The 109,517-nt window shown below is 40.1% G+C and overlaps 29 protein-coding genes across 29 annotated transcripts; 16 read left to right on the top strand and 13 right to left on the bottom strand.

Moving 5' to 3' along the window:
- The first annotated feature begins 5,719 nt into the window (after positions 1-5,719).
- Positions 5,720-8,047, top strand: EAF02_001656 (uncharacterized protein). The gene is made up of 3 exons (XM_038897704.1): positions 5,720-6,079; positions 6,192-6,832; positions 6,927-8,047. The coding sequence occupies exons 1-3, from the start codon at positions 5,910-5,912 to the stop codon at positions 7,613-7,615; spliced, it is 1,500 nt and encodes a 499-aa protein (XP_038762679.1). The 5' UTR covers positions 5,720-5,909; the 3' UTR covers positions 7,616-8,047.
- Positions 8,048-8,210: 163 nt separating this feature from the next.
- EAF02_001657 (uncharacterized protein) lies at positions 8,211-9,713 on the bottom strand (the record flags this gene model as incomplete). Its single annotated transcript, XM_038897705.1, has 1 exon — positions 8,211-9,713. The coding sequence occupies one exon, from the start codon at positions 9,711-9,713 to the stop codon at positions 8,211-8,213; it is 1,503 nt and encodes a 500-aa protein (XP_038762680.1).
- A 442-nt stretch (positions 9,714-10,155) lies between these two features.
- On the top strand, positions 10,156-11,124 carry EAF02_001658 (uncharacterized protein; the record flags this gene model as incomplete). The annotated part of the gene is made up of 3 exons (XM_038897706.1): positions 10,156-10,234; positions 10,288-10,866; positions 10,925-11,124. 3 exons carry the CDS (start codon positions 10,156-10,158, stop codon positions 11,122-11,124), a joined length of 858 nt encoding a protein of 285 aa, XP_038762681.1.
- Positions 11,125-14,823: 3,699 nt separating this feature from the next.
- On the top strand, positions 14,824-16,487 carry EAF02_001659 (uncharacterized protein; the record flags this gene model as incomplete). Its single annotated transcript, XM_038897707.1, has 3 exons — positions 14,824-15,363; positions 15,418-15,489; positions 15,549-16,487. 3 exons carry the CDS (start codon positions 14,824-14,826, stop codon positions 16,485-16,487), a joined length of 1,551 nt encoding a protein of 516 aa, XP_038762682.1.
- A 2,523-nt stretch (positions 16,488-19,010) lies between these two features.
- Positions 19,011-19,703, top strand: EAF02_001660 (uncharacterized protein; the record flags this gene model as incomplete). Its single annotated transcript, XM_038897708.1, has 1 exon — positions 19,011-19,703. The coding sequence occupies one exon, from the start codon at positions 19,011-19,013 to the stop codon at positions 19,701-19,703; it is 693 nt and encodes a 230-aa protein (XP_038762683.1).
- A 1,095-nt stretch (positions 19,704-20,798) lies between these two features.
- Positions 20,799-22,414, bottom strand: EAF02_001661 (uncharacterized protein; the record flags this gene model as incomplete). Its single annotated transcript, XM_038897709.1, has 6 exons — positions 20,799-20,908; positions 20,967-21,171; positions 21,229-21,391; positions 21,444-21,483; positions 21,552-22,002; positions 22,124-22,414. 6 exons carry the CDS (start codon positions 22,412-22,414, stop codon positions 20,799-20,801), a joined length of 1,260 nt encoding a protein of 419 aa, XP_038762684.1.
- Positions 22,415-24,280: 1,866 nt separating this feature from the next.
- On the top strand, positions 24,281-26,961 carry EAF02_001662 (uncharacterized protein; the record flags this gene model as incomplete). Its single annotated transcript, XM_038897710.1, has 5 exons — positions 24,281-24,397; positions 24,459-25,419; positions 25,473-26,273; positions 26,329-26,357; positions 26,449-26,961. 5 exons carry the CDS (start codon positions 24,281-24,283, stop codon positions 26,959-26,961), a joined length of 2,421 nt encoding a protein of 806 aa, XP_038762685.1.
- Positions 26,962-27,340: 379 nt separating this feature from the next.
- Positions 27,341-30,387, top strand: EAF02_001663 (uncharacterized protein; the record flags this gene model as incomplete). The annotated part of the gene is made up of 7 exons (XM_038897711.1): positions 27,341-27,437; positions 27,601-28,349; positions 28,396-28,489; positions 28,662-29,145; positions 29,529-29,582; positions 29,631-29,837; positions 29,901-30,387. The coding sequence occupies 7 exons, from the start codon at positions 27,341-27,343 to the stop codon at positions 30,385-30,387; spliced, it is 2,172 nt and encodes a 723-aa protein (XP_038762686.1).
- Positions 30,388-30,429: 42 nt separating this feature from the next.
- Positions 30,430-31,029, top strand: EAF02_001664 (uncharacterized protein; the record flags this gene model as incomplete). The annotated part of the gene is made up of 1 exon (XM_038897712.1): positions 30,430-31,029. The coding sequence occupies one exon, from the start codon at positions 30,430-30,432 to the stop codon at positions 31,027-31,029; it is 600 nt and encodes a 199-aa protein (XP_038762687.1).
- A 742-nt stretch (positions 31,030-31,771) lies between these two features.
- Positions 31,772-32,209, bottom strand: EAF02_001665 (uncharacterized protein; the record flags this gene model as incomplete). Its single annotated transcript, XM_038897713.1, has 1 exon — positions 31,772-32,209. One exon carries the CDS (start codon positions 32,207-32,209, stop codon positions 31,772-31,774), a length of 438 nt encoding a protein of 145 aa, XP_038762688.1.
- An 831-nt stretch (positions 32,210-33,040) lies between these two features.
- Positions 33,041-33,913, top strand: EAF02_001666 (uncharacterized protein; the record flags this gene model as incomplete). The annotated part of the gene is made up of 2 exons (XM_038897714.1): positions 33,041-33,123; positions 33,235-33,913. 2 exons carry the CDS (start codon positions 33,041-33,043, stop codon positions 33,911-33,913), a joined length of 762 nt encoding a protein of 253 aa, XP_038762689.1.
- A 1,330-nt stretch (positions 33,914-35,243) lies between these two features.
- On the top strand, positions 35,244-37,115 carry EAF02_001667 (uncharacterized protein; the record flags this gene model as incomplete). Its single annotated transcript, XM_038897715.1, has 1 exon — positions 35,244-37,115. One exon carries the CDS (start codon positions 35,244-35,246, stop codon positions 37,113-37,115), a length of 1,872 nt encoding a protein of 623 aa, XP_038762690.1.
- Positions 37,116-38,654: 1,539 nt separating this feature from the next.
- On the bottom strand, positions 38,655-39,137 carry EAF02_001668 (uncharacterized protein; the record flags this gene model as incomplete). The annotated part of the gene is made up of 1 exon (XM_038897716.1): positions 38,655-39,137. The coding sequence occupies one exon, from the start codon at positions 39,135-39,137 to the stop codon at positions 38,655-38,657; it is 483 nt and encodes a 160-aa protein (XP_038762691.1).
- Positions 39,138-40,208: 1,071 nt separating this feature from the next.
- On the top strand, positions 40,209-41,253 carry EAF02_001669 (uncharacterized protein; the record flags this gene model as incomplete). The annotated part of the gene is made up of 2 exons (XM_038897717.1): positions 40,209-40,286; positions 40,336-41,253. 2 exons carry the CDS (start codon positions 40,209-40,211, stop codon positions 41,251-41,253), a joined length of 996 nt encoding a protein of 331 aa, XP_038762692.1.
- A 948-nt stretch (positions 41,254-42,201) lies between these two features.
- On the bottom strand, positions 42,202-43,434 carry EAF02_001670 (uncharacterized protein; the record flags this gene model as incomplete). Its single annotated transcript, XM_038897718.1, has 1 exon — positions 42,202-43,434. The coding sequence occupies one exon, from the start codon at positions 43,432-43,434 to the stop codon at positions 42,202-42,204; it is 1,233 nt and encodes a 410-aa protein (XP_038762693.1).
- A 476-nt stretch (positions 43,435-43,910) lies between these two features.
- Positions 43,911-45,713, bottom strand: EAF02_001671 (uncharacterized protein; the record flags this gene model as incomplete). The annotated part of the gene is made up of 3 exons (XM_038897719.1): positions 43,911-44,967; positions 45,033-45,135; positions 45,512-45,713. 3 exons carry the CDS (start codon positions 45,711-45,713, stop codon positions 44,277-44,279), a joined length of 996 nt encoding a protein of 331 aa, XP_038762694.1. The 3' UTR covers positions 43,911-44,276.
- Positions 45,714-50,305: 4,592 nt separating this feature from the next.
- Positions 50,306-51,138, bottom strand: EAF02_001672 (uncharacterized protein; the record flags this gene model as incomplete). The annotated part of the gene is made up of 3 exons (XM_038897720.1): positions 50,306-50,770; positions 50,829-50,958; positions 51,011-51,138. The coding sequence occupies 3 exons, from the start codon at positions 51,136-51,138 to the stop codon at positions 50,306-50,308; spliced, it is 723 nt and encodes a 240-aa protein (XP_038762695.1).
- A 1,091-nt stretch (positions 51,139-52,229) lies between these two features.
- EAF02_001673 (uncharacterized protein) lies at positions 52,230-54,888 on the bottom strand. The gene is made up of 3 exons (XM_038897721.1): positions 54,089-54,888; positions 52,837-54,036; positions 52,230-52,716 (listed from the first exon to the last, which is right to left on the bottom strand). The coding sequence occupies exons 1-3, from the start codon at positions 54,392-54,394 to the stop codon at positions 52,603-52,605; spliced, it is 1,620 nt and encodes a 539-aa protein (XP_038762696.1). The 5' UTR covers positions 54,395-54,888; the 3' UTR covers positions 52,230-52,602.
- Positions 54,889-59,229: 4,341 nt separating this feature from the next.
- On the bottom strand, positions 59,230-62,004 carry EAF02_001674 (uncharacterized protein). Its single transcript, XM_038897722.1, has 4 exons — positions 61,698-62,004; positions 61,047-61,628; positions 60,859-60,993; positions 59,230-60,790 (listed from the first exon to the last, which is right to left on the bottom strand). The coding sequence occupies exons 1-4, from the start codon at positions 61,752-61,754 to the stop codon at positions 60,170-60,172; spliced, it is 1,395 nt and encodes a 464-aa protein (XP_038762697.1). The 5' UTR covers positions 61,755-62,004; the 3' UTR covers positions 59,230-60,169.
- A 404-nt stretch (positions 62,005-62,408) lies between these two features.
- On the top strand, positions 62,409-63,641 carry EAF02_001675 (uncharacterized protein; the record flags this gene model as incomplete). The annotated part of the gene is made up of 1 exon (XM_038897723.1): positions 62,409-63,641. One exon carries the CDS (start codon positions 62,409-62,411, stop codon positions 63,639-63,641), a length of 1,233 nt encoding a protein of 410 aa, XP_038762698.1.
- Positions 63,642-64,442: 801 nt separating this feature from the next.
- EAF02_001676 (uncharacterized protein) lies at positions 64,443-66,521 on the top strand. The gene is made up of 2 exons (XM_038897724.1): positions 64,443-65,089; positions 65,142-66,521. Exons 1-2 carry the CDS (start codon positions 64,612-64,614, stop codon positions 66,461-66,463), a joined length of 1,800 nt encoding a protein of 599 aa, XP_038762699.1. The 5' UTR covers positions 64,443-64,611; the 3' UTR covers positions 66,464-66,521.
- Positions 66,522-66,709: 188 nt separating this feature from the next.
- EAF02_001677 (uncharacterized protein) lies at positions 66,710-67,906 on the top strand (the record flags this gene model as incomplete). The annotated part of the gene is made up of 2 exons (XM_038897725.1): positions 66,710-67,465; positions 67,520-67,906. The coding sequence occupies 2 exons, from the start codon at positions 66,710-66,712 to the stop codon at positions 67,904-67,906; spliced, it is 1,143 nt and encodes a 380-aa protein (XP_038762700.1).
- A 1,069-nt stretch (positions 67,907-68,975) lies between these two features.
- EAF02_001678 (uncharacterized protein) lies at positions 68,976-70,203 on the top strand (the record flags this gene model as incomplete). Its single annotated transcript, XM_038897726.1, has 2 exons — positions 68,976-69,865; positions 69,929-70,203. The coding sequence occupies 2 exons, from the start codon at positions 68,976-68,978 to the stop codon at positions 70,167-70,169; spliced, it is 1,131 nt and encodes a 376-aa protein (XP_038762701.1). The 3' UTR covers positions 70,170-70,203.
- Positions 70,204-70,399: 196 nt separating this feature from the next.
- On the bottom strand, positions 70,400-71,787 carry EAF02_001679 (uncharacterized protein; the record flags this gene model as incomplete). The annotated part of the gene is made up of 5 exons (XM_038897727.1): positions 70,400-70,651; positions 70,708-71,054; positions 71,118-71,237; positions 71,292-71,540; positions 71,598-71,787. The coding sequence occupies 5 exons, from the start codon at positions 71,785-71,787 to the stop codon at positions 70,400-70,402; spliced, it is 1,158 nt and encodes a 385-aa protein (XP_038762702.1).
- A 942-nt stretch (positions 71,788-72,729) lies between these two features.
- On the bottom strand, positions 72,730-75,821 carry EAF02_001680 (uncharacterized protein; the record flags this gene model as incomplete). Its single annotated transcript, XM_038897728.1, has 3 exons — positions 72,730-73,362; positions 73,408-74,037; positions 74,088-75,821. The coding sequence occupies 3 exons, from the start codon at positions 75,819-75,821 to the stop codon at positions 72,730-72,732; spliced, it is 2,997 nt and encodes a 998-aa protein (XP_038762703.1).
- Positions 75,822-76,446: 625 nt separating this feature from the next.
- EAF02_001681 (uncharacterized protein) lies at positions 76,447-77,857 on the top strand (the record flags this gene model as incomplete). Its single annotated transcript, XM_038897729.1, has 7 exons — positions 76,447-76,694; positions 76,761-76,901; positions 76,960-76,978; positions 77,026-77,092; positions 77,146-77,295; positions 77,356-77,445; positions 77,529-77,857. The coding sequence occupies 7 exons, from the start codon at positions 76,447-76,449 to the stop codon at positions 77,855-77,857; spliced, it is 1,044 nt and encodes a 347-aa protein (XP_038762704.1).
- Positions 77,858-78,065: 208 nt separating this feature from the next.
- On the bottom strand, positions 78,066-82,525 carry EAF02_001682 (uncharacterized protein; the record flags this gene model as incomplete). Its single annotated transcript, XM_038897730.1, has 8 exons — positions 78,066-78,995; positions 79,059-79,770; positions 79,830-79,894; positions 79,953-80,396; positions 80,456-81,409; positions 81,457-81,509; positions 81,556-82,374; positions 82,450-82,525. The coding sequence occupies 8 exons, from the start codon at positions 82,523-82,525 to the stop codon at positions 78,066-78,068; spliced, it is 4,053 nt and encodes a 1,350-aa protein (XP_038762705.1).
- Positions 82,526-85,608: 3,083 nt separating this feature from the next.
- EAF02_001683 (uncharacterized protein) lies at positions 85,609-87,306 on the bottom strand (the record flags this gene model as incomplete). Its single annotated transcript, XM_038897731.1, has 2 exons — positions 85,609-87,052; positions 87,110-87,306. 2 exons carry the CDS (start codon positions 87,304-87,306, stop codon positions 85,609-85,611), a joined length of 1,641 nt encoding a protein of 546 aa, XP_038762706.1.
- A 3,518-nt stretch (positions 87,307-90,824) lies between these two features.
- On the top strand, positions 90,825-92,033 carry EAF02_001684 (uncharacterized protein; the record flags this gene model as incomplete). The annotated part of the gene is made up of 1 exon (XM_038897732.1): positions 90,825-92,033. The coding sequence occupies one exon, from the start codon at positions 90,825-90,827 to the stop codon at positions 92,031-92,033; it is 1,209 nt and encodes a 402-aa protein (XP_038762707.1).
- Between the last annotated feature and the right edge of the window lie 17,484 nt (positions 92,034-109,517).

Consider the following 109,517-nt stretch of genomic DNA (forward strand, 5'->3'; position numbering starts at 1 on the left):
AATGCCTATACTATTGTTTTAATTATTTATTAGCATATAGACTTTTACAAATACTATAGCAAGCTAGCTACAATAATATTTCAAAAGTCGAGATTGATAAGCTCAACAAGTTCTGTTAATATTATTAAAAGTACAGAAAATTATTAAATCGATTTAAATTCAATCTACAAGATGATATTGATTTTAATTATTCAATAATAGTTGATATTATATATATTGATATTTACCTTATTCTACACATTATTAATGAAGGTATACAATTTCAAGCTGTGTAATAGCTAAACAATATTATTGCAAAATATACTTTTGATATATTTTGAAAATACTGAATAAACACTTATATTAATTTATTAGATTTTATTATATATAATGCTGGGAAGAACTTTGTAAGCAAGGAATTTGTTTAATATGCTGCAATTATATCGATAAGAACAAAGAGTGTATCAGTTGAGGTATATTAATCAATTAGTATAATTGAATATTATTATGTAATTATCAAGAGAGTGTATACTATTATTTCTAATGAGCTTGATAGCTTTATTACAAAAGAGATGATACTATAAATGGTTGTAAAAATAGTAAATGATATTACAGAATCAAATGGATTAATTCCAACACTTCTAGTCTTTGAAGTATATCCGCGGATGTCTGAATCTAATCCACCTGTATTTATAGTTTTATAGTAGCAATCAGTAATCAAGAAAGCAATGAATGAGATTTATAAACTATGAGTGACATAACAAGTATCTGATGTTTTGAGTCAGCGAAATAAATCGTTTATAATGGTTTTATATGATTTACCTATCAATTCGAAGGTTTAGGTATAGAGAGAATATAAAGAATGGACGGGACTATATTATTTATTAGGTATAAAAAATGAAATATACATAATACGATTATCAAGCAAACCAATGGAATTCCGCACTACTCAGGTTAAACCTTATGTAGAGGATATACAGAATCAGCCTCAGGATCAACTCCAACCATCTGCCGAATCAGTACAAATACTACCTATACAAGCTAAATTGATACAGCAAAGGCAACTTGCTATATCTAGTGCAAGCAAAACAACTTTGCCAAAATCTGGCAAAGTTATATTTACCCCCTCACTAGCTACTATCAGAAATAGGAATCCAGAGGAAACCCTTTTGGATATATCCAGGAATCCCTAACCTCAATAATAATGGATCCCTTAAATAGTAATTCCAATACAATCAATACTTTTCGCGAAAGGAGAAAATATTGAATCCATAGAATATCTATTGGATTTATCGATTTTTCTATTAGAGAAAGATAAATCTAATAATATATAGTACATTAAGTACTATACAGTATCTATTAATACCTCACCATTAACAATTTTCGTAAAATCAAAACAAAAAAAGATTAATGGACTTATAGAAAACGGTATTTTCCAATTTATAAAGATTACAAATATTCCTGCAAGTATAAGGATTTTTAATTTTTGTTTTATCAATAAGATTAAAAATAAAAGAATTAACAAAGCATTTCCCAAATCCCGATTGGTTATATAAACATAAAAAAATCAAGAAAAAAATACTGTTTTAATATAATTGCTAATAATATAATACGTTAATCAATGTATTATATTAGTAGTGATAGCAATATTATTTAAGAATAAAGTAATCATGAGTATTTGTAACATCATACAAGTATATATATAATCGATATCAAACTTAGTTTAGAAGTTTTATGCTCGATCATTATCAAAAATGGATATTTCAAAGGGCTTTATCCTGTAAGTTATATAATCATTATATAGTATTCTGAAAACAGGCAATTACTGATTTAGCATTTACCACAAGTATTATATCAATGCTCTTAAGATGATATAATTGATCTATGATCTATGTTTGTTGTATACAATTAAAGACGATATAGTATTTGGTATTATCGGATTATAAATGGATGATATATTTATTGTAGCTAATAAAGTATTTATAGATTGTGAGTAAGCTGAATTCAGAAATGCTAAATTCATGGCAAAAGAGTGTGAGATATTTATATTAGATATATTATTCAAGTTTAATAGTGGTCTGATTATTTAATAGGATGATGGTATGATTTATTTCAATTAAAAAAAATAATGCGAAAACCTTCATCTAATCAAATCAGAACCATCTGATATGTAAGGCATGTATGGTAAGCTCAGAAAATCGGTGACAGCAAAAGACCAGTATATTGTATAATATATTCGAGGAGTATACGTGACAATTATATATTAACCAAAGGCAACCTTTAACTTATTATATGCAGTATAAATAATCAATCTAAAAGAAAAAATATTAATACTTTTAATAAATATATCTAATAACAGATTGACAATTCAGAAAAAGGATTATAATTTGTTTTACTTGATATAGACTTTCTCAAATTGATTGTATTTATAGATACATCCTTTGTTAACAATAAAGATTTATTCTCTCAGATTGAATATATTGTTATTCTAATGGATAAATTCGATAGGGCTAATATCATTTATTGATTATTAATCAAATGTAAGAGAATTACTAAAAGTGTATTAGTATTAGAGCTCTATAATATAGTTTTGAGCTTTGATATTAGCATAGCAATTAAAGGTATATTTGATAAGATTTTCTCAAATTATAAGATATTATTAATTATATATATCGATTCGAGATTATTATATGATTGTTTTACAAAGCTTGGTACAATTATCAAAAAGAGATTAATAATCGATGTAATAGCAATTCGAAAGGTATACGAAAAACAGGAGATTATAAAGATCAAATGAATTAATAGAGAATCTAATCTAGCAAATGCGATGACTAAATCTAAATCGTATTAAGTCCTAAAGGATTTGATTGATAATAATATTATAAAGATTAAAATCACGGAATAGGTTGAAAGAGATTAGTGATACAGATGGTTATATTGAGAAAGGAATATTAACTAGAAAAGACACGATACGACGACTTTAGAAAGTCGTCAGTATTGGGATAGGGATTATATGATTGACTGCGCTAGCGTATACGCTAGCACCCCCGCACTATAGCATATACGTTTGTAGTCTTTAGCTTTTAGAACCTCGAGCAATATTACAATAGTGTGAATCATTAGTACTATATTACTTCACCATCCCCATGGTGATACCAATAAGAGTATTATGTAGTTGCAGAGCTATTAGTCCCGAACAAGACTAGTACGCGAGGTCTACGATAACCTCACTTTTTCTCTACACCACCGATACTCTAATGAGAACCACAAAGGATTTAGGGAACTTTTGTCTGAAGATGAAGCCCTAAAAAACTCCATGCAATCAAATAGACGTTGCAGAGCATGGGCCTTTAATCAATCTGGGCCAAATTTGTACTCCACAACAGTGAACCCCCTCTCGAGACCCCCTCAACAAGCACTGGCTAATTTGGCTCGAATATCTTGGTGTACAAAGCTCCTACATAATCCTTGGCATTTTTACAACATCCCCTTTCACTGAGCCACAGTATTGAATTTCTGTACCTTTATCATGGATAGGATGCTAATCGATACCTGAGCCGTTAGAGAGGTCATAAATATGGATAGACCAGCATTTGTTCTACAAGGAAATTTACCGGTTCTTTCTCATCTCCTCTGTAATAAAAGTATATCCTTCCTCTAGCCTGTAGGGTACTGCAGTCGAGCTATTGTAGTTCAACCAGTAACTATGAGAATTCCGTAATCACTAGTGGCGTAGGCAAGCCCAAGCCACCTCGAATAGTTTCTTCCTTTGGCTGCTTACTCTATCATGTATGTCAAGGGAAGAATGTCGCAAGGGACAAGTCCTCGGTAGAATTAATTAATGAAGCTATGAAATACGGCTAAAAAAAGTTAAGTCTCAGCGTCGTGAGCTGTATTTAAATTGTATACTTAATTTGTATACTATTCGCTGGAATAGTCGTTCTTGCATCATCAACCCCGGCAGTAGCATTGAAGCCATTCATCAGTTCGATGCTCGAGCAGTCTGTGAGGATGAAAAAGCAATTAGTATCATTCAATACTAGTATTGGTGATACCCTACTTTCAATACTGGCAATGAGATCCGTCTCTATACCTCTGGGTGCTTATCGCCTACCTTCAATACCTACATCTGCCTCTGAATCGCCCGAATCATCACATCCTGTGAATATCACGGTAGCAATACCTAAGAGTTAGGCGTTTAACATATCATCATCCTGGGCTGAAACCTCCGACCTGTCATTCTGACCCTCAAGTGGTGGCAGGTGGCGCATAGCTCTCATAAAATGGGAATCCACCTCTAGACTAGAGATTGTATCCCGAGAATGTATAGTAAATGCATCTGTGTAGAGCTAAGTTGTGGATGCAATCCTCTTATCAAGTTTGTCTAGATAAAGTTAAGCATCATTTTCTGTCGGGCTTCTCTGTTTTTCTATTTGAAAAGGCGATATTTGTAAAGTTGATTTCTTCCTTGCGGTATGCGATTAACCTTTGGAAGGTTGGATTAGCACGTGATCAGCTATCAACACATGTCAAAAATCTAGCCACTGCTGCTATCAAGCCACATAAAATACGAGCTGGAGTGGAGACCTTGGAAAGCTTTGTGCGTGGATTGGCCTTATCTCCACCAAAAATTCTGCCCTGTCCCTCCCTCAACATCATAGTTCGGAAGGACATCTCAACAAATGCAAAAGAAGCAACTATCGGGAATCTATGTAGGAGGTACCGAGTAATAAGCACGTGATAAGATTCTCATACCATTATCAATACGTAGTAGTATCGTCGTATCAAAATCAAAGGACCATCAGGACCTACCTACCCATGTACATCAGGCTGGTTAGCTATTTTGATACATCTCACACACCAACCTCGGCTTTCCTTTTATCGTTTACCTCATCAATCGTGATATAAGTCGGTTACCCTACTTTCGGGCCACCCCTGTTTTGGGCCACTTTTCGACCACTTTTCACACCAAAAATGGAATTTCTAACTTTTTTATTTATGAATAGAATACATTAAAAATTTATATATCTATAATTTAGATCGATTTAAGTTTATTCTGAGATTTTTAGATTTTTAGGATTTTTCTGTATTGAAATCTAGAGCTTTAAAATATCGATTTTTTAATTTGTATAGGAATCATATACAAATTCGAAAATTTTATAAAATCTTTAATAACTTTCTAATAAAAATTGCTAAAATAAATTATAAAATTTTATTATAAATTTATAGTATATTTTATTTAGAAGATTCAGAAAAATAGAAAATTTCTTATAAATAAATATTTAAAAAGATATCTTCAAAATAATAGAGATTATTTATACTATTCTAAATTCATTATATACTATATCTCTATATCTATTAATTTTTTGAATTTTTTTTTGAATTTCTATATAGATTTGAACTCAAAACTTTCAAAAAGATATATAGTTTTCTTTTAATAATTGTTGTTAAAAAGTTATTAAAGATTTTATAAAATTTTCAAATTTATATATGATTCCTATACAAATTAAAAAATCGATATTTTGAAGCTCTAAATCTCAATACAAAAGAATCCTAAAAATCTAAAAATCTCAGAATAAACTTAAATCGATCTAAATTATATATATATATATTTATATCAAATTATATTATATATTGATAAAGATATTAATAGATCTAAAAAGTGATTTTTGGTATGAAAGGGTGGCCCAAAACCCGGGTGGCCCGAAAGTAGGGTAACCGACTTACCTGGTGTATACTACTCTACTTCCCTGCTTTACATCTGTTTTATCTGACGAGTATAAGCTGTTGAATGTCCTCACACAGTCACACTCTTTAGACACTTCTATGTTTTGTTCTAACATTACTCACTCGCTCAATAACATTCATCAATTTTGTTATAGGAATCTCTTGTAAAATTTAAAATCATCCCACATCCACACTTCTCAACGATGTCAAACAACACAATAGGGCAAGATACCCAACAACAATCTGCTAATCAACATGGATTTGGAAACCTCAATCTTTCAATCGTTGGATTGGGAGTCGAATATCCTCCATTCTTACTGGAGCCTTCAGATTTAGATACTTTAACCAAACGTCACTATCCTGACTCTCCAGCGTAAGTTATCCCTTTCCCCCTCTTCTCTTCATCTCCTTCAGATTCTCAAATTCCAGTGCCCAATTATGTACGGAAATACACCTCATATCTCACACTAACCCTCAACTACCAGAATGAAAAAAGTCTGCACAATCAATAATTTTACCGGCATCGAAACCCGCTCCGCAATCGGTACCGTCGACCACCCCATGGCGAACATGGACCGCGCCCCCACAATCACCGAACTGTGTTCCATCTTCCTCAAAGACGGCGTTGCCCTCGCCGTAACCGCCTGTCGCAAAGCTCTCCACGAAGCCCATCTCCTCCCTTCCGACATCACCCACGTAGTCAGCACAACATGTACCAATAGCGCTAATCCCGGGTACGATCATTTCGTGTGCAAAGCTCTAGGAATAACACAACCGGTTGAAAAGGTTCTGCTCCATGGAATCGGATGTAGCGGTGGTTTGGCAAGTTTACGAACCGCGGCAAACTTAGCATTGGGACATAGTTTTCGAGGGAAAAAAGCAAGAGTTTTGGTCATGGCGTTGGAAATTAGTTCTTTATTGGTAAGAAGTGAATTGGATAGTGTACATGAATTGCAGGAGACGAGAATTGGTGTTACGCTCTTTAGCGATTGTGCGAGCGCGTGTGTAATCAGTAATGGGATTGGTGGGACGGGAGAGGAGGAAAGTGTTTATGATTTGTTGGGCTGGGAACACAAGATGATTCCAGATACTGAACATGATCTAGGGTTTGATGTTGATCCGCTTGGTATGTTGATATTCCTTTTTCCGAGTCCTATACTTACACCGATTTCTTGTGTCACACTTTCAAACAAGAAACTAATTTCAATCCCCATGAAAAGGCTGGAAAGTAATCCTCTCCCCACGCGTCCCTAAACTAGCTGCCGAAGCCGTATCACCCAGCTACCATTCCCTGATTTCCAATCTCCCCTCCCTCCCCTCTGAATACCGCAGTCCCTCTGACTTCGACTGGGCACTCCACCCCGGCGGCGCCACCATTCTCACCGGCGTCGAAAAAGCCATGTCCATCTCCCCCGAGCACATGCGGGCTTCCTACGATACCTACATGAAACACGGTAATTCCTCCAGTGCCACAATTTTTAGCGTTTTAGATCGTTTACGCTGTAAAGACATGGATGGTCTTACCCCCAATAGCAGAGGACCCAAAGAAATGATCGTGGGATGTGCATTTGGTCCCGGTATCGCGGTGGAAATGTGCATGTTGAAGAGGAATTTACATCATGTGAAACGAGAGTGGGATGGCGGGGTACAGAGCGGGGTAGGTGGGGAAGTTACACCGCCTTTGACGGAGAGTGAGGGGACGAGGAGTGTGGGTGAGAGTGAGGGGGAGGTGGAAGTAGAGGATTTGCGGAAGGTGAAAGAGGAGGGGGAGAAGTTGGATCAGAAATTAAAGATGGTGGAGCCGGAGGTTTTGGAGCAGAATGCAAAGTTGGGGGAAGAGGGGAAGGGAAATGAGAATGAGACATTGGACAGTTTGGAAGAGGCGATGGATGGAGTTGAGCTGGATTGAGAGATGAGGAATGATCAATGTGGAAAATAATGATGATGGGGAGTTCGGATGATATATAAGATGCATGGGTAACGAAAAAGCCGATTGTGTTCTGGGGGTGGGGGCGTATAGCATGTCAGTCAGAGTCGAATTCAGAGTCAATGAATATTAGACTACAGACAGCGTGCAGATAGATAGATATCTTGAAATAAACTTCTTTACAGCGAGCGAGTATTTAGAATATTGCGAAGCGAAGTAGGTCTTTGGGACTAGATTCATAGACATTAGATTCGTTGGTTTAGTGGAGAGTATAGGCCATGTTTATGATGAGTTGAGAGTGTATTGATTAGTATCAGGCACTTATCTAGAGCATTATAGATGAAATTGGAGGGAATGAGATGAGATGAGAGGAGACGAGAGGAATTAGTGAAAAATACATTGATTTTTATTCTCTCGAATTCATCTCTCTCTCTCTCTGTTTTACACGGATAGGTGCTAACAATATATCGTAATCCAACGTGAGGGTATTTCTATAGTTGCTATCATTTCAATATCAATACACGCCACACAACTCATTCCACTGTAATAACTTCTTTCCCTCCTTCCCTCTCTCTCCCTAATCGAAAACAACTTTCTTTCCACTAAAAGTCGCCTTGGCCTTCTCGTCCTTCGCCTTCTTGGCGGCCTCCCAACTAGGATGTAAAACTCCCACATCATCTCTCGTCTTGACCTTTTCTCTCGGTTTCACCTGCATCATATTCGCATTATTTTTATCATTTCTGAAATCGCCTCGTTTGCCTTTACTCAAGTCTCTAGCCTTTCGACCGCTCTTTTCCGCACGCTTCATTTCGCGTTCTTGTTCGACGGAGAGCCCGCCCGCCGCAATGTGTTTTGCGCCTTTGCCGAATTTCTTCTCCCAGAGTGCTTGTCGGGCTTTTTGACCCATGCGGTTTTTGCGCACGACGGGCTTCATGTCGGTGTCGGAGAGGGAGGAGGCGGATTCGGAACCGGACCAGTAGCCGCCCATGAGGGTGGGGAGGAAGGTGCTATTTTTAGTGGATTCTGTGGGGGTGGTGGTTGATTTTTTGGGCTTTTTGAGTTTGGGTTGGGGTTCTGGGGAGGGGGAGAGGGAGGGGGAAGTTTTGCGACGGGAGATTGATGGTTGGTCGTCTTCTGAGTCGGAAAGGGAGATTGAGGGGACGGGGGAAGGTGATCGTGATGGCGTTGGTGAGAGGGATAGGGAGAGGCGCGTATTTGATTTTGAGGTTGAGGGATTTTTCTCCAGGTATTCTATTTCGTCGAATGATTCTTCATCTGAGGATGCGCCTAATAGAGCGTCATATCTTGAAAGTGTTTCTTCGTCCATTGATTCATTTCCTTCATTTTCCTCATCATCTTCGGAATCGTCTTCGTCTTCGTCATCGCCAGGTGAATCAAACCCTTCCCAAGAATCCTCTTCATTCTTTTTCTTCGATGGTTTTTGTATCGTGTTTTCCATATCGACATCACTATCATCGCCCTCATCTTGCGCCGTCTTTTTCAAGTTCTTCTTCGAATCGTCCTTCACTTTCTCCTTAACCTTATCTTTACCCTTCTTCCCCTTATCCATAACCGGCGCTGGTATTCCCATACTCATATAACTCCCCCTAATTACTCCCTCCCAAACGCTCTTCACATTCTTAAAATTCCACATCCCACTGACAACATTATTCCAAATCTTCACATCCTCCTCTCCCCTTTCTCCCTCCCATCCCTTTACCCCTTCACCATTTTGTCCCCATTCAGGAGGCAAAAATCCACTCTCACTCATAACTTTTATCTTTCCCAGTCCTCTTGCCAATCGCTGTTCCGTTACTTTATCCAAATCCATTGTTTTCAACGCTTCAATCTCTTTTCGTATCCGCGCCATTTGCGCCGCATCGCTTGCTTTGGTCGCATTTGTTAATCGCTTTCCGAGTCGTTGTCTTTCAAATCCTTTTGCGGTTTTGAGTGCGCTGCGAAGTTGTTTGCGGGCGGAGATGAGATGGATATTGAAGTCATTTTGACGGGAATTGCGTACGCGGTCGGTGGAGGGAACAGAATCGTCCTGATCGGCAGAGGAGCGCTTACGTTTAGGCATTGTTTATTGTGATAAGGGTAAACTGCGAAGGATTTGAGGCTTTTGATATGGGAAATATACACTGAAATTGAATTGGGTGAAATAAATAATTTTGGAGCGCAGAAAATTAGTGCAAGATGGAGAGCTCAAAATTATGGCAGGGGTCAGTTCACCGCTCTCGCTTCTGGTAAGATTCTGGGCAGAATGAAAATGATTTCATTCGCCAGTTCGGGAAGTGGGGGTTGCGACGGGAAGTGGAGTCTAACGGTTGATGATTAGTGAGCGAACAGCCTTCAATTGAACGATGTTATTGAGGGGCAATTAAGTATAAATAATAGCATGAACGGTTATCATATGTACTTTCTTTTATCTAAGTACCGAATATATCATTATTTAACCAGCAGGCTTTGAATTGCTCATATCATATCATATCATATCATACCACATCATACCAAATAACAACATGGCGACCTCATCAATCCAAGCAGCAAATTTATTCAATGTCAAAGGACTCGTGGCAGTCGTCACTGGCGGCGGGACTGGTATAGTTTCTCCAAATCGACTAGGTGCCTAGCTCTCTAACGTCAAATTCTAGGTATTGGTCTAATGATGACCCGTGCTCTCGCTCTTAACGGTGCCGAGAAAGTCTACATTATCGGTCGCCGAAAAGAAGTTCTTGAATCCGCTGCATCTTCCGTAGATACCGGCAATGTCATTCCAATCGTCGGTGATGTAACCGACAAAGCTGCAATAGCTTCCATCGTCTCGAAGATTGAGTCCGAAGTAGGATACATTAATGTTTTAATCGCCAATTCCGGTATTCCTGGTCCTCAGGCTACAAAACCCATTACTCTATCTTCTTCAGTATCTGAAGTTGCTTCCTCGTTGGGAAGTGCTAGTATGGAAGAAATGTTGAAGACTTTTGAGTTGAATACTGTAGCTGTTTTCTCTTGTATTATGGCTTTCTTGGATCTACTGGATAAAGGAAATAAGAAAGGCAATGTCGAGCAGAAGAGTCAAGTTGTTGCTACCAGTTCTATTGGTGGTTTCAATCGAAAATCCCCTGGTGGAATTATTTATGGCCAAAGCAAAGCTGCGACTACACATATGATGAAGCAACTAAGCACACAACTTGCACCGTATGAAATTAGGTGTAATACTATTGCCCCCGGATGTAAGTTTCTAGAATCTTTCCAATGCAAATTCCTAAGGATAATGCTAATCGAGTTTAGTATTCCCATCTGAAATGGCCGCCGGGCTCATTGGTGACGGAGTTTTTGGTAAGGATCAAATTCCATTACAGAGGGTAGGCACGGAAGAGGATATGGCAGGATGTATTCTCTTTTTGACATCAAGAGCTGGTGCTTATTGTACTCACGTAGTTATTGTGGTTGATGGAGGACGATTGAGCATCATGCCTAGTACTTGGTAGACTGGGTACAGACAAGATACAGATGATTGTGTTGGAAAAATCAAAAGGCCATTTTGATGAAAGCTAACTTTTTGGGTCTTCTTGTTGGGCGATTGTAGTAGTGCCTGCGGGTTATTGCCGGAATTGGTTATCTCTCCAAACTCTTGATACAATATCATTCATAGAAATCCAAAAGAAAGTAATGAATACTCTTGTATTTCATTAAAGAATATCAAATATAAATACCTTTATTTCTCACAAGCCTAATCAGCAGCTGTCTCTCAATACTACTTCTGCAATATAATTATTCATGCTTCAGATAGTCGTGAGTGGCAAAATTATTATTTCAAGACAAAAAGAACTTCATGTGGAGTTATAATTCAAGTAAGAGTAATAAGAATACACATACAATTAAATTACTCATTCTCTCATCTGCTTCTTCAGGACTTATCCTCACAGTTACTCTCACGATATATAAGTCTAACAGCAGCAACTTGCTTCCAATATATCTCTCTCTTTCGAACGACTTACTGCATCACCATCATCCCGTGAGGAGAAACCAGTAGGAGTATTTACATTAATAGCTTATTTTTGTAATCTTACTATTGAATAACATTTAAACATTGTTTAACATTTTCAAGAAAGTTTCATTTGAAAATCACCATCTGACATCAACAAACATATTAATAAGTGTGTGAGAAAGATTAATATATTTGACTAATATTTAGCTTGAATAAGTCAGGCAGATCGATCCGAACGCGCCCTTATACTGTCTTTATGTGACTTCATCTAATATCGTCTCACTTCAATCCACCAAATGATAGTTGTATAACATTTAACGGAATTCCCTATGAGTTAAAGAGAAAGAGATGGTAGTGATACATAGATGAAGGCCTCTCTCAATTGCGCTGGATATACGACATTAGAAGTTCACCGTCAACATTTGGCCGATGGCCTCATCTTGAGCAGCGAGAGGTAAAAGAAAATGACGCGAGGGAACAATGGCTGAGTAAATAGGTGATGAGAAAAAAAAATGAATGTGTGTTCAAAAATTCCAGTTGATAATAACAAGAACAAAACGATTAGAGAAATATAAGAAACAGTTGGCACATGCCTAGACGTGCAATAAATCCTTCGAGACCGCTCGAACTCACACGCGTTTAGTACCGTAAAGCTATTTCCGACGACACCTACATCGCAAATGGCAATGATGAAAAGATCGCGACGATCAAGGCAAAAACGACAGAAAATGAGACTTGCAACAAAAAAAGGGCGTGTTCTTCCTGAAGTGTGTGTATTCATGATGTCGGGTACGTACGATTGTGCAGTGATTCACTACATACACCGTGATAACTTCCAGCAAATGCCTTTGTTGAATTTGGAATAACAGATGATATATGGAGTCTAAGAAACATTTGGTGGAATTCATCCCATTCCATGAGTCGGTTTAATGAGAGTAAACTCTTTCTTCAAATCCCGATAAAGGACGAAGTAGGAAGTTTGCAAGGAAAACAAATGAATGATCAACAAACATGAGCAGTGAGGAGGAAGAAGAAAACATAAGGGAAAGGAATGTAGTGAAAAGGTACCACTTAATTGTCCATTCGGGTGCACATGCCGACACAAGCTGCCAAAAACATTATCCAGCTTATGCCAAATACACGAGTGTCAACCCCAGATTCCCATTCGGTGCCTGACATGATATTCACATCTAGCTCAATGCGCAGCTTCGTGAGATCTGCAGCTCAAAACCATCGACTCAACGTATCGGTTGCTGCTGCCGAAAAAGTGCAAGTGGCGTTGATTACCAGAAGATAGACGTGGCTATCCAGACTGTTGATTAATTCTTGGCTCTTATCGAGAAGGATTTCATAGACGTCAATATGGACCCTTCGATATGAAAGATAGGAATGCGGGTATCCCGAGCCGGATATGATCGCTGGCAAGAGTCGACAGCTATGTGTAGTAGAGCAGGTGATATGCTTGGCAGGGTCCTATTCCTTGTTCATGTCTAATTCCGTAGCGCTGGAGGATGAAGAAAGTTTGAAGAGGATCCAGCCTCTATTGTGATAGGAAAGCTCTTGGCACGCATTCAATAGTTCTGCCAGATGAGATTCATTTCTTTTATTTTTCTGGCATTGTCTCTGGTCTGAGAATCGGAGTTATTGGCTTGTCACGAGAGCAAAGAGGACCCGATAAGATTCTTCAGCATTCTACCTCGGTAGATATATCTACGCTGAGCTAGAGTAAATTGACGGTGTGGCTTTGAATTGTAACATGATTGGGTGTGAGCAGATGTTGCTGACGCTGAGTGTAAGGTGGGTACTCAGTCTGACCTTAATTTAGTCCACTTTAACTCACTCTCCGTAAAAAATGTGATATAATCCACTTTTTAAAGTACCTTTGTATTAGATTGATAGAAAAAAATGAACTGTGACTTCTTGCCAAGCATTTCGTCTCCGAACTTTAGTCGATTGATGTGTATATTAAGGTACATACGAGCGGCTCGCCGGTCCGCTGGTAGGCGCTTACATGAAAAGCTAAATGGAATCCACAATTAGCCTCTCAGCTTTCGACAACTCGGGGCAGTGCAAAATCACCATGAAAGTAATTCCTAATACCACTGTTTAGCATTGATCGATGCATTATGCACCTCAAAGACTGTATCGAAATTAAGATAACAAGGACAATCATCAATTGGTGATCTTTAGAATGAAATTTCCACATGGTAAAAATCTGTATCGGACAGATGGCGGCACATGGGTGCGTGTTGTGGCATTTCGGATGTTATATTTAGCCTATTTGGCGACTTTCTAGATCCGCAATTCGTTTGGAACATAAGCGGTAGATGGAATTAGTTTCTCCCCGCACAATCCGAAGTGATGCCCAATAATCTACAGATAATTATATGGGGACCCCACAATATGTCAGGGAGAGTGTGGGGAGGCTCGATGCAGAATCTGAGGTGTCGTTTTCGGCGGTCGTGGTCTTGTATATCCCGGATAACTAATTAAGCTTATTGGCGTCCCCGGATTATCTGGATCATATGCAAGCAAATCTCCACAACGACGAGCGTTATTGGACCATCTTACAAAAATAGTCTATCGTATTGTAAGCTTATCACCAGACGACAATTTTGCTAAGTCGAGTGAAACGGATAAACTCAAATAATCCTAGCATCATCGCCGTGATAACAGCCATAATCGAGTCTGGGGATAAAGTCTAGTGGTAGAATAGAATTTTACCAAAGCCGAGGTGTCCCAGTTGTGAAAGCGGCGACGTTCGAATGTTAATCAATCTACATGCCATGCATATTTGCTCCGTACTGAGTAACTTCGCCATTACTTTTTTCCTTGCGGATACATTTCCTCCGCTCCGAATATGATTGCTGATCCTGCAGCAAATATCCGTGATTAGCACGGGCTTGGGCAGCTGTTAGAGCCCGCCCTCAATATAGGAGTTGAGTAACTAGAGCAAATTATACGTCAAATCATTTTTCTGCCATACTCGGCTGCCTTGATTGACCGGCTGTCTGCCCGTGCTTCCATATTCATCGATTGCCTCTGAAGATCTCGGTTAGTAAGTCATGAGAATGGACTTAGATGAAGTACATCCGGGGTGATGCGAAGATCTTGGCGAAGACAAAGACTATATAATGGATCTATCCTCGCTGTCAATAGTTCTACATCCTTCAAACACAATCATCAACATCAATTCAAAATGATTTCGAAAGTACTTGCCTTCACTTCTCTTTTAGCGGCCGCCCGCGCACAACAAGCCGGTACGCTTACCACAGAGACGCACCCTCCTCTCAGTGTCAGTCAATGTACTGCTAGCGGTTGTACTACCTCCAGTCAGTCGATTGTCGTCGACGCCAACTGGAGATGGCTTCACTCGACCACTGGTTCCACCAATTGCTACACAGGCAACACTTGGGATAAAACTCTCTGCCCCGATGGAGCAACTTGCGCTGCAAACTGTGCTTTGGATGGTGCGGATTATTCTGGAGTTTATGGAATCACCACAAGTGGCAATTCGCTCAAACTCAACTTCGTCACCAAGGGTGCAAACACCAACGTTGGCTCTCGTACCTATTTGATGGCTGCTGGATCGACAACCCAATACCAGTTGCTTAAGCTTTTGAACCAAGAATTCACATTCGATGTTGACGTTTCGAACCTTCCATGTGGTCTTAACGGTGCCTTGTACTTTGCTGCAATGGATGCCGATGGAGGATTGTCCCGTTTCCCAACCAATAAGGTATTTCAAGAATTGAAGACCCATTCAAGGATTAATGCTAATTATTATCAATAGGCTGGTGCCAAATACGGTACAGGTTACTGTGATGCTCAATGTCCACAGGACATCAAATTCATCAACGGCGTGGTAAGTATTTGATTCTCTTGGTATCCTTCGAACTTCAACATATACTAACGGTATCGCAGGCAAACTCTGTAGGCTGGACTCCATCTAGCAATGATGTCAATGCTGGTGCAGGACAATATGGTTCATGCTGTACCGAGATGGATATCTGGGAAGCCAACAAGATCTCTGCCGCTTACACTCCTCATCCATGTTCTGTCGACACCCAGACTCGCTGCACTGGAAAAGATTGCGGTATTGGAGCAAGATACGATTCTCTTTGCGATGCTGATGGTTGTGACTTCAACTCTTACCGCCAGGGTAACACCTCATTCTATGGTCCAGGTCTTAAGGTGGACACCAACAAAGTTTTCACCGTTGTAACCCAATTCATCACCAACGATGGAACAGCTTCAGGTACCTTGAAAGAAATCCGACGATTCTACGTTCAAAATGGCGTCGTGGTTCCAAACTCGCAATCCACAATTGCTGGAGCTCCAGGAAACTCCATCACCGACTCTTTCTGTGCCGCACAAAAGACTGCTTTTGGTGACACCAACGAATTCGCTACTAAGGGAGGTCTTGCCACAATGAGCAAGGCTTTGGCAAAGGGTATGGTACTTGTCATGTCCATCTGGGATGACCATACCGCCAACATGTTGTGGCTCGATGCTCCTTACCCAGCAAGCAAGTCCCCAAGCGCTCCAGGTGTCTCCCGAGGATCATGCAGTGCTACTTCAGGTAACCCAGTTGATGTTGAAGCCAACTCTCCAGGTTCTTCCGTCACCTTCTCCAACATCAAATGGGGTCCCATCAACTCTACCTACACTGGTGGAAGTGGATCCGTCCCAACTGTTCCAGGCACTACAACCTTAAGCTCGGCACCAGCATCAACTCCAACTTCTGGAGCTGGTGTCGCCAAGTTTGCCCAATGTGGAGGTACTGGATGGACCGGAGCTACCACTTGCGCTACTGGCCTCACCTGTTCTGTAGTGAACCCTTACTACTATCAATGCCAATAGATTGTTCCCCTCAGGAACAATTAGGTTTTCGACCTAAGCCGATAGATCTCCACAAGTCTGTACATAGGATCGGCTAAATGTTGATCATTCATCTTCTTTCATGTATTTAGTTGTTGACAATTCGAAGTGGGAAGTCAGACGGGAAAACAGAAGCAGGAAACATATGGGGGTATAAGAAAGTCAATCGTTTACACAAAACATTCTTTAAACATTCCAATCTTGCAATTTGACCTCGATAAGTGATTCTTCGTGAATGATACAATTGATTTGATGGATGAAGTCCTGATGGTAATCTTTGCATCCGCCATCGCCAATAGTGCACGGGCCATGGTGTGTTTGCTTATATAATCGAGTGAATTATCAAACTCCCCAATCCCAAGCAGCATTTCGCAACTTACACTTTCAGCAGATTCTTGACAAGTCCAGCCATCAATGTAACCTTCGATAAAGAGATGATATCCCATTCGTACTTCTTACTCGAATTGTACATCAATGACCACTCGATCATCTACACTAACCAAAAGATCGATATGCTAAAGCCCACAATCTCTCCAAAATGTGAGATGATACTTCTCAATTTTCCGCAAGCACGGCACGACCAGCTGACCAGTTTCTTGCGCAAATAAACTATCGAATTACAAAATCTGAAGATCAAAGCTACGAGAAAGTTTCAAGGATTTGAATGGTTCGAGCGCAAGAGGAGTATGTGGTGGTATCTTGCTCCACGCGAATGCTTTTCCTACGGCAGATGATATTCGAATAACAGGAGATGTGGCCTCGGAATCTGTCAATGTGAGGTTTCGCACAAATAACCTCCCCCTGAAAAAGCAATCGTCTATCGAAAAAGAATCAACCTTTTCTGCGAGAATTGAATCGGTCACATCCTAGTTTCATGAGTTGATTGAAGGGCATACAAAAAATGATGGTAATGGACAAACATTGATCTCTACGCATGCAAAAGCTATGACAACTACCAACTCACTGTCATCATCACATCATGCAGAGCTGAACGTATCTTTTAGTACTGCTAGACCGAGTCTCCAGATCGTTGTCACATATGCAGATTGAATGGTTTATTCGTTATGGATTGCGAGTTAATTTGCAATACTTTTGCCAGCAGTCCAGCCCAGAGTTGATTCATCAAGTATGCCCTTGTCGATATCTCGCCAGCCAATTTTCAATGCTTGAATTCGGGTTTAACCCAAATCAAACTCCAGACTGCAGACTTCCAGGCTAAAGTCTCCTATCATCCACGAACCGCCGTTGATTTTCCTCGGGCTACTATTTCAGACTAATAACGACAGAATTTGTTGTTTACGCTCATTGACGCGATTCCATCCGTCCGATTTTTAGGTCGGATGATCCCCCACCATATTACCAGTTTAGCTAACTGTCACTGAAACAACGAAGACACTCTCCAAATTACTGGCGCAATACTATCGCGTGGCTATAAGCCCTTTAAATTTAGTCCATTAGATTATTGAATGAAGGAAGTCTAATTTGAAATTTTCTTGTGAAGCGTTGATTCGTTCTCACCGAGGTCCTTCTTATCATCTAGATCTTCTTCCCCTGAATTCAGGGTCCAACTTAAGTTGGTAGATGTCCCCATAAATAACATCCTAGTATGTACTTTTCGTACTTTTCGTACTTCTCGTACCACGTACTTCAACTTCGCTTTCAGGGGATTTTAGCTTACACCGCTCTAGGTCCCTCCTTTCCACTCTCGCCACTGTAACTGTTTCATCCTAATCCAGATCCACAAATAGCCTAGACACAGCCTGCTGATCCAATACCGGCAATTAATCTCTGATATGGATTGTTTTCCGGTTGGGACCTCCATTCTCGAACTTTGGAAGAATCCAAAGAACCCTTAAAAATGCTCATCTCCACTAATAATCCACATCTAAAGCTTTCCCCGTCCGTGTCGCCGTATCCGCGTAATACGCAGATGTAACTGACCACATCCACAAATCACAATCTCTTGAATTCACATAAGATGTTGATCCTCTCCACCAAATCCGCCTCCGCGTCGTAAAACAATGAAGCAAAGAGACTCAAGATAGAAGGATGACAATGTTATTAATAACACTGAGACGTTGCGTAAACGTGGTAAATTAAAGCACCGACTCCCGATGTCATTACGCGGTGCAGGGCTCACTGAGCGGATGATTTTAAGCTGAATCAGGGGAAATGACATTCTCTCCATATGGTACCTTGACAATATTGATGGAACGAGCTCTTACATGGTAAGGTCAATGTGAAGTATATCTTTAAGCTACTCCTCTCAATGTATGCCATTGTCTTTTTACCTTGTTCTAAACTTTAGCTCTCTTTATACTTTGATCAATTGACACTTGCATTGATCGATCCGTTTCAGATAACGAGGCACCACACACGTGAGATCTACGACTCGAAGATATACAAAATTGGATATTTTCTCTAAATTCTCGAAAAAAATCCATCTGAATATTTTATTCAAACTGCTCCCTTGTATCAGCACTTCAAATCGACATAAAAATCAAAATGTTTTTCTCACCCTTCATCACTGGCCTCCTCCCAATTCTAGCAGCTACTTCCACACAAATCGAAGCTCCCCAGCATCCCAGCATATTCATCCTGAGCGATCATGCATCCAGTACCTCAGCACTGGGAAATGCCCTCCAAACTTTAGGGTACACGCACATCTCCGCCGAAACATTAAACAGCTCGTTACCACAACTCAGCACACATACATTTACCGAAATTTCTATGGACGGCGCGTCAAATGAGCTCATGATCCAATACCCAAATACAAAATTTATCGTTCCTGTCTCATCGCCGCGGAAACACGGAGATGGAGAAAGTAATGTGGAGAGAAGACCCTGCGCTAACAGCTGGCTCAATCATTTGGCTACGTGGAGTAAATTATCGCAATATACCTCAAACGTCCATGCAGCCGAGGACGTCACCATTGCTCAACCCGAGAACTCAGATTCCGCCGTCACGAGCTCGCTCAAAAGGGAGGGAAGATTATTAGAAATTGCTCTCGATGAGCAAGAGAACTATAGAGGCGAGAAATGGTTGAGATTGTGCAAGTTTTTAGATTTGGGATATAGTGTGGTGGAAAGATTAAATTTGAAGGAATTCCCTTCTTCGATGGGACAGGAGAAGAAAGCGGCGGGCTGGGGCGGAAGTTTTGGAATGTGGAGATTGGTCGTGCAGGGGAGTGGTGTTTGAAAGATCGATGGATGATTGAAAAAAAAAATCGATAGAAAAAAAGTCTTGAGCTGGATACAAAAATACTCCTGGCTAGGATATAGAAACGGCTGGTCGACTTGCAAATCTCCTGATGGATGCCGATGTTCACAATAGATGCGGCGAGGATAAAAGAACGTCACGTGGTATCAGGTAGACACGTGAGAAATACCCATTCTCGAAGCTGCATTTCTTCCACGGATACAACATGATTGAAGAGTCTATGTCGCGTTGTCTTTTTTTCAAGGGACAAACGGGAGTGCTGTCCATGGGAAACTTTGAAGATATATCGCTCTTAAATGCCCTCAAGGAACCTTAGTACAACATTAGATTAGATAGCTAAATCGAGATACTTTACTGATCAGATTGATTCATGACTTTCACTTTTACTTGATAAGTGGTGATACTATTCATTGTAAACTATAAATCCCCCGCCCTCTTATAACCACCTACCAATACAAGTGTACTGGGTGAGTAAACGAAGTCTATCACCACATCTTTCGCCAAGGAGGCAAGAAAACGAGTAATAAAGCATGAGGCCAAGCAAAATGCAATTAACTCGATATCATAATGCATTTCTTCTCTCATATTCTTCAAAATTCCAAACAGCTATGCCGATTCATTCAAGAATATGTGTTCCGGTGCCAGGTTATCGGATAAATTACTAATTTCGATTTCATCATATCTATGTCGGAATTTTATCGAAAACGCGGGGAATGACACAGGCTGCTGGCATAACGTATCGAGATATCTGAGCCATAAGGGATGGTTCTGGTGTGCTCACACAACTCTTAATGGTACGATAATTGTATTTATAGAATGTGAAAGATTAGCGGAGGTAGACCTGTCACCCACTGGACATTGTTCTTTTTTTTTTGCAGTGAGTGCACGAAAGATCATTGCAGGTGATTGATTCCATTTGAAATTATCGACTGCTCAAGAGATAAAAAAGAATACGACATTGCAATGTCCATTCATAAGGAAATTCCATGACAACATTCTGGATCTCGTCAATTTCAATCTCCATCTCCATCTCTTCATCACACATCCTGAGCACAGCGAATGCTCGCGTTCCATTTAGCATCTTGACGCGACAAAGACTCTCGTCTCCAGCTGATGAATATACTGCTGCACACTCACATTTTCCGGAGACTCGCTAAGGTAGGAGTTCTGAATATAATTACTCGCTGCAGAATTCACGTCAGCATTGGGGATACGGTTCAGTATTAGAGTCGTCAGGCATACCAAAATCTCTCAATTCATTCCACTCATCAATAATCTTCTGCATTTGGGGTCTCGCGAGTATCATTGGAGGTAAATTCTCAGTATCATTATCGATCAACTGTTTGATAGTCTCAAGATCCGTGCTCATGGATTTCCATGCTCCTTGGAGTAATTCGAGTGTGCGCATTGCGGGTCTGATTTCGCCAGTGAGATTGTTTACTTGGCTCTACAGGGTGATCGGGTTAGTATTGTGTGTAATCATACCGATGGTTTGATCACTTACGTTGACAAATCTGATGTTGAGTTCCAAGCGAGAAGCAGTTTTCTGCTTAGCTTCATACTCATCCATCACAGCTTGGATCTGTTCCATGGCTTTTCTCATGCCATTAATTTCGTTTCTGGCTGCTTGAACGAGACCGACTCCAATGAAAGTTCCAATTGGCCAACTAGATATGGTTAGTTGAGTTGGAGGAGGAAGATTTGGTCTGATTGACTTACACCCACATGTATTTGGGAGCATCAGTTAGCACTTTATTTTCTATGACGTAACGTAATAGAGTCAGTAAATCATCAACGACAGAAAATGAGAAGATCAAAGTTTCTTACTTCCATCAATCCTGGACTGGTATTCTTCCAATTCTGCCTGAGACGCATCAATTTTCTTTTGCATACTCGCAATATCATTACCCTCTTTGACTAATTGTGCCTCGAGAGAAGTAGCATTGACTCTCATTCTAGCTTCATGTTGTTCGCATTGTCCGTGGAAACCTTCCAATCCGGCTAGTGCTTGGTCTGCGCCAGCCTGTAATTGTTTGATCACCCTAAGCTCTTCGGTAACTATCCATTGTATACCTTCTTTGAGTTCCTTCAATTTTGCTTCATCAGGCTTGGGTTTGTTATTTTCGTTGTGGAAGTCGCCGATCCATTTTAGCATAAGAACTGTGTAAGAAGTTTCCTCGGTTCCACCTGACATTGTGGCGTAAATTCTGATTTGCGCTGCCATGTTGACAATGTTGCGCCATGTGTGATCTCTAAAGTACACACTGTCTGTTTTGATCTATATTGAAGGCAAGGTGATGTAATTATTAGTCAAATTTCTACTGCAAGACTTTCTCTTCGAGTGCACAATTTGAAACAAAGTGTCTTGGGAGAAACGATGGCTCAATCGAGATACGCACTTGAGTATAAGTCGTCACAAGACTGTCAACTTCTTTCGCCAGGTCTGTACTGAGGGGATCGGTTGTCAAAATGCCCAATGATCGTAGATAATCATTGCGGGTAGTTGGAAGCAATCTGCCTGTCCCGAGAAAACGGTTCAGTGCCTTCATGTCAGAAGAGTTGAAGATGAAAGCTCTCTCATCGTCGCTGGCATCAAAGCCAAACCTGGAATTAGCACGATTATCGACGAACATCCCCTTGGGGAACCAGACCTTTTCGTCATCAATTGGTCTTGAAGGATCGAACGACATCTTCACTGATGAGCTTCGAGAATGTTGGAAAAAGGTAAAATTTTCGATTGTTTCTGGAAAAATATATTGATATCAATGAGTAGGATGACGACGATTAAAGCAATGAATTCTTCCCTCTTTTAAATGTCTTTTGACAAGATTTCCGTACCAATGTACACTGGTCGTCGCACAACCATTGATCGAGTTTCAATTCTCAAAAATTGTGGCTGGCTATTAATCTCCATGGTTTTGAAAATCCCCACGTTATGAAAACATGTTTTTGTCCTCTTGCATCACAAGCGGTGAAACAACGGCTTTTCATATTTCCTGGTATGGGGTGAGAGTTGCATGATAAATTAAAGAATATTTGGGAAATTGTAACGCCGCTTAACATGTGATATAAATTTAACAATCAACATCTCAAGAACCTCAGTGATTGAAGTCTTGGCCATACATCCATTATCGCTTGATGCACATAGCTATAAGTGGAAATTTGGGGTATGTTCAGTGAAGAAAATGAGTGACATAGCTCACATATAAAGAGAAAACGCAGGGGGATTGATTAGAGCTTTCTCTTCTAACATTCCAGCTGAAGCATATCACTTGGCGATAGCCAGCAAAAAAAGCTGCGTATCCTGATAACATTATAGTCTTCTTGGCGACGTTCAAATTTGGAAGTACACACATGTGAAAGTCGAGCTGAGAAAGTTTGGGTTGCGGGGTAACATCGAGGTGAAGGTTGATCGGGGGAGATGCAGTAAAGTTTCTGACTATGAGTATAATGGCTTGCGAGTGTTACTTCCCCCACTATGTATCAGTAGCAGAATATGCGTGAAAAATATAACGTATGCCGATTATTTGCATTGTTGGGCAATTTGTTGCGCTTTCGTGGCGCTTCCTGCGTTGCGAAGCCTTAAAAATCAGCCCACAATCAATTGCGGATATGTTGTCAAAGCAGATTTCTTGATTCAATCCGATGGTATACTGAAGATCACCGCTCACACAAAGCAGAGGTGAACGTTGCAAATAAACATTCCCCGCATCTCTGCCGCAAGCCACTCGGTAATTAAGCGCAGCCGCCGCAAAATTTCTCACTGGCTATCATGTGTGCGGGGAAATTATTCTTCTTTTGGATCCAATCGGTACTCTCAAGTATGTCATCCAAGTTCTCGAGTTCACAAATAGAACAAAGTTGTGCGTACACAGCAGATTAACTCGTTGGGACTTGATGGCTTCTCGAATTTGCTTTCGACAGTTGCACTGCAAGGCGGGAAAATCAACCCCTCACTTTGGTTTACTGATAATTATCACATGCCGGAAGCGGCGGAGGTTTTGTTGCCACACAATAATGTCTTGACGTCCATTCAAACGAATGAGGTATTATTTCTTTCAGTAGTTGAAGGGTTAAACTGATGAATCAAGCTGTTTGCATTAAGAAGGCTTGAAAATAAAGTCGTAGATGAGGGGGTTAGCCATTTATCGCGGCCTTGTTTGTCATGGAAACGACGTCGGTTATTGCCCACTTGCACATCACTACTCCTATCAACTCAATCAAATTTCCTCCAGGTAGCCACCATGCCGACCACCCGTAAATTTAATTGCAATTCTTGGGGGCTGAGATTGTGGTGCTACTCATAATGTAGAAATCGATTGATTCAGGCTTTCTTCGCTTCACAATCTGTTCTGTGATGTCCCATTAACTCCTTCAGCTTGCTACCTTGCATAGAACGTGATATTATGATCCAGCAGTGCTTTGGATTAATTTTCTTTACATACTTCAAGTAAAGCTGGCTAACTATCATTGACGAAGAGAAAGAAATCGTACCAAATCAAAGTTGGGCGAATAACTCACTACTCTAACAATCTCGATCATTGAAACGAAGCATCATGAGAAATATCATCATCCCACAACCCAACTCACCATCTGGGTGGCAGGCTTATGCGAATGAGAAAGCCGTGGTCAGTATTCCACTACAGGCAGCTCAAGATGTTAACCAGACTTCGGTAAGTTATCTCGTCTATAGAATTCGACGTACAGTTGTTAATTTTGATCCCTACCATTCAGAGAATCGCAACATTTCGTGGAGTTTTCCTTAATGCTTCCACGGTTCTTCCACACTCTATGAGCCGAGTAAACACCTATGCCGATGTTCTTGCCCTGGACCAAACTACCATTATTGCACCCAATGATAACGGAACAATCCTTATTGTTGCCCGGGTTCTCACCTCAAACGGTCCAGTGACCCTCACAGTTCCAAGAGGTCTTACAACAACATGTGTCGTCTCAATCTACACGTCAGTAATCAACCAGCCAATCACAGTAGCCACAGGTGATAATACCAGGCGCATTGTCCTCGATCAGATAGGAACTGGAAAGGTCAATGCTGGAGTGATTGTAGTCTTTAGTCCGAATGGTCTACAAGTCGAATACCAGAGATACTATCCTTCTACTACTAGTAAAGAACTTCAAGCAAGTTTGAACACGCAGCTTCAGATTGGCCTTATTCAATTCTGGCGAAATAGTTCCATAGCAATTTCACTATGCTCTCATGTTGCAAGAATCAGTACTAGGCAACAAGCCTATGCCCTCATCAATACGCAAGCAAGAGCCCTCGGTCAGCAGCTAGCTGGCCAAGCAATGGCTGGAAAAAATATGAGCTATGCTCCAGTGTTGGTTCTCAGCCGATATAAAGAGACGACCCAAGCCGCATTAAATGCTGCGACAGCATTTGAACAACAATTTGAACGCTTTCAGGATAAGGCACAGTCCTTGGATGTTCACATGCAAGCATGGAATGTCATGTTGTCGCAAGCCATCAATGAGTATAACATGCGAGTCAGCATGCGCAGCTTAGCGCTCGAGAAATACGAGTCTTCTGTAAGAACAGCTACTAGCTGTTTTCAACAATTTGATAACGACGTTTTTGCTTTGGAATCTTTACGAATTGCTTTCCAATTGGGGTTGAGTAACTGGGCTTTTGAGCAAAAGTTGAGAGCTGTGTTCCAGATTCTGCAAGCAACCGTCAGTAAGTTAATTTACAACAACATGATGCTTTGATGATAGCTAAGAAACTCCTAGCTTTTGCAATTGCAGTTGGTCAGCTCTGTCTTGGTAGTCCCGGCGGAGTTGCTCAAGGCGCGATAGCTGGAAGACAGGCGATCGGAGCTGTTGTCGCAGCAGAGAAGATCGCTGGCCAGGTGAACAAAATTTTGTCCTCTGGTACATTACAAACTCTTCTAGACTGCATCGAGGCCCTTGGTACTCTGTATCCTTCTGTCGATACTATAGTGAGGACACTGATACAATTTGGAAATAATCCAAACATCAATATTCCTACCACCGGGGATATCTCTGGTACAAGTCGAGGGGACGCTGATGCTGCCGCTATCGTAACCATGGCTGCATGGGATAGATGGCTTCTAGAAGCCGATGATCAAATGTTGTTCGCAGTTTCAGAGGGTGTTGCAGGTGCGAGTGCGTACCAACTAGGCCTACGAAAGCACGCTATCAATGGGAAACAATTGGCACAAGCACAAGCAGAAGCAGTTAAATCTGGGTATGAATATGTTCAGACGCAGATGGAAGTAATTCGGTGTTCTCAAAACATCGCAGATCTTCAAACATTAAAGGCTGGGTTTGTGGGTCAAGAAGCTGTTTATCTTGAAGCCAAATCAATGTTCTATGACCGGGCTATGGCTTTGCGAACCAATGTCGTCCTCTCACTCCGAAATATGGCTTGGGCGTATCGCTATTGGGCGCTTGCTGATAGTTCAATTATTCTCGATGGACAAAAGCCTTTGGTTGAGTATCAACAAGATCTCTCTACCGTTATCATGGAGTTGGAACGCGCCGACTCAAGATGGGCTAGTGATCATCAACGTGAGTACTTGATTGTATTTCTGTCTTTCGCGAAGGTTTAATAATTTTATGTTAGCTTTTAATTATGACATTGCTTCGAATACGGTAGGATAATCCTGTTTGCCAAATCAATATCCTGCTCGTTTTGGCAGTTTATTACCACAAGAAAAATTAACTAACTGACCTGATATCACAGCTCCCTTCCAACCAAGGGCAATCAATGATCAATGGCATCAAAAGTAATGACAACACTGCTAGTTTTACTCTTCTTACCGATAAACATCTTGCAAGTCAATTTGTTGAGGGGTCTCATTACCGGTTGAACGGTATGGATCCTACTCTAAATGGGATTCTTCCTAGACCCGAAGCAATGCAAGGTGGCGTTGTTGTTGTGAAATTGCAAATCACAACATCAGGTATCTATTCAGATATCTACAATAACCAAGTATTCCATTTCTCCAGTATCCCCCAGGTAAGAAGGTGCTCATATGATCTTTATTCAAATGGCACGAGAGGTGCGACACGTGACGAGCCTATATTCGAGACTAAAGATCATGCCGAGCCCACTCCCTTTACACAATGGAAGATCAAGTTGCTGAATCCTGGGGAAGTCAATTTGAATGGATTGAATGGAATCAATTTGAAATGGAAGGGGCGCGTTCGCTTTGATGAAAGACATCGATTGATTCGTGGTGTTGAGGAATTGTAGGAATGTCCTATGAGGTTAGCATAAAGCCTCGATAATGATTATCAGATTGCAATTGCTTATTTAACTGGAACATGAAATTTCAAACATACCTACACAGTAATCATGACGGGCTGTTTGATATTCGTACTTGATATCGTTCAACAGATTATAGTTTGTAGTCCTTATTGACTACCGACCGGTATGTAGGTAGATATGCCACACCATACCGATCATTTTGCGCACGGATGTATTTCATCTCCACTAAGGTTAGCCCGAGACTAATTTCCTGGAGAGCCTAGTAACGTGATATGGATTGGTCCGCTTCCAACGTCGATCAAGTCATCATACATTTACTCTAACTCGAGACCTGTGTCTTTCCGTACCCTACGCTGATTCAAATATGGACCTGGAGCTCGAGTTCCCAATACTTTCCACATATTTGAGCCGTCGATGGACCGATCTTGTTATGATTTCCATGTCACTCAGATACAATCCTTGTGAGTATTATGGGTGGTGTATGTAAGATCTGTTGTTTGGTTTCTCATCTGTGAGTTGGGTTACATGTCAACCACACCAATTTCTTGAGAATCATCCTGCCAATTGATGATTGAAGCTTTCACCTCTTGGCTAGCTGGAATTGGAACTGCGACGATTGAATAGACACGCCACACTTGAGCTTCTGCCCCGAATTTAGCTCAAAGCACGAAACGAGACATGATGGGGATGTGGGGAGCCTCAATTCTTGTCGCTATGGTGGTGATGTCGAAGACAAAAACTCAGAAAGAATCGATGAAGATTTTGTGCGTGGACCAGATGACATCAGAGCGCATATTGGAAGCAAGTTGGATTATCTTGAGGATATTTCAGAGGCTTTCTGCCATGATGATGTACCTGACGCACCGAATCCAGGGATATTGATCGGTAACAGTGAAGCAATTCGATTTCCATTTTCCCGTCATGATATTGACAAAATCGTTGTGGCAAGTAGGCAAATGTGCAAGAATGCCACAGCACATAACCGGAAATATTGGTCTATCTCAGCAGATAATTTTAAACTGACAAATCCATCATGGAACAAGACACTAGAGTCAATCCTCCAGGAAGTGGGAGAAAAATTGCGGTTAGGATCAAGAAAGTTCGATGCTACTTTGACCAATCTAATCCTATCTGATGACGGTACCAGTTGCGAAACTAATGTGCAAGTTCATCTCAACCGGGAGCTCTCTTCTTTAGTAACAAGTTCCGTCTACAGCCCAGAGTTTTCCGCTCGTAATTACGCAACGTTGGATATCATCTTACCGTCGACGAGGGCGGAAGAGAAAATTGTTATCAAATCTAAGAATGTCTGCATCCATGAACTCACAGGCCCAGAACTATCAAACTGGGGCTGCTCTTCTTCTTTTGGATTGGTAAAGGCATTCTTTTTGGTCCTGTTGTCAACTAACAACTTCGCAGTTTTCAGATCTTTCAATTACAAGCACTACACCTATCTCCGGTCATCGCCTAGCTCTACGCTATTCTCTTCGTTATACTTCGATCAAAGACATCAGTAAGCGTTTTAAATATTTGGCCTTCAGCTGTTCCTTTAAATATGATGAGCAAGTGTATAAAACGTTTGATTGGCTGTTGTTGCGTCACAGATTTGAGTGACCAATTTTGGAGTGGTCTCACAGTCTGCGCAAGTCATCGATTTTGAGACCCCGAACTAAATGTCTTTGTAGCCTCCTTACCCGCCCATGCTAAGCCTTCGATCAATTTACGATCCACTCTACGTCAATGGACTGACAACACTAGTGTCGCTAATAACATCTTGACACATGTACTGAAAAAGGATTATGGGAACAGATGCTCAGACAAAGATCTGAGATTGGATGATTCGTTTGTGATCACTCAGCTCAAAGATGTTTCAAAACACGCTGGTCTTTTCTTATGCCTGGGTAGACTAATCATGACTCTTGAAGGTGTTACCAGACCTCCTGAATTGGATGGTATTCGACGTGGTGAGCGTAACAGGTACGAAATTGAAACCACAAAATACGAACTGGGTCGTGTGAATTACCTGGATAGTGAAGTATTGTTCAATGAACGCAATTTTGAAGTGGAAAGCTGCATTCAAAACCTCAAGGATATTTTTGATGGCGGTCTATCCGATGATCGACAATTGGACTTCAACAATAAGCCTTTCTATCAGCCTTTCCATCAAAGGTACTATCGGACGGTAGAAAATTCTTTCAAACATTACATTGCTTGGTCTAGCTTGCTAAAACAGTCACAGGTCGTGCTCATTATGCCTCGCAGCCATAAAATGAATTTTATATTAAGCGATAGGAAAGACGAACTTGTCTTGAATAACAGTATTCAAAAATTTATCGATGGCATCCCCAAGAGCCCTGCAGACATACCATCTTGAATTAAGCTCGAACTTGGAATTATATGCGATCTCATGGACAACTGGGAGACCCTAGAACCTGAAATGCCAGATTTCCCACACAACGCACGCTTGGCGGTCCTTAAAAAATAGTGAGTATCGACGACGAGAGATTATTGGCACGTTTGTTGCCAACATTTTTCTCCGGGAAGGTTTCCAGGTCTATGATGGATGTCATGCGCCGGAGACGTGGATCCGAGTGGCTCACCAGCATGTGAGTCAAGATCAAGAGGTGATGCATCCAATGCTAACACCAATTTAGTGTCGAGACTTACATCAAACAATGCAAAGCATTCAACGATCAATTTAAGGCCATTCGTTGGTTTGGGACCTTTTATAAGCAACCTGGATGGTCATATGATCAATATAAAAGAATAATGTCTTCATCCTTGCAACTTCGATCAACAGAGTGCTGCGTAAGTCTTTTCAAGTTGGCTGGTCTCTGGGAGGCAAAAGATAATATCGAAGTGTAGGTTGCTTCAAGTACCTAGCCAATGCCTATTTGTTGTTACTGACCAATGGTTTATTAAAGTCTTTTACCAGCCATACAGCGAGAAAATAACGCCACCACGATTGTCACATTTTTGGGACTCTTGGTCACCAGTGAGCACTACTGGGAAGAGAAGTTATTTGATGCCGTTTTCAGAAATGTTCTTCCAGGAATCATTGACGATATTGATCTTGGCTGGACCTCGACTGGACGTATGGATTACTCTGCATTGGCATCTATCATATATGTTGCATACAGTATGGATATGCTTTCAGAAGTGAAGGCTATTCTAGAGAATATCTCTACGAAGATACAGGACGCTTGCAAATGCTTTTACATCGAACATCTTCTGCCTTTCACTCGCGGCTTGATGGTTGAATTTCAAAAATGTTCGCCTGAGGCATTGCACTCATCTCAAGTTCAACAATTCGCTCACAAGGTTATCAATTCGTGGATACTGAAGTTCAGGCCTGCGAAGCCCACATCATTATCATGGACTCAGGGTTTCGAAGGGTGTAGCATCAAGTAATGCTCATGGTGTAAATCCTTGCAAGAATTCTTGGTTGATCCGATGAAACAAAAGACTACTATTTGGATGTCCAACACGGGAAACGACAAAGGTCATTTGCAGCACCTGACCGACCATCTCCGTTCCAACGAAATACCACACTCGACCGAATACTCAGAAGACAATTCAGTAGAATTAAGCCTTCGGAAGTTAAGTGCACACCCGAAGGCCGTCTATCAGAAATACAATAAGGCGTTTCAAGGCGTGCGATATGAGGTCGTGACTTTGGGTCTAGAATCCTTGCAGTCATTCCTCGGTGAGCAATTTGAATCCGTTCTCCAATTGAACCCGATAGAATCTGAAACCCCGAGCGCATCTCAAAGCGAAGCCAGCTCAGCCAGCTCGGCGAGTACTAGACGTTCTCTCCGACTCAGAGGTCAAAGAAACAACTCAGCTGGCTCTTCTGGGTCGATTGGTAAAGCCGCTTCCTCAAGCACTGGAAAGGATGATGTCTTCGCCGTACCTGCGGGGCTTGACAAGACTCTTTTGGAGGAAAAGCATACAAACAATAAGAGAGCAAGTGAAATTGAAATCTCTAACTTTAGAGATGATCCTGTACTCACAGAATCACGTCGGAAACGAGCTCGAAAGAGTCAGAACTAGCGGAGGTCTCAGGTAGAGATTTTTCAATCCTTTTGACAGTCAGGATTGAGTCATGCTCTTTATTTACTGCATTTTGGATTTTTTTGAAAGAATGTTAATGTTTCAAACGTGAACATCGTACTGGAATGAATTTTTTTCGATGGAGATGCTTTTCTTATATGACAGAAAGTGACGCTTTTATGAAAATTCGGAGGTTTATATAATTCTCTATTTGGTAGAGTCTTTGAATCATATGACTGATTTAACTCTTCCTTCTAGCAATTTACTCTCGTTGCAAATAGTTGAGTAAATCGAGTTGAAAAATGAATAGGATTAGCGTTAGAAAGTTCTTTAGCATGTATGATATTCTATTTGGTAATTTTGGTTACAAAGTTGGAAAGTTTTTGTATTGAGATTAGGAAATTTATGTTTTGGATAGTTTATATTTTACATAATATAATAAAGTATTTTATTTATAATTATATTTATATCGATTCATAGGATTGTAAGAGAATAAGTACTTGAAGATTAAGGGATTAAGTCAGCGGTTGAAGTATTATGAAACTATAATCAAAATCACTGTTCTGAGTATTCTAAACCGCCGTACTAAGATATATTATATTATCTACGTACAAAAGGTTTGTTCCCTGAATATAGGTGGCTTCCTGATGAGCCTAAGGTCCTTAGTCATTACGTGACTGTAGTCATAACGATAAACCTCCTCTCAATGCATAGACCCCAATCTCAGTCTCGGACGGTCCCTTCATTCCGTTTCCTCCCAGCGCAGCGGCTTATTCTCAGCAACCCACGCCTTCTCCGCCTGGCTACCAAATGGCGGTGCATACATCCCGTTGACCTTCCAAAGGCGACGCTCCGTCTCGTCAATGTGATATTCCCAGTTGTATCCTTTATCCTCAATGTGAGGTTTAAGCGCCTCATCAACTCTCGAAGTCCACGAATAGTGTTGTGCATCTTCCATATGAACTGCGATATGGTCGACTGCAATCCGAATGAAGGGTGTGGTTGGCTGGTCTCCGCCAACGTACATGTTTACATCTGAGACCTCTGTGAAGACAACAACGACATAGAAAGCGGGTAGACCGACATCAGTGTAGAGTTTGGTAATGTCCTGTGACAATGACTTTTTGGACTTCTCATCGTCGAATGCATGTTTGGTGTGATAAATATTCCAAAAAGGCATTTTTTGTTTAGATAAATATTTGAGTGGTTGCGGACGTGACTTATTTGAGAACAAGAGTATTGAAATGCGTGTTGAGAATGATTTTGCTACAAGCTCTCATCCATCTCGTTTGATTTATACGCGCCAACAACCTCGGTCGGATGACGTCAAAATGATTACTTTTACCAGTCTTGTTATTAGGGTCGTCTTAACTGAACAGGGTTATTCAACTGCCGCCCGCCCGGACAAGAATACCGAGTTAAATGTTCTGGGATTACTATTCATCGTTCTATGATTACTGATCATTGTTCAGGTGAGACATTGCCGTGATAGGCTGATTTTCTTCTGCCAAGATAATGTATCGATAAATTTATATCGAAGGATACTGTGCCCACACCGAGTTTCATAAATCAGCAATTATGATTGCTTATAGGATTTACCAGACTAAAAGTCTATTCTTCGTAGATAGCTCGTGTATCCATATATGGTTCGATTTCTCATCAGTAATCACACCTGGTAAAATAGTCCACCCGAGGCTTCAAAGAACTCTATATTCGGTGATGTCTCTCGGGGAATGATTCCAACTCTTGTATAGTACTATAAGGTTCCATGGGAGATTTTTGAAGTAACTACAGGCGGCTTATGCGTTGTCAACTTTCTAATTTGCCACTCCCATCTTTATTAAGCCATCATCACCAAGTCAAAAGTTCTCGGTAGTTTGATTATCAGAAAATTCAAAGAGACAGATAAATTTAGACTGCGTGCAGTTCTGTTCGCTGTACAAAACCAAATTTCACCTGTTGCAACCCCAGAAAACACGGCTCGTCCATCTCTCCACCGTTCAAAACAGCCATGCCTCTCCGTGCCAATGTCTGCATCGTCCCACCAACTCCGTGGGAGTTGCCAAACACGGGCGGAAAGCAAGGAGGGATCTGGTCGCCAACATCTCTCACTTTGATCCATGGCGAAAAGGAGGCGCTTCTCGTGGACACTCCGATCACTATTCCTCAGACAGAAAAAACTCATTGAGTGGCTCGAAAAGACAGTCCCAGGAAAGCGCCTAACAACCGTCTATATAACCCATGGCCATCCAGACCACTGGCTTGGCCTCTCAACTCTGAAAAGAAATACCCGGACTTACGCATACTATCGACGGCAGCCACCTTGGAGCATATGAAGTCCGATGTCCGCCCAGGCTTCTTTGAAAATGCCTGGGGAGCTATGTTCCCCAACGGTCAGATCGATACCGATTTTGTGTTTTCAGAGGCGCTTCCTGCTAGCGGGAGATTTGATATCGAAGGCCATGAGTGTCACGCCATTGAATTGGGCCATTCTGATACAAGGGATTCAACCATTCTCTGGATCCCGAGCCTCAAACTCGCCGCTTGTGGAGATGTTGTGTATGGAGATGTTCACCAGATGTTAGGTGAAGCAAACACGACAGAGCTTCGTAATGAATGGATCTCGGCCATCGAGAAGGTTGAAGCTTTAGGCCCTGAAATTGTGATAGGGGGACATCGGATGAGTGGGGAGGTAGACGGGGTGTTCCACTTGGCTGCAACAAAGCTATACATTCAGCAATTCGAAAAGCTTCTGCCAACTTGTAAGAGTTCTGACGAGCTCCAAGCAAAGATGGAAGAGCTATACCCGAATAGATTTAACCCCAACGTCCTAAAATGGGGTTGCAATGCTGCCTTCGGTTTACCAATGTTTGAGAGGCTGTAAGCAGTGTTCCCGCAATCTCCCTCCACCTCCCTATTGTCGACTGCTGGGAAGGAGTGGGTGACACTTCCTAGACTGAGAGCCTCATTATGAGCAAAACTGGTAGTCAGCTTTGAGACTTTTGTATAACTGTAGCGCTTTCCTCCCCTCTCTTTTGGCTACGTTGTTAAAAATGCATATAAACGAGAAGATAATTGATTATGCAGTAGCTATTCCTGCAAGTATATTGACTGCATTAAGACCGACGTTGAACTTTTGATATCTTTCAGAAAGTCTTTTCTCTCCATCCGGTAACCACTTACCACTAGTATAGTGGAAGAAGTGATCATACTTCTGCGAATTAGTATGTGTTGACAAGCATTTTTGTTTGGACTGAATCAGACGTAATGTTCTGGAAGACGCGGGTAGAATTCCCAAAGTGTGTATAGCAATGGGCATATATAATGGTCGACATATATGTCCACAACCAATATGGTGCCACAGCATGATGAGGGTTTTATGAAATCACACTGGCGCCCGTGATGACAGAAGTCTCCTGTTGTGCATGGTAACTTACATGGAAGAATTGATTCTGGCGTTCTTATTTGAAACTTAGAGTGAGCGAGAAGAGAATTATGTGTAGTCATATTCACTTGAATTGCAGTACAGTACCTAGGTACCCAGATAGCTCATGAAGCTGGTGTAATAAATAAGAAGGTCAGCAGTCCTACTTCGCCATTGGACGTTTGTCTTTGGTCGTGCATTAGATATGATGACACCACGTGACTAAGTTGACATTGATTACTTCATCCACAACATGATTGGCATTATCCAATGAAGTTTCAGCATTTACTCAGGCTGTCGGTAGGGACACATGCTCCGAAGGTTTAAGATTTAGTGGCCTGGTGGCTCACAATTCACTAAAGTGACGTCTCTTACAGGGAGGGGCTACAGGGGCTACAGGGGTTTCAAGTAGCCCACACATCATTTCGAGGTTTGAATGAATAATAAATGAATAATGATCCATCAACACGATATGATACGGTCATAGTGATATGATACATCGACTGCATTTTCTATCAACATACATCCCATTACACAACTTAACGACTGACTGAATCATTCGACTTTTTATCAACCGGAAAGATTATATTCTGCATACGATACACATTTTACTCCCTACACTTACTTCTACTCCAGTTTTCCCTCACCGATTAGACTTCAACAGCCCAAATTAATCGATTCAACGTCAGTCAACCCATCACCATCCACATCCACATCAACACCCACCGCTTCTTGTCTTTTCTTTTTACAGCTGTGCATTGAAACGCCAGCGAGGTGTTTGTGACTCAAAATGGCAGACCATGCATTTGCACTCAGGAGGGAATTTATTACAGGACTCCCCAAGATCTCTTCATCTTCATCAATCGCAGATATGAGAATAACCGAATCTCAAAAGTTGAAAGTCCTGGTGGCCGCAAATGGAAGTAAAGATGTCGCACAAGCTCTCGCCCTCATCGTGAGGTTATCCAAGAATCCTAAGATCGAAACTCGAGCGATCATTGACGAAGAAACGTGGCCATCATATCGATTATCCCAAGAGACACTGGCATACCAAAATAAAAGGTTCTTGACGAGGGAGACGGATGAGGCAAGAAAGGGCATAGAACGAGATCAAATCGAATATTTTCGACAAGAGGCCTTTGAATTGTGTGACTGGGCAGATATACTAGTACTAGCACCTATCGACGCCGACACGTTTGCGAAAATGTTGCACGGCATAACCGATTGTCTATTGCTCGAAATTCTCCGTGGGTGGGACGTTTCCAAAAAGATATTACTTGTACCAGGAATGACAACATCTATGTGGGAAAACCCGATCACGAAGAAACAATTGAATAAAGTACGGAGAAAGTGGCAATGGGTCCGAGTTATGCAACCAATACTGTGGCACTATGATGCGAAGGGGCCAGGTAAATGTTTCGTCGGGTGGGATGGATTCAGCGAACTTGTTGACGTTATCAAAAATCAAGCGGAACTTTTGACAATCGGACATGATGTGGATATCGCAGCATCTGGTGCCGCAAGTCTCGCAAGATATAATATGAAAACGGATGCGCTTCTTCCACCAGAGATTTGGTCCCTCATTTTCGAATACGTAGGAGATTGGGAGGTTTCGAGGGCGCTCAATGTGTACGCCAAAATACCGAGGCCAATTGAATGGCAGCGAAAGCCCGACGATACAAAAGATGAATTACAAACTTACATGCGATCACTCGAATGGATTATTCTTACATCTCCTGTTTACAAAATCATCGACAAACTGAATACTGCCCCCGAGAACATGCGAGAGCTTTCTCCACTATGCGTCAAACTCATCATCAAGTTCTGCCTTACGGAAGTTCTCTCATATCTGGAAACAAAACTAAAGGACGTGTTTTGGGCAACTTTTGGTCAGAAACTTTTACCCACAAAAGCGTCTGCAGTTTATGGACGTACCGAAATTCTAGAATGGTGGCGCACATCTCCTTCCTTCTTGTCCAAGGACTATACTGCAGAAGCAATTGATGGAGCATCGAAATCTGGATATGTGCATGTTCTCGATTGGTGGAGAAAATCCGGACTTCCTTTAAAATACACAGAATTGGCACTGGAACAAGCATCTTCTAAGGGTCATATGCTAGTTCTTGAATGGTGGAAACAAGCAAGTCTTCCCCATAATGAAGCCGAAAGACGAACTCGACATGCAGAAGCTACAACCAACACCTCTGATGTTCTTCCAGCTTTACAACTCAAACCTGGTAAAGCACTGTTAGCCGCAGCGCAGAACAATAAAGCTCTCGTTCTTCGGTGGTGGGATAATTCTGGTATCCCTATCGCACATTCGGAATCCGTGGCTAAAGTCGCATCGGCACATGGCCATGTCGCATGTTTAGATACCTGGCGTGAACTCAAGGGCGAGAAACTAGCATTCGATAATCAGGTTCTAGTCGGTCCTACGAAGAATGGTCACGTAGAAGTTTTGGAATGGTGGGCAAATCTGAGTCATGGATCGAATGGGAGACCAGGAGGAAGAGTCGAATATAAAACTTGTGATATAGAGGAAGCGCTTGAAGATAGTGTAGGAAACGAGGGAGAGGAGTTGGAGGTTAGAAGGTGGTGGGCGAAAATGGGATTGAATTTGGGGGGATCGGTTAGTGAGTGGACGAGGGTGAAGGTTCTGTAGATAAGATGATGGGAATTGGGATGTCATGATATGATGTTGGTAACGCACAGGGTATATGGGTACGGATGGATGGTCTGGGGTGCATGGATTTGGAATAAGCATTTACGTGGAGTTATATAGCGTGTTTGATATCTGAACCACTCTGAGTATAGTACGATTGTTTGATTTCGAATAGCCTGTGTCCGTTTCCAGATGTGCCTTTTATCGAATGATTTTCTCGTCAGTAAAAAGCGCTGGCGATATAGTCGGTCTCTTACCACCCAATAGAACCATGCATCTGTATAATTCATAGTTAATCATCTCTAGTCGGTGCTCTCACAGTCCGTCTCTTTATACTCTGTAGGGAAACGTCAAATTCTCGAATCATAACTCATAATCAGAGGAATAATCTCTCATGGTTGACTTTTCATACAACGTGGTATGAAAGATTAGGGGAGTTGAGTAAGGTACGAGGGGGTGGAGATGGAGATGGGATGGGATAGAGATAGGATGGGATGGAGATACATGGGATGGGATAGAGATAGGATGGGATGGAGATACATGGGATGGAGATGGGATGGGATAGAGATGGGATGGGATAGAGATATATGGGAATTTGTTGTGTGATGGATTGAGGGTGGGTGGTTTTCTGGATGTTTGGGGGAATGGTGTTTGTATGAATGTTGGTAGGCATATTTGTTAGCTTTCAATAAGACAGCTAAATAAGTATAAACCACTCACTAGAGTTTGCACTGCACACGTATCATATAACCAGTATCTATCTATTCATCTATCTATCTATATGTATATACCCCGTGCGACAATCCGAGCAAAGTGTATTCTTTTATCTCTAATTCTTGGTTTAGTTCTAGGTTAGTGGACACGATGGCAATGTAAGAAGAAAATAGCAGGCGAGAGAATGAAAATAGAGAGACCTTGGAAAGTGATTGAATCGTTGCATTTTTCTCGGTTTGCTACTATTTGTTCTTGTTTGTTGTGTGAATGGGGTGTAAGTGCTGATTTATGTACGGATTGGCGAGAAATAGGTCAGTGTATGTAGAGCTGAATATTCTTTGTTTTGGGAGGTGGGGGTGAATATGGCTAGTGTCTTGCTGTTTACTGACAACGTCGGAAGTGGTCGTAGAGTCATGGGGTGTGTTTTTACTGGACTTACAGTCTGTAGATGGTGCGTTGCTCTAGGGCTATTGTCGGATAGATCACTTGTTAGCGCTCTTACTCATTGAAACAGCAAGTTCCCCAACAGATGACGTACACACATGCAATGCACACTATCTAATGGCATGTAGGGGAACATTTTGCGCCGATTATCAAATGCAGATGTAACTTTAGATGTGAACAAAGATGTGGAATGTCAGTACTCACAATTCATCTTCCCCAACGTTCATTTGCAATATTTAATCCGACATAAGACAGACGACTTCTCCTTAACTGACTTAACACGAGCTCCACCATGACGCCCTACAATCGAAAGCAAATGTTCAGCTTCCAGGAAACACAAGCTTGAGCCCAGCATAACGTACGTTTTCGTGGCCTCATTCACTATAGAAACAAGTCAGTCTTATTAAGCGAGATCGAATCCGAAACCCAACCTTCTAACTCCCTCACTTTCTCCTTCATCACTAACAATGCCGCTTTGAAAAACTCCACATCCCTCTCACCAAGACTCGTCCAAGTATTCTTCACTATTCTCTCCACATCCTTCAATGGCGATTCTCTAGTTCCCCCCATACCCTCCATTTGTGGATCAGCGCCAAATTCCAATAACAACTCTACAATAGGGAGATTCTCATATCGAGGCATAAAATCGAAGTGGAGAGTATCAGTAGCATAATGAAGTGGTCGCCCCCTACTCTGTTCAGCACGTCGGACATTGTCTAGGGCGTTTGGATCAGCACCAGATTCAAGCGCTTCGCGCATGTTGCTAAGTTTTTCGGCAATAGGATGACCTGATACGATTTCCGAGTGGAGGAGAAGTTCTTCGACGTACTTGAAGGGTTTTCTTGGAGGACCTGGTGCGGACATTTTTGAGCTCATGGGAAAGATATTGGATGGTTGAGAAAAGCAGTATGTACGTGTGAGAATCATGAGTAGTGGATGAAAAGAGTTTTGACTTCGGATAGATAGAACTGAGTTTATTAAGTTGTCTAATCGATATACCAACAGATGGGACTAGCAGTGGGTCTTTGGCTTGTGGTGTGGGCACTCAAGGTGTTTCCCCTATCAACATCGTTACCATCTTTCTCTATGGTCTCTTCCTTTATATCTCCGATTTCTCATTACAAGATGTAATCAGAAGATTTTTTTCTAAGTATGAGAGAATCAGAGCTCAATAATTAAATTGTACGTCTTTGAAATCATCGCTACCACGGTTTTTCAATACAAATAGTATAATTCGGAGGAAGCTAGCTAGGGGATATTTCACTTCTCGGGTAATTGAACTAATGCTCTGGGCACTACCATCTCATTTTGAGCCTTTTTTCACCTCTTCTTACATGCATTCACAATTTGGTCGGAATTTTGGTTGAATTCAACCAGCTTTGGTAAGGATTTATTTGTGTATTCTACACGTTATAGTGAATCTGTCGTGGTAATGGTTCTTCTCAATTTGAATGATCATATTTTACTAGGTCTCGAGGTGCTGTACCTTAGTGCACTCGTTCCATTGCCACATAAAGAATCTATTGGCTATTACTGTCCCTAGACTGCCATATATGTTTCTTCAAATCATACATGACTGTATTTCAGCATGGAAGATGAAATAATCAAAAAAGTTGTATTACTATGTCTTTTTCTGTTCTATATGTCAATAATTATCCTTTTCTTCTCGACTATAGTTCATCACAAACCACCTTTCAAATAAAATAAAATTACATAACAATGTCTCCAATCCAACCACACCAAGAGTTTGTGATTCCTCGAAACCAATATGTACCAAACAGCAACAACACTTTCAAACCACAGCCAAATGATTCTTTGACGAGCAGAGATCTTTGTGTAGGAAGCATTGTATTCCTACCAGGAAGCGCCAGGGGCATTGAAAGGGTCAAGTGTATCCTACCTCACAGTCCATGCAAGAGGCCCGAATTAGATCATATGGGATACGAACACTTTGTCGTGATCCTTGATGTTTTTCGAAAACACGGCGGAGAAATAAAATGTTATATCTGTCAAGTAAGATTCCAAACAAACAAGCAAAATTATTACACTAACAATACAACAGATAACTTCCAAGGCAGGAGACGAGAAATACAAACATTTAGATAAACGAATCCTAATCAAAGGAGCCTCCGCACGACCAAACTTGTCACTAGAGAAAGTATATCTCGAGAAAGGATACATGGGTAAAAGATCTTATATTCGTGTAAGCCATGTTTTCGAGATTCCCTCTTCGCTATTGAAACCAACGAGAAGGAGCAATCAGGATCAGGTGTACTATAAGAGGCTCTTGAAAGAGAGCTATTATCGGTTAATGCAGGAATTCGATCTGAAGCCGGGTGTATTCGAAGATACGTGGTTTGTGATTCAGTTTGGAGCAACGATTCGCACTGAAGATTCCGAACTACCACGGAACGGTGTCAGCAGTGGGGAGCTGGGAACACGACTTCTGGATCGTGAATCGTCTGTATTTGCATCATCCAACGCGCCTAGTCAGGCCTTGATAGCGCTTTCCTCGTCAACTTCTCAGCCAATCTTCAACTTCTCGGATCTTCAATATTTTACAATTCTTTCGGCTCTTGATACACCATCTACGCACGCATCGATCTCCACATTGCCGGTCAGGGGATCAATAACCGAGCAGAACAGTGACGGAAACGAGAATTCTACATCGCCTTGCCAACTTGAAGCATCTGAGATGGCTCTGCTAGAATCACAGCCTGTACCAAACAACTCCTCAAACCCCACCAAATCACCACCGAGCCCCCTCACACACCCTCCCAACTACACCAGTTCCGCCATCCTCCCCCTCTCGATCTCAAAAAAGCCCTCACCCTCCTCTCAACCCCCCTCTCCCGCTTCCCCCACTACCTTCTCAAAGCCATCCTCTTCATCGGCACCCAACCCTGGGGAAAATTTTGTCTCTATTCTCTCGTTCTGCTTGCATGCTACTACACCGGAACACTTAAATTTGGATTCCTAGCTATCAAGGGGCTGGATGGATGGTTAGAGACTTTGGGGAATTGGTCTGTGCGGGGTAATTTTAATATTGCGAGGGTTTTGGGTGGGTTGCTGAAGGTTTGGGGAAGATTGGCAAGTCCTGTATTGTTGAGGGTGGTGAAGGTTGTGGGTGGTTTGTTGAAGGACGTGGGGTTGTGGGCTGTGAGGAAGATTGTGAGGCGGGGTTGAAGGTAGTCTCGGTTGTGAGGATTGATGGATCTTTAGGATAAAAATCTTGGTAGGGCTTCATGCTTATCCGGCTGGGCTGGGCAGTTCGACTGTAGAAATTTGCCTGATATGTGGTCCTTTATCTGGAGAGAGATTGAGACTCAATGTACTTACGTTTTATCTCCCAAATCATGACTACGAGTGTGCCTTTTCTTTCTATGTGAATGCATCATCGCATGTGACATAGAATTGCTAAAACTTGACTTTTAGTATCGCAAAATATCGCTTAGAAATTGCCAATAGGAGCTTGGCATATGATATAGCCTCAAGTTAAAAGAAAGTTCTTCTCTGCAGAATCCGAAAACGGAACATCACCCACAGAATTCAGCGCGGTGGATAAAATCATTTGGTAAAATCATTTGGAATAAAGATGACTCTCAACTACGAGTGAATGTCTAAAATATGGTAAATTGCACTAAAAAACTTGGGAATGGACAGCCAGAAGTCCTTGAAAGATTAAAATATGTTACCAATTATTTTCTATTTTTTGTATCGGCACCATCATGCTTGAAAGAGTGGAGATTTTCCTTTTCATAAAATGGTAGGGCTCCCTTTCGGGTAACTTTTGCGCAGATATCCCTCATCACATCTGACTTGGAAGAGACCACTACGATCTACCACGTGCATCTACGTGCTGTAAAAAAGTATGTGTTACAAGTTTTGTCTGAGTAGTAAGATCTTCATAAAAGTACATTTGTTATATTCAAAGCTTGAATACCTTCCAGTCTTTGATGCTCATATAGCCAAGGACGCCTCCAACTTCGCCTTGCTCTTGTTTACCATTCCGCCATCTTTTTGGTCCAGCAAAGTGGTTTATGAAACCCTCGGGTCCTGATACAAAGAGCAATTTTGAATTACTCTTTTCCGTGACTGATCCAGAACCTACCACCGAACTGGGCTGTATGGCTTGTGATATCATCTTCTGATTGATGAATGTTCCCTCTTCATCCACAACATAATTTACTTGAAGGTTTTCTGGGTATTTTTGCTGCATCCTTTGCAATCGCTGAACCATAGACCCTTTTGCTGTAGGTATGTCTGACTTCGAGCCAGATTTGTACGTTTCACCTCCAACGCAATCTTCTCTTCTCTTATTTGCCCAAACTATACAAATCCGTGGTAGCTTGCCATCTGAATTTCGCGCTTCCAGTAACGTATGAGCAACCTGCATAGCAGGAGCAATTCCCGTCCCACCAGCCAAGAAAACAACCTCATCCACATTCTCTGGCAAGTCAAATTCAACGTGAGGGCCTCTGAGCTCAATCTCGGAATTGGCTTGTAGCCTAAATAAATAGTTCGACATTTCCCCATTTGGTTCCTTTCGAATCACGAAACGAAGTTCACTATTTGTGTCGTTTTCATCGGGTGGTAATGGCGTATATGATCGCGCGATTTGCAATAATGGTTGCTTAAATTCTACGGACCAGAGACCTTTCTCCCAGTATGCGGCATAAGGATCTGATTTTGTGGATTTTTTCGGTTTGATGGTCAAAAGTTTACTTGTCGATGATACAGTTTCCTCTGAAACAATAGAAAACTTGGTAAACCTAGGAGAGTCAAATGGATTTGAATCCGTGGTTTTAAACTCATTTACAGCTCCAAGTATTAATGATCCCACGAAAACTATTTCAGTAATGAGTATTAAAGCTCTCAATACCTTTTGTTCCTTTACGCTTTTTACCCAATACAACACTTCTGTTCGTGGAATGGGAATTATGAGAGAATAAAAGACGCCAAAATATTGAGGTCCCTTGGGTTGCGGTGCTCTTCCAAACGTCATGAGAGGATTTTTTGGAGGTTCATGCCAAGGATAAAAATAGTGGCGTCGAAAAGTGTGAGAAGGGGAACATCGTGTAGTGTTTATTGGTGTTCTGTAGCCATACAAATGTTTTGGCCATAACCTTGCCGCAGTAGGAAGAAGAGTTTGCCGTCGCATTGAAAAGAATTGAGGAAATGGAGATGATTTGCATGACATCTACGAAGGTAGGTAAGGAAATATCGATGAGCAAAGACTTCGGATTATAGTACTTCCGGTGACAAGATTAACCAAAGGCGGTGAAGAAGAAATTATCACACCGTTCATGACTCAAAGCCAAAATCTCAACACTCATAAACAATACGATTTGGAGAGCAGTACGAAGAAGTCTAATCAATCACTTAATCTTAAAATACAAATGCCTATTATGGCAATGTATGCTACAATCGAATGTATGAGTTTTTTTGTTTTCCAACTTGACCGAATTCTATCATATGATTCATATCAACATTTGCGAAATACCCAAAACTCAGCGTCTTCCCTTTTCATTCTGTTTAGTCTGTTCCCTAAATATTTCCTCGTCTAGTTTCAGGGGCTTATGTTTCAGGTTATGTACTGTTCATTTCCTCTACGATGGAGATTTTGTCAAGTCTCTACTCGCATGATGTCAATGTACGTTTCATTCCACCTCATAACCTTAAGCAATTGTCGCTATATTCTGTTATTTCTCATTAAAACAAATGACTTAGCATATATATACATTAGAACATAATTGAAGCATCCAAATTTCAATGATCGCTTGTCTCAACGAAAATCAGGTATGCTTTTTCCTATACAATCACACATTGGCCTACCCCTTGGGGTGATTTTGCCTCCTATTCATCATCCTATATTTTTGACGACTTGGGTATCTTATTTTCTCGTCAAATCTCGGACTTGTGAACGTGTTGCATCCACCAACGGTGCATTAAAAAGTACGGTCCATATTCCAACTTTTAAATCTCTCGTCTCCGCTCTTCTTTCTATCTCCCCGCGGCCGTACTTCCGGATAACTCGTAAGATATATCGTTGCCATGCAATTCTCCTCCTCGTTGATATACTGTTGTATCTGGAGCTTCCGTGACATAAGGAGGAGTATTATAAGGTTCGTCGCTATTAGGCTTCTCATAATATTGCGTTGGTCCATCAAGCTCACCTACAAGAACAAGTTGCAATCCACGAGGGTGTCTTCTGAGTCTTCTGAATAATAGAAAACTTCCCGCTGCAATGAGTAGAACACCAAGAGCTACTCCGATAGCCACACCAGCTTTGGCACCAGTGGACATTCCTGTACTCGATGATGCTGATGACGAAGATGCTGAATCTGTTGCTGATGATACATTACTTGGAGACGAAGTTGCGGATACGACAGCGGCTGAGCCACTTCCAATTGGTGATGCCGTTGAGGAAGATGTAGAAGATGAAGCTGTACTTGATACCCAAGAAGGATCGTCCGAAGCTCTCTCTATGATTACACCATAGGCTGCCACCTTGTCAACCCCCGATATGACAGTTATCGTCGTGCTGGCGTATATGACGGGGTACGAGGTTGTGCTTGCCGCAGTAACAGTATCGAATAATACGCTATTGATCGATAACGTTTCATCTTCCGAAAAATAGGACGTACATCCATAAATTTGGTCTGATGCTCTATTTGCGAAACACGTATAGCCACTGTGTTTTTTGTTAGTCACTAACTATTATTCAAACCTGAGCTTCTCTCTTAGGGCAATACATACGTGGGACAACAAGTAGCTATGGTTTTTGTAGCACTCGAGTCTGTGGAATATGACGAGCAGGCGGCACTATAGCCTGTTGGACAGACAACCGGAGAATAATAATCTAGTGGGTGTTAGCAAGAGCTAATCACCAGCATGAATTCGTCTAGATGATCCAATAAAGATATAAAGAGATATTTCAATAGACCCAGAACGTTGAACACGAGATTTCAAAAAAGATGTTCAATGACGGCCAAGATGGCAGAGAATAAGAAGGTAAAATCGACGTTTAGTCTTTCCTTATTATATGCAATGCGTATAATAAGCGGGCACTGGTCCCCAACATTTGTTTTCACTTCCCTAAATCGAATATATCCATCTTTGTAGAATAAAAAGTTACCTGCTAGAGCCTCTAGAGGCCTAGCCGTCCTATATAGTCTTAGACTGAACGTGGACGTAAATGAAATCAATCAATCAATCAATCAGACGTTTAGTCTTACATGCTGTTTCACGATTGAATCCACTGGGCATACAAGTCGTACTCCCACTACCGATAGCACCATGCGCAAGCCAAGAATTTTTCAGATTTTGAGCCCAGAAAATTTGATTACAATCAGAGCGTGTGGGTGTATAAGTTGTAGTCAATGGGCCTACCAAATGACTTAATGCTGATGCAGTTGCGGCGCTCGTGATTGTCGACATCCTGCTCGAAGCTGTGATGGTTAATCGTACAGACGTACTTAGATTTGGAAGTTCGAAAAGTTGAAAAGCAATTGTTGGAAACCGTCCACGAAAATCACGGCGGTAGTATCGTTCGTTTTGTTAGTAATATATTCAGCTCTAATCCCTCCACTCTTGACCCTGCCTGAACGGATGTTACATATCCACTGCCTCCACTTTACGGGGCTTAGCGTGGGCGGGTCAACAGGGAGAACAATTGTATTGGCACTTTGGCACATGGAAGACCAGGGTTTCTCGTTACACTTTACCATTTTCTACACCTCTAACGACGTAGCGAAAAGAAAATGGTGCGTGCGGCTCTTTCCTGGTCAGTTCTGCAGGAGATGTATGTAAAATCCCAGGCACACCTGATGATCATTCAAGGAGATGCTGTCAATAATAATTAAATTGGTAAGGGAGTATATAAAATGAAATGTAGATGCAGGCCGGTATCCAAATTCTAGAGATCCAGATGAAAAGACCTACGTAGATGGAAGTCAGCACTAGCTGATTGTGAAAACCACATCGATCCTTCCCAGGGCCACAAAGCATGAGCGGTACTAAAATGAGACATAATTGTGTATCAGATATAGAAATTACAGGGATGATAAACTTGGAATCAGTGATGTAACGTATATCCGTCAAGTTTTCGATACCGTTGGTTTCGATAAACAGAGCCTTTGAGTGTTTCATAGATCTATTCATACTTTTATGGGGAAATTATTGGTTCATCGCATCTCCTTCACAAATCATGAATTGGGGCCTATGCAGTGTAGATGCTTTTGCGAGCATCAAATACACATTCCACCATCATGAAGAGGTTGCGCTGCGGCAAGGTTAGCAAAGCGATGTCCATCTCACCAGATTACACGAAGTATGCGGGTCCGAAAGAGGTAGAATCATGAATTTATTTGTAGTAGAAGTCTGAATGTAAGTGTGATAGCGAAGTGCATTAAAAAAGGTCTCGCATCATAATCATCAACCAAGCCATTCAATCAATGCCATTCGAGGAGGGTTGCTATTTTCTGATTTTGATATCAATTTTATCAACATTCGAAGAATTCTTAGAGTGTTGTTGTATATGTGAGGAGTAGTCTTGAGCCGCCAGTAACTACTCTGTGTCTGTGCTAGCTCGAGACTAATACTTTTAGTGAGATCTAACTATTATAGGCTAGCTTATCCGAGGGACAACGTATCATTCGACGACCAAATCGCCGGGCCCTCTCTGTATCATCTATTGCGGAATACAAGCTCAAAGCTGTCCTGTAGGCTCGACTCTTCCGCATGGCCATTGTGGTCTAGGATGATTACATCAAAACCCTTCTATGGAGAACATTCGTGTCAATTCGGCACTCAAAGGGTAGCGCTTGAAGGCAGGTGATGTTCTAGAATATTGATATCATCATGATGAGTAAGAAACGCCCGATTTTTTTCATTGCCACGCACCTTTCTGCTTTTGATCAAGAAGAATGACTTTGAAAATACTGTGATTCTTTCTTCCTTTGAGTAGAGATTGCTTCTGGAGTTTCTCACAATTTCTTTCGTACAATTCATTCCTTTTTTGGCTCTTTTCATCGCATACTATCCCAGCTTTTTTCATGTCAGATAATCGAATTCTACCAGAAAAAGTTCCTGCAAACGCTCAATCGCTTTTATGCTATGATCTAAATAAGTATAACGTCCCCGAGGTTCCACAAATCACCCTTGAAAACTATTTTTGGCAAGTGAGCCGCATATGAGCTGGAACTTACCCTGTATCAGCGAGCCAAGCAAAGTCCTTCCCTCATGTCTTAATTTCTCGCTATAGCCTTTTCCTCAGCTTCTGTGGAAAGCTCGCTTGGGCATCTTAGCGGATTAAAAAGATGTCATGGTAAACATCATCGCTAGATATCTTCATGATGGATTTGTGTGATTTTTCTCTTTCATTGCTAGGTGTAACTCCCAGGAAGTGTCCGCGTCAAACGCGATCTAAGTTTAGATACTTTCTTGCATATCTGCGTATAACGGAAAAAAAATCCCGCTCCTTGATATAAATCATTACCAGGGTATCTTATAGACTTAGAAAGCCGATCGATATAGACGAGTAGAGACCCATGTTTACCGACCCTTTTCAAACAAGGATCTGACCATCCACTCAACCGACGTCGAACTCTCTTGTGCAAAGAATTTATATTCCAAACCTGCACCACAATCTACACGTTGGATGAGTTGTAGGAGACTCACCAGTATGAGCTTCAATATATTAGTGAACATACTCATAAAGTCCATACGAACGAGCCGAACAACCCCATAGTCCATAACGCAGATTACCAGCATATGATAATATTCCAGTAATTCTCTTTGAGTCCCTTAAACATTATCCACCACATCTTCTTTATTCGCATCGATGCTCTGAATCATTTCGCTCTGTTCCAAAATACATTCTCTCTACTAGGCGAGGGGCAATTTCTAACGTTAGGTTCGTAGCCTAGAAAGTAATCTTCCGCTATCTTTATATGATAATGGCTCACGTAAAGCCGTGTCCTAATCTGGCTTTTCAACTTTTCTGTTGCATCCATATCTGAAAGATCCAAATTAAAGGCCCCATCCTGACAACCCTAACAGACATCTGATTAAGATCATATTATTAGCTCAGATTTCAGACCGGGCTATCATATTAGTACTAGCGACTAAGACCAATCTGAACTCACTTACTATATAAACCTTCAGGATATTATGTTGCGCGTCTGTAAGTAGCATACTGTAAGCCTCATCTTGAAAATTCTATAAATTGTATCCTGAGTCTCTTGATTCTCATAACTCTCACTTTTTCTTTTCCAACCAGCGGCCGCTGTTCTAGCTATCTTCGAAGACTCATTCATTAGCTATCCGCAATATCACCAATTTGGTAACGTAACGCTTTAAAAAGCTTCAAGATATTTCCTCTCTAGAAATTCCAACTTTCTTCTGTTGCATATTTATACCAGATGCTACTTGCAAATTCACCTAGCAGGAAAAAAATTCTTCCTCGTTATATAAAGTCATGATGTAAAATTAAACGAAGCTACCTAGTACTTCCAAGGTTTTCAATATAATTCTAAAGAGCGGAAGAGTCAACCCTAATTGATACCATCAAAGCCCCATATAATCAGAGCCCTTTGCTTCGTACACTACCTAGTATTCCAAACCAACCAATCGTACTTCCCCCTTCCCCATCCCCCATCCCTCAAAACAAAAACTCAACAACATCACACAGTGAATCCCCTCAAATGCCCCACAATATACAATATAGAATCTCCAACACAGCACCCCTCACAACAAAATCCACGGTGGGTGGCGAAGTGGCTAATACCTCTGCATCGAGGCGTCCTCGTTCGTATCGGAGATAATAGCTGTCGCAGAGAGTTCCAAGTGTATTTCTTTTGTATTTTTATTTTTTTGACTTTTTTTCGTGTTATTTTTTAATTGTGATTTGGGGTGGGGATGGGGAGGGTGGTGATGAGTGGAGGATGAGATAAATTCACTTTGGTCTTATGGAGAGCGTTTTGTGTGGTGTATACTTGGGGGTAGGTACTGTAGTATTGAAAAATTTATGAAAGAGGAAGAATGATAATCAAGAGTGACGGGATCGCTACTATATAATCAATAACCAAGCCCCAAAGCACAAGAACAAGCCCATCAAACTTATCCCCAGCACAGAAACATCCATTCTATCTTTCAGCCATAACCTTAAGCATCTCATCTTCAAGCATCCTCACGGTAGGTAGCTCGACGTTTCCGATCAGACATAATAATAAGCATATGAGTACTCCCTCATCTGATAGGCGATATCTTTATTTTACCAATAAAGAATAAAAAAGAGATAGAGATACAACATCTCAATTTCAAGAAAGAAAATCAATAGAAATCCTATTATTCTAAACTATATATCAAAGAACATGAACTCATACGAACTATTTCATCCCATTCATCCCATCCATCCACCCTCACAAAACCATCCAATCTACATATTAGGTAGGTAAACAACACAAACTCAATATCCCCTCCGCTCAAGATCTTCAATCTTCAATATTCATACATCATATCTAAAATTCTTTAAATTATATCATTCAAAGAAAAACTTTGAGTTAATTCTCTATTCAATTTCAAAGCAATATCTAAATATCCTTATGAAAACCTTTCAGAATAATTAAATGTGAATGTATAATATATACATATTAATTTGATCTAGCAAGTAACAAGATCAGGATGAAGCTGGCAGTATCTCCATCGCATATAATCTCACAAAATCAAGAAAAATCTTCACAATCATCTCAAGCGTCAATATTATAAATCATTAAGAATTTACTTCGCATTAACTTCATCTCCACTACTTATTATCTTCCAATGCAATCTAATGCAATATATGTCCCATCAACGCCCGAAAACTTCCATTACCATGTATCATTCAACTATGCATCCACCATGCAATTCATCATCATATTACATCTCATCTCTATCGATGAATGAACGAACTTTTGAACCATTCTAAACTCCCCCAAGAGATTGTTGAATCTTCGATGAACATATCAAGGATCTCTAATGTTGATCACTGTTTAAATCATCAAAGCTAAACCACCAGCGATACCTGCAAAACCAAGCGCAACAGCTTGTTTGCTAGCAGCACCGGTTGCAGAAGCGGAAGCGCTTCCTCCAGATTTGGTCGCAGTGACTGTGGAAGCTTTGCTAGTGAATGTGGTCGACAAAGCGGTGGTGGTTGCAGTGAAATTGCCAGAGACAGCAGTGACAGTACCGGTAGATGAAGCAGAAGCAGCAGAACTTCCATCGGTATTGGTAGTTGGGCCAGATTGCGGACCGACGGTTCCACCTTCAATAGTATCTGGTGCGATGGCTTTGGCGACCTTGGCGGCGGCGGCTTGGTAGTCATCGAGGGTTTGGGAGGCGTCGGGGTTGTTGCCTACGACGATTTGCATAGACATGCCCTTTTGGCAGTGCTCGGAAACGGAGCAGTAGAGCCACAAGGTACCGTTGACATGGGTGTCCATGATGAAGGTAGGAGCCTGGGAGGAGAAAAGTATGATGAGCATTGATTTGTGAGATAGGAAGAAGAATACGTACAGGATCAGAGGAAGATGGATCTGGGCCAGAGATAACACCAGAGAATATGGGAGCATGATCGGAAGGAACACATGGGCTATCGTAAGAGCTCTGTGCGACGCTGTGGGTGCCAAGGAATTGGAACTTGACACTATTACAAGATTAGTAAATTTGATAGAGAATGTGTGGACAGGACAACCTACGTATCACCCACTTGAATAGTCAAGGCATTGGGAACAAAAGTAAGTCCACTGCCACCAACGACGACGGATCTCTCAATTGCCATAGCAGAGGAGACAAGAGCGAAAAGGGCGATTAAAGATTTCTGCATTTTTGCGATTTGAGTTGATTGAATTATTGACGAGAAACTGAAGAAAGATATCGTTCTGATATTTCAAAGTTTGAAAAGAAACTAGTGATTGAAGTGGTAGTAGGAAAGAGAAGATAGATATCAAAGAAGTGGATGTTGTGAGAGAAAACCAGAATCTCCAATTGAGGAATCCCACAAACTTTATATAAAAGTTTTTCTTTCCCTCCACCACATGCAGCTTCTCAGAAGTCCCGGAATAATGGATTTCCGTACTCAGCCTTACCTACAAACAGTTGTTTCCCAAACAACCTTGGAAATTACATCTCCATTCACTCGCACCCAACCCGGTGGTGCGTGACTTCGCCCGCAAGTAAGGTTAATCCCTGTCTAATCTGAATGCTTAATTCCCCATACATTCAGGTACCGTGCCGCCGAGCCACTCAAATCACAAGCATTTTTAGATCGATTGGCTCGAGATTGTTTCCAAAGTTATTAATCCACCTAGGTAAGTAAGTTTTCGATAATGTTTTGATACTGCGCCTGGATTTTTCCGCAGTAAATATTGATTCTTCTGGATACCTACTCATATGCATGAACGACATACCTAAAGCCTGGATAACCTTACATCAGCCAGCAAAGAATTTCTATTTTTGAATCCAAAAGAAAAACTACCTAGTACCTACAAGTCACATGCACAGCCACGAAAAAGACGCCCTCCCACCTTCTACTTAGACGCACCTGGGCACCTGCAGGCACCTACCTACCTAGGTAGCTATGAATAAAACTACCAGGTAAATATTCCCATCTCCATCTCCATCTCCATCTCCATCTCCAACAACAGCACATCACATAACCAATCCATCATAACCACGCCCTCTCGCAATCCCCAGTACACCACCACACCGTGTCTATCACACCAACAAAAATACGACGTTGCACACACGAAATGTAAGACGAGGTTGGGCTTACGCCAATATCATCTTGACAAATGGGCTGGGAAGGATGGGCGGGGTACCTGCAGCTGTGCCGCAATCACGTGTTTGCTATCTACTTGATCGGATTCATGGGCATGTCACGCAAATGTCTCGGGTCGATGAATACTGGTGAGAAATCACTCTTCAAGGTTTTCGTTTTGATGTGGATGATTGGCTAGTGGCAATCGGGTGGTCATTGTGGTATGCTGGTAGGTAGGTCGGTGAACCTGGAAATGATCAAAAAGTCAAATGAAGCCTTTTTCCTCAATAATTTCCTACTTTCTTCCGCCTTCATCTTGTGATGTACTGATTTTCATTTCCGGTAGTTCCGACTTCTTATTTCATTTAACCTTTAAATTAAGAATTCCAAATAGTTCATGTATGCAGGTACCGTACCTGACACTTCTTGATTGATACAAAACGCCCAAAAGTATATTGTATCGCTCAAACGTCTATGTTCAGATGCTAAAAGTGTGGATGTACGAATTACCTATAATCTATTATCAAAAGGCTACGCGCAAGGTTGCACGAGCTCTCGATTGCGGAACGTTGTTCGGAAATCTAGTTGACGTACGAACCAGGCATTGTGTAAGGTCCATTCTTGCTCAGGATGTTCAAGTGCGATCTGAAGGATGAGATATGATGTCAGTAGGTGTCCTATCCATGTCCTTTTTCGCGCCTCTTTTCGCGCCTGGTTTCTCCATATATCCACGATCTACGAGAAGAAAAGTGGGTAAGAACTCACCTCAAACCTCCTCAAGAAACTCGGCACCAATTTGTAAATCTCCAAAAGACTGATATTCCTTCCAATACAAGACCTGGCGCCCATTCCAAACATTAACATCGCTCCATTCATCTCCTTAATTCTTTTCTCCTCTGATTCCCTATTCAATCCTTCTCCTATCAACCATCTTTCTGGCTTGAAAATCTCTACATCATCTCCGAAAATCTCTCTTCTCTGGTGAATGACCCAAGCACTACATCCTACCACGGTGCCACCCTTCACCCACTCCCCGGCAATCTCTATTCCTTGTTCTGGTACAACCCTCTCGAGTGGTAGGCCCGCTGCTGGATGTAAGCGGAAAGCTTCTTTGATACAAGCATCCAGATAGGGCAGTCCTTGACTTTCCGTCCAACTAACTAGACCCGTTTCTCCGTCCGCAAAATATCCTTCCCTGGATTTCTGATCAATTTCGCGCATTAGCTTTTGCATACAATGTTCATTCTTCAATAAATAATAGAACACGGCACTAAGAGAAATCGCCGTAGTTTCCGATCCTGCAAATGCCATGGAAACTGCCATCGTCATAACGAGTTGATCTGTCATGAATTCAGGTCTGTCGTGTTTTGCCTGTATGAATTTCGACAATAAATCTGGTTGTGATTTATTTGTTTTGATTTCTGCGTCAACGGTAGGTAATATTCCATTTCCGTCTGTTTTTGGATATCGTTCTCGCACACGCTGTGCTGCGAATTTGGCGACAGGAAAGGTGGCATCCACAAGACCATATTTGGCAGCGAGGAGGTAAAGAGGATTCTTGAGGAAGAGTTTATCGAGAATCGGCATTTGACCGATGGGTGCAACGTAGTCGAAGAGATTTCCTAGGTAAGAAATTATACCATCGACATCTCGGTTTTCTTCAAGAAAGCCATGACGCTTTGAGTACGTCATTTCGCCAATGACATCGAACGCGTAGAACTGCAACCATTTTGCAAAATCGCAGGAAGAATGGCTGGTGGGTGAAGTAAAGAGATCGGCAGTACGAGAGAGGAAGATTTCGGTCGTACGAGTGACAAGTGGCTCATATTGTACAAGAGATGACATGCTAAATGCAGCATTTACTGAACGTCGGAGTTGGGCATGGAAGGGCTCAGAGGTAGTGCTAAAGAGTGATGGGAGTGCATGGCCATTGGATACAGATTGCTGAACCGGGTAGAATGCGGACTGTGATGTGTTAGTGTACGATCTGAACTAGTGAATCAACACCCCTCAATACCTTTACAAAACCTTTGTTCAATCCATAGATAGTTTTCAAAGCTTTTGGGTCTGCGAAAGAAAGGGTATTGGGTCCAAGGCGGACAATATCTCCATGCTTTGCATGTAGTTTTTGATGGGTGACTTCCGGGCGACGCTTATACACATCGTAGAACCTCCACCAATCTGTGAAGGAAGCAAGAGTGGGCCCTGGATATTTGTTCATACCACGATTGAAACGATTTGTGGCGAGATAGATGGCAATTGCAACAATCAATATCGAAGGCCAATGCCGAATGGCCAGATCCAAAAGCGTATCCGTGATCATTTTGTTCGTAGTGTGGTATGGAGGCAGAGTACAGTAAGGTAAGCTCTGGCGATAAATTTCGACTTACAATCGAGCGTTCAATATAACAAAAGAGACCCTTGGTAGTGATATATCAAGTACGAAGTAGGAAGTCAATATTGTGGAGCACTTCAATGCTATTAAAGGTTTGGGTCCAACGTCGAAGGTATAAGACGAAGATTATGGAAGGAGGTAGCACTACTGTATGGAAGTCCACTATATTCGGTGCAGAGTATGATAATATGACAATATGAAAGGGAAAAAATGAAGCAAACCGTGGATCTTTAAGCATCCATTGTTCGAGGGAGGGAGCAACGTATGAGATGTTATTATAAGCGACGGTGAACAAGCATATGCCACGATATCATGCCGTGTTTCAATCGGCTTACCATTTTCATACTCCTAGGCAATTAAAGAAACGCAAAATTTTTGACTTTGTCAATGTATGTATCGCCAAAGTCGGACTAGTGAACTTTAAAGGCGTCGAGCCATGAGAGACGTCAACCTCAGATGCAATTGCCGAATATTCTTTCCGTTTCATGTGAGAACAAACAACAAGAGATAAATGAAATTCGTGGCTAGTGGTTCGAAATTGCTTGAAGTCATGATGTTGAGTGACTTCATTCACTAGCAATTGTGCCAATGCTCGGATAATTCTTTAACGGCCGCTGTCAGCTTAGTCATTTGAGTAGGACTCAACGCTATCGGCAAATAGCAACGGGAATGTTCTTCACTAGGGAATTTAGAAAGGAGATGAATACATCATTCATCGATGCACCGATTACCATGATTGCGAGACCGAAATAATCGTATGTGAAGCAATGAAAGAACCCCTCATTCGTACACGTGGATGTGCGGCATAAGCAGAGCGCCTCCCTCGTAAGTCAATATATTTGATCGTAAAGCACCCGCGAATCCTTTCAAAGATTGAGCTCGATGCTCGATGCGAACATGAGCTGCCGAAAATGCAATCGCATGTAAACGGGTAATCGATTCCGAACATGGGTCAAATTTATGCATGTATGGGGTGAGTGAGGGATTCTGGGTGAAGTGGAGGACGAAGTGGAGGAGAAAGTTGTGTGGGGAAGATTGGAAAAGTGCTGTGTCACGGGACTTTTTTCTACACAAAAGCAAGGTATCGGTAGTTGGAAGAAACACACTTGCCGAAATGTCCACCACAATTACGAGGCAGTGTGATTGTGGGCTTTTAGCTTTGGCCATTAAAATCACTTTCCCTTGTTTCGTACTTGTTTTCAGTACTGTTGGGAATCCTTCAAAGCATAATGATTGTAAATCGAGTGACAGATGATACACGGCAGTTATGAATTGTCGAGCTTGTGGACATAATCAATGCATTTCGCGATATCTCTGGTCGACATCATACCGAAGGAACTAGAGAGCACGGAAACCGCAATTTAATAACAGCGAGCTTGTTGGAATAGGTAGAATTTGACAGAAAAAATACAATCTTTCGTGTGGGAGTTAAGGACGATTTCAGAGGATGACTTCACGACTGGGAAACTGCAAAGGCGCCCAGGTATTGGCATATCATGGCAGAATCATTGGGACCATGTACAGACTAACTTCTGTATGTCGTTTTATGTTTCGAGCAATCGTCCAAATTCTGATTCGGAACTAAAACTTCTTGTTTATTTTGCCATGGAAGCAATGCAAGGAATGACAGCGTACTTGAGATGCTTGCCGGCGAATGGCATGTGTGTCTTTCAGAATCGCTGACAGCCCTCTTTGGCTACTTGAAACAGGCACTTGCCTGAGATATTAAACTTCGAACAATCAGTTGAAGTGCCAAAGTCATTGGCCAAAACGTCATTCGACGATTAGGGTTCAATGACCACCGGGGTATATGAACATCGTCAATCCCGGAACTGAGTTATTTGATAGAACATGCTGAAATGATACTCGGAGCGACATATCTCGGACTCCATGCATGTTCCGATGTCCCTCCTTATCTGTATGTATCCCAGATGTCAAATTGTTGTATAGGATTAAACTTTGTTCATCGAGTCTTCTGTAGTCTGCGAAGGCCTGGGAAACTGGGAATCTTCGGTATTCGAATTAAAGACTGTGCGGAATATGGTTTGAACTTTCATTTCTTAATTTAAAAGTGGCTAGAGAAAGGCCGAGCATCGGAGTACTTCACTGTTGATAGCAATAAGGAGTAGTTAAGGTTAAAGCTTGTCGTCGTGGATATGTGGAAGTTGTAATGACGGTCAGAATTTCAAATATGTAAAATTTAAGGTTTGCTTACTCTGTACTGAAGGGAACAGATTCGAGTCTGCAAAGTAGTATTGTAAACGCCAGAGAACCGACACATTCTGCTTGTCTTGTTACTTGAGAGAGGAGATGCTGAGTAGGTACTATGAGTGCTTTTTGCTTAGTCACCGACTTGACACTGGGTCCACATTTCAACAGAATTCAACATTTGATACGACCTCGGGAACATCAACTCACAACTGAAAACATGATATAGCACTCGAAGATGAGAGTCTGCACTTGCTTTTCTTTCTCACGAGAATCGGTCTTGCTGTTTTTTGTTAAATTTTACCACTGATGGTTTTCAACTTCACTTCGAGAGCTACCCCCATTTCTAAAAGATCACCAGCTGTGTAACAATTTGGAGCTCGATCAACATGGCAAAGTGAACCTGACCATGTTCTGGGCAATTCATGAATAAAACTCAGCGACACGAATGCAGCTGAAGACTTTTTACAAGACAAATTATGGACATCGGACCTCGAGGAACAAGCACACAACTTACGTCTTATGTTAAGTTCTTCCAAACCAAGAGGCAAAATTTGCTCTTTGCAGTATCACCTCTTCAAGCAATTTAAAACATTCTTTTCCGAACATCCACGACGATACCTCGTTTGATGGTACAATTTCGCGGTCCACTAAACCATTGCCAATTTATTTTCCATAGTACAAATGTTGGCAGATGTCCTTCAGTGATGCTCTGGGACATCTCAGGAAAGCGTCGTTTGGTTTTTCGCGAACATATTGGTCGTTTGTTCGACAAAAGTCGGACTTTCTCATAGTCCAAGACGTCTGGTATTGTTTGATTCCAGATGACAACAATTGGAACTACGTCTGTCAATTGATGTCTTTCTTTGATAGCATAGAAGATTCAATAGGTCTCGCCATGCTATCACTATGGCGAAATGAAATTTTCGTGTCGGTACGAATAGACTAGAGGCCATTCTAGTGATGGATTCTATACGCTTTGTGGCCCGATCTTGTTCATTTTTGCATTTCTTTCCATCAGCTTGAAAACCATGCAAGTCGCAATGGCTTCAGATCATCAGATGATATAAGTTCAAACGAGAAACCTGTGGTTATGGTTTTGGGGGTTCTCTCTCATCCACCTTGATATTGTCATTGCTTACGACTCTCGTTTTTATGTTTCTATGGTGATGGATATTTGCTGAGGAGTGGAGTTGTCGGTTCCGTGAAAGAGTACAATTGACACCCCAGATGGCGTAGTGAATCTTCTTGAGTGTGAATGGAACTGTGTCATAGTCTGGTCCACCGTTTTTAATGAAAAATTGACAGTTGGCCCCCAGAATCAAAGCTGACTGAGTCAAATAATGCTATGTTTTTCTTTCGAATCACTTTAGCGCAATTTAAAGACACATACAGACGACCGATTGGGATAGCAGGTTTGTAAAAAACTCTTCTGCTTTGGAATCCAACTTGTTTGACTCGTCTAAATTTAGTGTGAGCTGTTAATACTGTTACTGATGTCAAACATTTTTATTATCGGCTAATTGTTCCTTACACCTGCTTCAGTCGCCGCATATCGCGTCACCTCACCCCTTGAGCTGTTCTTAGGATTGCTGTTTTTGCGGCAGGCTTTGGTCTATTCAACGGTTTTGTTTTAAAAACCCTTGTAATGTTTCACATTGTATCTGTGGAATGACACTCTATTCGGGCTTATGAGGTTATTGAGAGATATTGCGAATTCGCCGGGTTTTTCTTTGATGGTATTTTTTCTGGGAGGGCCAAATTCAGGTCCGACTTCTGATCCACAGCTGGGGGCATATTTTAATTTGGTGTGCCGAAAATTCTACAAGAATAGTGATTCACATCTTTTTCTGGGGAGACATACAGTACTAGACAAAAAATAAGGGCTGTAGTAGAAAAACACCCCAAAAACAGCCATTACTCAAGCATTTTATTTTTATATATTTAGGAAGTCTTTTGACTTATTATAATGAAATTTTGTTGTAATGTAAAAAATTACATTAATTTTCATAAAAAAAAGATAAAGTTTTTTTCATGAATTATTTCGCCTTGATATAATCAATTAAAGTTGATCAAATTAAAGTTTTCGATTTGGTGACAATTTTACTAGTAAATCTATTGTATTTTTTAATTTTTCAATTTTTCCAATTTTAAATCAAAATATCAAGATCAAATAAATTTCTAAAAAAATTTATTCATTTTTAATTGAAATTCTATTAAATATTTATTATATTTGAAAGTTTAAAATATCAATATCTAATTTATAAAGAATTATAGTTCTTTGTCACGGGACCCCTTCTGGGAGTATTCAGAAGCTTTAGCGCTGAGCTAAACAGCCCAAAAGACTAGGAGGTAGAACCGGAAGTTCTACCTTACTCTCACATATATAGCGGGACAGGACAGGACAGAAATCAGGTGATCAGAATAAGCTAGTGTCAACCCCGTGACATTCTTTAAAAACACTGAAAAACAGCTATTTTTGGTGTATTTTTGAGCTACGGCCCTTATTTTTTGTGGGTCACTGTATTGTGGGGATGCAAGGAAGGAAGTTGGGTCGCTAATTGCTTTGCTAACATGGTTTTCGGAGTGGCAATGGGACAGTCAGCTTTACCATTCTAGACTTTACTGTCTGGGGCCAATGGTTTAATTCGTTCTTTTCTTCGCGACTGAATCGCATTCCGTTTTCTATCTAATCTGACAGCTTTCTTTTTCGTTACAGTATTTCAAGCCCATTTATGCTATCAAATAGACAATCGCACGAGAGTGAAACAGAAGATCCTTTTCAGCCCCTATAAAAATACAACAAGTGCCAATAATCTTCCCTTCCCTTGTAACCACGATTGTTGTTCAATAAAAAGCTTTATCCGGAGCTTCATGTTGTTTGTTGCCTATCACTTCTTCGATCAATACCCAAGCATCGAACTAAAAGCTGTTAATGATATCGAGGTAAGCTTTAGGGAGTCAAGTCCATTTTGTTTCGAATTTCACCACGTGACGCTTAAATTTGTATCGACCCATGCACGAGCTAGCATCAACGCCTCATTAGGCAAGTCGAGCAGTCTGATGATTTAGAAGTATACTCTTAGTATCTCATCGCCAGACTTCGGCGAAGCTCAAAGTTCGATTCAGAAAGCGTGTTGAGAGAGAGGTCATGTCGAGCATTTGACATGCATCTTATACGTGTATAGTAGACTTTGCATCGGTAACCACCCGCTCCCTCAAACCGTAAATATATGTTCCTATGAGTTGTGGTATGGTTTAGAAAATGGTATACTCTTTCCTTCGAAGAAATGCACCAAACAGAGACGACAAATGTCTGCCGTTAATGCTTTTCAGGCAACGTGGTCCTAATGGCTAAGCTCATCAATCATTTAAAGACAAGTCTCGCCATCAAAGCGTCGTGGATTGCAATGTGTTGTGGGGTTGAAGAATTTCAACAGGCAAGATGTAATGAAGCACGATGTGTCTAAGAGAGCCCATAATAGTGCCCGAATTTCATAATTTTATCTCGGCGAGTGGCTTCGGGCTAGATGATTGAAACTGTCGCAACCCAATTCCTAAAGGTTTGGCGGCAAAAGTTGACTCGCCTTGTACGAAATCGTACGCCTTTATTGCGCGGCGATACCACCCCTCTACAACTTCCGGGTCTTCGAATGTGTCAACTGCGTGTGTTGCCATGCTTCCGTGGTATAATGAACAGATGACTTTGTCGAGTGTCAGAAGTGTTGTATTGGCTACGCAGTCTACAACACCTGCAATCGGGTCCGAATACTGAACTGTAGCTTCAGCCTTATCCCATGGATTAGGAAAAATGTGAGGCTCTACTCCGCAACTCAGCCATGCCTTCATCTTAGAGCAAATTTCGAGAATGTTATCCATGAAAATAGGATAAGAGCCTGCCAACAGTCCACCGGAATTCTGAAGAAACGACGAAGCTTCCATAAGAATGCTGGGTATTTCGAATAGCTGATGGCAAAGCTCGATCCGCAATTCCAGAGATTTGAGCTCATTCGTGGTGATTGTGTTGCTAGGCCATGCAGATGTAGTTGCAAGGAGGGCCCGCCATTCTGGTTGGCGAAGATAGCAGTCTTCCTTGAATCTGGCAGATTGAATGACCTGTGAGTGAAATCTGTTGTCAACGACGCTCTCCACTTTTCTATCGATCAAGTATAATCATGGCGTACAATGTAACTCAGCTGAGATTCAAGCATTCCAAGATCAAATGGATCTTTGTATCGACCCACCCCCCGTGCTTGAATGAGCTGTGAAGTCCCACGAGCGAGATCAATCCATTTGGCTTTATCGACATTCACAACAAGCTGTTTGCGCATTAGTCACTCATATCAAATATATATGGGCAAAATATACTCACTTCGCACATCTGCAATAAAAGAGAAGCACACAATGTTTCCGATTGGAAACGGAGACGTTCTTCGACTAAACACTTTTGCAATGAAGATAAGGCTCGAACATAATTTCTGTAGATGGCTTTCGATTTGGTATATTCATTCGAAGACCTATCGCAATACAAACTGCAAACACAAGTTATGGCGTCATCGAGAGCGATGTTGTAGCCCAAATGACCAGGTATGTATTGAAAAAATGATCCAATCAGCCAAAGAGGTACTAGATGCTCTTTCACTTTGCATCCCAGACAGTACATCAATTTAGTAGCCAGAGGATTATTGTCATGAAATCGGGGAATTTCTGGAGAGACTACTTCAAAGTTCTCCAAAAGAAACAAGTCCGAACCAGATTCTATGGACCCAAAGATGATCTTCTCTGGTCTCATAACATCTGGGCTTGTAGTATTGGATTCGAAGATGTATCTCCGCCGAGAGTACAGTTTCCTTAGTCTAGGCGTTTCGTTCACGAATTTCCAACGGGGTGGGTATTCCGGACAGTCCCAACCACTACGAATGCATTCTGCGCAAGATGGGCGCTGCTCTCCACACTTTGTATCTCACGTGTTAGTTCAATTACAACTTAGATTAACACAACTCAAGTAGGAATACGTATCAACCTTCTTCTTCCTTATCCGACAGTTATCACACCTGTTACTTGTTGGTACACCGACCATGATAGTTTGCTGCGTATTTGTCGAAGTGATTTTGACACCAGTTTGTTTTCGGAATTAGGCAAAGAATGATTCAAGACTTCATCATTTCTCAAGTTCTGCGAACATCGACTTCATGGAGCCCTGAAGTCAACATAAATCCGCGGAGAGTCCGATATAAGTGGCTTCATACTGTGGCGCAACACACCTTAGATTGATTAGGTAGCCTTGCCTAATCAGGTTAGCGTAGTTTCAGCCTCAGTTTCTCACAGCAGTCATATCTTGCGCGTCAGCAAATCAGGGGTCTTATCTGTGGGTCGGAGATTTTTATCGCAAGGTACACGCCTACCCGTCGCCAAGAAATCCAATCCGCAAGATGACTATCTTCTCTCAGTATCGCAAGATGAAGCCTCTTCAGGAGAAATATTATCCTGACCTTCGAGACACGGAGTTAATAATGTAATTTGCGTGTTCGCTGCTCCTCCCATTTCGGGTTGAAATCTTGAAGAAGAACCACATGGCTGTCGGTGGAGGAAGTATTATATATAAGGAGTTGAATTTACCTCTCACGGATATCTTACAAATATTTATCATCATCAGATCTCAACTTGCATCTTTCAAAACTCTTAAAGAATCTCACAAAGCTTTCTCAACCATCCAAGAAAGTAAGAAATCATCATGCTAGCTCCCAGAATTGCCATAGCCGGTGCCGGACCTGGTGGTCTAACTTTAGCTCGTCTGCTCCAACACAACGGAATCAAGTGCACAATCTTCGAGCTAGACGCCAACCGAGATGCTCGCTCACAAGGTGGCATTATCGACCTCCACGCTGATATGGGTCAACGCGCTCTTCGCGAAGCCGGTCTCATGGAAGAATTTCAAAAACACTCTTTGCCAGATGCAGACTCCACGAAGCTGGTAAAGGCTGATGGTACTATTGCTTGGGACGAAAATAATAACGATGACGAGAGTGATTCTATCCGTCAAGCTAGAGATCGCCCAGAGATTGATCGTGCCAGACTTCGTGACATTCTTTTGGACTCCGTTGAGCCAGACTCCATTCGCTGGAACAGTAAGATTGTTAGTGTCAAGCCAAGCGAGAGTACTCCAGCCCAGTTTGATCTTCACTTTGCAGACCACGCTGAAGAAGGATTTGATCTTGTTATTGGGGCTGATGGCGCCTGGTCAAAGGTTCGACCTCTTGTCTCGGCGCAGTTGCCCGAATACTCTGGGATTAGCATGGTGGAATTGACCGCTCGCAACGTTTCAGAAAACAAGCAATGGCTATCTGATTATGTCGGTAAAGGTAGCTTCTTCATGTTTGATGAAGGCCGCGGTATCATCTGCCAACGGAATGGCTATGATGGCATTCGAGTCTACGCCGGGGTACGCAAGCCCGAGAATTGGATCAAGGATTGTGGTATCGACTGGGAAAATCCCACCGAAGCCCGCAAACGACTGACGGAACAGTACTTTGGAGATGTACATGGTGACTTGAAGAGACTTTTGTCCGAAGCAACTGATAGTCTTATCGTTCGATCATTGTATATGCTTCCGGTTGGTTTCAAATGGCAAAGTCGTTCTGGTGTCACACTTCTCGGAGATGCAGCTCATTTGATGACACCATTTGCGGGGGTTGGCGTCAATGTTGCTTTGAATGATGCCATGCTGCTTACGCATGCTCTTCTAAAGCAGAAAGATAATTTTGAGGTTGATTTAAAGGGTAGTTTGAAGCAGGCTATTGAGGAATATGAGGAGCAAATGTTCGAAATTGCTAAGAAGAACATGGAGAAGACGTATCAAGGTTTGGTACACCATTTCAGTGCGGGCGGCATTGACCATAGGGTGGAATATCTACAGAAGATGGCAAAAAATTTTGAAGAAGCAAAGAAAAATGGAGGCATAGTTTGATATCGCTGCTTGTAGTAGTAATTTAATGATCGGAATTGAGCTAGGAGTCGAAAGTTTATGGATTGAAGGAATGGTGTCATGGTAGACTTGTTATTTGGATTTAATTTGAACCTTTTTATAGAATGGATTTTTCAACACAAAACTTTTATCAATGAATTCAAGCCGAACACTGTCGTGGTGCAATGCAACTGGCCGAAGTCAATGTTGAGCCTCGTGTAGACTATCAGATAAATGCTAACCTTACATTGGATGATTGACCATGGTGATACTACTGAATTCGATCTGGATACTAATAAGAGATTGTAAGCTGAATATTGAAAATGATAGACAGACTCAACGTTAATAACGTAGTAAAGGTCCAGGGTCTTTACAAAGTACATCAGATACACATGGTTTCAACCCTCAAGATATGTTGGAAATTGAGCAGTCTCAGCTTAAGTAACAAAGTGATAGGAGATAAATTTACAATTGAATTGGCAACCAAGCAACTGTACCTGAACAGCTCTCGAATGTGTCTACGATCAAAGCCATCACATCCTGGACTGTTACATTCAAACATCTGGTTAGAAAACATCTGGGTAGGTCAAATTGCATGTACTCATCCAGCAGTGGCCTTCGGAGACCTTATCGGAGATAGCCAATTCAAAATACTGACGTCGCGATCCTGCGGAGTAGTGGTCCCAAATCCCGCATTACTAATCACTTTACAACCTCACGTGCTCACATACAGTAACCCCGCGAGCCCCGCTTGATAGGATCCATAGCTTTGTTCTCGACTCCTCTTACAAAACAAGCAACATGACAAGAATTACGGCTTATGGAATGTCATCAAGAATGACGACTTACGCTTACTGCTCCTCATATGTTGAGCTTACTTTTCGTCCTATTCCACCTTGATTAACTTTGACAACTTCATTAGAACGAAAGCTATATAGGCACAACAGTTACAAGACATTTCGAATAAATCGCAATGGCGTTCCAGATAGCCACAGAATGGCATGCTGGAGAGGAGGAAATGCACAAACGTCTACGAGTACCTCAGAACGAAAATCCAACCTCACCATACCTTTCACCATTCGCTGCGAACCTATTGTCCCAATCACCATTGCTCGCCCTCGGCACACTCGATTCTTCCAGCAGACCATGGACTACATTATGGGGCGGAGAGGCTGGTTTTGCCTGGCCGGTCGCGCAGTCTGTCATTGCTGTGAAAGCTACAATCGACCTCCAATTTGATCCAGTTTCTGAAATCTTGCTGGGGAAGAATGCAGATGGACAAGTCAAACGAGAAGAATTACCGGGGAGAATGGTCGGTGGTCTTGCGATCGATCTCGAATCCAGGAGACGAGTCAAACTATATGGTCGGATGGCTGCAGGCGCATTGAAAGAGACTACTGGAAATTCACTGGCGGAAGTCTCGTTAGTCGTCAAAATAGAGCAAAGTCTAGGTGAGCTTCTCATTGACCTAGCAGCTATTGTTGTATACTAACGCAGTTGCAGGTAATTGTCCCAAGTACCTGAACAAAAAGCACATCACTCCTCGATTGCCGAAGCCTACACTGGTTTCCACGACATTACCTCTTCCTATAGAAGCAGTGAATTTGATAACACGATCTGACCTGTTCTTCATTTCTTCCTCGAATCATGATTCTGATATGGATACGAATCACAGAGGTGGACCACCGGGCTTTGTCCGAATCCTGGCTAACGATACTAACGGACTAATAATTGTTTATCCAGAGTATTCTGGTAATCGCCTTTATCAAACACTCGGAAATCTCACGACTACACCTCAGGCAGGACTGGTGTTCCCAGATTTCAACACTGGCGATGTCGTGTATCTGACTGGGAGAACCGAAATACTTGCTGGGGAGAAGGCTACTAACTTAATTGCACATACCAATCTTGCAGTTAAAATATACGTGGAAGATATTCGATATGTTACTGATGGATTGAGTTTTCGAGGCGAAGAGGGTGAACGTTCACCCTATAACCCATCCGTCCGGTTTCTAGCTTCCGAAGCCGCTGTCGGGATCAAAGATGCGGGCAGTAAGATGCATGCTAAACTCATTGAGCGAAAAATCTTGTCACCAACTGTAGCAAGGTTTCGATTCAAAATTTCGAGTGAAGATAAAATCAACCAATGGAAACCTGGCCAATATGTCGCCTTGGATTTCAAAGATGAACTTGATATTGGCTATAGCCACATGCGTGATGATGATCCAAAAAGTTTGAACGACGATTACATACGAACTTTTACAGTTTCTTCGTCAAAAGATCCCACAAATACATACGATACATTCGAGATTACAATTCGCAAGGTTGGGATTGTCACTGATTTCCTCTTTCGCCATAACATTAAATCAGAGCTGGAAGTACCCCTCAATGGGTTTGGGGGAGAATTCTTCATCGACCAAGGCTCTGAAGGAAAAGTTTCTTTTGTTGCTGGCGGTGTTGGGATTACGCCACTCATTGCTCAAGTTCCCGAATTGGATTTATCACGATTGCAACTTTATTGGACTGTTCGTTTAGTTGACCTGGGACTGGTTTTGGATACCTTCGAAAGGTATCCCAATCTTAGTTCTCATGCAACATTGTTTATTACGGGTGAAATGGGAGGCTGTGATGGTATGAATGAATCAACAGCCGTCAGAAAATTACGGGAATCTGGCGCTATGTTGAAAGAAAGAAGAATCGAAAAGTGTGATGTTTCCGAAGATTCTGCTAATCGATGGTACCTATGTACAGGGACTACCCTGCGTAACACCTTGGTTGAGTGGCTTCAGGGCAAAAACCTCAACTACGAAGACTTTAATTACTAATAAGAGTGTGATATTAGTCTATTCGATTAAACAATTGTTTGCAAATGAATATGCCTTTCTTTGTGTTCCTCTTGGTTCTTTGTCTGTGTGATGACCTGTTACTAAAACGTACCAGTTAAATTCATAAGTCTGCATAGCTCGCTACATTCCTTTGTATTTTGGAGTAGCTTTATTTAACCGGTCAAGAAGCTCAAACATTCAACTTCAAATAAACTTCATTACTGTTTCATGACCCGAACCAACACAATGGCAGCCAACAACGTCCATTCTACTCCCATTCAACCCAAATACGTCCTCCGCAACCCTTTGGAAGTTGGCCACAATGCCAAGAGTATTCAACTAATCAGGATTAAAGACAATGAGTCCTTTCTCGGGTTTCCTATCCCCGACAAGAAGGTCTCATCCGACAAAAATCCAGAATGGAAAATAAGTCTTGCCTCCGCCATCCTCCCTACAGCCGGTGTCCCGCTGTCCCGTATTCTGAACCACCCGAACATTGTTGGCCTCGTTGATATAATTCATACAGACTCCCTCGCAGGCTCTACAAAACGTGCTGGTATAGCTGCCAACATAGCGGTCTACGAAGACATGAATCAAGGCTCACTTGACCTCATTCTTCCAGACCCAGAAAACTACCCCAAGTTTACTGATATGGCAGCTTGGCGCGCCCATGCTACTCCAAATCCCAATCGCTTTTCCTTGCCTGAAAGTTTGTGCTGGCATGTTTTATCCAATATTAATAAGGCGCTCTTGTGGTTGCATACGGGCGTGAAGCAGACGGATACAAAAGACAATTGGCAAAAACATGATGATGATTGGCAACCTATTCTTATAAGAGATGTTAGTCCAAAACAGATTTGGTTTAAGAGAACAGGTGGTGGAGCAACGTATGGGCAGTGTAAATTGGGCGGGTTTGGGAAGGCGGTTGTGACGGGGTTTCCTGGTGGGAACGTGGCAAAGAGTGAGAAGAAAGAGGGATTGAGTTGGTTTTTTCAACCTCCTGTAGGTCTTGACTTTGAAGATTTGATAAAACTATCTTTGCTAATAACGATACAGGAACAATTAGCCGGTACCGAAACCTGGGGGCCAGCCTCGGAGATTTGGTCGCTAGGCGCAACGGTCTTCACGATGATGACGGGGATTCCCCCACCCCAACAATTCGAATATCAATGGGCAATGTCAAGGATGAGCGATAAACCATTTACGAGTGGACTGAAAAACTTGGTGGCGAGCATGCTGAAGACGAGAAGTAACGATAGACCTACGACGGCTCAGTTGGTGGGGAGAATTGAACAGGGTTGGGAGGAATGGAGGGCGACGGATGATGCGATTGGGTATGTGGATTGGAAGGATAGGAGTAGAGGGCGGGAAGTCAGTTTGAAGGGGGAAGTGGAGGAGAAGGCGAGGTTGGGATGGGGGATTATTGATGCTGGAGGGATTTAGGTGATGCTTTCTTTATGGGGTTAATAATTAGGGGGTGGAGTTTTGGGTTTGGGATTTTGTGTCTTGTCTGTTGAATAATTCTTGCTGTTTAATTTTCTGATAGTGCTTCCTAATCTATGCATATCTCTCTTGAAATATAGAATGCAATATAATTTTTGTTCATGCATATACCTTCTTCCTCTCTTAAAAATATATACTGAATTCCTTAATAATATCAGGAACTATATAAGTCCCTTTCTTAACATCATATCCGCGCCCAAAATGCACTGTCTATTGAGATGATGGAGTTCCAAGTCCCTGGTCAATACTATAGTCTTGCATCAAACTTGCAAGATAATCGGGGTATCACCTTTTAAATTCTCGCAATTAAGTCCTCCACTTTTAAGATAGCCAATTGGAGAAGTTTTGCGCTCCTACAGTGGCCAGTCACAGATGAAAACCTTCAGATAACATTATCTCATCATTTGTACGGCTTGCAATATGGTAAATGAGGATCGGGGGAATAAACGTCCTTAAACCATACAAAACCTGATCAAGGGAAGGAGAGGAGAATTAGAGCAAAGAAACTGGATGGTAGGTTCAATATGTGAAGATGAAGAGGAATATGATTTTGCAATCATTTATAGCGATGAATCCAGTGGGACTTCGATTGCAAAAGAAATTTAAGAGCGGAGTGTTATTGAGATAGAAATTTATTGTCATGATTACTTGATCATTGGCTTCTACATCTATGGAACATGAAGTCACTAAAATCTTCGATCGCGCATCTCTAACATAAGTGCGTACAGAATGTATTCACTGTTTTTAAACAATTGTGATGGCTCCTTCCTTAGTTGAGATATTCTTACGGCATGTCACTAGCCTCTTCGCTTGTCTTGCCATATTCAATTTTACAATGTAAGCTAGTGATTTATCCGTATACTGTAACCTATAAAGCTAGCTCAACTGATCTCTCAGTAAATATACACGCAACTCAACCCGATCTCAACCATAAAATTCAACTTCTCATAATCGATATCAAACACAAATTTTCCATTGTGTATCCAGTAATTACAGATACACTATCAATATGGACTACACACTTTTCAACAACCATCACCTTGAAGAAATTGATGATGAGTCTGCAAATTTGATCATCCAGCTTCAGCTCGAAGATATTGAGAACATATCTCCCAAAAGTAACGATCGCCCCAATGACTTATGTGGCATCTCACTCGCACTCGAACTTCAAAGAACAGAACTGGAAAACATGGCTTCAGTTTTGTCAAATCGTCGTGTGGCGAGAAATATGGCATCGGACGTTCAAGCTCATGGGAATACCTTAACTCGAATGGCATCACGCGTTTTGTATTTTGCCAAAGATTATACGATGACTCTATTACAATCATATCCAGGCTCTCGCCCAACCAACACTACACCAGAACCCGAAACCCCGTCTTTACCCCAGGCACCAACCAATGACGAATCTACCTGCGTTAGCTGCCAGAATATAATAAACTCATCGGATGCAGCCAAAGTTCCCGGTTCATGCGGTCACGAATATTGTCGTGCTTGTCTTGAGACCTTGTTTCACTTGTCAATGAGAGATGAATCATTCTTTCCGCCCCGCTGTTGCAACGAGTCCATTGCTGTCGCCAGTGTACATTCTTTTCTTAAAGCTGATACCATAAGCGCTTTTGCAAAGAAGGCGCTCGAGTTTGAGACACCGAACAGAATCTACTGCAGTTCCAAGTCTTGCTCAGCTTTCATTCATCCGACCAGGATTCAGAGTGAAATAGCATCTTGCGATGAATGCGGCACACAAACTCATACCTTGTGCAAACTAGGAGTACACACCGGAGATTGTCCACACGATACGGTCTTGATGGGGGTTTTGGATCTAGCAAGAAAAGAAGGTTGGCAGAGATGTTACTCATGCTGGAGTTTGGTGGAGCTTGAATTCGGATGCAATCATATGAAGTAAGTTTCCTTTTTGCACCTATTATCAGAATTACAAAAACACACTGATACTCAGATATGTAGATGTCGATGCAGAGCCGAGTTCTGTTACCTCTGTGGCTCGATGTGGAAAAGCTGCAGTTGCCCGCAGTTGCAAGAGGACCGCTTGGTAGCTCGTTCAATTGAAACTGACAATTACAGAATTGAACATCGCCTGCTTGAACGTCCTCATCACGCCGTTGGACACGGAGCTCAATTTGTGGTAGCTGTACCAGCTCGTCTAAATAATCCTGCACGTGAGCAAATAAGATGGTACACATGTTAGACTTGTCGATAGTTTCGGGGACAACTCATTATTGCCTGTCGGGAGGGAGGGGAGGGGGTTTCAAGCTTGTACTGCCTTAGCTGTATTCAAAAGCTGCTATTACTGATGTGTCGGTCTGTATTCCTCATTAAAAGGCATGATAGTACATAACATTTTCAAATTTTCAAATGTAATTGAACGGAGGAATTGAAGCATCATTATCATAAGTATTAAACCTATATCGCTCCCCTTTAGCTGTCAGGAGCTCCCCAAGTCAGGACTGCTTTGACAGCCTTCCCACTCAAAACATCTGCTTTCGCCTTCTCCATATCTTCTGCGTCGTACCTCGTGATTAAGTCCGTGAACGGAAACATTCCGTCCTTCCAGCCCTGGATAAGTTTTGGAAGAAATTCAGGCGGGTATGAATTTCCCATACAGCAGCCTACAAATTTTCGCCCAGTGTTGACCGCATTAAACATGTTTATCGACACGGCGGCATCAAGCTATATAGTCAATCAGACTTGTGGGCAAGGATTGGATGGGATTCGGCGACACATACCTCTCCAACGCCTACACTGCATACTGTTCCCAATTTCGCTGTTGCCTCCAATAAGTCTGCAACAACTTCTGGTTTACCAGTAGTGTCAATCGAAGCATCAATCCCCTCGAAGTTTGTTATTCGTTTCAGTGTACTTTGCAGCCCTTTTTCTTTGGTTGGCTTGATGACATGTGTTGCTCCGTATTTCTTGGCCAATTTTAACCTTTCGTCCAGCATATCAACTGCGATGATCTGTCTGGGCTTTTTTTCTAGAAGATTGAGCGCCATAATAGCTGCTAAGCCAACGGCGCCTGCTCCAACAACGCACACGATATCTTCCGAGGATGGTTTGAGAACGTTGAGCATTGCTACATTTTCTTTTTAGTACTATCTTTTCTGGGAGAAAGGTTGGCTCAATTAGAGAAACTTACCACCAGCACCTGCCATGATACCACAACCTAGTGGTGCGAGAGACGAAAGATCCAAATCACTTCCAGGCCCTCCAACTCTAACACAACATCTGGCATTCGCCACCGCAAAGTTAGAGAAGCCTGTTGAAGATTAACTTGGTTTGCTAGACTAAGGCAACTCAGATGATGACTTACAACTCTGGCCGAAAAAGTGACTTGTGATTTCCGTCCCGCCTCCTTCCTCTTCAGATGGGATTTCATAAGCTTTGCTCCCATCCTCGCCTCTACCTATTCCGAAATTATCCAGCTCCCAGTCACCGCAAAAGCTCGTCTGCTTTCTCATACAATACTTGCATTCTCCACAACTTGTGTAACTGAGAATGACATAATCTCCAACTTCTACATTGGTGACTTTTAATCCCACCTTGGAGATTATTCCAGCTCCTAGGATACACGTCAGTCTATCATGTGATACCAGACGTGCGTTTATGTATTACTGACCTTCATGCCCCAAAATAGCTGGAAACATCCCATCAATATCATGTTGACTAAAATTGATATCGGTATGACAAATTCCAGTGGCTACAATTTGGACCAGTACCTCGGTATCGCGAATGTCGTCGTTAACTTCCACATCGCGATAAATAAACTCACCGCCGGGACTATTGACGACAAGTGCCTTCGTTCTCATGGTGGCTTATGTCTGTACACAGCGGGGGGTAGTGGATTTGACAGAGGATTTGTGTACCAAGGGGCAGAAAAGAGCAGGATATCACTTATCAGTTCGTTTGGCGATTTTTTATGATGTTCTGTCCATCTTCTGCAGCTGGCCACGAAGGGTGTGGTGGAATGGCCCACATTTGGTATTAACTTCATTAGGGGTCGTGGTACTCCACACGCCTGAAAAGCAGCGTGATACTCTGTGTTCCACTCTACTTGTCCCGCACCGGTTGCCGACGCCATTCATCTTTAGAGGGTCCACCCACAGACTATGATACCCTGAGAATCTACCACGAATTCTTCGATTCTCAGTAATCGACTTCTTTATCTTCATCGAGAATTCCTCGAGCACCTGTACTTTGTGTGTTCCTGTTTTATTTGAACCAGTCTCTTACATCCAAATTTCACCGTTTTTCAACCCTAAGATCTGGTGGATTGAATCTATATCGGTCTTGATTAAACGATATGTGTGCTCGAAAGTATCCAAATTTAAGCTATCAGGAGTCAAACGTACATAATTATTTACTTCAAAAGACCTTGCTAGTATTTTGCATCGGAACGATCTCAAGGAAAGAATTGGGCGCGGAGAGATAGACGTTCGGCATGTCTTGAATTTTTATACAATTTCATATTTAGCAAGCAGTGTGTAAGATAGCAACCAAATTGGCTATTTGACTTACATCTATGGCTGAAAGATGGTACACTAGAGATATAACTAGCTTTAAATTTCTTTAGGGATGCATAACGGTAAGGAAGCACAAGCAGGATCATTGTTGAGTGAAAGATTTGTTGGTTGGACAACTGATGTGGGAGCCGGTCTCATTACACAACCCACAAAATGTGTCATATAGTTGCCGGGAGAAACTGTATACTTCATATCCTCATTCTATGTAAAAGCAGTATACCTCCAATTTCACCATATTCTCTTCGCCGCCATCTCATATCTACTAATTTTAGAAAAATCATGTACGGCTCCCACCTTCTCCTTATCTCTCGCCAGTCTTTCCTTTTCTCTCAACTTCTTCAATGTCTCCGGGTCATCATCATAAATCCATCGTTTCTTATCATCATCGACTTCTACCATTCCCCAGCCACCTACTCTCTTTCCGCCAGTCTCGTAGCTTCGATGTTCACGCCTTTTCATGGTAGAATAACGATTACGTGCGAATTTTAGTAAGAGCATTCCAAGAACGAGTTTGCAGGCGAGGAGAACAAAGAATGCACCGAGAAAGAAGACGATCATGGTAAGAGATGCAATTACATCGTCAGTGCTAGGTAGGTACCATGGTGTAATCGAGTCTGGGTTTGGTAACCCGAATGTTGATCGACCGAGCGCTTTGCGGACGATGGTATCGAAATGTTCGAGAGCTGCTGTCGTTGCTGGAGATGATTCGACTGATAAGGAGGTCGCTGTTGATGGAAGTGGTGGAGGAAGATGAGTCGCGAGAAACATGTGATATGTTTGGAATGCAGCCCGGATAAAAAGACATGATAGCGGTATAACTGGAAGACCAAGACGTTTGACAAGGTTTTGGTTGACAAAGGCCTAGAACAGTTAGCCAAAATAAAAAAATTGAGATTAAAGACCTACATTTGTATAATAATCCTTGGCCAGAACATCGAGGAATCGTTGATAGATTGCTGGTTTGACTCCATTGAACTTGCTGATATATGCATGTTTGATCCAATCTACCAACATCTCACTGCCTATCACTATGAAAAATGGTGAAAGAACTTCGCCTGACCATACTGGAAGAATAGTAAAGCTGTTTGGAAGCATTGAGCTTGTACGTAAAGGACTAGTTGCTTCTGATGCCGATGATGCCATGCTGCTGAAACCACCCATTTCAACAATATTTCGCAATGCGATAATCATTAGCATAAGCCATAACTGGAATCTTTCCACAACATCGGCACATGTGAGCTGGAAGAGGTTGTCCTTCTCAAACTTCTTGAACACAGTCCCTTTAACTTCCACAAATTGATTCGATAATAATAGAGTGAAGAGAGCGTTGGAGTACGAATTTACAGCAACATTCAAGGTGACGACCTGGGTGAACAATGCTGCTGCATGAGCAACATTGTATATGAGAGCAAGTATGAACATGCCAAGCGGTCGCAATACCTTACTCCTTCCATCACTATTTCTTTCTAGCGTTTCATCGGAAAATAAGCATTCAAAAATGTCTTGGCCTAGCGCTGCGGCAAGGCGATCAAAGACCTATTGAAAAATAAGCTACCAAGCTTTCCAGACTGGACGGACTGACCTACCTCTAAAAGATTATATATAACATACAGTCTAATTGCTGACTGCGCTCTAATACTATGATACATCCTGCTTGCGTCTAACTTCATTAAGAAGAATGAACTGAAAATTATTACAGCACCTTGCAAAAGATCTGCTTTGTTGTATGAAGATAATGAAGACGGTTGAGATTTCATGCGTCGATGTCTACGGGCCCAACCTGGTCTTGGTCTACGCTCACCGTTTAATCTTGGAGTAGTCTCAGTAGTACCAGTACGCCTGAAGGTTTCAGAGGGCCTTCCAGCTTGAGACTGAAATGAGGTTGTTGTTGACACCGAAGGTCTACTAGGACGTGATATACTCCTCGTGGGCGAAAGAGAATCGGCACTGCGACGTTCATTTCGTCGATGCCACATCCGGCTTGTACCATGATAAATAAAACCACTAATAAAGCGACATTCCTTGGCTAGAACATGACCCCACCATGAAATAAGAATGCCTAAAGCTTTGAAAAATCGCAGAGGTAGAATGGTAAAGGTATAGAGCCAGGCGTCAAGACATGCGAAGGATCCAAAATAGAGGACCTGTTCAAGTTGTGGCGGTAATAACAAAAAATTCAATAAACGCTCAAATTTAACTTTTGATGATTCATAAGGAAATTCTGTCGAAGCTGAACGATATATATACAAAGGCGATGGCCTTGTAGCGGAAAGCTCGAGCTGTAGATAAGTAGGAATTGACATCGGAGGCAGAGGAATCGATTGAGGTATTGGCGATGGTGGTGGAATATCTGGCAATTGTGAGGATTTGCTCGCTCCATTAGTCACAATGGGGGTCGTCAACCCTTCAAGGTTGAGGCTTAATGATTCAGGGCCGCGGCCAATATAAAATGGTTTTTTCTTTGGTGATGTCGGAACGGCATTTGGCTTGGAGTATGATGGCCATTGAGTTGGTGGCGGCTGAGCACTAAAGGCCCGGGAAGAGGGTAAAATCGTGGGCCTTCTGTTACTAGCATTGGCCTGGATTACCTCTGGATAGCCTCGCTCCTCACCATTAATGTCTGCGGAGAATCTTACAGATTCCGGTGTAAGAATGTTACGACGATCTGTCGATTCAGACGGTCCGTCGTCAAGCTCCATGCGAGATACGTCAGAACCGGATCTTTTACGCCTCTGTTCTTCGGCATTGCCTTGGCTTGTATCGGGAGTCAATAACTTGCTGGGCGAAACCATTGGTAATGATTCAGGAGCCGACGCTAATTCCGTCATCTCAGCAGCTGATAGTTTAAGAACCTTTTCTTCCCCAGAACCCTTCAAGGACAATTTCCGGTGATTCTCAACTTTTTCCTCTGCGATGTCATCCAATTGATCAGAAGGCAGTGGAAACTTCGATATGGGAGGCGGTGAAGTCAATTCACCTGTTCCATTGTGCTCGGCAAAAGAGGGAAAGTTCCCCAATTTATGGAAAGATCCAGAACTGTTATTGCCAGTTTGCACAAGTGGGGTTTCATCTGCATTCCCAGGCCGCGACTCATTCACAGGCACCTGAGATGGTGATGAACACAGTGGAGGCGGACTTGGTGAAGGCGTTCGTAGTTGTTTCATATCCTTGATCGCCGGTACAGATCTGGGGAGCTCGTCTGCGGATTGGGCGGTAAGCTGCTTGAGATTATCTTGTTCAGGTGATCTCATAAGTTGCTCCTCGTTTCCCGCCGTCCGAGATCCCGCCCCTTGAGAACATGTTACATTCTCTACCGCCATCGAGTTTTATCGAGATTATTTGGATAGATCATTAGTAACGAGGCTCCGGCAATTTCGTTCACACGTATCAAAATTGGGTGGTGATGTGGAGTGATTTGAGATAAAGGTGTTCGCTAATCAAAGGCTACGGTAACCTCAATCATATCGTATCCCGTGCGAGTATCGATCGATAGTCATATCTCGTTCTTACGAGATGTCTTCCGAATCTCTTCAATGTAAGGAACCATATATTTGAGTTCTGAGTTATTCTGCAACGAATTATCTCTAGCCACATGAGCTGTTTTGAAGAAAGGGTATACTCATCACGTGTCTATAGCGCTATGCTCGTTCTGTACTAGCGGGAGCTCAGGCTCTCGTCCCTTAATATCAAGGCATACAAGCTTCGTTTGACGAAAACGGGACACTTTGATTCCTTGTTCCTTATTTCCTATTCATTGTATTCTATTATCTAGTAAAATTGCAGCTTATTCTGTACACTATGTATTCTTTTACGAAATACACTTCTGTCCCTAAATCCTTCTCAGATTATGTTCATAATCTAGACGACGAACGATATCAGATTTTACCAATTTATATAAATCTGTTCTCCTCAAGATTGTAGCTGATATATCGATTTGATATAACTATGAGCGGCTTGGATCTCTATGAGGTGCCCGATTCTGAGCCTATTGAGGCTAGTGGGAATAAATTGGGAATCCGAAGTATTTTGTTTTGGAGTGCAGTAGTAGTAGTAGTCTACGCGGCCTGGACCATTGCTTCCCCGTTCTGGGATCAGATTTCCAATCGTCTATCCTCAAGGGTTACCGAAATTCGCAGAAATTCGGCAAATATAATTCTTAGAACCACAGACGTTTTTACAGGTAATTCTGAAATGTAGGCACCCTTATCATACACAGCAGGCCTCATTCCACCAATAACATCAGCTGACCTTTTCTATAGCGTGAGACCAAGATCTGAAGATGCTGTACTGAAAGGGGATGTCGTGTATATTGCAGAGCCTACCTCCGATAACCTCAAGAAACGACAGGGCCTCATTTATTTTTCTGGTAGCTCAGGTATAGCCCCGAGCAATCGCGCTCTGTGAGTTCCCGTGTACACATAATTTGACAGCGAGACCAAATTCTAACAATAAACAAAGTGCAGATGAATTTGCCAAGGTAAACTTCAATGCTCTGGTTCGATCAAATAATCTAACAAGTCTTAGGCCGGTTATATCACTATAATTATTAACTATTGGGGCAAGCATCAAAAGATAGATCAAAAGACAGAAGGTTCTGAGTAGAAATACTTCTTTGTGTCTGGCAAGAGCTGATTATATTAGTAGACTCCGGCCCGTGGGAGACCAGGGATCCTGGTAGCGAGCCAAGTGAGAGAAAACGAGCCTCCGTGATCAAGAACGCCTTGGATTACCTTCGGAATAATCGAAACTGTACCCAAGTCGGTGGAGTGGGATACAGCGGTGGTGCCCTTCCACGTCAGTTCAATTCTTCAGTGAGACCTAGAGCAATTCCAAGACACATGCTAACTTCTCCAGTCATGAACTTGATCCAAGAGCGTCCTTGTCGTATCGAAGCCGCGTTCATGGCTCATCCTGGGCGTTTGAAAACATCAGCATATGGAACAAGTAAGAATGAGTGTTTCATATATTCCTGCAGCTTTCAGCTCTCTTTCATCTATTCAGTATCTAATATCTTTGGATGACTCTAGTCCAAGTACCACTATCTCTTGCTCAGGCATGGGACGATCGATCGGTTGACGTACGAACTCGTCACGAACAAGAGAAGGAACTCATCGACATGGTTATATCAACCAGCGCAGAGAAAGATGCCATCAAGTCGGGCAAGTTGCCGCCAAGAGTTCCTTGGCAAATGAACCTGTTCTCGGGTGTTGAATATGCGTTTGCTGTTAGATTGCCAAGCAAAGGTTCACTGAGTAGAGACGAAGTCTACGCAAAGCGAGCTGCATTTTCTCAAGCAGTCATGTGGTTCAGAACCTATATGCCAATCGGCGAAAAGAAGTTGCAGTACGACGTCTGATAACTGAAGAATGAGATACATGAGCACTCATCGATCTCCTTCACAGTTTCTGCCAAGACGATTTTTTTTTGTGCTTAAGGATTAAATTTTTTAAAGATAAATAAGTTCAAGAGATCTATGTTAAAAATAAATTCAAATGCCCGATTAAAAATGCTGCAAAATATCGCAAAATATCCCTTAGTACTCTTGAAAATCCAGCATCAAACCATCATTCTGAATCATCAATCACAATTGCGTCATCCCTGCTTCCTCCAGTATGGATTCTTTCCTCCCTCTGCATTTTAGTGTTGACCAAAGATTCTTCTTCCGAGTCCATATTCTCATTAATATCTTCATCGTCCGCGGGTACTACATCTTCTTGGTCTTTCATATCTCCATCAACATCCACGTCACTTCCTGACACTTCCTCATCTGTATCTAAATTCTGTTGGCTATCGTCATCGAATCCAAGAATTTCTTGATCTTCCTGGTCTTCCAAGTCTTCATCAACTTCCACTTCACTCTCGTTTGAAATTTCTTCATCTGTATCCAGATTCTGCGCGTTCTCGTCCTTGGAGTCAGGATCATTATCACCCTTACTTGAAATTTCCTCATCTGTGCTCCAATTCTTCCCGTCCTCGTCCTCGGACTCAAGATACTTTTGATCTTCTTGATCTTTCATATCTGCGTCAATATCTACGTCACTATCATCCGACACTTTCTCGTCTATGTCTGAATTTTTCTCGTTCTCGTCCTCGTTTCCAGCGTCTGTTAAATCGTCCGTGCTTCGGTTGAATTCTTGTTCGAGTTGTGCGATTACAAGATCGTCGATCTCTTCATCGGAATCCGTTTCACTCCGAGTCGTTATCTCCTCAACTATGTCCAAATCTTGGTTGGCTTGGTCATCAATTGCAATAGATTCTTGATTCACAATATCTTCGTCATCTTCACTCCCTCTACTGATATCTCTTCCTTGGAAAGCTTTTCGCAGTTTGTTTCCAAGTGCTTGTAGAAGTGTAGGTGGCATAGCATTTCCAATTTGAGTGTGTATATCGGTCATCTTCATGTTATCCATATCCCATGTAAAGTTATCTTTGAAGCCTTGAGCTCTGGCGAATTCTGTCACAGTGTATAATCTGTGTAGATAAGGATGAAGAGTCTAGACATATGCAATTAGATTCTGTAGCCATTCATTAATCGCCAGGGAAGACTTTTAACATACAAAATTGGTCGTTGAAGGAGAACCAAGCTTCGTAGTGAGTACTTTGAAGCTGTCATCCACAGATTGTCTCCCGTATCTTCCGCAGTAGTCTCTTCGAAGAACATTGTTTTTCTGTGAATCAGCTGTTGTTTCTCCCAAAAACTTTGGCAAAATCTTCTGAGGAACACCCCTATAATCGGCTCCACCTTCGAGCGGAACGTTGCAGACTCGTTCGGTGTCCAAACTTGAACTCCAACTTGTCACATGGTTGTATAAAAACTGCTCGGACAGAGATTTCCGCGGACGCAATCGTCTTTGAAACTCTGATAACGGCTCTGAAGCATAATTTTGTTTGGCCAAACCGATATACTTCTCTTTTTTCAAAGTTGGATACTGAGCAATGCTTGGATTTCGATTCAATTGACTCAATCTTTGTAATCCTGTTTGGGGCATAATCAGGTGGGGATTCTTCCATTCGAATGGGAGCAAATCTGAAACACAATCTCCTATCGTAACAGATTGATGCGGAGCCGACCTCCTTACTTGATGGGAACTTTTGGGAACTTTTCCATTGAAGATATGCGTTGCTTGAGGAAAATCCGGAAGCTTATACCCTGGTAAAGAACCCCAAAAGATGACTCGTGTTCTGGAAGACGGTGAACCATATGCACCTGCTTGGAGAGTTGCATGTTGACATTGATATCCTAAAGATGTTAAAACTCGGAAAATTAATCTGTAGTTTTTGTTAGTCGCATCCTACCTTGAAGATTTCTTGAAGTACATAATACTCACTTTATTGCGCCGCTTGTCAAAAAACCATTGTCAGATGAATAATTCGGAATATCAGTACCGTTGAGCTATCATAATTTTTAGTAAGATTAAAAGTTTCAATATGTTCTATATAGAGAAACCTACCGGGTGGTATTTTATGCCAGAGACATTCTCCAACAAGCAATATTTGGGTCTATAAAACTCCAGGTAAGAGAGATAAGTGGCGATTGACTCTCTCATAGGACATATAGGGTTTTTCAGTAGCTTTTTAGGGTTATTCTGACGGTTTGCTCTACTCCATCCTTGGCAAGGAGGTCCTCCAACAATCATATCGATATCTCCTTTTGCGGGCATTCTGGGAAAAACCCTCCCATCTATATCAGGTGGGATACCTTGAACGAGTCCAGCGTCAATCTTCATCGCCCATTCTAAAAACTTGCCTGCATCGCAATTGTATACATTCGCTTCTGGTGAATTTCTTGCAAATGTCTCACAGGCTGCGGTATCAGACTCAATGGCATAGCTAGTCCCTATCACTCCACTTTCATGCAAGCCTTGGTTTGATCCGCCTGCGCCACTGAAAATATCCTTGTCATTTGATCAGTATATGTCTCAAGAACGTCAAAAGAGGATTTGTATGAGCCCACCAGAGTGTTCAATTTTGGACCATCCATCTTAGTCATTTCTTGCTTTCTCTCTCTCTCGAGCCTCTGTTCATTTCCTTTTGAAAACTTCAAATGTTCTTTAGGCATAAGCTCTAAGTCTTCGACCGTAATTGAATCTTTTTCCAAGTCGTGAGGGATATATTCCTGAACCCAGAATGTGTCATCGAGGTCTTTATAAATGTTTAGATCTTCAATTTGCTCTATGTGCCTCACAAAGCAGTGGCCGTCAAGATCCTTTGGATTCAACAATTTAGACTTCCACCGGAATACTCTTCTATTGTCATGGGTTGCAAACGGGATGTTCATTTCGATTTCCTCCGATCTCTTAAGCCGAAAGTGGTCGTCGTAACGTTCGTAATTATCCACGGTTAACTTGACGCTGGGCTGACCTTTCAAGTAGGTGACCCGAATGTTCTGTATTTGACCAATATTGTAAGGGTGCAATCCCTTTGAATTTGAAGTATGTTTTGAAATAAAATAAACGAAGTCTTTGAGTTGATATTTCGTACCCTTGTAAATGAACCCAGTAGCAGATTTTTGTTTCTTGTTCAAGTTCAATACCCTTAGCAGTTGATGATTCTCATCATATTTGATTCTTTTGAGGGCGCAGCACTCGCATTCCTCGAAAAGAGATTCTTCTCCTTGTATCGCTATTGCCTTGGCTTCAGAAAAGCTTTGGAGCGAATCATCGCAGCGCAGTCGATAAAGGTATCTGTCTGGGCTTCTGTGATACTCTTCTTCGACCATATCGATTGCTGAGTCGTTGGTGTCATCGCTGTTTCCACGGAAATCGACTCTGATTTTGGCTCTTATCTCGGCCTTCGAGATATTCGCACATCTGGAAGACACGAAAAGCACCCTTGGACTGGCCATTTCTCCAATTATGGTATCACAGCCCCTTTCAAAATATCGTATGTGGGCCATTGGTTCCTCATTCTTGCAAAGTTAGGTCGCTCAAATCTTGAGTTATAGAGTTAACTTACTTCTTTGTATAAGTATACAATGAGTGCACAATGAACTTTGGACTCAATTTCAGCTTCTCAGGGTCAGCTTTGGTCAAGCAAAAAAAGATGGATATTTACCATCCTGAACCAAAATGCCGTCTCCAGCTCGACACTTAGCTTGACACTCGATCAAGTTCTCCCTGCTTTCACGAAGAAATTGCTCCGCGGCACTGTGAGCTGATAAAATTTCTTCATGATATTTCTTGGAGCCCGATCTCGCTAACGTTTGATCCTTGTTTAATTGGATAGTCATGAGTTCTCTGTTGAAGAGGTTGCCAGCTACTTTTGAAACGAATGACGTTGCAGGCGTTTTCGACTTAATTGGCTTGGTTGACTTGATTGATTCGGCTGACTTAAGTTTTTCCAGAGACCTCATGTGAGAATCGAAGCCAGACCTTGATTGCTGGCTACTATAGTCAATCTCTGAGTCAGATTCATCCTCAGAGCTTCCCTCATCGACATCCGATTCATCAGATATCTCGATATCCGAGAATTCTCTTTTCGCGCCAGTGACAGCATGATCCACTTCTCTGGCACAAGCCTCTGTGTTATTTTGAACAATATCTCGCTCATGGTCAAGAACGATTTCTTGCTTCGTTTCATCGTCACTATCATCAATCTCAATGATCTCTCTTGGCTTCACTTGTGGGATCCTCGAATCTTCAACCTCATCATCTGGCAGTTCGTCATTGCTAATAATGTTCGGCCGACTCTGTTCTGGTGTCTGGCTTGATTTGACCTTCTTCTCCGGTCTTTCACTGACTTCCAATTGTTCCAAGACCCTCTTCGGGATCCAAAACTCTCTCTCTTGAATCGATTCTTGCGTCTTTTTAGCTATTTCGAGACAGGTCTTGGGCACGTCAAAAGAGTTCGCTTCCAGGATTGTGTATGCTTCATCTTTGGGATGAAGTTAGTATTAAAGTTAGATGGTAAGGAAGAGTTGAATCTATCTTGGCCAGTAATTGAACTCACTGTTTGTCAAGCTAGGATCGATTTCAAATAGTTGTGCGAATCTTCTGCGGAACTCAAATCGTGGCAGAGATTCCATGACTGTCTTCAGTGATTGGGATCGGTGTAAGCAACATGTAAAGGAGTCGAAGCAAACTTGTCTTAGTGGATATTGATAATATGTTGAAAGGGATTAAACATAAAAGATATAACGAAATAACGAAATAAGATATTGTGTAAGAAGGAAGAAGAAAGACAGAGGAACGAGATCCAAAGGAGCTTTTTAAAGGTCTCAAAAGGAAGCTAGTGATCTCTCTCTTGCCTAAAGTGAATTACCACGACGAGTAGGTACCTATCTAAGACTACATGAATTCGATGGGCTAAGAGTTTCTGTCTGAGAGACCATAGACTTAAAGGTGAAAGTCAATATCATTGACATCCACATCCGAGGTGTGTCTTCATATTATCAAGAGAAATTTGTACATTGATAATAACTTGCCATTTTGAAAGTATGTACTCTGTTTTGCAATATGACACATGTTTGGTCCTCGACTTTACTTCACCAAAGCTACACCACTATGAGAATACTCATGAGGAAATAGTGTGTAATCTCACAATAATGGAGACCTTTAGCGAAAGTCCGATGCATATCTATAAAATGAAAAGATAATCTTTGGAATATTGTCATTTCAATCGTTCATACATATTTTCTTCCAACAGAGGACAGTTGAAAATGCTAAGAGCCTTTCGAGTCGCCCTGTATAAATATCAGTTCAGATTTGTCGATTAAATTTGGAAAATTCAAATTATGTTCTCTGCTCTTCTCTCTTCGTGGTTATTCATCTTGTGAAATGTTCTCGAGCATGAGAGCTTTTAAATCTTGAGTTGTCCAACAACTGTCCTTCGTTTCTTCAAGTTATGGATTTCCAAGATTATCAGCTTATTCTAGTTGCAACCATGAATTCTGAGGCACAGGATTCGATGTATCTCACGTCAAAAAAAATCGACTATCGAACCCATAGAATGAGACTAAGACGTATGTAAAGCCTAGGGCACTCGCGCAACTGACATCGCCCTACGACACTTTCAATTACAAGGTCATAGATCATTCCCCTTATCAATTCAGTTTATAGAGCTTGAACTCATGAGATCAACACGAGTTACAGTAGATTCCTCTTCTTGTATAACATTTTCATGGTCTTCTACCATCTCTCACTAGAGGTCTATCATCACATCAAATCTCATATCACAACAAAATGAACCGCCCCAACAAAAAATTATTCCACGGAGAAGAGATGAAACAACGTGAAATGGTACTCCTGATTGAGCCAAAAGAATTGAAGCGGTGATACTATCGAAACAGCGACCAAATAGCCATACCAGCCCGCGAGTAGCTACAAGCTAGACCTCGAAGGACTTACTCATATTTTGAAAACTCATTCAATGAGGCGCGACATCTGTACTCAGAAACTCCGACTAGAAGACCCTTCGATATTGCTCGAAATGTTATCCGACTTCAAATATTCATCTCACAATCTCATGTTACTAAGACAAAATACACAGACCCTGAAAATCTTAAAGCTGATGTGAAAACATGATAACACTAATCAACTTTGGTAAAGCTACTTAACACGAAGTCAAATGAGATTATTTCTTTCTAGAATATGAACCTTTACCTAACTCTCCACCTTGGTTTAATCCATCAGCATGCGAACTGGCTTACAAAATGGAGTTCCCCAGATGAACTTCATGATATCTCTCTAGCTTTAGACAACATCATTAAGGAATCTCCTGCGCGCACCCGCCACAATTTATACTATTTCACTCGAATGCCTCTAATCAAAAGTATCTTAATGATGGATCTTTAGCCTAATATCATACTCTGCAGTGTCTGGCCCTAAAGCTACTCTACACCGTGGTGCATCAGCTACTACAAGCACATAACCCTGTATACTGAAGATTTCATAGACGACTCATCCATTTGACTGGCAATGACTTTGACTAGTAAAATACCGCTTTTACTTAGATCTGATGCCGCATATTTACAGTTCACCAGTTCTCAAACACTCTGTTCCACTGGATATCGAAAATCTACCTATGTATCCACAATCCTATCCCATTCCACGTCTTCCTATCCCTTCCTGCTTCTTAAAGCAGATGATCCCACTTCATCACAATCTCCCCCCAATCTTCTCAAAATCCTACAAAGAAAGCACTCCTTCAATCGAAACCCCAGCATCCCAACCTATTCTACTCTCCCAAACCATCAATCCGCTTTTCTCATTCCTCCAACTTTCAACAATAATAGCAAAAGCAATATGCTCTCCATATCTCGACACTAACTAACCCATCTTCTCCATCTTACCGCCAAAAAGAGAGCTAACCCTACGTCTCCTTCCCATCTATAGCACAGCTAAGTAATCTTACATACATATCGTCAATCCTTCCCAGACACACTACTTCCTAATCTCTCTTGCCGATAGACAACCACAAACCCAAATCACTGTGAATGCGATACCGAAAACCCCAAGGATACGTTAAGTGAACGTTATAAAATGATACAAATCAAAGTTAAGTTAAGATAAGATAAGTAAATACAAAAATAGAAGCAGACAAACAAGAATGGGAAACAGAAGGGGAGGAATAAAGGTGGGATGCCGGAGATAAGTACGCGCGCAAACCGGGATGGGGTGATGGGATGACGGGGTAGAGAAAGAGCGGGGCGGGGAACCAGGGAGTTGGGTTTGGATTTGGGATGTTAAGGCTTGGGGTGTCAGGGTCTAGGATGTTGGGATTTGGATGTTGAGGGAAGTGGGAAGATGGGGGATCGTGAGGCGGATTATGGATACGAATTCTTGGATCTTTTCCTAGAAGATGAAGAGTTGAGGGATGAAACACGGCGTTTATGATTTTTAGTGTCGAGGTATTTCTTTTTCTCATGACTTGGTAAAGATTTAGATTGATATCGATTAGAGATGGGATTGAATGATGTATGAACATTATGCATTATATGCTTATATACTACTATAATCTATGACAATCTACCAACGCCCAAGACATACATATGCACCATCCCCATTTTCGCATCAAAACACCATCAAGAAGCATCCATAAAATGCAATGCAATGCAATGCAATACCATGCCATGCTCACATCCACAGAAACAAACAAGCAAAAACACACTCAATCCCAATGCCCATGCAAATACTCCCCCTTGCTCACAATACTATCCTGACAATCCTTCAAATACCTCGCCTGTCTGGCCACCTCCGCAAGTCTATCCAGCATCCTCCCATTACTCTCTCCAAACCCATAGACTTCATATTTCAATCCCGTTTCCGCGCAGAATTCCTTCACGTATCCACTCGCTTTACGTAAATTGTGTCTCGGCATGCGTGGGAATAAATGATGGGTGACTTGGAATTGGAGACCGCCATGGAACCAATCCATCCACGTAGGACAGTCTACATCCATGGTTGTGCGGAACATGCGTTGGATCCAGTGTTCGCTTGGTTCTGATTCTTCGGTCGACATGGAGAAGTGGGAGACGGTTAATTGGAGATGGAGTGGGAGGGTGATCATGTGACAGATGAGACAGAAAATGATGCGTTGAGAGATGGTAGGGATACTGCGGTAGACGAGGAAATATCCAAACCAAGTCCAGAAGAAGATTTGCCCGACGAGTTCGAAAATTCGTTGTTTGCGGTGGAGTTTGGTGCCGAGATCGCGGAGGATAAAGTCCCAGGCGAGATAGTAGAGATTGAAACGTGCGACCGAGAGGAGGAAATAGTATGTCCATGCTTGCTTTGGGACCATGAACTTTGCAAACCAGTTGTAGTGCATGATACATTCGGAAGCTGTCGAGTACAAAGAATCGAAGAATACCGGCGAAATGGCGATGAAGGGTAGGATTTGAAGATCTTGATCATGGGTGGGCGAATTTGTAACAATGTGATGAATATTGTGATTGCGTTTCCACCAGCCTATCGAAAGTCCACCGCAAAAATTCAAAACCACACCACCGATTAAGAAATCAATGTTATAATCGTGGGTTACCGCCAAATGACCTGCGTCATGTGCCGTGGCGACGATTTGATGCCAAAACATGCCGAGGAATGCTGCGCTGGTAGCATACCATTCCATACGAAGAAAAACCATTGAAAGAGAGAATAAAATCGTACATCGTAGAATTTCCGTTACATACGCCGATAGCTTGCTATCGTATAGACCTTCATTTTCCAATCTCGCAATTAGAGCTTGGAATCTAGTCTCCAGTTCTGTGGCGTCCATCATCTTAGTTTCCAGATCGGGAATCTCTTCGGAATCAACTGAACTTCCCTCGGTTCGATTTCGAAGTCGTAAACCCTCTTCATCGAACACGGAAGAGGCAATGGAGCTCGCATCACTGTCCGGATTTGCTTGACGCGGCACAGCTAAGAGATTTTCGGTGACGCTGACATCAAACAAAGGAATTTCGGTGATAGGTGTTGAAGGTTCTTTTTCGACCTCATTCTCTGGTATCCGAAGTGATTGCCGTTGAATTGGAGGTATAATGTTTACCCATGGTTCTTCCAATTTACCAATTCGATAACGGGCCATTTGGGCCTTGACCTCCTTGCTGTGAAATCTAGAAATAGTCAGCTACTATAATTCATTCTCAATCCTGCTTATATCAACAACTCACGCATCCAATTCAACGGTAGCATCTCTTCCCACAACATGTAGAATAACTTTTGCACCACCGGGGTGACGGTTAAGCCATGCGTCCAACTTCAACACATATCCCTCTGATATAACAATCGCGTGACCTTGCTCCACCAACTCTCTGATCTCCTTCAACGGCCACACCTTCTCACTCCTGACTTTAGACGACGAATCCATAATAGTTGCTTTGACCGAAGTGTCAAATTCGCCAGTTTTATTTTTCTCGTGCGACGGAGCTTAAATAAAATGTGTTTAAATGCGGTACAGTAAGATTAGCGATTAGCGGAGATTAAATAAAAAATCAACACGACCCAATCTTAGATACGCCCCAACAGTGAATGACTTGGCGTGTAGGTATGGACCACGAATTAAGTACACGCTTATGAATGAAGAGCGTTGTGAAATTGTTAGATGAGGAATGAACACAAAAATACACTCAAGAGCCCTGCACAACAAAGGGGAATCACGTGCATAAGCACAAACATAGACGATTGGGAAAATCAAATCAAATCAAATCAAATCAGAAAATGAGAGTCGAAATGGGAAAGCCCAGGTATAAAAAGCAGTAGTACGATGATACCAGATATTATCTAGGTTGGTAAGTACCATTCAATCATACACATGATATCCCCTTTGGTTCGCCAACACAGCCCAATTACTGTTTTCTTCTGATGACCCATTGTTTTTTTTCTGCACCTCGCTGGCATGAACTTTTAACGTGGAGTAAGAATTCCACTCTCGGGTTTCACGGAATTTGACCTATCAGTGTCAGTTTCTACTTAGGTCAAACTAAGTTTACTCCTGTGCCGGTAAACTTGTAGTAGGTTAGATCAGCTTGTCCTGTCAAGCCGCCGGTGCTAACCACATGTAACTGCGATCTGATAATTTGTTATCGTTGAATCGTGCCATATAGTATAGCTGCCTGGAGTTTACAGAGCACGTATTCAATACGGTCATCAGAGCTTGGAGCTCAGCCCACTGCCATTTCACTCCGTTGAGTCCCTTCTCATGGGGATTTATATTAAATTGGCCGGGGGCCATCGTTGAGATCCACAGGGTGATGAAGATCCACTTGTGAAGACCCTTTTCAGATGAGAAGGAATGGAAAACCGTCTTACCGGTACATCGTTGGCTAATTTTCCGTAACTTCCGGACGGAGCACAGGATACGCTGCTTACACAATGGATTTTCGCATGTTCAATGGAGGATTCGTAAATTAAATCGGGATCGGAGGCTGTTGATTTGTTGGCTCTCACTCCATTCATGACATTGTGATCCTGCTCTGCATCGTCAATCTGACTGTTGAACCCCTATTTATCAGAGGCTCACTCAGAAGTCGTCACAATAGCATTAGGGATTAGGGGTGGCTCATTCGATGCGTCGTAGTTGCGCGACTAATAATTCAGACTACTGCGTACTAAGTACCTTTCAACCTTTCCTATTAGTTCTTAGTTCTATCTGCCAGGAGTGGGAATTTCCCTATCGATAATTGCTATCAGCATTACGACCTATCCGCCTGACTGTTCGCCTGACTCTCGTGAATAATGCATCCGCCAAAATTTAACATTCACACTCCAATTGTGAATCTGAGTATCGATGAAGGATGTCATGTTATGGAAACTAGTTACAAAGTAAAGTTTATTATTGACGCCAATTGAGCTCAAATAGGTGGTGGTTATGATTCAGCTTCAGCTGGTGCTGAGGAAAAAGAAAGCAAACAAACAAAAATGAGGTTCAAAAATAGACACGCTATTCAACCGACTATAGCAATGAATGCCTTGCAGATAATATCTACAATGATTTCGTGACAGGTAGTAAGGTAGTAAGGTAGGGCGAATCTTCATCGTTCTATTCTCATACAATTATAGGTGAAGAATAATATGTAAAAGGTAGACAAGACACAGATTGATATCGCGATTGTCATACAAAATAAAACATCTCCGTATTTTACCCCGCATTGTAGCAGTGCAGTGCAGTCTACCTACACCTAGGTACCTACCCCTTTTAGGTTTTAGGTAACTCGGTAGGTACTAAGGTTCGGCCGATGCTTGAAAGGGGATAGTCGCCAGTACTAGTAAATAACCAATGTTTGTTTCTTCTTCTAAATATTCAAGGTTATGATCTAGAATAGCATCTTTGTTTGTGCTCTTCCAAACGGCACGAACATACGACATCGAGCATATTATTAACGCCAATCGAATTGCCTATTCGTACATTTTGAGCGAAATTCATAGCAGAGATACTCACTAGCTCTTCTTAATGTTCGAAATATCCGTTTGCTTCACTCGAATGAATTCTTCAGGAGTCATCAACATGACAAGCGTTTTGAGGTGCTTCTGGAGCTCTGGTTCCATGCTGAAAGATATAATTTGGTGATGAGTCAACTAGCAGCACTTCCTATGCAGCTAACATAAAACTTGGCAGGTACGAGTAGGCCCTCAACTATTGGAACAGGTGTGGATGGTTCAAATCTGTTCAAAGGCCTTCGTTAGATATCGTGAAACCGCCCATCAATCAGGTTTTCACCGTCTACTCAAAGCTTAAAGATCACTGTTTACCTTGATTGCTTTTCTACCCAGTATTCACATCACCTAGCATCTTTTCATACAATGATCTTCCAAATAAGCGAAGTAACTGCTGAATCTGAATGTCAAAAGATTGTGTTCGCATGACTCACTTGCTACGATTCCCCTCCTCCAGTGTGCCTCGTACGCTTTCCTATCACCGTATCGATGAGAGTTTGGAAGCTCGAATAAACTCAATCAAGGAAGGTACTGCACGTTTCGTCGCTCCCCAAAGGTCCAGATCATACCAGCGTCGGGTCGATGCAACTGATCCTGAGCCTGCAAAAGTTTTTGGCAAAGCCGAACGGAGATTTTTTTAATCGGATCCATATAAAGATATTTCATTGCCTGAAGCAAGTTGGTGGCTGGAGAGTGAGAATCGAGAGTTTACTACGAGGTATTGGCATGGAAGAATGAAATTAAGAATCAAGTGTGTGGCAGATTCCTTCCAAATTGTTCCCCCGGCCGATATAATAAATGCTCGATCTCCTTTACGGCAGTATCCATGGATGATTATGAACTAGTCAGCCCATCGTCGGCTTCGAAAAGATCATCGTACTGATGAATAATGGCTCTTCGATAGTGTTTGATGAAGATGGTGAGAGTAACATAAGATGTGGAATCTCTTGGTGTCGAATAAGGTGGTTATGAATATTCCATCGCCGTCTCGGCCTTAACATAATTCTTTGCAAACAACAAACTCATTTGGTTCTCCATATACTTGCACTCAAAGATGATCAACGCAGTTCTTGCTGAACACGATGCAGATGATACGATCGTGGTGTGAAAATCCCGATATGCCAATAAAGCGAAAAAACATGGGGTAGCTAAGGTTAGCTCAAAGCTTAATCACAGTCATGATATGTATGGGTATGACTACAATCCTTAGTAAAATTCATATGATTCGAAGTAGGAAACTCGAGTCATTGCTCCAGTGACTTTAATCCTGTCAAAGTGCTTATAGCTCGCAGCTCTTCTCAACCTTTTCTGAGTACACAACTAATCAAACATCCTTCAGTATTCGTTCTGCATATCAAACCTCGACAAATCGAAACTACACACAGTACTATAAAGCACATTTTAAAACACAAGACTGAATCAAGAAAGACTTTCAAACTTCCATATCTTAAGATGGCTCATCGGACTCTTGATTCCCTGAGTTTTGGCCAACCAAGAGCAGGTCAAAGTCACACACACCAAGTTATCGATGTCAAAGAATCTTTGGAAAAACAAGAAGATCCAAAAACGCCAGAACCGCAGTGCCACAATGTACTCGATTTAACAAAGTTTCTTGAAAGAACCATCAATGTCTCTAGTGGGGTTATTGATAGTGCACTTGGTCGCAAGCGTACAGCACTTGATTTGTTACGTAATCGTTTCCCTTTCCCGGACAACTACACTTTCCCGGACAGCTACTTTTTCTCGGGTTACCATGGACCCCCTCAGCCTCATTCACTGTCGAGTAATCATGATCACGCCGCAGGATTAGATCTCGCATGGCTCTTTGCAATCTTCAACACCATTTTTTTCATGAATGCACTTCCAACCAATACCAGAATCGATCGACAAATCAGTGTAATCTTCGAATATGAGCTTAGGGTTACTCTCTCCGAACAAGGAGATAATTTCTTCTCGAGGTTAGCTTTTGTCGACAATGTTCATGCCGGTTTTAAGAAGAGGGTCGATAAAAAGTTTCTACCTCCCACAATCGACGTCCCTTCTAGCGTCATTGATCGTTTGGGTGCCGGACACGTGGATGTCACTTGGGAGGATCAAGTTGGTAGTCTCTTGGGGTCAATGATCGATCTCTTTATACAGTACTACAGTTGTAGACAGGATGAATGTTGGAATAACAAATACACTCATGGTAAAAAGCACAGAGGGGCAGCGTGGCAAATCATCGCATACCGTTTCGAAAAATCTTCAACAATGAAAAAACCCCAAGAGACATTGGGAAGTCCTATAAATTTGAAAAGAAAGGAAGATTATGAGTGGGATTTGAATCATTGGAGTTCCAGAGAGCTTGACAGCCTTGAGAGCAAGTTACTCTGCCACAGGATTGAGACGTGGGGCTGGGCACCTTACAATCAACTGTCGTGTGTAAGAGCTGTTCAAGAGAGGAAACGAAGCCAGGCTAGATATGAAGAAAGGCGGCAGGCTATGGTTAGAAACGAACGAATGCGGCAGGATTTGACTAGAGATGAAGAAAGGCCGCAGGCTACGGCTAGAGGGCCAGAAAATCATACTGAACTGGGAGAGTCTCAATATGGAGGTTCAGATTCTCGCTCTAGAGAGGATGGATCTCGTTTTGGAAGAATCAGATCTCCGTTTAGAAGTTGAAGAGGGCAATGATGGCTTTCAATATTTCTTTGTATCTTGACTGTATTATTACTTAAGCAATAAAGCTAGCGTGACTTTACACTTTTCTTCAATTATTCGTGCTACTTACATGTGTTGAGTTGGATGTATCACATTATTGGTCAGTACAGTTTACATATCGAGTATGACTCCTGTTAAGTTTCCATTGACATACACTTTACAGTCATTAGCTGATGATTCGTAACGAATGATCTTCGCGAGATAATGAATGGATCTTCACACCCAGTAATTCCTCCACCAACAATTACTTACACTGTCATTCAGTGATTTCCCTATTGATTCTTCCTTAACTCCAAACAACATTTGTTCTGCATACCACGCTGCAACACCTTCAGCAATAAGAAATAAAATCAAGCAGATTACGACATAGCAATTTCCACAAAGAAAACCGATATCACACGAACACTTTTGTAAAGCAAACATGCCTTGCAAACATCAGCAATATACCGCCACGAGACTTTCGGGACCATTTGTATTTGCTAGGCCATACAAATACGATACCTCCGATTTGGTTCAAGCCCTTGAGGACAGCCTCAATCCATCTGGGGATGAATTCAAATCGTTACGGGAAGACATTCTATACAGTATCAAAAATCATACAGATCAGACTTTTTGAGAGAAATGGACGACGATAACCCTGAAAGACTATCCCTCAAATCATTGGACTTAATATTCTCAAGATTCAACGCCTATTTTTTCAAGAACACTCTTCCGCAATATACAAGGATCTTTCGAAAAGATAAAAACAACATAATTATCTTACCAGGATGTTGCCTCTCTTTCAAAGAAGCCTCGTCATTAGGCATTCTCGCTGCTGCAACTAGAATCTTCCACAGTTCTACCCGCGAGATCGATCGTACTGAGCCACCCTGCCTATTCCTTCCGTCTAAGGGTACTTCCTCTCCCAACAGCAGCCCTGGAGATGACGTAAGCGCTCTCCTAGAAGCAATGATCGATCTCTATCTGCAATGATACAGTTGCTGTAAGCCCAGCTGTCTGGAAAGCATTACCGCTTGTGGGAAGCTCGGCAGAGGACAAGCATGGCAGAAGATCGCCAACCTGTTAGAAAGGTCTGAGATGATGAGCGATATGCAGACTTTGATTGGTTCGCAGGTGCGCTTGAGAAGATATGAGGGGTTTGTTATGGAATTGAGCTATTGGGACAAGCCGAGGCGGTTGATATCATTGGATTTGTTACGGGAATTGGGGTTGGTGGCATGGACTGTGGATGATTTTGTGTATGCTGTGGAGGAGTTACATAGAAAGACACTTACTTCCCCAAGGGGATGGATTTAAATAGTGAGGAGTTTGATAGCGGGGGGATGTCTTCATTTCTTTTATGTATTAGCAGATAGTCGAACAATGAAGTCAGCGTGATTTTTACTCTCATTTGGTTGTTATACTGAGTATTATTTGTATTTATAGATTGATTTCTAGATGTCTGTATACTCTAATGCGACTCTTGCCTGACTAACTAATATATCTTGTAGATGTATGATGGTCAATTATTAATTAGGTACTATCTAATTGGCAATCGCCATATATCAGATCTGCTTCTCAGTTTCGAATTTTGATAAATCGGTTGATACTCAAGTTAACTACCTGTCAATATCAGTGCCTAGCAATACAAATACAAACGACTTAAATCTTGATGTATAGAGAGTTGATTCTTGATCACGAAGATCTTGTCTCGTCATATCAAAGTTCTCTAATTCAATTTATCCCCTTCTCCTTGAAGAAACATACCCTGGTAATGAATTGCCGAATTACCCCTAATTATTGCTTTACAGACTAGAAGTTCCGGATACCTCATGTTCAATTATGGTATCGTGGTCCAAATTTATGGACGCAATACAAATTTTGAGTCAAACCAGCTTGTGATATCGACCTTTCAGACTATTTTAATGCACAAATTGAATTGAGGTATTCGAAGTTTCTAGTCTCTGATCTGTTTTCTTAACCATTAGAAAAATGGACTATTCATACAGTATAGTATGACAAATTGTTGATGTGACGGCTTTCGAACTTGGTTCGTTCCAACGCCAGTAAAAGAAGTGAATAATCCTCGAATAATCCTCGGCAAGATGTTGGGTTGCTGTTAGGGATTTGTTTGGAAAACAACTGTAGGTCACCAACTGTTTGCTTATCATCCACCTCCTTCCATTTAATCATACCATTCATTGAACTTTCTGACCACTTTGAATTCGAGAGATAGAAAACAAAAATGTACCAAATGGAGGATTTAACTACCTTACTGTCGTTGCAAAATATTGCTGCAGCTATCATCGTTTATTTCGGTAGTCTTGCTTTCTACCGCTTATTCCTACATCCTCTTGCACAATTTCCAGGGCCAAAACTAGCCGCCATCGCAAGATACTATGAAGCATATTATGATATCGTACAGAATGGTCAATACACATTCAAAATTGCTGAAATGCACAAGAAATACGGTTTGAACAGATGACTATATCTTATCTCTCACATCATACATGAAGGCTAATAATTCACAAAGGTCCAATCATCATTGATCCAGCCTTTTTCGAAAAGCTCTACCGCTAAGATGGGCGTTGGCACAAGTATGGTTGGCCTTTAGATGGGTTTTCTGCAGGAGGTGCTACTATCTGCACGGCTGATCATGATATCCATAAGGCTCGTCGCCTACCTCTAAATACTTTCTTCTCCGAAGCTCAAGTTGCCAATAAACAAGATTTAATCCGTCGGAATGTTCAGAAGATTTGCGATCGTATCTCGCAATTTACTAGCACAGGACAGATAGTCAACCTAGGCGCTGCTACGAGCGCTTTTACTAGAGACGTTTCAACGCAATTTATTCTCGGAAAATCATATAACGTGATTTATCATCGAGTGGACCATATCATCGAGTGGACCACTTTCACCTTAATAAATATGACCAACTTCAACACGCGATTTATCAATTATTTATTATACAACTTAATAATAAAGAAGCACGCTTGCTTTTAGTTATCAAAGCTATTGAAAACAACAAAAAACTGAGTCTTCAAAAGGCCTCCCAATTATATAATATCCCTTGTACATGTCACGGGGCAGGCAGGCAGGATCAGGAATCTATATTCGACAGTGCTAAGAATAGTAGGTACAAGGTATAAACTAAGATATAGCTTGAAAAGCTACAATACAGGATCTTCCAACATAACGATATACAGAATTTTCATTTATAAGTTAATCTAACAAAACCTAGCTTATCATTTATTGGTTATATATATCTATATTATGATATTATCTTCTTTCTTCAAATCAAGCTTTAATAAAGTGATAAGTTACAATTTATAATCTCATAGGTGGGCAATTCAGATTAGGTAGATTCAGATTTATCAGAGTATTTATAATAAAAGTTGCGGATTAGTTTCTGTGTATTTTTTAAGTAGCTGGCGGGTTCTTCGGTTAGCTTATTATAGTTAATTCAATAAACAATATATTTCAAGTAAGGTTTTTTACAATCTCTTTTTTCCTAACGGGAATTCAGGATTTTGGCGATTTCGAAATGCTCCAAACCATTGATTTCTACAAACAGTGGCAATGGATTATACTATCCAGAAATGGAATTATTATATACGGAGTATAACAGATTAATATAAAAAACAGAGTGAATCCTTATAGAGATAGGGAGTTCCAGTTTATAGATATAAAGATCTATCAAGCTTAGAATCTTGAATAGACTAAGATTCTTCTAATCAAACTTCTTCTATAAATACAGGGTTTTGATATTTCTAGTATTTAGTTAGATTAGATTATTGGGGGTATATCAGTGAGTAGGGGAATAATGGAAATTAGTATTCTTCAAATATCAAATTTGGCTAGTAATCAATTTTATCTTTAAGTATAAGGAGATTACCTTTATTTTGAAGACAAATTCCTTAATATTTTTTATAATAAAACAATTGCTTTTGGATAGAGTAGGCTCAAAGCTTAAACAGAAATGAAAACTGTAATTGAAGAAGAACAGAATTATTCGGGTACTCTCAAATCAGGTATTGTTGATAAAGAATTTGGTAAGTGGAAGTTATTCTGTTTAATTATCTTATAGGTAAGCTATATACAATCTGAGGTATTGCTTTAATATTGTATTAGCTCTTTCAGTTTATTCATCAGTTTTGGAATAGTAAATAGTGGAGAGTCTAGCGGATACTCCCAAACACTTACAAATATACTTCCAGAATTCGGATACGAATTAAGCTCTACAATCGGAAATGATTATTAGAGATAAGCTATAAAGCTTTCAGATATTTCTTTAAAATAGATAAGCGATTTCTTTAGAGTTACAGATATTATAATAGAGCAGGAAATACTTTATTTTGATTAGGCAATTGATTATTATTATAATAATATCGAAATTAGTATTTTCGGATAGATATATAATGAAATCTATAGAAATATTTTGCTAGGCTTTTTATAGGATTGGGAGCGGGTAGAGGACTTTTTTCTGATTTTTATGATTGGGGATAATACAATAGTAATTATAATAATTGCGAACTTATTGTGTAATATAATTATAGTAATTAGATTAATAGTAATCTTGAAATAACAATTCGAAAGTTTGGATACAATACGAGTGATTAGTAATAGGGGACTTGTAATATAGATAAAGCAAATGAGATTTCAGAGGATTATAATTAGGAATATATAGTTTTTCTTGGTAATATAATAAGCTATTGTTTTCAAAGTATTCAATAAGAATAATTCTCGAGTATTTTGGGGATTCTTTTTGTAGAGATTTCAGAATGGATTTGGAAATAGGGTTAGCTTGATAGTCTTTTTAAAATAGGGATAATAGATCGGTAGACAGATCTAAAGGTGTTTTTCAATTCTCTAGAGATATTATAGGATTGGATTCTGGTATAATGAGTAGGAGTTTAAATTCAGGTGTAATAGGATTAGGAGGATTAATGATATCAGAGTTTCTTTAGCTTTGTGTAATGGCAATGAATTGTATTTTCTTAGTAATCTTAGCTTTTTTTAGTATATCAATATTAGAAAACAGATTAGGGTTTAAGTTTTCTTTTTTTAGAACAATTCGGCTTTAGTACAGAAGGTGTTCATTTTTTTTTTTAGGGAGATCCTCTAATCTCTTAGTCAGGGTATCAGGCTTGGCATTTAGCTTTCCAAGGTAATAGGTGATTCAGAAGTTAAATCGGGATAGGAATTCGGATCAGCAGGTTTGACAGCGGTTTAGCAATTTTGTTGTTGTAAAGTATTCCAGATTCTTGTAATCCGTGATTACCTGGATTGAAAACGATACACTTTCAAGTTCGGGATACTATTTTTCGAAGTAATGAATAATAATTAGAAATTCTTTATTGTAAATCTTATAGTTATATTCAACAGCGGAGTGTTTCTTTAAAAAAAATGTAATAGATCTCAGGATCCCCTTTTTATCGTATTGAGAAAGGACTCCTGCAAAAACATAATTCGATGTATTGGTTTCAGAATCACCTCCTTTTCCCAATCAAAGGAGACCAGAATAGAGGCTTCGGTAAATATTTTCTTTAATTGATCGAAAGTATTTTGATAAATATTATTCTATAGGAACGGGATATTCTTTTTGGTTAGTTTTATTATTGGGCTGATTATCTTGAAAAAGTCCTTAATAAATCGATGATAAAAGTTTGCGAACCTGATAAATACTTATATATCAATTACGGTTTCGGGTGGTTTCTAATTCACAATAATCCGTATTTTCTCTGAATCCATTTGGATACTATTTTTCCTTATGATTAGGTTAAGAAAAGTGATTTCAGATTTCAGGAATTCGCATTTTTCGAATTTTGCGAATAGGCCGGCTTCTCTCAGTGCTTGCAGGACTTTTTGAATATAACGAATATATTCCTTTCGGATACGATTATATATCAATATATCGTCCAGGTATGTAGTACAGAATATATCCAGGTATTCATGTAGGGAGTCGTTGATAAACCTTTGGAACGTGGTAGGTGCCCCTGTCAGCTCAAATGGTATAATTAGGGATTCGAATAGGCTAAATCGGGTATAGAATGTAGTTAGATATTTTTGTTTTTCTTTGATTCTGATATTATTGAAGATAGAGATGATATCGATTTTATTAAAGTACTTTATTCTTTTCAAGTTGTTCAGGGATTCTTTAATTAGTAGCAACAAATATCGATTCTTTATGGATAGATTGTTTAGGGTTTGTAGTTGATATAGAAATGGAGATCTCTATTGGTTTTTTTGATAAACAATATGGGGGATGTAGTAGGGGAGGAGTTGGAATGAATAAACCCTTTCTTCAGGTTTTCCTTTAGCTATCCTTTCAAAGCTTCGAGTTCGATTCGGGATATGATATACAGGGCTTTAAAGGGTAATACAGATCTCTTTTGGAGTCGGATTTCATAATTATATAATCGGTGCGATAGTAGTTTGTTAGTATTCTATAGGGAAAATATATCTTTTCAATTTCGGAACTCGGGTAGAAGATTATTCAGATCGAACTTTTTTTTTTTTTTAGAATATTGTTAATCTGTTTAACAGAGATCTAGAACATTTTATATTTCTGATAAGCATATACAGAATAGGCCTTTAGGGAGATCGTGACTATATCTCGATTCTTAAGGCCTTCAGGGCGATTAGATAGATATACAGATTGGGCTTTCGGGGGAACATCGGGAAGAGCTTTTATTCGGAATAAGCGGAATAGAGTGTTATAGAATTCGTAATAATATAGGCTATTGAATTGAAAGAAGTTTATTGCAAAATCGATATGGGGATTATGCTTTTTAAATTAGACTATGCCTAATACTATAAAGTAATGGGTTAATTCAGTTATATATAGAATGATTCTCTTTTCGATATAGTTATTAATTCTAAATCCAATATAGATATAGAATGTAACCCAATTTCCAGATAGAATTTTGCTATTGAATCTAATAATTTCGAAGGCAGTAAATAGTTTGTGTTTAGGGATCTTCTGGGACAACATTCAATTTCGATTAGTGAAGGCAATCTCTTTATAATCACTATCCATTATAGTATAGGTTGGGAAAGTCTTTTTCCCTAGAAGTAGAGTAATAGGTAGGATTATTAGATCCACATGATTATTCAATTTATTTTTCAAAAACAATTCTTAAGTGGTAATAGTAAACAGATAGAGTTTATACAGAGAATTGCTCTGGTAGTGATTTAAACTAGGCAAGTCCCATTTCCCGATTCGGACGAGCTGACCGGAAAGCGGGGCGGTAATTGTAGCGGGGAATAAAGCGAGGATCGGATAGATATTCTGTCTTTTGGTAGATTTCTTGAAATAGGATTATATCTAGGTAAACTGGAAGTTCTAATTCTAAACTGGATAGGGCGGGTATCAGGATATAGGTAGTTTTGAATCAAGTAATTAGTAAAGCCATAGCAATAATATTCTCCTTATTCCTTTCGGAACAAATTATTATTAGTAATACAATATTGAAAGCTAAAATCCATAGAATCTCCTTTCTAAACAAATGAAAAAACAGCCTTACTTGTATAAAAAGATTGGATTACAGGGTTATAAACAAATTCGAATAACAAAACGGAAATCTTTCTCTTAGCGGAGATAGAAATAATAGAACAATTCCAAAAGATTTATTACTAATGTTAACAAAACCGATTGTTGAGTTGTTATAGATAAACAAAATATTTCTGGAAATTATAGAATGGGGGTGGGTTGTAAAGTAATATATCTTATAGTTTTTGGAAGATTCTTTGAAATAATAACAAGATCAGAATGTTATTAGGCATTTTGCTTTTTAAAATTAGTTTTTAGAATTCAACAAAGTAGATACTAAAATCAAGATATTTTTGTTTGAGCAGATATAATTGGTTCTGGGCATTCTGTTTGTGATCGGGATTCCCAAAAGTGTTCTCTAAGTATTCTAAAAGTAAATTATAATTGGTGAATTGTGAGATATTGCGAATAATCTTAAAGAAGATTAGTTTGTAAGCTTTTTCAATGAATCTTTTAATAATATAAGTTAGGCAAGTAAAAATAATAAAGAAATAATTAGAGTTCAAACTTATCTTTGTATATATCTATTAAACAAATCTTTATAAATCAAATCGGGAATTATCAAATTCTTTAAAATCAGGAATGTGTTTATTCAAACAAATAGTAGCAAATAGAATGGGTATAGTAATATTAGATAATTTGAAAGTAAATTCAGTAAGTATTATTTTAAAAGATATAACAAAAACAAATACAGATTTGGCAAAACGATTGAGTAAACGGATATTCTATATAGCAATCTACTTGTATAGAGAGGTTTCAATATATTCTCAATAAACACTTCTCGAATCTCGTGTTCAAGGAATAGATTGGCTTTTTCCAATCCGGCAATATATATGACTGCTGATTGGAGATATTGATACTAAGCTTGAGGATCCTTTGTTATAGCTATATTAAGCTCAGAGGTATTCTCTGGGTGATTGGGTGGGTATGGAATTGGTATTGCTATTGCGATAGTATTGATAGGAGCTATGTAGTATTATGAGGTAGATAGGTGGAATCAGGAATCTATATTTGACGGTGTTAAAAACAGTAGGTACAGGGTGTAGACTAAGACATAGCTCGAAGAACTACGATACAGAATCTTCCAACATGATGATATACAGAATTTTCACTTATAAGCTAGCCTAACAGGGCCTAGCTTATCGCTTATCGGTCACGTGTATCCACACCGTGACAGTACAATCCTTATCCATAGAATGAATAGTTTAACTCTATGTTCCGAAACTCGAGCGAATTGATATAAACTTATAGAATTAGAAGAGGAGGATATTATTTAATATATTCTTAATATGGATTCAAGAGGTTTTCCATTTAATTTCAAGGGAATGGAAGATATAACAAATCATATTCTTGAATCGAAGAGTGCAAAGTATATTGGGAAGCTTTGAGCATATCGATTCATAAAGCATTGAATCGAATTAAAGATACGTTTTAGTTATATTTATGATTTTCAAAAAGCTTTCTATAAAGATCTCAAGCTTATTGAAGATTGGTTTTAATTGGTTGCAAATATACAAGCGAAATTCGGTATTTGTGACACTTTGCCTTAAAAGAACTGCGAGAGCAGGGTACAATTTATTCTTAGAATCTATAATTACAGAATCGGAAGCAAAGCGCTTATAAAGCGCTTCTATATACTAGCTATGTACACATGATTGTGTATATGCGTAAATGCGCATATGAGCGATCGCAGCTACGATTAGGTGTAATCTATGATATTATCTCCCCTTTCGAAAAAGCTTGCCCTTAAGCTTTATAATTATCTAATCCATAAATATATCGGTAATCCTAATAAGACATCATTGTTTATATTATAGCATAATATAGTAAATAAGTATATACACAAATTTTGCTTTTTTCGCAATGGGAAGGTATATGGGAAACGGAGAAAACCGTTCTGTAGCCTAGCAATAGCGCAAAGCCTTCAAAATATATAGATCGCCTGAATTTCCCTTTTTCTTCCAAATCTTTTCCGGTTACTTATTTTCTTTGTATTTCTTGATTAATAATCAATATGCCTTTTATATTATTAAGAAAATATAATAATAAAAGCAAGTTATTATTAGTATAACTAAAGCAACAAGAGGATATATATACAATAATAAATTGTTTATTTTTCTTTTGTATTTGCTTTACTAATATACTTTTTTATAGTTTATAGCAAAAAGAGTATCTGCCTTTTTTATTATACAAGGTAAATATTCTATTAAGGAAAAGGAGGAGTCGAGCTATAACAGGAGTAATAATAATTCTATTGGTAAGGAGGAGAATAATAAAAAAGATAGGTTGAATAATAAAGATGTATATAAATGAGACTTTCTTTTGATATCTTTAGCTTGTAGTTGGTTTGTTTAATAAATGCAATTATAGATACTAAAGGCAATATATCTGAAAGTGGGGTTGATCTTCGATATACTTATTAAATGTATCCATTCCATTATCTTTCAAGGTAGAATTTGGAGAAAGAATATAATCCCTTAATCGATTATATTAATGATTACGAAAAGAAGTTTGCTAATAAATTAATTATAGCAATATATTATTTTTGTAATCTCGAAAATAATAATGAGATAATTAAGGAAGATATTCTAGAGGCCTTATATTAAAGTTAATCTGATTGTAAATTCGATATATCCTATTACAAAAGCATTAACTTTATTAATATTAATAAATAAAAATCTCTAAATAAAAGGTTATCAAAAAGATAATACCATAATAGGAATAATATATTTGGAAGAATAGTTAGATTTGTACTAACTATATATACAATTATATTTCCAGCAAGAGAAATAGTGTTTGCTATCGACTTTCTGAATAATCATCTAATCAATCTCGCTATCTATTTTGTTTAGCTGATAAGTATAAGTGTGAATGCTTGTTTGATAGAGATATGTACAAGATATTTCTCTAATACCGATTAGTTATTACTAAGTACAGCAATATAGCAAAAATAAGTTATAACTTTGCTAACTTTTAGTAAAGTTAATTTTTGAGATAGCTTGATATATAGGAAGAGCTAAGAATCGCATTTCAAAAGAAATATTTTCTTTTATCCTTACTTGAGAAACTGCAAAGCGTTATATAATAGAAATTACAGTACAAAGAGACGAATTGGAATAATAGTATTAGCTTGTCCTAACTCAAATGGAAATAGAGCTTTTAGTAGTTTGCAAGTAATTGGATATGATTGAATACAAGCTTAGCCTTATTATTGTGTATACTGCGACTAACAGTTGTCTTGTCTTTCAACTTGTGATTATCCTGTATATACTTATCGTTACTATTGACTAAGAACTCGACTAGTATTTCAATTTAAATCATTTAGTCTTTACTATTATACCTTACCCGATTATAATCATTAATACCCATAAAAACTTTCTTTCTGATTTAATTTAAATCTATCGAGTAGAGGAAAAGATTTTCTTTATTAATATTTTATCTTTGTTCAATTGCTTTTAGCCTTTTATACAATTAGGATTTTCTTTATTATAATAATAAATTAAAGAAATTCTTTCTATCTTTTTTATTTATATATTAATTATTGTTTATAAAATTATAATTATTCTTTTTATTTTTATAAAAACAAATTCACTCTGATAGATATATAGAGGATTCTGATAGAGTGGGATTTTGTAAATAAAAATCATAGAAATAATATAGAGTAGTTTTTAAGTCAGAAATAGAATATTAGATGAGATTATTATTGATATTTAGTTATAATACTTTATACTTAAGCTATTAATATATTTTCTTTATAATTAGAATACACTTTACTTCTCATTTGATATTATTAGTAATATTTATTGAGAGCAATGGTTCAAGGATTTGTTTGGGAAGTAGATTATTTGTTATTTTACGGAGTTTATTAGATAAAAATATAAGGTGGACTTTTATAATAGGCAATAAATCTAATCAAAAGAAATCTCTAATTCGATTAATAATCTTGAATCTATTTTGAATAAAGTAATTCAGTTTTTTGGATAATTGTTATATTGAAAAGTTTCTTATACTGAACTATATATAGTTTTTTATATTGAAGTTAACTAAATAATAATACAAGTTAGCTAATTGAGATATCTTTTTTTATATATACAAAATATTTTCTTTTACTCAATTAAATATTAATTTATTGTATTTAATATATTCTCTAATATCAATTATATTCAAATTATCGATAGGCACAGTGGAGTTGAATTTCTAATCCCAGAGATTACGGGGTAGATAGTCATACAAGGTCTTGTATAAGGTTTAATTATCTAGTGATTTATAGAAAAGTGTGAATTAAGCATAATTTATTATTAATAGGAATTCAAACTAATTATTTTAATAATAGCTTATAAAGGATTATAAGCATTATTAGAGATATTGATTATAAATCTTAGTTTGACCATCAATTTGCAGATAATAAGCAATAGATAACTTGACTTGTGTTTCTAAGATATTATTGAATTCTTACTAGAATTTGAATATGAATTGAGGACCACAATTAGAGATTATAGTTTTCGGAACATTATAATATCTATATACATGATATAGGTATAAGCGAACCTAATCTCTCGAATTGATTGATTTATAATAGGATATTGAAATAGCTTATTTGATTAATTGGTTAATAATAACGAATACATTATTATAACCATATTTATCCTTATTAAAACTATAGTAATTTATAGTAAGGTGGATCAAACAGAAACCAATGCTCTCCAAACAGTACCAGAAATGGAATCCAAGGAGCACAAACAAATGCCCTAATGAACTAGAACTCTCACGAGCTACTCTCCACCGCATGCTAGCGATCCGCTCAGCACACGGCGATTTCGAAAGCTATCACCGACGATTTAAACACGAGGAAGCAACGATCCATTGCTCATGTGGCGCATACAAATCCCCCGAGCACATCGTGCACTGCCGCAAAGTCCTTGCGACCTACGAAACCTGGCCCCCAGATATCAGGCCCAAATACCCACCCCGCAACCGGGCGGCTCAAGAACGACTACTGAAACAGCTAATGCACACACCAGCCAAGTTCGCTGAATTTATTGCTATAACAGACTTCTACAGGAGCATATGCCCTAGAACGCTACCAGAAGAATAGGAAGAGGAAATGGAAATGGATTGACCGATCCAGGTAAACACAAATACAGAATAGGAGGCGATCGATATAGCAAGGCTATAAAGAACAAAATCGATATATGCAATACTCTGCGCTGCACTAGAATACATACAAAAGCTACCCTTACAGGATAAAGCAGCTCTCAATCAAAACATTATATAAAAGATCGGAAAGCGCGCACGGAGGCGCTCAGAGGATCGGAGACAAAAGCGCAAGCGCGCTAGCTATCGCTTGGGAGGCTACTGAGGGTATTGAGACCTCATTTTTAGGAGAGGGGGATCATGTAAATTAGAGATTATCCAGCAGTTAGCCCAACCGTAATGCCCCCTGGGAGGCTCGCCTATACGGCCCGGTTGAAAATTACTAATAATAATAATAATAATAATAATTTATAGTAATATATTGTTATGCTTATATAGAGATTGGGAGTAGATAGAGGAAATCGGGAGTACAATCTTTTGATACAAAGCTATGCTTATATTTATAGTAATTCCATATATATTAGTTGATTATATTATTTATATTCTTCTAATAGTATTGATTGGTTAAAAGAATATAAATCTTTTTGATATCAGAATGTGTAGTAAAGACTGAATTATAAACTTTGTGAATCAAATAGATTTATAGATTTTCGATATTCGATATATAAAGTCGATTATTATAAAATAAAAATCCTTTCTTGAATATAAAATATTTATATGATTTGGTAATCTGAATGCATAAGTTTTTAAATTCGAATAAGATCTATTTGCTTTAATAATATGATTTATAATATCGAAAAGTAATATGATTGTATATATATTGATGTTTGCAATTACATTTAGATCTTATTATAGAGATTTGTGTATAATCTTTATATTCATCTAATTATTTTTTATAAACTATTAAAAATAATTCTTCTTTTTAGTATTATTCTATTAATTCAACTTGTTAATACGATATATAAGCATATCTGCAAATAGATTGTTTTTTCTAGCATAATATATAATAATAAAGTTATAATTAGTAAGTAATTCTATTCAGCACATTTGTCAAGCATTTAATTGTTTAGTTAATATAAAGTACTCAAACACTTTATAATTAATATATACTTTAATCTGATATAAGGATTCAGCAAATTCAGCTTTCTAATAGCTTAGGGATTTGATGATTACAAGTATTTCTTTATTATAAACTTTGTAGTTTAGTTTGGTAGTAATTATTGTTTCAAAAAGTAGGCAATTGATAATTATTTGTTGCTATGCTTCTAAAATAGTATGCTAGCGACTATACTATTGGATATATTGGTTTCTAGTATATAGGGTAGTGTATAATCGTAATACTATAGAAAAAAAGTAGAGATAAGTCTGTCTTTGAGTATATCAAATACGATTTGATAGATTTTATTAAAATGAAATTTGATATTTGTTTTTATAAGTTTATGAAGAGGTTTTACTATTATAATATAATCCTTAATGAATTAGTAATAAAAGTTATAAAAATCTAAGAACAATTAGATACTCTTTATAATAATAAAATAAGTTCAAGTAATAATTATTTCAATCTTTTTTGGATTGATTTATACACTATTTATAGAAATAATAAAACCTAAATACTTTATATATTTGATATTGAATTCGCATTTCTTGAGATTTGCCTGGAGGCTAATGGACTTAAATTGTTTGAGGATATACTTAATATATTTTTTATATTTATTTTTGTTTTTAGAATATATAAGAATATTATTAAGATAAATAATATAAAAGTTATTTAAATAATCAAATAGAATATTATTTATATATTATTAATAAGTTATAGAGCTATTTGTTAGTTTAAAAAATAAAACTTTGTATTTATAGGAATTATATTGAATATGGAAGGTAATGTATTTTTCAAAAGCTGAATTTATGCGAATATAATGAAATGCTTATTGAATATCTAATTTGATATATATCTTTATATTAACGAGTTATATGAATATCTCGTTAATAAGAGATAGAGAGTATCTGTCTTTGCATATTAAAGAATTGAGTAGTCAAAAGTCTATACAGAATCTTAAGCTTTTATTTGGCTTTCTTACAAAAAGAATTGGTACTGCAAATAATGCTTAACTAGATTCTATAAATCCTTTAATAAGATTCTTTGTAATATATTCTTTAATAATCTCAAACTATTCAAATAATATTTTATATAGAAAATTATATTTGAAAGCTTTTTTATCTTTTCCTTCAAATATAATTTTGTAATTATATGATTGGGAAAGAGATAGGATATCGGATTCGCATTTAGAGAATGCTTAATGATATTATTGATAAGCTTTAGGGATTGAAGGCTTCATCTTAATATCTATAATGATGTGATTGAAAGTAGTAATAGTTTTTGGTTTAGAATTGTTTAAAATAATAATTGTAATTGAGATTTGATAATTATTGTCTTGATTAGATTTGTAAATTGAAATGATATTATCAATTTCTATATATATAATTATAAAGATCTTATAATCCTTACTTCTCTTACAGATAAATTGAAATTGAATCGATTTGAATATATAGATATCGAATATATTAGAAATACAAAGCGGAAGGGATTCATAAACAAACTGAATAGAGATTTGACCAAAAATAGATTTCTTCTTTAGATTGACTGGAACCTGAGCTTTAATCGCATCTGAGATTACTATATTAATCTCTTGGAAAAGGATAATAAGTATTTCAGATATAATCAATATTATAATTGATTGTTCATTATCAAATTGATAGTATATCTCTTTCAATCAGATATTTCGATTATCAATATCTTTCTATCTCAAATAACTGATTCTGGATTATTAAAGACTATCTTTAATTAAAAGTATATTTTTTGATAAAGAAATAATAGAAGGATATTCGAAAGGCTATTTAAGGTATTAATTAAAACAATTGACTTTAATTCGGATCTCTATCAATCATTTATAATCTAGAATTATATTATATAAACCCAAATCAATAATGAAAAATAGCAAATAAGACTATTATCAAGCATTAATTGTAAAATTAAGAAATATAAAATAAGTAATAGCTTTACCTCATATATTATTATAGCTTTTGACTTCAATTTGTCACGGTGTGAGCTCACGTGATATGCTGGTCCTATCGGAGAGGACCGAAAGGAGCGCTCGCACCGGAGCGCAAGCAAGCTAGAGCCCGATCGGGCTAGCTCGCTATAAGAATTCCGTATATCTTTAACTCAGAAGATTCTGTATTATAGCTTTTTGAGCTATATCTTAATCCTCAATTTGAATCTATTATTCGAATTAGTATAGCCTTGTCAGATTAGGGTAAAGTTATTAGAACTCTATCTAGTCTGTCTGTTTTGTGATACTACATAGCTTCTATTTATTAAAATATCGCTTTCGTGATAACTGCTCCACATCCGCCTAGCCAATCTGGGGACTCCTCGGAATTTGGCATTTCTATATCAAAGAACCCCTAGGTTTGATATCAATACCTCCAATCAGCATCTATGTATTATACCAAACTGAAGGAAACTAACAAATCGCTCAAACACAAAATTTCCGAATCCCTAGTTTGCAAATATATTCAAGCTATTCTATATAAACAGATTACTACTCAAAACATTTATCTATTCGATTGTTTTGCCGAATCTACACCTACTATATCTGTTTGTTTAGAAACTATATCCCCCAAAACTCTCGCTAACTTTATCCCCGAACCTATTATATCTGCTCCGATCACTCAATTGAATAAATATATTCTTGATTCAAAAGAGTTTGATGGTATTTGTTCCGATTTATATAGATTCGTTTAATAAATATACAAAAAATTGAATACAAATAATAATAGATTCCCAATAATTTCTATCTATTTAACTTATACTGCTAAAAAACTTATTGGAAAGGCATATGAGCTTATACTATCTAAGATCTCCTATGGGATTCCTCAGTTCACTAACTATACCGTATTTCTCGAATATCTCGAAAACACCTTTGGGGATTTTGATCGAATACAAAACATACAGAATAAACTATATGTATTAAAGCAAAGATATCTCGATTTTAGTATCTTCTTTACAGAATTCTAGAGATTCGCTTTAAAAGAAGAAATACCTAATAATACTCTAACCCTACTCCTATTTCAAGGAATCTTTTATGAACTATAAGATATACTGTTATATAATTCTGCTTTAATCCGTAAATTTCATTAATATATTAATTATTTATAATAACTCAATAACCAATTCCATTAATATTAATAATAAATCCACTATATTTATTTTATTACTTTCGAAACTTTATTCCAAAGAATAATTACTATTCTGTCTTTACAACTCGTTAGCCTGAAGTCTATTCCTGGAGATCCAATGAATCTGAGTTTAGAAAAAAAGGAATATATTGCTAGGAATCTGGATTTGCGGTGGGAATACAGTAAATACTATTGTTACAGCTCTACCAGTTATTTGATATGAGATTGTCTGTATTTCGATATCTATCCTATTCAATTCCAAGTTATTATTACTATAATTAGCCCTATGAGAATCAGTTTTATACCGAACAGTTCTTCGAGAAACCGAATCCCTATCCGTTCCCCACCTCGCTCTCCTCCCCGCTCGCTGACTAGCTCAATCAATTCAGAAAACGGGATATGTCTAATCTAAACTATGATTAGGATAATCCTTCGTATACCCTCCATTTATTTGCTATTATTATTCATAACTTTCCTTTAGAAAATAAACTAAACAATTGTACAGATCTGATAATTCTATTTGTCATTCTGCTTTTAGAAAAAGACACCCTCCTGATATATGTTATAGTTGATAACAAATA

Source organism: Botrytis sinoallii (genome assembly GCF_014898435.1).
Source record: "Botrytis sinoallii strain Bc 23 chromosome Unknown BSIN_002, whole genome shotgun sequence".
Lineage (NCBI taxonomy): Eukaryota > Fungi > Ascomycota > Leotiomycetes > Helotiales > Sclerotiniaceae > Botrytis > Botrytis sinoallii.

Excerpts from the sequence above, each read along its gene's own strand:
- EAF02_001656 (XM_038897704.1), top strand. The coding sequence starts at position 5,910 with ATGTCAAACAACACAATAGGGCAAGATACCCAACAACAATCTGCTAAT. Across the intron at positions 6,080-6,191 it reads CACTATCCTGACTCTCCAGC|AATGAAAAAAGTCTGCACAA; the intron begins GTAAGTTATCCC and ends CTCAACTACCAG. Across the intron at positions 6,833-6,926 it reads GTTTGATGTTGATCCGCTTG|GCTGGAAAGTAATCCTCTCC; the intron begins GTATGTTGATAT and ends CCCCATGAAAAG.
- EAF02_001673 (XM_038897721.1), bottom strand. The coding sequence starts at position 54,394 with ATGATCACGGATACGCTTTTGGATCTGGCCATTCGGCATTGGCCTTCG. Across the intron at positions 54,037-54,088 it reads TGAACAAAGGTTTTGTAAAG|TCCGCATTCTACCCGGTTCA; the intron begins GTATTGAGGGGT and ends AACACATCACAG. Across the intron at positions 52,717-52,836 it reads GTTTCTTGAGGAGGTTTGAG|ATCGCACTTGAACATCCTGA; the intron begins GTGAGTTCTTAC and ends CTCATCCTTCAG.
- EAF02_001674 (XM_038897722.1), bottom strand. The coding sequence starts at position 61,754 with ATGGTCGGTGTACCAACAAGTAACAGGTGTGATAACTGTCGGATAAGG. Across the intron at positions 60,994-61,046 it reads TTTTATTGCAGATGTGCGAA|CTTGTTGTGAATGTCGATAA; the intron begins GTGAGTATATTT and ends ATGCGCAAACAG. Across the intron at positions 60,791-60,858 it reads AATCTCAGCTGAGTTACATT|GTCATTCAATCTGCCAGATT; the intron begins GTACGCCATGAT and ends TTTCACTCACAG.
- EAF02_001676 (XM_038897724.1), top strand. The coding sequence starts at position 64,612 with ATGGCGTTCCAGATAGCCACAGAATGGCATGCTGGAGAGGAGGAAATG. Across the intron at positions 65,090-65,141 it reads CAAAATAGAGCAAAGTCTAG|GTAATTGTCCCAAGTACCTG; the intron begins GTGAGCTTCTCA and ends ACGCAGTTGCAG.